This window comes from Podarcis bocagei (genome assembly GCF_964188305.1).
Source record: "Podarcis bocagei genome assembly, chromosome: 5".
NCBI lineage: Eukaryota > Metazoa > Chordata > Lepidosauria > Squamata > Lacertidae > Podarcis > Podarcis bocagei.
Genome location: NC_138129.1, coordinates 34,222,231 through 34,366,409, shown reverse-complemented (window position 1 = coordinate 34,366,409; position 144,179 = coordinate 34,222,231). Strand labels below are relative to the sequence as shown.

The following is a 144,179-nucleotide window of genomic DNA, read 5'->3' as shown; positions in this document are numbered from 1 at the left end:
TTTTCCTGCTATACAAAGGCAATTGCTTTAATTTAATTCACAGTGACAATCTTTGGCAGAACACCATATGAGCCACATCCCATTAAGTAAAGCGCAGACCCTCACCCCAGGGCTTCTTCTGACAGCACCAGATATACATACATGGGGACTCACTTAAGTGGGGGCTATTCCCTTTTTTCTTTTTCATTCCCCTTCTCATGCACTCGCTGGATCCTACCATCATTCAGTGATTCAAAACAATGGTAGCCAGGATATGTTTTTAAATAAACAAACAAACACAATAAGCCAACTCTTGTTTTTAAAAAGCTTAAAAATACTCCAATAAAAAACTAAAAAGGTAAAGGACTCCTGGACAGTTAAGTCCAGTCAAAGGAAACTATGGGGTGCGGTGCTCATCTTGCTTCAGGCTGAGGGAGCTGGCGTTTGTCCACAGACAGCTTTCCGGGTCATGTGGCTGCTTCTGGCGCAATGGAACACTGTGACAGAAACCAAAGTGCATGGAAATACTGTTTAGCTTCCCATCGCAGCGGTACCTATTTATTTACTTGCACTGGCATGCTTTTGAACTGCTAGGATGGCAGAAGCTCGGACAGAGCAACGGGAACGCGGATTCAAACTGCCGACCTTCTGATCAGCAAGCCCAAGAGGCTCAGTGCTTTAGACCACAGTGCCACCCACTCCCAATAAGCCAGTTAATATCCGAGTTGCCACAGTACACTTTATTTTCTACCTGCTGTGCTATTTTGGTATTTACCATGGTGCTGACTGCCTTTTCCCTCCAGGGCCAATGAGACGGCTCTTACTACAGATTCACCCTGCTGATTTGCCTAAACGCATAATTAGCATGTAAGTGATGCCCATCAACTGGCAAGTTTCCTGGCTTGCTTCAGTATCCTTGGAGTTTTCAGAGGTGACTGGGTTTAGCCTGCTGAATCACAAGCACCTGCTGAATCACAAAAATGGATTTATTGCAAGAGGGAGAACTGGCCCAGTAGGCTGTTCTGCTGGAGCAGCCCGGGGCATTATTTTCCTAGTCAGTTGCTAATATAAGGGTTCACGCCTCAGCTTTCCCCCAGCCTTCTGAAACTGGTGTGCAGTGCAGTGGAGAGCATGATGATGATGATGGTGGTGCCCTGAAATGATTAAACCCAAAGTTAAGTACTGTGAGTCATCACAGGTGCACATAAGCCTCCTCTTGAAGCTGTAGCTCAGTGTGGAAATGGGAGAAATCTCCAAATCTGGTGGATCTGTGTGTCCCAGACACAGACCCCCCACACACACACAAGCAAATTGAGCAGTGAATACCTTAAAAAGTTGATCATTGTTAACTTATAAAACACCGCAGAGTTATTTTAAATATTTCATTACACCCCCGCTAGTAGATCAGTCCCATTTGCGCAGATGCAGAGCTAGCTCATGCTAAGCCAGACTATCTAGTGCAGCAGCTTTCCACAGCAAATATCTTTTGCTCTCTCTCCCCCCTCCCAAATTCACCTGTTAAGGGATCCTTTTAACAACAACAACAACAACTGGAGATGTCAGGTATTGTACTTGAGACCTTCTGCCTGCATCGGATATGCTCTGGGGCTGAGCTATGGTCTCCTCGCCTTGAAGAACAGGGATTGACAGCTAAGTGCTGTGCATCTGGCTTTTCAGTGAAACTATGGATCCAACTGTCTGGACTTTACTGAGCTTAAAAGCTATTGGAGGGGATAAGTTAGGAGCAACACACACACGCATTGTATAAAGGTATAGCCTCCTGTGCGTATATAAAGGGGATTCTCTTGCATCATGCCCTTTGCAGAGGTAATGGCTATGTGAACCTTTTGGTTGCTGACCTTATCAGCAGCTTCCCAGGTAATTCACAAGAGCAAAACTGGCTGGCAGCACACAAGCCGCACCCAGATTCCGCCAGCTGCGTGCTCACCCCTTTCCATGCCTCCCAGTGGCGTTGAGAGGGATTGCTTCCTACTAGAAAGCAAAAGTCCACGCTGACTGCTGTAAGAGGTCTGGATGCTAAATCTGTGTATAAGTTTAGAGTTAATCATCGCGGTATCAAGGCAGCCCTTTTCCAAATAATGTATCCATCTTCTAGTCCTTATTAGTGACCCTTGAGAAAGAATTTCCTCTTTCAGTATGCATCACAAAGAAAGAAGCTATTGCTCTTTAGCCGAGACACCTGGTTTTTGTTTTTTTCTGTATTCTGCTGATGACTTAGTAGATGGCACTGCCTGGGGTGAGGGTGGCCAGAAGGCAATGCAGGACTCTGTTTTTGGGCCGTCATTTACATTCTGTTTACATTCGCATTTACAGTCTCTGAGAGCAGGGAATTTCCCCATTTCCCCCAGAGGCTTGATTCAGTGACCTTTGCTTCCTCCCTGGGAGTGTCAGTGCCAAGGCCCTGAGCGCCTGGCAGCATCACTATGGCAATTCCACTCACAAGCCAATGGGTGCAGATGATAGCAGTGTGCCAAGCACTCAACAAATAGTGTTTGCTGAGTGGATGTTCATGTGATACTCCCAAGGAACAGGGTTGCCGGGCTTGGAGAATCAACTGACAGGAGCAATAAGGAGCTGAGAGGAGATGGCCATTTGTCAATGGCAGTGTGCAACACACAATCATCATCATCATCATAATCATCATCATCATCATTTTATTTATATCCCACCCTCCCCAGCCGAAGCCGGGCTCAGGGTGGCTAACAACAATCAAATAATCCAACATTCTAAAAACATTTCATTATAGAAATTAATTAAAATCAAATTGATGGCAATCGTTAAGCAAAATTCTGTGCAGATTGCCAGAGGAGGAAGTCAGGGTGGGCCCTGACCAAAGGCCTGGTGGAACAGCTCTGTCTTGCAGGCCCTGTGGAAAGATGTCAGGTCCCGCAGGGCCCTAGTCTCTTGTGACAGAGCATTCCACCAGATTGGAGCCGCAGCCGAGAAGGCCCTGGCTCTAGTTGAGGCCAGCCTAACCTCTCTGTGGCCTGGGATCTTTAGGGTGTTTTTATTTGCAGACCGTAAATTTCTCTGTGGGACATACCAGGAGAGGCGGTCCCGTAGGTACGAGGGTCCTAGGCCGTATAGGGCTTTAAAGGTTAAAACCAGCACCTTAACCTGATCCTGTACTCCACCGGGATCCAGTGCAGCTGGTATAGTACCGGATGAATGTGATCTCGCAGCGAAGACCCCATAAGGAGTCTCGCCGCGGCATTCTGCACCCGCTGGAGTTTCTGGGTCAGTCTCAAGGGCAGCCCCACGTAGAGCGAGTTACAATAATCCAGTCTGGAGGTGACCGTCGCGTGGATCACAGTGGCTAGGTCAGGACGAGAGAGATAAGGGGCCAACTGCTTAGCTTGAGGAGATGAAAAAATGCCGCCTTTGTTATAGCTGTAATCTGTGCCTCCATAGAGAGGGAGGTATCGAAGATTACACCCAAACTCTTAATGGACGGTGCTGGCACTAATTGCACCCCCGCAAGAGATGGGAGTTGCCCCCAAAACAAAATGCTCTAAACTAAACCATGCAAGCCATACATATCACCCACACAAACAAAGCACAGGTGCCCTTACCCAGCAGGCAACATAGATTCTGTTATATAATTCATGCACACAATTCTGTTGTGTAATTTATCACATAGTGTACCCATAGTAAACGCAAAATACCTTGACACAGGGTGGAACTGTTTTCTTTTGCCCTCCCCATCCCTTTTTCCTTCTGTGCTGCCTGTCTTTTAGCTTGGAAGCCCCCTGTGTAAAACTGGCAGGGATTAAAGAAGACGATGTAAACAGGTTGCCTTTTACAGTCCTGATGCTTGCTTGGTTCTGATGATTCAAAGAAGGAAACACAGAGAACATGTGTATTTGTTCACAGAGGAACTGTGATCAGTGACGCCACAATGTTACTAATGCTCTCTCTTTTGAAAGCCCTGCGCCAGATATTGACAGTTTCTCATAACAAGATTATGGCAATGAGGAGGAAGAAATTGCTTTTCAAAAATAACGTTCTCCACCTTCCAGGCTGAGCGTGGGCCAAAAGATTCAGTTGCCTCCAGGCCAGCCAAGTTACTCTAAACAACCATCTAGGGCAGGGGCCAGCAAACTTTTTCAGCAAGGGGCTGGCCCACTGTCCCTCAGACTTTGTGTGGGGCTGGACTATATTTTTTTGGGGGGGGGGGATAATGAATTCCTATGCCCCACAAATAAATAACCCAGAGATGCATTTTAAATAAAAGTACACATTCTACACATGTAAAAACACCAGGCAGCCCCCACAAATAACACAGAGATGCATTTTAAATAACAGGACACATTCTACTCATGTAAATACATGCTGATTCCCAGACCATCTGCGGGCCAGATTTAAAAGGTGATTGGGCCGGATCTGGCCCCCGGGCCTTGGTTTGCCTGGGGGCCAACTGTGGGAGCCAACTGTTTTGCTGTAGCAACTGATGAAGGCCTCCCTTCCCCTTCCCAGGTGCCCCCAGGGATGTAGAAGGGAAAGCAAGATTGTTACGGCAAGCACACCTGACCTATGGAACTCAGGACCACAAGGGTGAGAAAGCTTTCTTCAGCCCAAGGGTCAGATTCCCCTCTGGGCAGCTTTCAGAGGACCACATGTCAGTGGTGGAAAGGGCCAAAGACCTAAGTGAGTGAGCCAATGAATGCAAATTTACATCTGTACAGTAGGCAAGATTTTATGCCTCTCTATCTTCCATCCAGACAAGCATTATCAGAGTTCAGTGACATATTCCAGCCAGGCAAAAACAGGTGTGAACTAGAGCTAGTGAGAGTTGTGGGCTGTGGAGAGGAGGTGCGGCCCAGGGATTGTTCAAAGGACTAGAAAGAGAGAGGCTTGGAAGCCTGCTTTTGCCCCCTAAGCCTCAGGTTTCTCACCCTTGCAATGCTGTGAGAGGTGGTGGCAAGTCACTAGCTTAGACAGCTTTTCAAAAATATCAGTCAAATTCATAGAATTATCAGTCAGTGGTTATTAAGTATAATAGCTAAGCAGAACCTCCAGGTACAGAAGCAGTAAGTCTTTAGATATCAACTGTTGAGGACAAACAATAGGGAATAGCCATCACTTCCATATTGATTTATTTGCCAAAGAATGCTTTTTATACTTCAGGAAACCTTTGTGCAAGCCTGTGCAAGCCTTGTTGTATGTGGATTGCACCACTTTGACTACATAAGGATCCACACTTTTAAAAAGAGCCTAACTTCAAGAGGCCTCTGCAAGCTATCAGCTCAAACTTATCCCTCTCCTTACAGCCCACCGGATGAGGAAGAAGAGAAAGAGAGGAAGCCGGGTGTCAGAAAGAGAAAAAAAGCCTAAGCCACCCACTGCTGACTTAGGAATAACCCACTACCAACATGTGGCCCCCAAGAGATCACCCCCAAAGGAATGCAGCCCTAGAATTGATAGACAAAAGGTTGTCCGGGTCTGGTATGATGCAGTTCTGAATACACTCACAGTCCCACCACGTTATTTAGTTACAGAAACATTGCCGGCCTTAATATGGACTAGCCTGCTGATGGTGTTGATGGGAATTACAATAAAAAAAAAATTGGAGGGTGCCAGTTTGGGGAAAACTAAATAGACACTGCTCACTTCCGCTCTCTTCTCCAAAGCACAGGTGGCCTTGCAGAAACCCTATGAGATGAGGGCAGAGAACGAAGACCTCAGATGACCTTTCATAATAGCTCTAATGAGCGGTTGCTTCCAGACTCTCCAGGATCCACTGTGCTGTGTTTGTGATCCAGCCCTTGCCAAACAAAAAGGAAGGGGCGAGTGGGTTGTTGATTCTTCTCCACTCACCATGTGCTGCAAACACTGTCCTCATGCTGGGGAGGGCAGAAGGGTCATTGCCCTATCCAACCCAACTGTAGACGCACACACTTCTCCCGGAGGTCACTGAGAGGTGAGGGAGAAATCTGGCATTCCCTGGAGCAACCTCTCACTCTCTAACCCCCTTCTCCCAACCCCCTTCAGCAATGCCTGCCTGGTTGCCATTCCCAAATGCAAGGTTACATGGAAGACACAAATTGTTTGCTAACAGACAGATCTGCTGCTGGCTGCAAAGGGAAGCTGGGGTGTTATTCCATTCCGGTGTTTGCAATGGCAGGAGTTGCTGGAGATGGGGTGGGGTGGGGTGTATGGGTTTTCTTGTTTGTCAACTCTTGGGTAGAGCCAGGGGTCTTGAGCAAAAGTTTACACAACCAGGCAAGGATTCACAAACACTGCAGGAAGGAAGGGTCAACTCAAGTTAGCATGTGCTGCCCATGAGAGAAGAGTTTTGCTTTGTTTTGTCAACCTGGGAAGGTAGCCCATATAGAAGAAGGAAAACTCTGGACCTAAACCTCTGCTGTCTTGTGGGATAATAAGAAAAAGCTAAGGAGGAAACCTGACACAAATCCCTCCTTCCAGCAACCTCCTTCCGGCAACTCCTGCAGCCAAGCTGGTGCCAAACGTATTGCACTGACCACATCAGTGAAGCCGAGAGCAGGGTCTTGTCATCTGGGCAGCCCAGGTCCTCCATACACATTGCCCAGGCTTGCATCCTGAGGATGTATCACTTCGGTGCTGTTAACACAGCAGTTTGACTTCACTCCTGGAGACAAAATCCATTGTCTCTCGAGGCAGAAGGATGCCAATAACTCTGAGTCGGACATAGCGGAATACAATCTTTAGCTCTCACTGAGGCAGTAAACCTGAATCTATGCCATACCACTGCAGAATGAAGGTGGTGACTGCAAGGGGGGGGAGAGATGATCAGTCCATGTAACATGTAAACTATATCTCAGGGAGAAAACTAGGTTAGATTCCCTTCCCCTGACATCTAGTTTTCTATGCAAAGGATGTGGGTGGGTATTAAAGCATTCAGTCTGTTGAGTTCCCACCTGCGGTCTGAAATGGTACAGGTGAGGCACAGGTTTTTCACCTCAGTGAGAACTCCACCTTGGCCGCCTCCTTCACTAGAAGTGACTAGAGCTGAGCTACAGACAGGCTGAGTTTGCTAAGCAAATGAAAGCACTTTTAGTCACTAGGTCAGTCGAGTCACTGATAAACAACTATCGATTTCTATATATATAAATCAGCAGCTGATTAAAAATAAAAAAGCCAGTCTAAGAACATTGAAGCAGTAAGGCAATGTAGAGTGAAAGCATCCTCTGGTGTCAAGGAGAAAAAGGGAGAGGTTGTGGGGCAGGGGATTTTTCTACTGTTTTTGCAAACAGGTGTATGAAAAACAAAGACGCCTTCATATCCTCCCTGTGGCTTGTTCTGTCTGTCCCCGATTTACCTGGAGTGACTACGTGCACCCAAAAAGTTTTTGCATTCTTGCCAGCAGAATTTGGCCCAACAGAAAGTGTCGCATTACCTACTTTGCCTCCCTCATTCCCCGAGATCAACGCAGAAACAATGGCCTACATAGCAAAAACATTGACAGTTACCGAGAGAAACAAGCCAAGTGTCAAGGGCTGTGAAACTCATAATTAGTCTGAAACAGAAGACTGTCTGTTTTCTACACCAGCCAACGAACGTATTTGTGCAAGAGCTGGTGCTGTATTGGGGAGAAGATCAACTCTCGCATCAGGCATGAAAGCAAGAGCTACACAGGACTGCCTCTCCCCATGTGAACCAAGCAAGACCCCAAAATCATCCTCTAAGGACCTTCTTCATGTGCCTCCTCCATGAGAGATCCAGAGGGTGGCAACATGAGAAAGGGCCTTTTTTGTAGTGTCTCCCCATTTGTGGAATGCTTTCCCCAGAATCAACGTCATCTAACATCCCCACATACTTAATAAACAGGTCATCTGGAAGCAGCCACAGCAACCAATAGATGGGAGGGGGATTCTCTTGCAAGGAAACCTCACCACAGCACTGTTTTCCTTGTGTGATCTTCAGGGATGTCCACACCAATAGAAATGCAAAGAAATTTCATTGTATAGGGAAATTACCACCTGAATGATCCAACAAGGACGAGATCAACAACTGAGAAGAAACATCTAACTCCTACCCAGAAGAATAAGCCTGAACACAACCTGTTTTTGTTGCTAAGATAGGCAACTCAGTAAAGGCCAGAATGCTGGTTTATCTCCTGTTTTATACTGTACACCTGCAATGTCAGCTGTTTAATCAATACTGTACTCTGTGACTGCACCCTAGCTGCTCCCCCCATCCCTGTCACAGCATGTTCTTAATTTGCATCTTGTCCTTTTTTGCCCTCTCAACCTTGCAAGCCAAACTCAGAGCTAAATATTGAAACCTGACCTGTAAAATATATTTTTTTGTAGGTGTTTCTTTGCTGTTCTCTGGTGAGAACAAGGAGGATACCCTCATTATTCACCCCTATGTCAAAAATTTTGACTGTCCCCAAAGCTGCTGGTTGATGACTTTATGAAAACTATCCTCAAGCCAACAGTTCTATTTTAGAAGGCTCTTTCTCTCTTCTGATTAGGTGTGGGTAGCCCTGCCCATCTATCAGAAATGAGCCAGAGGCTGCGACAGATCAAATTCTCAACCCTGCTAGCGCTAGTGCAGGAGGGGAGGAAAGCAAGCACCACAAAGACTCTTATAAATACATTTGGTTTTTCAATTATATCGTTTATCATATCCAAGAGTAGATCTGTGGATCTTAATCCTCCTCTCGCTTACCTGCTCCCCATCCCCAAATGCAAAATTCTATTTTTTATCTTAATTTATTTAATAAAAAACTATGCACCACTTGATTATAAAAAAACAACAACCCTCAAAGTGGCCTATGTAAAGAACACAACAATAAAATTATGAGTACAAACAATTAAAAACAACTACAGTGGTACCTCTAGTTCTTAACCTGAAACCAGTGGCGTAGCGTGGGTTGTCAGCACCCAGGGCAAGGCAAGTAATTTGCGCCCCCTAACCCGTGGATTTTAGCACTTGAGTGCGAGCGCCCCCCCGATGTTGCGCCCGGCCCCCCGCACCCCCCACGCTACGCCACTGGGGCTGGGGGCAAGCGAAGGAGCCAAGGACCCCCCCCCCAAGGCTCAGCAAGAATTTATTAAATTTATTATTTGCGGAGCCCCCGCGGGCCGAGGCAGCCGAAGCCCCCTCCCCTCAGGCGCCTCCCCGCCCCCTCCTCTCCTTGGGCTGTAGGTGGAGCTCCAGATCCGGGCTTGGCGAGCGCCTCTCCTCCTCCCGGCCGGGTCCGGGGGCTTCCAGTCGTGCTCCGTCCTCGCCCCCCCCCCCCGCGGCTGAGACTTGCGCTGAGAGCCGGAGCCAGCGGCGCTCCCTTCTGCCGGGAGACCCTCGCCCGCCCGCCGGCTTCCTCTCGGAGGGTTTTGGGGAGCGCAGGGCGCGGCGAGGCCCCTCGGAGCTCTCCTCCCTCCCAGTTGGCAGAAGCAGCCGCCGCCTGTGGCTGGGCCGAGGGGATGGCGTTGGCGTCAGGGTGCGGAGGCTGCCCGTGCCCGGCCAGGCGTCGGTGGCGGCGTCGGCGCTGCTGCAGCGGCTGCTCCTCCTGCGAGCAGTGAGTGGAGCGCAGCCGCAGCGGTGGTGGGGAGCCCGGCGGAGGAAGGAACTTGTCCCTTCCCTCTGGACTCGCGCCCCCCCCAGATGTTGCGCCCGGTGCGGTCGGCACCCCTGGCACCCCCCACGCTACGCCACTGCCTGAAACTGTTCTTAACTAGAGGCGTGCTTTCGCTAATGGGGCCTCTTGCTGCTGCTGCGCCGCCGGCACACGATTTCCATTCTCATCCCGGGGCAAAGTTCTCAACACGAGGTAACTCTTCCAGGTTAGCAGAGTTAGTGACCTAAAGCGTTTGCAACCTGAGGCGTTTGTAACTCGAGGTACCACTGTATTTAAAACATTCAAAAAATTAAAACCAGCGAGAAACTAAAAACATATTCAAGCAGACTTCAACAATCTACATATGTGGGTAGGCTTGTCTAAGCAAAAATGTTTTCAGTAGGTACCGAAAAGAGTACCAGCAGCAGGTGTCAACAGGAGGGGAATTCCACAGTGGCATACTAAAAATGATGCCTCTGCCATCCACATCAAGGGACAAACTAATATAATGTGGGAGATCTATGGTCAGTTTTCCAAACAACGTTTCATTTAGCTAAAAGCAGCAGGCTGGGCAGACAGGTACCTAACCCACCATAACCCTCCACAGTAAATAGTATTGGAGTGGGGTTCAGTTTGAAAAACAGCATGGAGGAAGTGGTTAAAATTTACCACTTTTAATGAAAACAAATATCTCTACTCTGGCTTTAAGGTTATGCCTATCATGAGGCCATTCACTGTGGGCGCTGCCAGAAGATCTGCTTATTGGTTGCAAGGAGATTAGATGATGTTGGCCATTTCATTCTGCTTGGCTTGCAAGGAGGTTAGATGATATTGCATAAAAGAAAGTTCTGATCTACACTTTCTGGGCATTTTCCTGTCCCTTCCTTCTTGTGAAGGTAATCAGCTATAATGGTACAACTTGAATTTGCTGGTACTTGATTGAATCTGAGGGGAATTCTACATTCAGTTTCTCTGTTTTAACACCTAGCCTGTGTGTTCCTTAATTGGCTTGGGAAATCTCTCTCAGCTCCATCAACACCCTTAGAGGGGATCTGAGGGATGTCTTCCCCATCTCCATCCACATCCCACTGTCACCACAAATGCACCAGCAGCCATGGGAAGGCTTCTGAAAGGTCTAGGGGCCAGCCCTAGCTATATCCCTCACAATAGGAGGCACTTGAGTCTGTGTTTTTGTCTTATTGTTTGCAGGGATCAGCTGGTCCTGGGAACATAGTTGCCATGAAGTATCTGCAAAGTCATGATAAATTTCTGAGGAGCTGTTTACTGAGCACTTCTGGGAGTAGTTGGTGTTAATGAGGTACCAAAGAGGAGGCCTGCCAGGAGTTTAACAAAGTGCCAAAGAGCCTGGGTAAAGAGAGAGAGAGAGTGGAATTTCTAAATCTTTGCCTGGAAACAATGAGGCCCAATTTGCATGCTCTGCATTGAAAGAGGCCAGCAGGCAAACAGTGGGAACACCTTCCCTGCCTGGAGGGACCAAGCAATTCCTGAGAAACAGTTTCCCAAAGGACAGGGCTGACCTCCCCTCCCCCCCATCCCATCCATGCTGCAAGGAACCAGAGTGGGATGTGCTGGAAAGCAGATGCCTAGCAGTTGGAATCACAGTAGCCAAAGGGTCTCTCACAGACTCTGTTGCATGCTGCTGAAAGAAAAGCTGCCTGTTTATCTAGAGCCCATGTTTGAATAACTACTTGCCTTTATACTTTCGAAGGGAGAACAGTCATTGTACACTTTGGTGCAGCTAGTGAGGCTATGAGCTGGGCAGGAACCAAATCTAATGTCTGCAGTGACTCTAGAGCAGGGGTCTGCAACCCGCGGCTCCGGAGCCGCATGTGGCTCTTTTACACCTTTGCCGTGGCTCCGGGGCGGATACTAGTGAGGGGAGGAGGCGCATTGTGCGCCCCGACACTCCCCACTGTGGCGGGCGCTGTACTGGCTGTGACGTCGCATGGGGGCGGTGCGTGCGTTAGTCACGCACCGTCCCGACATCACCTTCCCGCCCGCTGTCAGATCGCAGCTCCGGAGATATATTTGTTTTAAATGTCGCAATGGTTTTGCGGCTCCCAGTTTTTTTTCCTTCGGAAACGGGTCCAAGTGGCTCTTTTTGTCTTAAAGGTTGCAGACCCCTGCTCTAGAGTAACCTGAATCACCCTTCAAAGACTGTAACACTGTGTCCTCCTGCAGGAATGACGTTCACTCCGTTCGTTGTTTAATGTTGGGTTGGAAGAAGAGTTCTGTGAAACTCAGAAGCTAGCTTTCTCTTTGTGATTTTAGTTGTGCCTAATTTAAGTGTGGTGATATTGGTTCTGTTTAGATCTTGTCGGATCTATCTATCATCTATATCTATCTATCTATCTATCTATCTATCTATCTATCTATCTGTATCCCTCCACAAATATTTTCAACAAACATGGAGCAGATTCAATAAATGTACTGAACTGCATTTTCACATGGGAGAAGCATGTAGTTTTAGCATAGGGTCAATACCACAGTACAGTGGTACCCCGCAAGACGAACGCCTCGCAAGACGGAAAACCCGCTAGACGAAAGGGTTTTCCGTTTTGGAGGCGCTTCGCAAGACGAATTTCCCTATGGGCTTGCTTCGCAAGACGACAGCCCATAGGGAAATCTCAGGGACAGCGGGGAAGCGCAGCGCGTCTTCCCCACTGTCCTCGGACCTCCTCCCGCCGCCGGCTTCAGAACGAAGCTCCGATGCCGGGCGGCGGAGGGGGAACGTCTCCTCCCGCCACGCGGCATCGGGACGAAGCTCCGATGCCGGGCGGCGGAGGGGGAACGTCTCCTCCCGCCGCGCGGCATCGGGAGGAAGCTCCGATGCCGGGCGGCGGAGGGGGAACGTCTCCTCCCGCCGCGCGGCATCGGGAGGAAGCTCCGATGCCGGGCGGCGGAGGGGGAACGTCTCCTCCCGCCGCGCGGCATCGGGAGGAAGCTCCGATGCCGGGCGGCGGAGGGGGAACGTCTCCTCCCGCCGCGCGGCATCGGGAGGAAGCTCCGATGCCGGGCGGCGGAGGGGGAACGTCTCCTCCCGCCGCGCGGCATCGGGAGGAAGCTCTGATGCCGGGCGGCGGAGGGGGAACGTCTCCTCCCGCCGCGCGGCATCGGGAGGAAGCTCCGATGCGGGGGGACACCTTCTCCCGCCGCCCGGCATCCGATGGCTTTCCTGAAGACTTGGGGTGGAAGGAGGGTTTTCCTTCCCACCGCCAACATTCAGAATGCTGTTCTGAATGTTGGCGGTGGGGAGGAAAAACCCTCCTCCCACGCAAGCCCCGGGAACAGAGGGAAAGCGCTGCGCCCCTTCCCCTCTGTTCCCGTACCTGTCCTGAAGGCTTGCGGTGCAGAGAAAAGCCCTTCTCCGCACCGCCAGCCTGGCAAGCGGTTTCCCTAGGAACGCATTAATTGATTTTCAATGCATTCCTATGGGAAACCGTGCTTCGCAAGACGAAAAACCCGCAAGAAGAAAAAACTTGCGGAACGAATTAATTTCGTCTTGCGAGGCACCACTGTATAATAGTTTTGCATGCATAAAGTCCAGACTCCATCTCAGACTTCCCCAGTTATTGTTATTATTACTGCTGTATTTTGATGATGACGATGATGTATGTATATATGTATACATATGTATACCCATCCTTCAGCAGCAAGTCCTAGGGTGGGTTACAACAATTTAAAATTAAAAGTTAAAATCAGATTGCAATCACAGAAAACCTGAAAACCCACGTTAGGTGTCAAAGGGAAGGGGTTAAGAGTTTCATCTTCAGTAGTCACTGAAAGCTGTACAGTGGTACCTCTGGTTACGAACTTAATTCATTCCAGAGGTCCGTTCTTAACCTGAAACCGTTCTTAACCTGAGGTACCACTTTAGCTAATGGGGCCTCCTGCTGCCACTGTGCTGCTGCCACACGATTTCTGTTCTCATCCTGGGGCAAAGTTCTTAACCCAAGGTACTACTTCCGGGTTAGCGGAGTCTGTAACCCGAAGTATTTGTAACCCAAGGTACCACTGTATAGTGAAGGTGCCAGATGTACCTCTGTGGGGGTACATTCCATAACTTAGGGTCTGCCACAGAGAATGCTGTCTCCTGGGCCATCCCCACCCTGAACATCTGAGGGTGTGGGAACTGCTAAGAGGGGCCTCTGATGAACTTAAAACTCAGGAGACCGTGTAGGGAAAGAGGCAGTATTTCGCATATTTAGAGCCTAAGTTTTTTCAGGTTTTAAACCCTAAAATGAGCACCTTGAATTGGGCTCAGAAACAAACCATCAGCTAAAAGACGTTCATGCATCAGGGCTTTTAAAAAAGGCATTGGAGACTTACTGCCCCCTTGTGTAAACAATTCAGAATCCAAGGTCACTATAAGACAACTTGATATGTTCAGTGTGACTGTGTAACTCCCATGGATGAGAATTTTTCAAGACAATTTTGAATTGGGAAATTTTCCAGAATATTTTCCTCTGCAAATCAGGTTTATTTGCATCAGAAAGTTTTCTGACTCCCTCCAGAGAGATGTTTATTTTGCTTGTATTTAGTAAACAAATCAAAACATTTTGCCAAGGTTGCCTAAAATTGTATTTGCAGTTGGCATCCATTAATTGTTATCGATGAACTTATTAAGCAGATAATATCCATGGACAAATAAAACACTGGGAATGTTTCTGGGAAATTTCTAACTCCCACATCACTGATGACAACTGTGAAAAAACATGTGAAAATGCTTCATTCCTAAGAACAGAAGAAGAATCCTGCCAAAGGCCTAGCCCATCATTCTATTCTCGACTACCAGATGCCCCTGGGAAGCTCACAAGCTGGTCATGAGCTCAACAGCACTTTCCTGCTGTTTAAATGCAGGTATTAAGTGTGAAAGAATAATATTCCTGACCTGCCACACCATCCTTATCTTGTTTGTCCAATGTAGATTGCAAACGCTCTGGACAACTGCCACCCCTCGTTGTCCTTTAGTGCTGAGTACACAGTTCAGTCACTGTTGTACCAGATTCGTAACAGTTGTGCTAAGAATAGCAACAGGGGAAAATGCCGGGTGGGGAGAAGGAATCGGGATTCCCCTCTCACAACTGTATGATGTCATTCTTCCACGTGAAAATGATGTCTCAGTGGGCAGGGTGGTAGAGGCTAAACAGGACCCTAGAGGCTCAAAGGTTTGGAAATATTTATTTCAGGCACACCAGCAGAAGACCAGTGAATGCATTACCTTTCTGCCTTTCTGCCAGACATTCAGGCTTGCTTAAACCATTAGCCAGAGTCCTCTTGATCAAAGTTTGCTTTCACTCCCCAGCCTCTAGGGATGATGGCACACAGATTCACCCCAGAAACTGAGCTCAGTAGCTCACTGTTCTTACAGTGGCCAAGCAGATTCCTTGTGGGAAACCTGGAAGAAGAATCTGAGCACAACAGCACTCTGCCCATCTGCAGTTTCCAGCAACTAGTGTTCAGAGGCAAACTATAAGGAGAAGACCTCAGAGGCAAACTGTGGAGGCAAAGCCAAGCCACCATGGTTAGCAGCCTTCGATAGACATGAATTTTGTTTAATCCTCTGTTAAAGCCATCTAGATTGGTGGCCATCACTAGCTCTTGTGGGAATGAGTTCCATAGTTTAACTAAGAGTAATTGCCGAAGAAGAAGAAGAAGAAGAAGAAGAAGAAGAAGAAGAAGAAGAAGAAGAAGAAGAAGAAGAAGAAAGCACTCTCTTTTATCTGCCCTGAATCTTCCAAAATTCAGCTGTACAACACTGAAGAGATCAGCATTCCATCGCAGAGGCCTTCTGCTGCAGCCAGTGAGCTCCAAATAGCCGCTCTTGGCAAAGATGAGATATGCCTAGCGATCAAGCCATCCCTTCCCTGGGGCTCCCCACCCACGCAAACCCTTGGTAGTGCCTCATTGCCCTGATTACACAACACCACCTGCAGTGATCAAAGACAGCCACTCTCTGTGTTCTTGCAATGCACCATGTTTCCCAGAAGGACAAGTAGGGCTGAGACCCTCGGGGGGAGGATTTGGGCAGCCTCTCATTCTTACTCAATGTTAAAAATAGGTAACTGGCCCCAAGGGCACAAATTTCAGGTTTCTGGAGAAGAAAAAGAAAAGAGAGCTGCACAACAGCAGATTTCGACATCCAGCCCTGCACAGAGACTGCACTGGTTTGGAGGAGTTTAGACGGGTCCCTTACGGCACAGCTGGTTCCTTCTGAGAAATACTGAAGGGCCTGTAAGTACAATATAGAACAGGAGCAGTGGCACCTGGAGGCTGCTGGACCCAGTGGGCAGTCTGTGGCCAAGGAAGGCCAAAGGAGCTCACATGACTGGGGCCAGTTTGTTCTGGTTTTCTTCCCATCCTCCTCCCTGGCACAAGTGTGGACACAAAAGCATTGAGGTTGTATAAATACTTAGCCTCTGCAAAGTGTCTAGCCTTGGTTTAGGAAGGGTCCCTGATGTCACAATTTCTAGCATGGATTAATGTCACAATAACCATATATTACTCGGAAGTAAGCCCCATAGGGATGGCTTCCAGATAGGACTGGAGTCTGATTTGTTAGGGCTAATAATAATAATAATAATAATAATAATAATAATAATAATAATAATTTATTTATACCCCACCCATCTGGCTGTGTTTCCCCAGCCACTCTGGGCGGCTTCCAACAAAATATTAAAATGCAATAGTCTTTTAAACATTAAAAGCTTCCCTAAGCAGGGCTGCCTTCAGATGTCTTCTAAAAGTTGCCATGTATCCTCTTTTTCAAGGGCAAATTATGAAACAAATTGCATTTATTTGCTTTGAATGTCCACCATGGTGTCATAGCGTCCTCTTTTTCACTCTTCAAAATATGGCGACCCTAGATTTGGTTAGTCTGAAAGGTGCCACACAGAGCAGCTAACAAGGTTCCACCAAAACTTTCAGTCCTATGGGGCCTTTCTTTGTTTGTCCTGAATCTTCCAATGTTCAACTTTGTTGGATGTCCACAACTTCTAGTGTTTTGAAAAAGAATTTTTTTTTTATTTAATGCAGTCCAATGTCATTGCATATGCAAGTTTGTGAAAGAAGGACCTTATTCAATTCAGAAAAACTTCGTACAGTGGTGCCCCGCAAGACGAATGCCTCGCAAGACAAAAAACTCGCTAGACGAAAGAGTTTTCCATTTTTTGAGTTGTTCCGCAAGACGAATTTCCCTATGGGCTTGCTTCGCAAGACGAAACGTCTTGCGAGTTCTTGCAAGTTTGTTTCCTTTTTCTTAAAGCCGCTAAGCCGTTAGTAGCCGCTAAGCCGCTAAGTCGCTAATAGCCGCTAAGCCGCTAATAGCCGTGCTTCGCAAGACGAAAAAACCGCAAGACGAAGAGACTCGCGGAACGGATTAATTTCGTCTTGCGAGGCATCACTGTAATTGGAATTTCTATAGTGTAGGTAGGGTTTGGGGTGTGGGGGTGCTAGGAGAGAGGTAGCACCTCTGTGGGGGACACATCATACTACATCTGGGGTAGTTTATCCACCTTTGGTCCCCACACTGCATTCAGCGCTCACTTGTGGCTCCTAAAAGCTGGCAGCATGTGACCACGGACACACCCCGGGAATGGCTTCAACTGGCTGGCTAAACCAGGTGAGGGTAGCCGATGGGTCTCCAACCCTTGGTGACTTAAGGGCTTCTTCTGTATGCAAAGACAGGTTTCAGTGGATTGAGTAGACAAGACCAATGGTGGGTCCAATGGTCAAGAAGGTGGTTTCTGCCCGTGTTGTAGAGGGAAGTGAGGGGCAGATGGGGCTCATCAACCTGGGAAGGGATCCCATCTAGGAGAAGGGAAACTCTGATCCTAAACCTGTGCTGCCTTGCAGGATATCTTCAGGCGAAGAAAAGGCTAAGGAGTAAATCTGGAATGCAGCCCCTAAGACAGTAGGATGGAGTCTTGTACGCCTCTTTCTGGCAACTCCTACAGCCAAGCTGGTGCTAATGTATTGCTGTGCTTTCCTTTGGACCACATCAGCGAGGCCAAAAGGAGGGACTTCTCCTCTGGGCAGCCCAGGGCCTCCATACACACTGCCCAGGCTTGCTCACTGTGAAAGGTCACCCCTGGAGGCGCACTCCATTGTCTCTTAAGACAAACTGGTGCCAACAGCATGTCGAGTTTCCTGTCTCCCTCCAGCTCCCAGGTCCTCCCCCAGGCAGTGAATGTTGTGATACGATCACAACTGATAATCAGAGCTAGGTCAGCTAGGTATAATATGAACCCAAAGCCATTTCTCTTAAAAAAATAATGGCACCAAATATGACAAACTTACAACAATAATGCATTCAAGGAGGGAGGAGGACACAAATCAACAATTGAAATGGATGTGTTTTTGACTGGGCACTTCCAGGTTACTGAGCCTTCATTGTGATTTGTTTGCAAGGAGGTTAGATGACATTGCATCAAAGCAAGTGCTACCCTACCCTGTCCCAATCACTTTTGTCATCACCAAGTGCCCTGGGGGAAAGCAGGTTTTTGCGCAAGACCTCCCAGCCAACTAGAATTGTGCAACCTGAATTTGCTGGCATGTGACTGAATCCCACTTGGGAAAAGTGACAATCTGTAAGATGCACCCTGTACACCAGAGATTTCCAAACTTTTCATGTTAGTGGCACACTTTTTAGACATGCATCATTTTGCAACACAGTAATTAGGTTTCCTAGCAAACTGGAGGTTAAATTAACCCCTTTCCAGCCCTGGGAGGAGCGTTTAAGAGCAGTGGACTCGTAATCTGGTGAACCAGGTTCGCTTCCCCGCTCCTCCACATGCAGCTGCTGGGTGACCTTGAGCTAGCCACACTTCTCTGAAGTCTCTCAGCTCCACTCACCTCACAGAGTGTTTGTTGTGGGGGAGGAAGGGAAAGGAGATTGTTAGCCGCTTTGAGACTCCTTAGGGTAGCGATAAAGCAGGGTATCAAATCCAAACTCCTCCTCTTCTTCTTCTTCTTCTTCTTCTTCTTCTTCTTGTGACACACCTACATGCTGCAGCTGACACACTAACATGTCACGACACACAGTTTGGAAAGCTCTGCTGTACATCTCACATAAAACAACATGGACCTTTGCTAATTTTATGGAAGCTAATGCTCCATGTTAACTAACAATTTGTAACATCCTGGATATAAATATGTGTTAAGAGCAGTGGTTGCTGCTCTGGATTAAGTACTCTATGAATTGCACTGAAAGGTTAAAAAGAATCACCCCTGGGCTTAGCTAGCCCTGGCGGAAAGCAATAGTGATTGTCACACTGAAGAAAAGGTGATAAAATATTGATTGCTGTTTGCTAAAGGGTTGCAACAATTGCAAAATGGTAATAACCCCATGCAAAAATTATGCTGACTCAGTTATTGTTCCTACTGGAAAGAGAAACACATTATCTAAAGGTTAAGATCGAGGAAAGTCCAGACACAACAAGCTGAATTTACTAGCAATAAGGCTGCTTTTAGCCTAGTTAATGTTTGCTGGCAGCTTTGAATATGTGAAAGTCTTTTTAAATAAATGATTGCTGCTACTACTGTATGTACTGACTGCAACACCAGGAAACACATTTCCAAGGAAATTCACTGGCTATGGGTGAGGTCCTGATAAAGTTTTCATAGTACCTGGAATTCTGCAAGCTCTTGCAAAAACCATTTCTTGTGCAGAATGGTGACAGAAGGCAATCTGACTCACAAAGTGATGGAGACACAGAGGGTCCAAGTGTAAAGGTGTACAGGTCTAAAAAGAGAATTATCTACCTATTGCTACTCTTCTGGGAGAGGAAGGGGCAGGGTATGAATGGCTCAGCAATATCATGAAATGTGGGTCAGCTTGTAAGTAATAAAGTTGGGTGAAATTATAGCATCGCCTCAGTAGTTCAATCAACTCAGCGGAGTACTACCAAAAAATTAAGATGCTGAGCCTCTTGTCATTTTACTCTACTTTTGGTCTTATTTTATTTGTTTATTTGTCTAAAGCATTTCTACCCTTCTCTTAGGCAAAAAGGCTTCCACAGCAGTGCACAAAAATCATTCGAAAGATAGTCTCTGCCTTAAAAGGCATGACACACAAGGTAAAAGAAGTGAGGATGGAGGAGGAAGAAAAGCAAACACAGGGCACCAGATATTAAAATTACTGTCTTGGTAATGACCTGCTGGAACTGAAACAGTTCAGGCAGCCTGGTGGAGTGGCTGTCACATAATAATAATAATAATAATAATAATAATAATAATAATAATAATAATAATAATTTATTTGTACCCTGCCCATCTGGCTGGGCTTCCCCAGCCACTCTGGGTGACTTCCAACAAAGATTAAAAATACATTAAAATATCACACATTAAAAACTTCAGATGTCTTCTAAATGTCAGGTAGTTGTTTATCTCTTTGACATCTGATTGGAGGGCGTTCCACAAGGCAGGCACCACTACCGAGAAGGCCCTCTGCCTGGTTCCCTGTAACCTCACTTGTCGCAGTGAGGGAACCGCCAAAAGGCCCTTGGCGCTGGACCTCAGTGTCCGGGCAGAACAATGGAGGTGGAGACGCTCCTTCAGGTATACTGGACCGAGGTCGTTTAGGGCTTTAGATGACAACTGGGGAAGGGCCAAAGGCAGCTGGTGTCTCTGCAGGCAATGAAATTACCCAGTTTTGCTTCTCTCCGAACCACTCTGAGGAATGGTGGGAACTTTAAAGGGGGAGCTAGACCCAATACTTCTCAGGGCATTTCCAACACAGGCAGGTAAACCTGCCATGGAAGGTCATGAACAGAGGTGGAGGGGAGGACCAGTAGAGAACAGCTTGTGTAGGGCCCTCTCAAACCTACGGTTACTACCCCATAAGTAATCATGACATTTGCCTTTTGAGATCTTCATGCTACTATGGTTGTGGAATCTAAGGCTCTCCTGGGCTCCAAGCGTTGTACACTTTGCTGCTGGCTGAGCAGCTAACAATGCCCAATTATAGCTGGGTCTCCTTCTACGTGCCAGTCTGAGCTGTGTCTCTTCGGCATTCTTTTCCCTATAGAAGTATTAGACGGTTGCCCTCAGTCTGCCCCCAGTGCTCAGCAGCAAACACACAGTCAGGCGCTTCTTACAGCACATGATGCTCACATACCTGGGTGTGAACTTCTAGTCTTTGTTGCTAGATGCCAAGGTCTAAATGGGAGGGGGAAAGGAAGTGGGGCGGTTTCATTTCAAATGTTGCCACATTACTTCTCTTGAAAAGAAAGGGATGGTTTTCATTCCACCTGGAAAATGCGGTGTTTCTGGACACTGATAGGAGAAATCCACCAACGGACTAGCTTGGAAGGAGTTCTTTAGGTAGTACTCTGTTTCTGAGAGCATGCAAACTCTGTCTAAAGTCTCTTTTATCTTGGAAAACCCACTGCCTAATCCTAGGACAAACCTTTCCCAACCTGGTACCCTCAAGAACTCCCCTATTCCTGACCATTGGCCATGCTGGCTGTAGCTGATGGGAGTTGTAGTTCATGACATGTGGAGGACACCTGGTTGGAAAATGCTAGCCTAGAGAATTATGGGAATGGTGGGAATTGATTTATACCAAGTCACACCATTGGTCCATCTTGTTCAGTATCATCTACACTCAGAAGAAACAGTTCTCCAGCCTTACCTGGAGATGCCAGGGGCCTTTTGCACACACATGTGGTTTACCACCAAAGGGTACTGCAGATGCATCCTGCACTGTAGACCTTGCATTGAGCAGTGGGGTTGGACTGCATGACCAGGAAGGTTCCTTGCAGTCCTATAATTCTACATGCTATAGCGCTTCAACCTACTCCGTGGTTAGAGGCACGTACCCTGCATACGCTCAACTGCAATTCCGGTTATAGGGATGGCCCTAAGTAAGATGACAGGGACAATAAATCTGCATTTGCTTGTCCTAGTCTCATAAGATGCAATTAGAGGGTTACACAATATGTGACAGGCTCTGAAGGATCTAATATAAAAAATGTATTGTCAAATTGTTTATTGCCATTATTATTATTATTATTATTATTATTATTATTATTATTATTATTATTATTATTTGTTCAGTGCTGGCTCAAAGGCAGCAACCACTTCTAGCACTATGTAGCGATAAGACATTTCCTGAGTAATGTTTGCAAACCCACAGGAAGATTAAATTCCTTGGGTCAGAAGTTCAACCACACAGTGACCTGGTTCACACGTTACATTAAGCCACTGTTAAAAACAAACTGTTCTGCAGCATGCTGGTGCACATGGCTGAGGAGGCTGTTGTACAGTGGTTAGCAGTGGTTTGCATGCAGAAGGTCCCAGGTTCAACCTGATCAGATCCCAGCCTCGCAAAGCAGCACAGGGCTGGCCCAGAGAGGGTGGCGTGAGCAGCATGCCCCCCAGAAAAGTGTGCCCGGGGCAATTGCCCCAGCAGCCCTCCCCGGCTATGCCCCTGCTTAGCTCCCAGCAGTGCAGCCGGCAGCTGGGAGGAGTGAAACGCCTGCAGGTTCAGCCCTATGCACAATTCAGGTAGGATCTAAAGTGACATGATGCAGATCATGCCTATATGCATGGGAGGGGAACTCGTTTCTGGTCCCCATTTACTGACTGGCAGGCAAAGAGCTGGAGGTCGTTCATACAGGCTCTGTTAAACATTGCTTTGTTTGTTGTGCAAACAAATGCCTACCACATCTTAGTCACAGCTTCACCAAACTGGTTTGGATGGAGGCAGCTGGAGTTACAGGGTAAGCGGCATAAGAGAAGCGGAAGAATAAACTTTACATCATCTTGTCAAGCACAGCTCACGTAGGCAGAAATTCCCATCGGTTCATGTAAGAGCGAGATCGTTTTGACATTTTTTTCCGGACCCTGCTTTATTAATCGAGAAGGTGTGGCACTTTCTAGAAGGGACGATCCTGAAGGATAAAGCAATGCTGGAAATTTCCCATGAATCTGAGCTACAGATTGCACCTCTCCGAACTATCCTGCACCACCCACCTGTCAGCCTCTCTCCTTCACTTTGGTTTTTGCTGTGTGTCTGAGATTAACACTGTTTTAGATCAAGAGTCCTCTCAATATGCCATCTGTGGGCACCATGTTGTTAGCAGCTGTCTACAGGGTTGTGTTATTGCCCCAACCCTATGCATTATTTTCACTGCCATGATCCTACACTTTGCCAAAGGGAAACTCCCCACTGGAGTAGAAATCATATATTGAACAGATAGAAAGCTCTTCAGTCTGAACAGGTTCATCCTCAACTCATGCTTTCTGTCACAGCTTCCAGAGGAACATTTGTCACACTCCTTTAATTTTAGTTTGCCAGAATTTGCACCTGCTACAGGCTTTAGTCCACTCAGTTGTTCTCTGAATGCCCAATAGGACAATTACTTTATTCAGTTGCAACCCCATGGGACAAGTGCAATAGCTGAGTTTTAATTCAGATATCAAACATAAGCCAACAGAGTGGAGACAAAGTAGGAGAACAGGGTTAGGGTTGCCCAGATTTTGTTTTCCTTCAACCACTGCTCCTTTTTCCATTAAATTATGAGCCAGTAGTGCTCATCTCCATGCTGAAAGAAGATTCGCTATTTTTTTACAATTCAAGCTGCTATGAAGCTAACCAGGTGACCTTGGGCCAGTCGTAGCTTATCCTACCTCACAGGGTTGTTGTGGGGATCAAATGACGAGAGGGAGAACTGTGGGCCACCACCTTTAACTCCTTGGAGAAAAGGTGGCACAACTATCTATCTATCATCTATCATCTATCATCTATCATCTATCATCTATCATCTATCATCTATCATCTATCATCTATCATCTATCATCTATCTATCTATCTATCTATCTATCTATCTATCTATCTATCTATCCCTGGTTCAGCAGGAAGCCTGGCCAGATTTGCTGCTCAGTTTGCAACCCCTGCTGATCATCCACAAGGATCAAGTAAACCCCTGAGCAACAGTGGTCCTCAATTTGAGATGTAGGAAGCAGCGGACTGCGTCATATTTTCAGGTTAATACCTCCCATTGGAAAAACAACAAAGAGCCTTGCGGCAGCTTAAAGATTAACAAATTTATTATGGCATAACCTTTTGTGGACCAGGGTAGCAGCAACTTTCATAACTAGTAGGAGACTTAATGCCACCAGCAACATTCAGGGACAGCTTTACAGCCCTGTACCTTGTTGGCCATGTAAATAAGACGGCTGCTTTGGCCTTAATGTTTCTAGTTATCATGCAGACGGGGAGGTCAGGGAGCAAGACTGCTCTGTCTGGAGGGAGAGTCACACATTTAACAGTTGAAATCGAGAGGGCAAGGGTTTCTTATTACTTCGGAGCAGTCAATTTGCCTGGAAAGCTGGTTAATGTTTGGCCAAAGTCCTGAAGATGAAAAGGCACCCCCGCATGCAATTAATCTTAACCATTTGTGTTTGGGGGGAGTCAAAGAAGATGAAGAGTGTCTGCAAAGGAAAGGCATTGGAGCCCTGGAGTTCATAAGGCTATGCTGGAGAATTATTGTCTCTGTGAAGTTTGACTGGGCCAGCCTACATCAGGGAACGGTACATGAACAGTCTACCCACACAGAGGAGCAAGTCAATGATCTCCCCCCTGATCTCAGCCAGGGAAGGAATTGCTCCATGTCTTAGGTTGCCAACCTTTTTGGAGTCAGTGGGCACACTTGGAATTTTGAGAAAGCTGTGGGTGCCAGTCACAAAATGGCTGCCGTGAGGGCCTGGCACAACACAAAATGGCTGCCTCAGGTACACAGCATGATAATGGCCACTTCTAAAAGTGCAGAAAAAGAGGCAACTGCCCCATCAGTCAGGTGAAAAACACCTACATATGCCAATGTTGTGCTCACTCAGAGAGAAAAGTGTTTGCATTTTTCGTCTTTTCAGAACAGATAGGAGGGTGGTTGTCCGATTCTGGCATCCAGTGAAATGTGGGCATGTTTAAAGGTGTGTGTTCAATGTGTAGGAGAGGCCAAGCAAGTGCAAACAAGAGCAAGAAGAGCAAACAGTCTCTTGTGCAGTGTGAATTTTTCAGAGGATATTTACTGAGACCTTTCATGGGTGCCATAGGTGGTACTGATGGGCACACGTGGGCACCACATTGGCAATCCGCATTTAGGCAATTAGACTTACCCTTTTAGAAGGGTAAGGACTTCAGAATGACTCTTCCTCTCACTCCTTGTTGTAATTTGAAGCAGGGTTTTCCAAGGGTAAACTAGCAATGGAAAGGATAAACAAGGGCTGTGTACACACAACATTTTAGTCTAGAATCATGGAGACTGATTACTACACACAATCGAAACCTACCGCATATTTTTAGCCCCTGAAAAGCGCTTCTTGAGAAAGTGGTTTCATTCCAAAGATGAACCCCATTGGAGAGTGATTCTGCATTGACCCACAGCGTGTTCATTGGACGGCAAATGTAGGCGGCCCCGGCAGTTTTGGGGGGCTGTGACTCAGTGCGGGGGCGAATGCCAAGATCGCAATCACCACTTACCTTTTCAGTCACCTTTGGAATAAACTTTTCCACATATGCTTTTTCTACAGTTGAAGCCTATTGCATATTTTTTGTCGTTGAAAAGCACTTCTTGAGAAACCGGTTTCATTCTGAAAATAAACGCCTATTGCAGATTGATTCTGCTTTGTCCTGCAATGTGTCCATTTGGAAACATCCGTAGGCCATTCCCAGCAAAGCAGTGTGTGTGTGTGTGTGTGTGTGTGTGTGTGCACATCTGCCCAATGAAACTGTGGGCGTATACCAAGCTTGCAATTACCACTTCCTTCTTTATTCACCTGAGGCAAGTGCAAGGCAGAAAAGGCATTGATAACCTGTAGAAGGAACATTTGTGGATGGCAGGATCTAGAATCAATGTAGATTGAAAGCACCATGTTGAGGGTGATCATGAATGATTCCAGCTTGAGAAAAACTTCCATTTCAGTGCTATAGATGGGTTATAATGGTAAATTATTATTATTCGTCCTGTGGAACGCCCTCCCACCAGATGTCAAAGAGAAAAACAACTACCAGACTTTTAGAATACATCTGAAGGCAGCCCTGTTCAGGGAAGCTTTTAATGTTTAATAGGTTTTTGTATTTTAATAGTCTGTTGGAAGCTGCCCAGAGTGGCTGGGGAGACCCAGCCAGATGGGCAAGGTATAAATGGTAAATTATTATTATTATTATTATTATTATTATTATTATTATTAGACAGTGTGTGACTTCCAACACACAACCTCTCTGCTAGCTTGTAAGCACCATGGCAATGGACAGAAACTCAGCAGCTTTCAGATCCTTAATTTCTGCAGTTCTTCTAAATTTACAGAGTTCTATGTCACACTTCTTTATAGCAATGCGGAACAGGCTCAGAGTTAAGATTGCCCAAGCCCAACACCAGCATTTCAGAGACAAGTGCTAAATCGAGTTGCTCCAAAGTTCATCCTCTTAAAAGGACACATGTTCTAGATAAGGTATGTAACACAGAGCACCTGATCAATTGCATAGTTGCTGCCATTATTATCATGCACATTTACTTTAGGAAGAAGGCAGATCTTTTGTGTAGCTAGGATGAAGCTCTGGGGGCTCACTGCAGTCTCCAGGAAGGACCATCTCTGTGGAGCATGTTCTGCAGATGGAACCTATCTCTCTGCTCCCACCTAGTGGGGGCAAATGCTATTGCAAAAGCCATGTACAATGCAGGTTCTCCATGACACAGTTCAAAACCAGCTCAGCCCAAAGGAACCTCATTGTATACACCCTTTGGGGGTTTTGTGGTTGACCTTTAGCATTGCAACCTATGAATTTGGGTCTTTCCTATTGAAGTATTATTTTATGGGGAATGGCCTTAGTGGTGGGATATCTAATTTGCTTATAGGCAGAAGATCCCAGGTTCCCGCCTCCAGCATCTCTAGGTAGGACTGAGAAGATCCCTGTCTGAAACCCCAGAGAGCCTCTTCCAAACCACATAGACAATGCTGATCAAGGTCAGCCAGTGGTCTCATTCAGTACAGTGCAGTTTTCTATGTTCCAGTTAGAAGCATAAAAAAAAAATATGGCTTTCTGGCTATGCCTGAGTTGCTGGAATATGATGTATGGAAGACCATGCTCCAAGTTCACAATCTGGGTAGGGAGTTTGAAAGCCTACACAAACACTTTTTAAAAAAAAAAGTTTTATTATAACTGAGGGAAGGAATAACTTTTCTCCAGCATACAATAACCTTGCAAGGCTCTATTCCTACTGGTAAAATGAGCCTACCTTTTAGTCAGTTGCTGTAAAATGCTATGGTGTTGCCGGGGTGTTCCTGTGAGGCAACATTCTCATGCAGCTCCTTAGCCTTGACATCCCTCAAACAAATTCTCTCCCCATTGTCTCCTTTTTAAAAACAAACAAACACAAAAACAAGATTCCTGTACAGTGGTACCTCAGGTTACAGACGCTTCAGGTTACAGACTCCGCTAACCCAGAAATAGTACCTCGGGTTAAGAACTTTGCTTCAGGATGAGAACAGAAATCGTGCTCTGGCGGTGTGGCAGCAGCGGGAGGCCCCATTAGACAATTGCCACAGGCAGGGAGAAGACGCAAAGGAAGCCAAGCGGAGGGAGGGGAGGATGAGGACACCAAGGAACCAAAGAGAGAAAGGTAGATAAAGTAACAGCAAGACTAGAGAAGATGTATAAAATGTGGGCGAATGTAGCCAAGCCTAACAATGCTAGTTAGTATGTGAAGGGGTTAAGTACCACAGAGTTCTAAATGATTAGACTCTGTGATGTCACATCCCCTTTTCTCCAAGGAGGGAGGAAGTAACACTTGTTTCCTGTTCCTCTCTTTCTGCTCAGGATGGGGTCAGACATGACTTAACTGAGCTCTCTGCTTCAGATATGTGTCTGAGGCTGCTTTGCTGTATTTTTACAACTAAGAACATTTACCGGCATTTTATCATTGCTGCTAAGGCAAATGCAAATATGAGACCTAGAAACTGTAAGTAAAGCATTTAAACTTACCTTGCAGTCTGTGGTCTGCTTCATTGAAAAAGTGGGGAAAGGGGCCAGCTGCCTTAAGGAGCTTTATTCAGGCTCCGCACTCCTAGTAAGGATGAGGGCCACAGACAGACAGGCCTCCATCCACAATAAGACTCAAGTCGTGCAGTTGCCTCTTTGGTCCTTCCCCTTCAGCAGAACTGCCTGCATCTACTCCTATGCACATTCCACCTTTCCTCCATGACTGTGGTACGGTGGCAACACTGTGGCAAGGAAACAGGCAGGCTGTGTCCTCATAAAAGTCTGTGAAGGTATTGTGAAGGAATGAACCTTTTATGCCAAGAGAAATCAACAGAGCCTTATAGTACATCTTTTGAAAGATCCTAATTCTATCCCATGGGATAGCAATCCCCAAATTTGTCTGGAATCTGAGTTACTGTACTGGAAATTAAGTGCTGCACCCCAGTGATCTAGTACATGCTCAGTATAGCTGGCTCTTTTGGAGAGACAAAAGAGGTGGTTATGCAATGGATTTTGATGATGGACATGTTCATTTGGAAGGGATCCAGCATAGCCCCCTTGGGTACCCAAGTAAGGAGTGTTGGCTTCTTGCAAAGTGGCTAGTCAGCCTGCAGTACACAAGAATTGGGCACACTGGGAGAGTCACTGGCACATGGAATCCAGTGCCAATAAAGTGCATGGTCATGTTGTGCTAAGGCATTCAGCTTCCTGTTGGGAATGCATGCCCCTGGGTTTACTTTTGATGATGGGAGATGAAAAGCCCTAGAACCAGCTTTTCTTCCAGATCCTGTTGCTAAGGTCTTGGATGATGTCACCTCTCAAAGGTCTCATGGTGCTGGGTGTGTTTTCTTAAGCACATATTACAGGCAAATCACGAGACACTTGGTTTGCTTTAAAAAGGTCGTTAAAAGGGGGTCAAATCAGCAGTGATAAGCTTGCAACCAGAACCTCATATCTTACAATCAGACATTGTAAACACGGATGCCTGGATCCAATGGGAAAGAAATTGGTACACAAAGAGGCATTACGCATGCATGTCCCTCAGATGCAATGCCAGAACCCAGGAGCAATGCACTGCCCCAGTCTGCCTGCCTTTAAAAGTATTAATCATTTGCAGGAAGCAGAGAATGGGCTGGATTCAGGCCTCTGCTAGCCCTCCATGCTCCCCTTGAGCAGATGATCAGAACTCCTGAAGGCAATTTGAGTGTGGTTGCAGGCATGTGTGGTTCTTCTGAGTGCACAGCTCCTGTTTGCATGAGTTTTTCCTCCTATTAATTCAGGATAAAATCTGAAAACAGGCGATTTGCTTTTCCCATGCGGGAAAAAGGTTCCCACTTCCATTGTGAAAGGGTCACACACTCAAACACCCAAACACATTTGCTGCAAGAAACGGGTTTGAGTCCCATTGGGTACCCTCACCTGGTTTAGGTGCCAGTTGAAGCCATTTCCCAGACAGTGGCTGCTGTCGCATACTGGCAGCTTCTAGGAGCCACAGGTGAGAACTGAATGTGGACCAAAGGTGGACAAACCACCCCAGAAGGAGCCCGACGTGTCCCCCACCAGAGGTACTACCCCCCAACACCCCATATACCCCTTAAACAAAGCGGTAGCAAGCAATCTGCTCCTTCCTTCCATGGAGGGAGTGACTGTGCACTGTTCCTCCATGTATCCTATCTCTGATGTTCCCCCCCAAAAAGAACATGGAAACAATCTGAGGCATGGACGTTTCACCAGCAGACCAATGCGTAGAAGAGATGCCCTGGTGTTCACCTACAGAGAGGGTGGGATTTCCCCCCAGAGAATCCTGGGAATCCTGGGAAGTTTGTTAAAGATCTGGGGATTGTATCTCAGTTCCCAGGATGCTTTGGGGGAACCAATGTGTTTTAAAAGTGTTAAGTTGTGGGTGAACATATCAGACGACACAGCGATTCTTCAAACAGCTCTTGTTTATTCACAGGCCAGAACAGAACTGAACTGAAGGGTTCAGCCAGCCTGCTTATATAGAGCTCCACTAGAACGCAACAGTAACCATTTTCTGTAACTATCCAATCACTGAACGTCACTTTCAATCCCTTATTTGCATATGTGGACCTGAGTGAAAACTATCTACAGTATCCCCCTGCTGGCCCAGGGTGAGAACTTCAGTACATAACAAAACGTATGGTGTGTGTGCAGCCACAGCCTTACTGGGTGGGCTTTATGAACCAGTGATGGTGTACTGTGTACCGTGACTGGGTGTGGATGGGGTGGTCATAACTGGGAGTGGGGAGCTGCTTTTTAATTGACTCCCCCCACATTGAACTCGTTATGGAGACAGATGTGGTTTAACATTGTGCCATCACTGTGGGTGTGGCCAGTGCTTGAGGGAGAAACTAATCTTCAGATAAAACCTTGGAATCAAGGTTTGCCTGTGGTACAGTTTCTGGATTGACTTCTTCCCCCTCCCCTCCTTGTTACGGTACCAGAAATGTCAATCAGCAGCCCTGCAATCTCTCCTTTGTACAATAGGCTGTTGTTGTCACTACAGAAATTCCATGACACACCAGCTTGTTGTGCAACCTCTCTGAAGCAGAGCTTAAAAAAGCTCCCTCGATTATAGGAAATTGCCCACGTGAAATTGCCCAACATCTTTGTCCTTATCAAAGGACTAGGTCCCATAAAGAGGCCAAATGCCAATAAGAGGAGCTGAGAGTGCTACTTCAGCTTCCTTGCAACTTCAGCAGCCTCCACGGCAAGCAAATAATAAGACTTGGCAGGTATATTATGCTTTGGGAATTTTCCAAATGCTTTGAGGGGAGGAGCTGTGCCTCAGCGGTGGAGCATGTGATCTGGAACAGAAGGTCTCTCGTGCAATCCCTGGCATCGCCATGAAAACAGAATCGGGCAGCAGGTGCTCGGAAAGACTTTTACCCGAGACCCTGGAGAGCTGCTGCCAGACAGAGTAGGTAACACTAAGCCAGAAGAACAAAGAGTATGACCTACATTGCAGCTTCCAGCTACAGCAGGGGTGGAACAGAGGAAGCTGCTTTATACTGAGTCAGACAGTGGGTCCATCTACCTCAGTATTGTTTATGCTGAGTGAAAACAGCTCTCCCGAATTCCAGACAGAAGGGAAATATACTCAGAGTCAAGTGTGAATTTCATGCTCTTTATTCAGCTTATAGTAGCAATGAATGAAGCTTTCCCCAAAACGTCTAGCTATCTATTTACACAATGAGCCCTGCATGATTGGCTAATTCCGGGCTGCTCCTGTAGGCCAATCAGGTCACTGATTCACTTCCACTTGGAGCTGGATTGGGTGGCTCCTGCGGACCAATCAGACCGCTGCATTCTGGATCCTATTGTTCTAGGATTCAGCTCAGTACATAACAGGAAGCATTCCCAGCCTTACCAGGGGATGCCAGGGATTGAACATGGGGGCTTCTGCATGCACAGGGGGTGCTCTCCTACTAAGCTGTAGCCCTTCTCTCAACTGCAACTCCCATCCTCCCTGACCACTGAGCATGCTAGCTGGGCGTAAAGCAACAACACTTGCAATAAGCTACTTGAACTGGGGGGGGGTGCACAATACAGTGGCACCTCGGGTTAAGAACTTAATTCATTCCGGAGGTCCGTTCTTAACCTGAAACTGTTCTTAACCTGAAGCACCACTTTAGCTAATCGGGCCTCCTGCTGCTGCCGCACCGCCGGAGCCCGATTTCTGATCTCATCCTGAAGCAAAGTTCTTAACCCAAGTTACTATTTCTGGGTTAGTGGAGTCTGTAACCTGAAGCGTCTGTAACCTGAAGTGTATGTAACTCGAGGTACCACTGTAGATGGAAATGCAACTTCTTCACTGATTCTTTCCCTTTCAGAAACTACTGTATTTTTCGCTCCATAAGACGCACCAGACCATAAGACACACCTAGTTTTTGGAGGCGGAAAACAAGAAAAAAAAATTTCTGAATCTCAGAAGCCAGAACAACAAGAGGGATCGCTGCGCAGCGAAAGCAGCGATCCCTCTTGCTGTTCTGGCTTCTGGGATAGCTGTGCAGCCTGCATGCTCTCCATAAGACGCACACACATTTCGCCTTACTTTTTAGGAGGGAAAAAGTGAGTCTTATAGAGCAAAAAATACGGTACTTGTTGGTAAAGCAGGTCATTACCTTTCAAGCTTTACTTCATGTTCAGTCAGTATCAGTATGAGTTAGCACATGCTAGTGCTAAATGTTTTGGCTTCCTCTCTTGGCTACGTGGAAAACCCATAAGCATTGCACAGCCTTTATTATTATTTACCCATATGAAGGTATGTTCATGTTAGGGACTTAAACATGAGCTGTTTTGCCTCAAGTGTTTACCCCAGGTGACATAAGGAGTGGGCCTCTGGATCATCCCTGCAGGTGGACAGCAGTGAGTGAAGCGGGACACCCTGTGCTAAAATAAAGATGGGACAATTGGTTCATCCGCGAACCTCCGCCTGCGATAAGGACAACAGGAAAGAGATCAAGGCCTGCTTCTGCCTCACTCAGGTGGAATGCCAGGGCAAAGTAACATCTAAACTCAGCATTACTGACATTCCAAAGATTTCTTTTTTTCTAATCCGCATGACTTTGTATCATTCGTCTGCATTAAAGCTTTCGTTTCCATCTCTGGCGTTTGCTTAGAGTAGGGTGTGTTTGTGGCTTTGGCTGAGAGAATATCAAGGTTTTTAATCATCTGAAAATTGAGCAACGGCAGAGGTCGTCCTACATCTGTTCCTGTCCCAGGGTACAGTCTGTTCTGTCCCAAAGCACAAGAGGCGGCACCTTTGCTGAAGCAAAACAGGTCTGGGTCTGGTCTGTATATGGGTGGATGAACCTTGGGAGCAGCATGTATATGTCCTTGGGTTCCATGAAAGAAGAAAGGAGGTATATAGAAATTTAGGGAAATAAATATATTATATGGCTGTCATTGCCACAATCAAGAAGGGACAGTGTCTGAAAAACTACAGATCTCATTTTCATAAACAGTCTGGATTACACCGCCTAACATTTTTGCTGCTTGTTTCTTTTGAAGGTTTATTTTAATGATTAAATGACCCAGTGAGTTTTATAATGAAAGCTTAAGAGTTAAGCCAAAATTTCATGATATGTTTATTATGATGTCTGCATTTATCTATTCCATAGTTTCAATCAACAAACGGAACAAAGCCATTTGGATTTGTGCGTGCATACGTGTCTTTGTGTGTGCGCATGAAGGCCCTTCCTGATTTTTTTATGGCGAGCACAGGAATGGGAGATATGGTTTGACTTGGGTTGTTTACAGAGCTTAAAGCAAAACCTCCGCCTGGTTCTCCGTTTGGTTCTCAAACTTAATCTGTTCCAGAAGTCCATTCCAAAACCTTAGACTAATCATATCACATGTTTTACTGTAGCATTGCTTTGAGAACTCATGAGCAAATGGCTGTTTAGTACAGTGGTACCTCTAGATACGAATGGGATCCGTTCCGGAGTCCCGTTCGCACCTAGAGGTAAACGTATCTAGCGATGGCATGTCTGAGCACGCATGCGTCGCGTTTCGCCGCTTCTGCGCATGCGTGCGACATCATTTTGAGCGTCTGCGCATGCACAAGCGGCAAAACCCGGAAGTAATGCGCTCCGTTACTTCTGGGTTGCCACGGAGCGCAACTCGAACGTGCTCAACTCGAAGCGTATTTAACCCGAGGTATGACTGTAAATGGCCAATCAATTAAATCATGCCTGAGCTTTCATTTCGCTTTAGAGAAATGCATTTTTAATGCAACCCCTTTATGAAATAGATACTGTCTACAACAACATAATTTCATTTTCCTTTTGTTTATCAGCCAGCATTTTTTGTGTGTGTCCATCAATGTCAGACTTCAAGACAGGTCGGCTGTTGGGTACTGAGACTGTCTGTCTCCCCTTGGACTTCTTGCTTTCTGCTGATTTCCAGCAGAGGCTAGTAACTCATTCCAAAGGGTATTTAGGGGCACAAGGCACTGGGACATTCTGTTGTCTTAACATCTACAGAGCTGTGATCTTTGCACATCACCCAGCCCTGGGCTTTTCTGAAGGGCAGGGGAATGATGGGTGCATAAAATGCCTGTTACTGGCATATTGACGTTATGAAATGAAGTTCATTAACATTTATCGGCTGCATGGTTAATTTCCAGGAAAGTAGATTTATGGTAATAAAACTATTAAAATACACGAGATAACATTGTTATGAGTGCTGTTAACATGCTCCCTTTCTCAGTCTAAAAAGTTAATGAGCAGCCTTATTGAGACAGACTGGAAGGTCTTCACTTCCACCGTGACTCCTGTTCCTGTACAGTGGTACCTTGGTTCTTAAACTTAAGCTGTTCCGGAAGTCCATTCCAAAACTAAAGCGTTCCAAAACCAAGGCAAGCTTTCCCATAGAAAATAATGCAAAATGGAGAGATCCAACCAGAGGGGAGTCAACCCAGAACGTAACCTTGAATGGTGCTCTGTACCTGGTGTGAGATGCAAGTCAATTGGGGGCACCACTCAAGGTTATGTTCTGGGTTGACTCCCCTCTGGTTGGGTCTATGACCAGGCATTTACAGTACTGTATCTAGGAATTTTACCTCTTTGCCATGACTGGAACTTGTAGGTAGCCAGTCTACGCCAATGTAGTTAAAGTCACCCATTACTATGACATTTTCTCTTTGGGGTGCTTGCTTGATTTCATTCCTTCAAATATACTCGGAGTCCTGCAGTTAGTTCATGCTCTTTATTGCAGCTTGTAAAACAGTGATTGCATCCCCCCCCCCAAACCTCAGGCCTTTATATACATTATTTACACAATGAGTCCCGTCTGATTGGCTGATTCTGCTTCCCTCCTGGAGCCTGATTGGTCTTCTCTTGCAGGCCAATCAGTTGTTGCATCCTACGATCCTACCAGTCTAATATGCTGATTAACTTCCTCCTGGAGCCTCATTGGTCTTCTCCTGCAAGCCAATCAGTTGTTGCATTCTAGGATCCTACCTACTTATTGTTCTAGGATCCAAACTTAGTACATAACACCACTCATCTCAAGATCTTCCTGAGCATTATGATCAGGAGGACAACAGCGCATCCCCAGCTCTAAATTACTCTAAGGGCCCGGTATCACCATCCACCATGATTTCTGAAGGAATCTTCCCCCTTGAAGTTTTCCGGTTTGCTGGACTGACATACAGACAACGCCATCTACAGTACGTCCTTCCTGTATAATTTACAGTGGTATCTCGGTTTACATATGCTTCAGGTTACATATGCTTCAGGTTACAGACTCTACTAAACCAGAAATAGTACCTCGGGTTAAGAACTTTGCTTCAGGATAAGAACAGAGATCGTGCTCCAGCAGTGCAGCGGCAGCAGGAGGTCCCATTACCTAAAGCGGTGCTTCAGATTAAGAACAGTTTCAGGTTAAGAACGGACCTCCGGAATGAATTAAGTACTTAACCCGAGGTACCACTGTATATCTAAAGAAAGCCATGTCTCACTGGTTTCCATTATGCCCACTGTATATCAATGCCATCCTCTAAGACCAAGCAGTCTAGTTCACCCATCTTGGCTCAGAGGCTTCTAGCATTAGCTTATAAACACTTGTATGCTGTCTGTCTCTTCAAGTGTCTTGCTCTTGCCTTTTGACTTGTGTTGCTTTGGCCTTTCTGAATTGCTTTCCTGTGCCCTGTACTCACAATGCCTAGTTCTATGCTTTCCCCATTTAATATTTCACCAGTTTTTTCATCTTCAACGCAGAAGATTCATTCTGAATTGGAGCCTCCCCAGCTCTTGTCGGCTTCCCTCCCTCCCCACAATCAGCTTAAAAGCTGCTCTGCCACCTTTTTCAAGTGCCAACAGAATCCTCTTTTCACATATACTAATGAATACATAGCCCTCTGAATTGTACTGTGACCTTTCTAGTTTGGCTCAAGGGGATTCACTCAGCAAGAGGTTTCTTATTTCTGATGTAAATCACCCTTGCTTCCCACAAGGCTCTACCACACAAACCCTCCAAGGTCTCTTACTGAGGCAGGTGGTTTCTTTCTGCTATTCTCCTCTCGCCGCCTCAAGCAATGCTGGGCTCTTTTCACAGCAGCCTTTACCCATTGTGGTTTGGCCACCAGGGGGCCTACGGTTCAATAAAGGATGATTGGAGCGAATTACTGGGGGAAACGGTTTTTATTCTGGCCCAAGATCTGAGGGAATGCAGAACGGCAGTGAGGCTGGTCGAGGCAGACTGAAGACTTTCTCCGTCTTGGCTCAATCCGGGCTGAAGCACCAGGGTCGCCTCCCCCTGCTCCCTGCCCTCTTAATACCTCGAGTCAAAGCGTGGGAATTTTCTCCCTCATTTCCTCCTAGTTTGCTGTGCCATCTCTGCTGGCTCTTTTTGTAAGTTGCCTTCTGTGTGCATCGTCCTCCCCATCTGTGCAGAAGGAAGGATGCCTTTGCCTTGGACAATGATGCTTTTGCTTCCTTTCCTGCAGCCTCTGGAGACCAGGGGGAAGGAAGGTGCTGCCCCGCTTCTTCAAGAGCCTTCTATATCCTCCAGGAGGGAGCAGAGGGCTGGAGAGGGTCATTTAACAAGACACTTTGTCTCTCCAGAGGCGCTGCTGGAGATGCCTGGAAGACCGGGCAGGCTGAGATGGCCAGGATCCCTTGGCAATCAGAGGGGGTGGCAGCTGTCGGAAGAGCAACTGAGGTGGAGAAGGACTCGCCGGGGAACCGAGGATGAAGAGCCCAAGCCAGTTCAGCAGTATGTTCCAGGAGTAAAAGTGGAGTTTCCTCGGCCCGTGCTCCCTGGCAGCTTACGGCCCACCAAGGCCCTGGTGCCGTCCAGCACGTATCCCTCTGAGCAGCGCCAGCGGAGTCCAGCGGTCCACGGGGCCACAGAACTCCAGGACAATACGACTGTGGCATCAGGGAAGCGCCCTCAGATCCAAAACCCTCTGTACCCAGTGACCGAGAGCTCTTACAGCGCCTACGCTGTCATGTTCCTGTCCCTCATTGTCTTTGCCGTGGGCATCATTGGGAACCTCTCTGTGATGTGCATCGTCTGGCACAACTACTACATGAAAAGTGCCTGGAACTCCATCTTGGCCAGCCTTGCCTTCTGGGACTTCCTCATCCTCTTCTTCTGCCTGCCAGTGGTTATCTTCAATGAGATCACCAAGAAGAGGCTGCTGGGGAGCATCTCCTGCCGCGTGGTGCCTTTCATGGAGGTAAGAGATTCCACTGCAGTCCTCCCTGGTTTCTCATCAGCAATTTTGTGTGTCCTCTTTGGGGGGTAATGTTTGAGCATGTGCCCGGCTATATATTGCAAGCTTGGACATACCCCTCTCCAATGTAACTCAGTGCCTTCTATTCTATATATTCTAACCTCATATGAAAGGCTGGAGCGGGCATAGGCAACCTCAGCCCTCGAGATGTTTTGGGACTACAATTCCCATCATCCCTGACCACTGGCCCTGTTAGCTAGGGATCATGGGAGTTGTAGTCCCAAAACATGGGGAGGGCTGAGGTTGCCCATGCCTTGGCTGGAGGCTACACCAGCCTTCTTCCCAACCAGGCAACAGGTGTGTCCCAGATCACTGAGATGCCTTTCAGAAAGTGGAGATAAGTATGCTTGTTGGATGAGGAAAGGATTGCCACAGATGGTATTTTTAAAGCCTGATTACCATGGGCATTCATCTGAACTGTGCTTAGGCCATTTGAAAACTGCTGAGGGTCTTGGTGGACCACTTCATGGTTTTTCTGCCTCTTGTAGCAATTGCCACTGTGCTAGATGCTCTCTGGTTTCTATTTGTATTTTATTGTTTCTTTTATTTCTTATAGTTATTTCATTGTATTACACTTTGAATTCCATAGAAGCAATAGCAATGCAATTAAAAATCAGTATGGCTATTTAACATGGGCATGCCATGGACCACCTGAATGAAGCTAGCCGACCACTGGTAGTCTGTGGAGCACAGTTTGGGAACTCCTTGCATAGTGATTCGTTGCTTCATTGACTCCAGATACTCTGAGCTACAGAACAAACATGGGGAAGTTGTGCATTATTTGCCTAGAAGAAAACAATATAGGATGGAAATACAGCTAGTTTACGGAGCAAGGTTATAAATGCAAATACTTTTAAGTCCCCTCAGGAAGATAATGCCCCAATTAAAAATAATAAACATATCAAACAGTTGCACTGACTCCATTAATCAGCAGGGCTTCAGGCTGCTATAACAATCTAATCCAATTCAAAGAGCTGTATTCATACCATTGCAAAGTTTTATTCACAACTTTTAAAGGTTCGGAGCAGGTTTCTTGTAAGACAAGCACAGAGAAGGCAGAGCTGAAGTGGCCATTCTTGGAAAAAATCTCTCCCATTGGGGACAATGCATTCCTCTTTAGGGTACCACTGCCTTTAACAGTCATGTGACAGGGATACTACATCATGCTGGGAAATGCTCTACCTGTTGAATTTCTACCTGTTGTGCCTGCTTTTAAAAGAACAGAAAGAGACAGTAGTTGCAGCCCTAACTTTAAGACTTCATCCAGGTACTTATCACTTAGAGATATATGCAGCAGTGTCGTAAGAACGTAAGAATAAGCTCCTGGATCAGGCCAATGGTCCATCTAGTTCAACATCCTATTCTCACAGTGGCAGGAAACCCATTAGAAGTGTGCCACATTTCTAAACTGCATAGAAGTTCCCCTCTACTTGGGTTGTGTACGCTTGTGCATGTGATGGCGCATGTTGATAATACTTCTGGTGTGTCTTAAGCTTTCGCACCTGGGGATAACCTTATCTTTTTTTATAGACTGGACAGTTAGTCAGACGTACACAAAGGCTAAGTACCTCACTTCAGGTCCCAGGGGAAATCTGTGGCAAAGGAAGGAACTGAACCAGGGATTCAGCTAGTATTTGAGGAGAGCCTGTACTTACCATTATGGGCATGTGGATCCTCTTTTGAAATAACTAGCAGAAGAAGGAAGAGCAACCAAGTGACAAATCCCTCTTCTACACAACTGTTGAAGGCGCAATAATTCTGCCCTCTTTTTCATCTGCTCATGCTATCAATATATTTGCTTTTACACATGAACCTCAAGCATCCCTGTGTGCAGGCAACTGCATCAGTCCTGATAATGTATTTGCTTAGTGTTTCGGCATATCCAGAATACATTTTATTTTCAACTGCATTGGTTTCTAAGGCAGTGGGGTGAGGGCAGATCCTGCACTCCTGTGAGTGCTCAAAACGTTGCACCTTTGAAAAGAGGGAGGCTTACTTTTGAGTAAACATGGATAAGATTGCACTGCACACGCAAGATTTGTGCCGAGTTCCCTGCCCCCTTCCATGCCTTGCCATAGTGTGCCTAAAAGACAAGTCTGAATAATCAACCGCTGTCAATGAAGATGGTTGACAAATGCTCAGTATGGCGGATCTCTGTGAAACTCACTCTGCACTTAAAGACATGAAAACTAGGCTGTCAGGTGGAAGGATGGCAAAGGCATGGTGGACCTGTACATTTGCCATGTAATTCTGCCATTAGAATATCGTTCCATCTTCTGCCCCAAGGCACTTGGGCTTCAGAGGGTTCCTCTCCAAGGAAAGCATCCTGGTGTGAGGCCAGATTCACACAATCCTTTATCTCCAGTCAGATGTGGGAAAATAAATTAACATGGCCATGTGGTGGAGCAGTTGTCTGATTGTCCAGGATTCTTTGGGAGAAACCATTATGTTTGAACTGGCACAAAACGGATGTGAGTTAGAGCCAGCCAACGATCAGGATCTAAACTACTAGCTCATGCCAACTTCATTCCGGTTTGACCATAATGGCTTCTCCCAAAGAACATTGGGGATTATGGGGCCAAACTAGACATTAATTACATGCTTGGGATTGGCTACATCTTTCTTTTTGCCCCAGTTTTCAAATATTATGTAGAATTTTAAAAATCAAGGCAAATAGCAGCTGCTGTAAAACTCAATTTCCAATGGGAAGACAGTGCAAGGAAAATGATTTTCCAATTTTAAAAATCTCGCTTTCCGGATCAGGATATGGGGCTTTGAAGCTGCTTTTTGTAAATGAAGAGACATTGCTGGTCCCAAATGCAGGATGCAGAAACATGGTTAAAGTCATGCCTAGTTTGGCTGCTAAATTTGGTGAAGGTGCTAAGAATTCTCTTACTGGTCCCTAGTCTCCCCATCAAATTACATTTCCCTGAGGCCCAACCCTCACCCCCAGGAAAACAGGTGATCAATGACTGCTAGCCGTGATGGCTATATGCTACCTCCAAGATCAAAGGCAAAATGCCTCTGAATGCCAGTTGCTGGGGAACAACAGTGGGAAATAAGAATGCTATTGTGCTCACGACCTGCATGTCAGCTTCCCATAGGCATCTGGTTGGCCCCTGTGGGAAGCAGGACATTGGACTGGATCAGCCTTTGGTCTGATCCAGCAGGGCTTTTCTTACAGAACCATCAAGAGCATTGTGTCAGCTCACAGCCAGGCTGCATTAGAGTTCCTTCGACCCACAATTGGCCCTGTGAATTTGTGTGGCTGGCTTTGTCTCATATAGGGCAAAGCACATAGGAAAGCTCCATAGAACGTAGGCACCCTCCTTCTCAAATAGCTCCGACTGAAGTTGGAGTGTTCTCATTTGCAATGAATTGGAACTGCCCAGGTTTATGGTAGTGCTCTTGCACACATCTCAATCATTTCAACAGGGTTTGTACCAGGGAATATCCCAGTAGCTTATGCCTAGGACTGAGAAGACAGGTGATTTATTGAAAGGACAAACACCGGCTCCCTCGGCCTATAGAGCAAGATGAGCACGCAACCCCAGAGTCATCCACAACTGGACGGTCAGGGGTATCTTTACCTTTACCTTAGAGTTATGCAGTAAGCAAAGTGTTGGAACCAGGAACTGGGTGATGCATGTTTAAATTCCAACTGGAACGGAAATGAAATTTTGTGCAGATTAAAGTCTTTGCGATTTCTTACAACCCAATTGTTTACTTTCTGAATGATGAATGTTTACAAATGTGGGGCTAGGCTGGTAAGTGGGGGAGACCAATGGGACCATGTGTCGGTGGTCCTGAAAGTGCTACACCATCTGCCAATGAGCTACTGGGCCAATTCAAGGGGTTAGTATTAGCATGGGACCCAAGTACCTAAAAGAGTGCCTTCCCCAATACCAGTCATCTTGGTCTTTATGATCAGCAGGTGAGGACTTGCTGCTGATGCTGCCGCTGGAGGCTGTCCAGTTCGCATTGACCCATAACGGGGTCTTTACAGTAGTGGTTCCCCATTTGTGGAACCATCTTCCCTAGAGAAGTGAATCTGTCTCTTGTCCTGCATTATTGACTTTTCAGGATAAATTCAGACACATTTCTGTTTACCAAGGCATTTGGTAGCTGAAAGACAATGTTTCTGGCAACCCTGAGATCACTGGTTGAGAAAATGTTTTAAAAATGCTTTTGGAATGTTCTGAACTATTTAGTCCCCACCCCACCCCAAAAAATAATGTTTTAACATTGCTGTGTCTACCACCCTGGGCTCCTTCTGGAGTAAGGACGGGATATAAACCAAATGAATAAATAAAAAATGATGACGATGATGTTCAGACTTGACCATTGGCATGTAGGTTAGCTTTTATATAATATATACAAGTTCCTTCTTCTCTCCTGTCCTTCCTTGCGAGAGAACGTGCCACACAGGCTGCTTACTCTGTAGCTTCTCTGGTCGGTTCCTAACTCGAAGCAAGATGAGAGCGATGCAGGTGGTGGAACATCTGTGAATGATTCAGTGCTTCGCTATGGGAACAGCTCCATGCATGGGTGAGGCAGGGAAGACAATGCAGCTTTGGTATTGTTTGGCAGGACCACAGGCAGTAAGGGCCTGCTGTAGGAAAATAGGGAAATGCAGTCACGGGTCAAGGACTTATTCATGCAGTCCACACATCCCAACACTGTCAGAGGCCGCTTCTGCTTGCTCTGGAGAAATACTTGCCAACATCTGAAAGTCCAAAACAGGCTGACGGTGCTTGCAGACATTTACTACCCTCCATCCTAGAAGCTGCATACCCAGTGCCACTCTGAAAGGAAAGCAACTGAAACCAGGACAGGAATCTTAGTATCTGCAGTCATTCAGGGGGGAAAATCCTGTTAAATGCTAGAATGTTAACATGCTTGAAACTGCTGACTATGAAAACAGCATAGTACATATTCCTTACTCCGCTCCGTTTGTCAGTCTTAAGTAGTTTGCAAATTGCCTTTTAATAAAACTTGCAGAGCAGCTGTGCCTTTGGAAGACATTCTGTTTTAACCCGGCAGCTCAGCTTTTGCAAAAGTTACCCTGTGCCTTTGAGTTTCCCTTTCAGAACAAATGTCAAGCACACGGCAGCTAGCATTTGTCTGGCTGCCTCTTCTCTACCTCAAAGCATCTCAGAGAGCAGAAGAGTTGTGGCAGGAAAGACGATGCTGAACTCATCCTTCACCTTCCACTTTCTCCCAAAACTCCCCATGCAAGCTACTCCTCCCCTCCCAGGTTTTCTACCTTAAAAGCCCTTTTAAGGCTTTGCTTATACAGTAGTACCTCGGGTTACATACGCTTCAGGTTACATACGCTTCAGGTTACAGACTCCGCTAACCCAGAAATATTACCTCGGGTTAAGAACTTTGCTTCAGGATGAGAACAGAAATTGTGCTCCAGTGGCACGGCAGCAGCAGGAGGCCCCATTAGCTAAAGTGGTGCTTCAGGTTAAGAACAGTTTCAGGTAAAGGACAGACCTCCAGAATGCATTAAGTTCTTAACCCGAGGTACCACTGTAACTGTTTTTCCTGGGACTGTAGCACCACTCCATACTGCAGATGGAGGGTGGCATGTTTGAATGATTCTTCAGTTTTTTATAAAAAAAACCCTATGTCAAGAAAAAGATAATGCGCTGTGGTTTGGTGAGGTGCAGAGATCTGCGATGAGGCTTCACCTGTGACTGTAAGGCCCAAGATGGGCCTTATTGGGGAGGCATTCTTTTAGGTACATGGGTTCCAAGCCATTTAAGGATTTGTTTTCTAGTACTAACACCATGAATTTGGCCCGGTAACTCACCGGCAGGCTATGCAGCGTGTTTAGGCCCGGTGACACATGGTCCCATTGAAGGCAGAGTGGGGATGCACAGCATCACATGCATACAGAGCAACTGCTTGGAGAAGCAAAATGAAACACTTGGGCTGGGCCTACAATGTTCAAGGCAGCCCCTTGCTCCAGTCTCCCACCAGTTTCTTGGAGAGAAACAAGGGCATTGTCAACATCGTGGGGTGTGTGTGTATCTTTAGATTAAGAGGGAACCTGTGGGTACCCATTCTCATGTCTTTAAAAAGCACCGTGAGAAGCAGCCCTCATAAGCGCACGCTGTGGCCTGGAAGCGTTCTGTTGTGTACCGGTTTGGCTGCACTTAAAAGGAGACGGAGGGTTTCTGAGGATTTCTTCCCAATTTCCGATGCTTCCTGCACTCAATGAATGTCCCTTGTTCCCCTCAGAAGTGAGCGGGTGCCTGCAATTAGGGCCCTGGAGCTCTCGCGCAGTCTATGGACAACTGTTCAAATGGGGCGTTGTGTTTCCTGAGCCCAAGGAAAGCAAAGCGTTTGTAATGGAGAGGGCAGCGTGAGGGGGAGGGCAGCCCCGGCTGCTATTTATTCATGCTCTTCATTGTCTTTCAAACCCACCCAGAGTTTGGCATTTTCTCCTCCACGCTTTGCCCTCTTCCCTTTTGGCAGAGGGGGATGTTTTCCTGGGCTTCTGAATGCAGCGGAAATTAGCTGGGACTGGCTGGGGACACCAACAAACTTATTTGAACTCGCTTATCCCTCTGAGAGCGGATGCGTTTAGGTAGTAAGAACCAGAAGGGGAGCAGGGTTGGGAGGGGATTTCAATGACCAGCGCTGATTTTGTCAAGAGCTTGCTAGTGGCCTGGGAAGGATTCACAAGGAGGTCTCTCCCACCCAAGCCGGACGCTCTTGCTTTTAGTTGCTAATTGCAATCTGTAAATATATGAAAAGGTGCAGCAAAATAAGAGTCCCAAGGAGGTAGAATGGATTGTACCGCTTCTGGGTGTTCCCCAACATAATAATTTCCTTGCAGTTAGAAGTGTAGTGCATTATAGAGAAAAAGTTCTGGTCCCAACCCTTCGCCTGCCATGCTGGCTTTCTGTTTGCATGAAATGATTAAGATGGGCAGCATTTGTGACTGAGATCTCTCCACCTGTAGGCTGATGTGATACAGTCCATTGTAGCCCCTGTCTTCTGTTCCATGAGTAGAGCCTGCCCAAGTCTGGTTTCCTGGGGAGGGATAGCTAGTAAATAAGAAGTGCAGCTATAGGAAAGTTTCTAGCCATACCACAGATGCATGTTTTGAGTGATATATATATATATATATATATATATATATATATATATATATATATATATATATATATATATATGCTTTCGTAGATTTTCACGGGTACAGGAATGCAGGTTTTGGTGTCTTCGGGTGTCTTCCCGTGTAAGAGTTGGGGTGTCTAGGCGACGTTTCGACGAGGTCTCACTCGTCATCTTCAGGCTGGTGCTTTCGGCTTCTTGTTACTGGAACAGAGCAGGATCTCAGTGTTTGAGTTCCTATAAATACTGTTGAGGGGGTGTGGTATATAGCCTCCAACGTTCTGGGCAGAGAGGAAGTTCCCAGGTTAGTGTGTCTTTTCTTCTTTTGTTCATTAATTACTTGAGGGATATCTTGAGTGATTTCTTGAGTGATATTCTGAGTACCACTTAGGAGGGTCATTAGGTGTGGATTAGTTGCTAAAGCTTTCGTGTCTTGACCTCTTGACCTTGTGAAGAGTTTTTTCTGAGAAGATGGCTGTACTGCACTTAGTTGTGCTCTGGCTTGGCTTCGTGTATAGGGGCGAGCTGTGGTTTTGTGCCCTGTGCCAGCCAGATCTGTGTAGGGATTGCAGGGGGGTGCAGCATCCGGAGGTGCCACTATGGTTTGGCTACTGGATGGTGTCTGTAATTTATCTGTGGAGAGGGTCTGGGTTTGGGTCTGGTGTGGTTGATTGGAGATGGCGTTCTGTGTGCCTCTGGTTCTGGTGTCGGTTTTTGTGGGGAGAGGGCTATTTTCCAGATGTCTGGCAGGCGGGACGTATCGTCACGCTTGTTCATGTTGTGAGGGTGTTTCTCTATCTCGATGGCTTCCATGATTATTCTCTTGTGGTGGTGTTCCATGTTAAAGAGCAATTTGGAATCTGAAAAATTAATTTCGTGTCCTGTTTCTTTCATGTGTTGGTAAAGAGAGGAAGTTTTTTCTTCTTTTTTGACGGCATTCTTGTGTTCTGCGATACGTGCATTTATTCGTCTGTTTGTTTGTCCAATGTACGTGGCTGGGCAGACTTTGCAGGGTATTTCATAGACCCCTTGGTTTTCTAACTGGATTTTATCTTTGGGGTTTCTGAGGATATTGGCTATTTTTTGGTTGGTGCAAAAGGCTGTTTTGATATTGTGTTTATGGAGGATTTTGCTAATTTTATCTGTAGTGCCCTTGATATAAGGAAGGAGGGCCATGCCATTGTTTTCTTCTGTGTCTTGGTTTTTGGGGGGTGTTTCTTTTTGGATTAGCTTCGTAACCCTGTTTTGCTGGTATCCGTTGGCGATTAACACATTTGAAAGATTCTGTAACTCAGTTGTCAAGTGGTCTTTGTCAGCCAGGCGTTTGGTTCTGGAGATGAGAGTCTTGGCTACGGAGTTTATTTGTGCAGGGTGGTGGTGTGATTGTGCATGTAAGTGGCGGTTGGTGCACCAACCAAAAAATAGCCAATATCCTCAGAAACCCCAAAGATAAAATCCAGTTAGAAAACCAAGGGGTCTATGAAATACCCTGCAAAGTCTGCCCAGCCACGTACATTGGACAAACAAACAGACGAATAAATGCACGTATCGCAGAACACAAGAATGCCGTCAAAAAAGAAGAAAAAACTTCCTCTCTTTACCAACACATGAAAGAAACAGGACACGAAATTAATTTTTCAGATTCCAAATTGCTCTTTAACATGGAACACCACCACAAGAGAATAATCATGGAAGCCATCGAGATAGAGAAACACCCTCACAACATGAACAAGCGTGACGATACGTCCCGCCTGCCAGACATCTGGAAAATAGCCCTCTCCCCACAAAAACCGACACCAGAACCAGAGGCACACAGAACGCCATCTCCAATCAACCACACCAGACCCAAACCCAGACCCTCTCCACAGATAAATTACAGACACCATCCAGTAGCCAAACCATAGTGGCACCTCCGGATGCTGCACCCCCCTGCAATCCCTACACAGATCTGGCTGGCACAGGGCACAAAACCACAGCTCGCCCCTATACACGAAGCCAAGCCAGAGCACAACTAAGTGCAGTACAGCCATCTTCTCAGAAAAAACTCTTCACAAGGTCAAGAGGTCAAGACACGAAAGCTTTAGCAACTAATCCACACCTAATGACCCTCCTAAGTGGTACTCAGAATATCACTCAAGAAATCACTCAAGATATCCCTCAAGTAATTAATGAACAAAAGAAGAAAAGACACACTAACCTGGGAACTTCCTCTCTGCCCAGAACGTTGGAGGCTATATACCACACCCCCTCAACAGTATTTATAGGAACTCAAACACTGAGATCCTGCTCTGTTCCAGTAACAAGAAGCCGAAAGCACCAGCCTGAAGATGACGAGTGAGACCTCGTCGAAACGTCGCCTAGACACCCCAACTCTTACACGGGAAGACACCCGAAGACACCAAAACCTGCATATATATATATATATATACACATATATATATATATATATATGCTTTCGTAGATTTTCACGGGTACAGGAATGCAGGTTTTGGTGTCTTCGGGTGTCTTCCCGTGTAAGAGTTGGGGTGTCTAGGCGACGTTTCGACGAGGTCGAAGATGACGAGTGAGACCTCGTCGAAACGTCGCCTAGACACCCCAACTCTTACACGGGAAGACACCCGAAGACACCAAAACCTGCATATATATATGCAGCTAATCCAAAAAGAAACACCCCCCAAAAACCAAGACACAGAAGAAAACAATGGCATGGCCCTCCTTCCTTATATCAAGGGCACCACAGATAAAATTAGCAAAATCCTCCATAAACACAATATCAAAACAGCCTTTTGCACCAACCAAAAAATAGCCAATATCCTCAGAAACCCAAAAGATAAAATCCAGTTAGAAAACCAAGGGGTCTATGAAATACCCTGCAAAGTCTGCCCAGCCACGTACATTGGACAAACAAACAGACGAATAAATGCACGTATCGCAGAACACAAGAATGCCGTCAAAAAAGAAGAAAAAACTTCCTCTCTTTACCAACACATGAAAGAAACAGGACACGAAATTAATTTTGCAGATTCCAAATTGCTCTTTAACATGGAACATCACCACAAGAGAATAATCATGGAAGCCATCGAGATAGAGAAACACCCTCACAACATGAACAAGCGTGACGACACGTCCCGCCTGCCAGACATCTGGAAATTAGCCCTCCCCACAAAAACCGACACCAGAACCAGAGGCACACAGAACGCCATCTCCAATCAACCACACCAGACCCAAACCCAGACCCTCTCCACAGATAAATTACAGATACCATCCAGTAGCCAAACCATAGTGGCACCTCCGGATGCTGCACCCCCCTGCAATCCCTACACAGATCTGGCTGGCACAGGGCACAAAACCACAGCTCGCCCCTATACACGAAGCCAAGCCAGAGCACAACTAAGTGCAGTACAGCCATCTTCTCAGAAAAACTCTTCTCAGAAAAACTCAGAAAAACTCTTCACAAGCTCAAGAGGTCAAGACACGAAAGCTTTAGCAACTAATCCACACCTAATGACCCTCCTAAGTGGTACTCAGAATATCACTCAAGAAATCACTCAAGATATCCCTCAAGTAATTAATGAACAAAAGAAGAAAAGGCACAATAACCTGGGAACTTCCTCTCTGCCCAGAACGTTGGAGGCTATACACCACACCCCCTCAACAGTATTTATAGGAACTCAAACACTGAGATCCTGCTCTGTTCTAGTAACAAGAAGCCGAAAGCACCAGCCTGAAGATGACGAGTGAGACCTCGTCGAAACGTCGCCTAGACACCCCAACTCTTACACGGGAAGATACCCGAAAACACCAAAACCTGCATTCCTGTACCCGTGAAAATCTACGAAAGCATATATATATATATATATACACAAACCACAATGAGCCCCCTGACTTCCTACTGTGCATCCCTATGCTGTCACCAACTGATATAAAAATATAGGCAAAAATGGTAAAGGTATAAAATACAAACACTGAGGTATAAGGAACCCAAAAAGGGTAGTAAGAGGGAACAATGAATAAGAGAATGCTGCTTAGCTGAGCCTTTGAGCATTTTTATTTCAGATACAGCTTTTGGAGAGTCCACCAGATTGCTTTACCAGATATTGACTGTACAAATTTATACTAGTGTTAAAGCAGAATAGCAGCCAATAGCATCTTAGGCTGAAAAGGGGGTGGGTATGAGTAGGCTGTCAGCCTTTCTATCAGAGCTGATCCCCTCAGCTGCCTTGATATATGTGCCTCAAGTTTACAAAGCAAAGGGGGTCATTCTGATAATAGGGCTCATTTAGCACTCTGAATTTGCTTCTTTTCAATCCTTCGGGCTTCCAAAGGTTACTGTCTCTCTTTGCTTAGGCCTACATTGGAGTAACCTTTTCCAAAGCATCTTTCACCTATAATTCATTATGTCTTTTCACACACTTTTGGCCTTAACCAACTGCAGTGCTCTTGGGAACGTATAAAAAAGCTGTTGGGGATTTGGGTGACCTTACCTGGTTTTACAAAAGGCATGCATATAAAAATAGCATGGTATATAAAAATATAAAAATAGCATGGTATAAATTGGGGTCTGCATCAATCCTTATACAGTAGGCCCATTTCTTGTACTCAGAAAGAGGCTTTTTGCACTCAAAAGAAATAGAGAAACTGATTTTGCAGCTCATCCATTGATGTCAACATCCCCTTCTCTCTTTAAAGCAAACTGCCCCTTTTGGTCAGTTCACTTACCCTGAACAACAGTCTGTCTCTGTTCTTTGTGATCCTAGGTGTCTTCATTGGGCGTAACCACCTTCAGTCTCTGCGCTCTGGGCATTGACAGATTCCATGCGGCCACCAGTCCGCAAGCCAAGCTGCGACCCATTGAGCACTGCCATTCCACCATTGCCAAGCTGGCTGTCATCTGGGTGGGTTCCATGACTCTTTCCGTCCCAGAGATCCTCCTCTGGCAGCTGGCGCAAGACACCTCACCAGTCTCTGGCGTCGTGACTGACTACTGCACCATGAAGCCTTCCCAGGACCTGCCAGAATCTATTTACTCTCTGGTCCTTACTTACCAGAACGCCAGGATGTGGTGGTACTTCGGATGCTACTTCTGCCTGCCCATCCTCTTCACTGTCAGCTGCCAACTGGTCACTAGAAGAGTCAGCAGCCCAGACAAGACCGACTGCCGTGGCAGTAAGCACGGGCAGTGCGAGAGCCAACTCAACTGCACCGTGATCGGCCTGACAGTGATCTATGGTCTCTGCACAATTCCAGAGAACGTCAGCAATATCGTTGTGGCTTACCTATCTCCTGACATGGCCAAGCAGACCCTGGACTTGCTAAGTCTTGTCAACCAGTTCTTCTTGTTCTTCAAGTGCTCGGTGACTCCGGTGCTGCTGCTGTGCCTCTGCAAACCGCTGGGCCAGGCTTTTATGGACTGCTGCTGCTGTTGCTGCGACGAGTGTGGTCAGGAAGCTGCCTCCAGCGACGGCGGCTCCGACGGCAAGCTGAAAACCGAGATGTCTTCTTCCATCTTCTTTGACAAGCCCCGGGAATCGCCTACCCCTGTGGGGGCGGTTGGCACGCCATGCTAAGCTCAATCAGCTAAGCTGGGAGCATTAGCAGTTCTTCCACCAGTTTCTTCCCAAGACCAAAAGTTGTTTTTCTCTTTAGTTATCAGCTGGCGAAGTGGCTGGACGGTGGAAATGGAGCAGGGCTTGTTCCAACACCAGCTCCGACCAGAGTGACTTAGTTATGAGGCCTCAACAGGCAGCTCTCTCTCCTCTGCTGAACTATTACCTAGGGTGTGAGTGCCCCCAAATCGCAGGCATGAGCAGAGAAGGCTGCTGCCATGAAGGAGGGGGGTGCTGAGGAAAGTTCTGCCTGCAGCCCCTCAAGGACTGAAGAGACCCCAAGTGTCTTAGAGAGGACATAGTACAGATTAACCTATCTTGCAGTCGTGCAGGATCTCACTGTCCCCTTCTCTGCTCCAGGCCCAGAGACAGCCTCCTATACAAAATAAGCACTACCCTAGCCTCAATAAACCAATACTCTAGATAGTGAAACATGTTTCCTGAGATGACATTTTTAAAAACAAAAGATGTGCTGTAGAGCTGCTAATTGTTGTGTGTCTTCTAAAGTGAATCTACCCACTTAGTGCCTTACCAGATTTCCTCCCTGACCAGCATAGTTTTCCGGGAAGGTATATATACGGTACTTTTTTTTTATGTGATAAGGGAAAGCACTGGAAAGGTATTCTGATTTATCACAAGTCTCCAGGTGAGTACTACTCACTGAACTTTGATGCTCCTAACTAAGCTTATATTTGCACTCATGGTGGTGCATGTGTGGTTTTTGTCAGCACAGCCTCCCAGAAGGAAAGAGTTCAACTCTTTCCCTGCACACCATGGTCCATATCATAACCAGGATGCCAACAGGTGCTGTTAATGGTTTTATAAGTATTCAGATAACTACATGTGACACATAAGGTATGATTCACTCCGTGTATTTCCTATTTGTGAGCCAAACGTCACAAGTTTGCCTCCTTCAGTGAAGTCAAGCAGAGAAGATAAGGGCTCACCAAACCCATCCTGCAGATCAGGAATCCTGCTGCTTAATCCCCACTGAGTTTATTTAACCCAAGTTTAAGGATATTTAATGTCTCCCTTGTGGAAACATACACTGCTGTATTTAGGCATCCCTCCAGAATCTAAAGTATTTTGCTGCCATGGACTTTGCAATGCCCTCCAAAAGGAAGCAAGTCTCTCGCATTAACACACACAGACAGGCTCAGATTCCTGTGCGCATGCTGGCCTCCCTTGGCAACAACGTTCATCGGGGCACAATGAGCTCTCTCTGCTGGGTTCAAGCAGCACCTGTGGCTGCATACTTTGAAGAGGGGGAAGCAATGGCTTGCCCACAAAGCCAGAATGCAGCGCTTCATGAAACCCGCATATAGCACAGTCATAGACAGAGAAAAGTCAAATACTGTAGGCATCTATGCAGACCTTGAGCCAGGAAAATCCATCTCTTTATCCGGGGCTCTGGGTCTCCCTTTAAATCCTGAGTAAGGAAGTCTCCACCTTCATGCCATCAATGAAAAGCAAGTGACTTGAGAAAACACTAACTGCAAGGACCTTCTTTCAGGCTAGACATCCCTTTGGGAATTTGTAGGTCACTAAATCCTCAAGAAGGGACGCAGGTGGCGCTGTGGGTTAAACCACAGAGCCTAGGACATGCCGATCAGAAGGTTGGCGGTTCAAATCCCCACGATGGGGTGAGCTCCCGTTGTTTGGTCCCAGCTCCTGCCAACCTAGCAGTTCGAAAGCACATCAAAGTGCAAGTAGATAAATAGCTGACAAATTACCTTCAGCGGGAAGGTAAATAGCGTTTCCGTGCACTGCTCTGGTTCGCCAGAAGCGGCTTAGTCCTGCTGGCCACATGACCCGGAAGCTGTACACCGGCTCCCTCGGCCAATAAAGCAAGATGAGCGCCGCAACCCCAGAGTCGGTCACGACTGGACCTAATGGTCAGGGGACCCTTTACCTTTACCTTAAATCCTCAAGGGGCTCTTACATTCCCTGCCAATGTGGTGGTCAAGCTGTATATGTCGCCACATATGTTGCACTCTTTTTCCTCCCCAATTGTACGTTAGGCAAATTCATGTAGGAACCATTTAGTTTTAGCTAATAACAGTGATAGCCTGAAGCAGAAGCTCCTTGTTCAATGGAAGTAAATCCCTGCTTTCTGGATGAGTCTCTCCAAATGCTCTGTGTCCCTAGTCTGTACTAGGGACATCTGGAATTCTATTCAGGTGTTACGCAGGTATGGGGAGGTGGGCATGCATGCATACTGCCTCTGCTCCCAGTGTCCCTGTATGCACTGACCTACCCACCCACCCTGTGCTCCATCTCAACCTTTGTGAATGGGATGGGAAGGTCTGAAGAGAGCATCTAAGCACATTTGACTGACCGTGCTTAAAAGCCTCTGCCTGATCAGAAACCCTGCCTTATCAGGGTCCCATCTGTGCAGAGGCCTCTAAACCCATTCAGCAAGATGCACTTTTCAGACCTGCATGTATGTTGCATACACTCCTTACTTGTGGTGACATTCCCTATTCAGGCAGAGCACTTCAATACAGCTGGCCACTGGAACAGGCATAATAAACATGAGCCATGCTTGGTTGAGGCTCTCAGAAATGCACTTGTAGCTTCAGCACAGCGGCATGCAAGGGACAAACAAAAGCTCATGTTTCCCTTTTCATGTGCAGTCACTGCCAGAAAAATGCTTCTGTAGCTCCAGGTAGCACTGCACTAGGATTTCCTGTGTGACTCCCAAGATAGAAGGAATCCATTCAAACATTCACTACCACAGCGATTCCTCCACATCTCTCTTCCCTTTCCTTCTCTCACCGCACCAGCAAAGCTTCCGAGGCGAATGACGTTAGGCCCATGAGAATCTCATTGTGCTTCTTCGCTCTTGCAGAGAATAGCTTGGGAGTACGGCCCGCGTGTGACCTAACTGCTTCAAATCCACAAGACGACAGAAAGAACCAACCGTTTATTGATTTGGCCTTCTTTAAAGGTTAGACTGAGTAGTTTGGTTGATGCAAAGGCTCCTTAGGTATGAGCCTGCTGTGAATAGATTCACTCAGCAAGACTGAAAGTTCTAAAAAAACCTCCCAGGCCTAAGATTCTTTGCATCCTTCAGGACGCTGGCAGACTTTGGGCTTTAAAATTTCAGGGGCACACACCTTCCATTGCTCACTGTTGCGGCAGCGCCCCTGCGACACTCAGTGCTGGCGAACTGGACACACTCCCCTAAATCTGCCTCTGCTCAGTAGATTCAAGGGCATAGGTCTTCAAAAGCTGCTGGATCACCAGAGAGAGAAAGAGACCAATGGTGTGATCTCAAATGGAAAAGATCCTAAAGTAGTTCTGAGGCAACGATGATGTTGGTGGGCTATTCCTGTCAACCAAGGTGGGGTGGACACCTACAGCAGTGTTTGCCCTCAGGCATACTCAACCATACCCTACGGGTAATCAGGAAAACCCACACTATGGACCCAGCTCCTGTCAATGGTCAGGGGCAATGGGAGTTGTAGTCAACTTCTGGAGGACAAATGGCTCTCACCTCTGTGCAAGAGACACACTGGCAGTCTGGCACAGCAGAAAAAGGCCTCTTCACCTATCGTCCACCCGTACCCATTCTAGCAGTTTGCAGCAGCCCCTGCATTCAGGCCTCTCCCGCATTCCCTGTTAGTGAGGCTCCCAGCTCTGTTTGTGCAGAACTGTTAAAGGGCCTTGTTCTCTGCTGTCTTTGGATTGCACCCTCAGGAACAGTAAACGCCACTGCGAGAGGGAGGCAGTTGCTAGGGGATGGGCTGCAACGCAGGGGATCAGTGAGGGCTTTGTATAGGGAATGACACCCACAGTTCCTTCTTGGGACTGCTGCCATGGAGACAAAGCTCCTGTCTTTGTACAAAGAAAGTGATGTTTGGATTGCTGCCCCCATTAGCAAACAAGAGCAGTCTTGGGATAGGCACACTTGGTATGTATCCCAAGGGCTGCTCTCTCTCGTCAGCAGACTAGGCCGCAGCTCATCTCTGTGTGCACAGGCATGGGGGAAGCCCTTTTGCTCTGAAACTGTTTACCATTTTGCCAGAGACGGGATTAATCTCTGGGGGGAGGAGGGAGAACAGGGAGCTGTAGACTCACCACCACCAGAGCCAGCCAAAGTCCTCACCCACAATCCCTGGCTCATATGTGGGAAATGGCAAGGCCAAAGAGGGTGAGAAGATCACAGAGGAGGAAACTGCAGTGGTGACCGGGGTAGAAAAGGAATGCAAAGAGACCACTTTCTCAGAGTGCATTTCTGTTTGCTACGAAACAATGGTTTTCTAGCATCACAGTCCTTTCGACATGAACGTCTGCCGCAGAATGTCACCCAGTGCCTACAGACCCTCCCACCCGCTGCAGCAAATTCTGGGAAGCATTCGAGGGTTCACACTCCACTCACAAAGGACACTTGCCAGACCTACTGAGATTCACATTCACTGTGAGCACAACCTAGAGCACACTCACAACTCTGTTTGGACACTACGGAGGAAAAGTCGCAATGGTATGGGGTCACAAGGTTCTGCCCAACTATACAAAAGCCAAGATGACCGTAGGGGTTTTCTTTTTTAATATAGTAATTTTATTAAATTTTCAAATTTTACATTTAAAATTAAAACAACTATTATAACCATACGTTCATTGACTTCCCTCCCTCCCCTTCCAAGGTTCATTTAACTTACCCACCATTCCTGCATATTTTGATATATCCATCAAATTCAATTTTCCTCTTACAACACTTCAAAATTTATTATACTGTTGAATTACTTTAATACTATCAGCATTTTTAACTGTGCAATCATTTTCAATATACTCAACAACAAAATTCCACTCCTCTTTAAATACCTGCTCTTCTTGTTCTCTTATTCTGCTTGTTAGACCTGCTAACTCTGCATATTCTATCATCTTAAGTTGCCAATCCTCCTTGCTAGGGACCTCTCTCACTTTCCATTTTTGGGCTAAAAAACCCCTAAGCCGCTGTTGTTGCATACATATTTTTTTCCTGACTCCTGGGAGCCTCTGTCTGAACAATTCCTAGCAGAAATGCCTCAGGTTTTTGGGGGGAAGTTGTTATAAACACTTTTTTATCTCATTATATATCATTTCCCAATATTCTTTAACTTTTTTGCATGCCCATCATATATGAAAAATGGTTCCTTCTACTTCTTTACATTTCCAACACAGACCCAATTCCATATTATACATCTTAGCCTATCTACTTGGAGTTAAATACCATCTACGAATCATTTTCCTATAATTCTCTTTCAGTGTGTAGCATGCAGTAAATTTCAGCTTGTTCTCCCAAAGTTTCAAATCAATAAAGACTACCATAGGGATTTCAGTGTCCTTACTTTCAGGTTTTATCAACAAAGGAAAACTAAATAGCTGCAGGAATTTGTCTTCCTTTATGGTGAGCATTTATTTTGGCGGCTGATCTCATTTGAGCCCCATTCTGGAGTGACATCTATTAGGGACACGTTCTAGCACTTATGGTCTTCCCTGTCTGAAATACCTATGTAAGTTGCTTTCCTCGGTTTGCTGTGGTTTCTGGAGCGAGATGACACACTGCCATTTGTGGCTATGGGCGGATCTTCTGCCTTTACCTGCTATTGTCTTTTATGGCTGCTGAGGACACACTCCTTGCTTCTTTCAGCTTTGTTAGTTCCTTCATTCGCCAAAAACATTTGATTTGATTTGCTCAAACTGCTGCTTTCTACCATCACACTCTTGCTTACAAATTTACACTAGTGTTAAAGCAGACACACTCATCTCTTTCGAGGTTTCACTGCTCACAGCAAAATCTGCTTGCAATCTCAAGGGCTGCAGTGTGGCACTTCCACTCCACTCCCACGCCCCAGAATTGATCGAAAGGACAGAATATGAGAAAATCTTTGGACTAAACAGTCCACCTTTGGGTCAGTTTGCATAGAAGGCAAGACTCTCTATTCTGAAGATAGCCTCTGCCTTTTGCTAGCAGGGGGTCCTGTCCTATTAAGAGGATTAGAAATCGTCCCAACAAAGTGAAGCAACCCAGAGCAATTATGAGACAGAGAGTAAGAGGAGGCCACTGTCTTGATCCTCGCCCTGCCAGGGAGGGCGAGGGGGTTTGTGCATAGCCTAAGTGGTGATGTGACCTGAATATGTAACAAGACAGCAGAGAATGGATGGGAGCTGCTATTCATGCAGTGCTTTCCCTGCTGGCTTACCCTGAGCAAGGGCCAAGTGAGAACAATGCTGGGCTTGTTGCAAAGGGTTCTGGTTGGTCAGGGAGCTGGGGGTGGGGAAGGGAGAAGAGAAAACGAGAAAGAAAAGAGATCGAGCCTGGCTAGAATGCAGTTTGGGGGGAGGAAAGGAGCATGTCTAACATTTCAAAGATGCTGGGGCCATAAAGGGTTGCCCCCTTCAGTCAAGTGTTCAAGACACAGCATCAAGCGCATTATGATGCCATTTCCAATAGGGACTAGAGCCCAGGCAGCTGCTGCTGGAGCAGAGATGATCCGGGGCAATCCCAGTAGGCAGGGGCCAGATGGCCGAATCAGCATCATGCAGCCTAAGAATGGACAGTGAATGAAAGAATAACAAGACAGGGATGTTTGGGTATGGTGGCTGCGTACACACCAGTTTTAATACACATGCGGGTTGCACAGCCCTGATTTTTCCATGCGTACTTTCATGCACATTTGCCCACATGAATGCTTTCAATTGCACTCTCTGCGTTTCCCATTCATACTAGCGAGAGCTGCTTGATGCTGTGATTTGCAATGTGCGTTGAGCCATCCTCTCATTCAGTACTTTCCCACTTTTGCAGAGTTCCCTGAGGTCCATTGTAGGCATGCGTACAGGTAATTGTTTACCTGTGAATGCAGTCATTTTCAATTTATCTTTGATAGTTTTCTGATATACCAGACCTGTACAAAACAGTTCCTAACAACAACAAAATGTTGTGTGGTGCCCAGCAGCCCACCAAGGAGTGCCTCACTAATGGAAATAGTGGGTGTGGTGATAGAAGGGACCCAGCAAAAGGTCACCACCTGCATAAAATAAATATGCCCACACAGTACATATTAGCATGAAATTCATTTTGTTGTTTTCCTTACTGCACTATATGCAGATCTGAAAAATCCAAATCAAATGGAGGGAAAGTATAGACTGCCACGAGGATGAGGAAATCACAGGGACATGAAATCCAATTTAAACTGTTCTGTGTGTGCAGCAGGTGCACACCTTATGCGGTTTACATAAGGACAAAGAGAAGGCAGTTGAATTGTGTTTGGAGTTTTGTACTTTACAGGAGCAAGCCAGTCAGATGGGTGGGGTATCAATAATAAAATTATTATTTACAATACCAAACCAAAATGGGCTTTGAAAACCACCAGCCCAATCATCCTCAGATTACTTATAAAACTTCACCACACAAAACCAAGATTCCTTTGCCCATCACTGCACTCCACAACCACAGGGGAACACTGGACATTTCTATAAGCATATAGACTCAAGGGATACAAGACTGGCCACTGCTCACACATATGACCAAGAAAGTGTGTCCTAATTTTAAGCAGCAAACAAAGCTACCATTGTGAATGGTTCCCCAGCATACAAGCAATGTGGAAACAATTTCTGAGTATCAAAAGCCTGAAAACCACTGGATAAAGAAAACAGGATGGAAAATAGGTCTGTCACTGAACGATCACCTCCACACGAGAGGCCATATACCTGTAAACTGCCAACAAAGGGATGGATGGTTGAGTTTCCCAGGGACATCAGGCAGACCACCGTTAGAGACAGTGTTAGGTTATGGGGATCTTTGGCCTGATGCAGAACAGTAATTCTTAGATTTCATTCTGAAGTTACCATGGACCCAAAACTGAACTCAAATAAAAGGCACACAAATTAAATGTCAAATGATTGGTCCTCACTAGAATTTTCAAGTCTGCTTGGTATACAAGAAAGAAGTTACTGAGATAATCAAAATTCCAGAAAGGCAGCAGTATTAGCCTGCAGCAACATGAACATGTTTTAGGCAAAGTGCAATGCACCTTAGAGACTAATACAATTGCACTGTCTTCACTTCCAGAAAAATGCCATCAGCTCATTCACTCGAGTTCTCTTGTTGTCCCTGCTGAATGACACTCACCTCCTTCTTGGCCATAACTTCATCCCCTGTATTTATTATACTGGCTGGCCACTCTGCCTGCAGCAATAGTGGGCACAAGGTTGACAGGACACACCAGGCACATGTGTGATGCTACTTGAAGATGTTTTTCTCCATTCGGTCTAGCAAACAGGCCTGCCTACTCCTTTACTACTAGGACAAAAGTGGTTGTGTCAAAATGATATGCTTGTACCAAGAAATGTAAGCAAGAAAAAAGCTGGACAGGAACTGCTGATGCATATAATCCTGAATTCATAGTTTGTGATGTGTAGGTGGTAACATATTTCTCCACTTCCCCTTCAGGCTATATTGGCACACTGAATTTAAAGAGAGACAGTTATGTCCACATGCTATTCCTGTTCCATCAAGCCACTCTCTCCCCTAGATTTACTGTAGCTTGGATAGGTTTAACTGCAAGGAAATACTGTCAGCACTGGTATTCCCAAAAGACAGAAAGTAAAGAGGTAAGTGCTGTGAAAACAAGCCTGTCTTATGTTCCCTTCAGGAATATAAAAGCCATTTACCGTCTTCCTTATGTGAAAAAGCTACACAATTAAGTCTGCAAGTGGGGAAATTGCAACAGCATTTAGGAGATATACAGAGATATGAAAAAGCAGACTGAGGTCCCAGCTAGTTCAGGATTATGCTTCCAAGTACAAATACATCCACAAAAGTTACAAGGGAGGTTCTTTTGCACTATCATGAAAAACTGTTGATAGACCAACTCTTCTATTAATTTGTGTACAGCTTTAAGCTACTGGCCAGACAGCTGTTGGCAGTGAATTCCACAAGTTAAACTAAGGCATTATATGAAATACTGCCTCCTTTGGTCTAGTCTGTTCCTAGCTACTGCTAGCCAATTTCATTGAGTGAGCCCATGTTCTAACTCAGGCATCCCCAACCTGCGGCCTTCCAGATGTTTTGGCCTGCAACTCCCACAATCCCTAGCTAACAGGACCAGTGGTCAGGGATGATGGGAATTGTAGTCCAAAACATCTGGAGGGCTGAAGGTTGGGGATGCCTGGTCTAACTCCCTATATCAGGGTTAGTTAGCATGGTGTCCTCAAGACACCTGCTGGACTTCAAGTCCCATTACTGCTGACCATTGGTCACCCTGGCAGGGGCTGAAGGGTGCTAGAGGGCATACTGGCCACCCCTGCTCCACATCATTTATAGAGCTCCCTTGTGGACTTGTTTAGTTACTATATTTTAAAAAACCAAGGTGCCTTACATTAGCTTTTGTTCCCAAGCAGCATAACACAGCCCCAATAGTTATGCTTGTTCTTTTCTGGTGCTGCCATGTCCTTCTTAAGATGCGGTGACAATAATTGTTCATAATACTCTAAATGCAACTACACCATAAAGATTTCTGTTAGCGACAGCTTTGTTTCCATTTCCTTGCCTAGTAATTCTCAACTACGCTTGTCTTTTTCATTGCTGTTACACAATGTACTGACTTCTCCTGTAAGGTGTCCGCTGTCACCCCAAGATGGGCAAGCCCTGGCCAGTTCAGTCCCCATCAGCGGATGTACACGTAGGTGTGTGGGTGTGGCAGGCAATTTGTCAAACATGAATCCTGGCAGGTGGACACATCTAAAAATATGAAAATTACATTTGCAAGCCTCCAAAGATAAACTCCGATTTCCTTGGTTTGCTGCCGTTATCCTATAGAAGCTGTGCCACAAGGCCATGAAGGTGCTGCTGGAAAAAGAAGGCTGATCTCCTGAGTTTGAAGCAGAACAAGCTCCAATAAAGTGAGTGAGAGAGACGACAAACCAGTTAAGAGGAAATAAGTTCACAATGCAACCACCACCAACACAAAATTGTTAATTTATTGTTATTTAGGAGGCAAAAAATGTACTGTTACAAGATTCATTTCCCAACAGAGAAGGTCAAAAAATGAGCCAAAAATATATTTTAAAAAAGGAATAATGACACTTTACAATTCATTAAATTAAAAAAAAGTAAAATATCTCCTTGTGCAATTCTGTGAAAATGAGAAAAGAGGAGGGGGAAAGATGCAGTTAGAAAGCCCCCCTCCCGCCCTGAAGGGAGCAGCTCCGTGCAGGATAGGGCCAGGCAAGGGCAGGAAGGGCCCTGCAGTCTCACACCTGTCCAAAGCTTAAGTGGGACGGGGAAGACACGGCCACATGCAGCCTGCTGCCCTTCACAGGGAGACAAGGGGGCTAGCATACAAAGCCTTTTAATGCTCCTTCCCATGACCCCCTTCCTGGACCCTGTTGAGGCTGCTGTAGATTCCAGGGTGAGCAAACACCAACACAGGACAATTGCCAACTCTGCTAGGCTGGATTAATACCCCTGACCAGGAATAGCTCCTCCTTGCTACCACAGCCCTTTACCTATAAACTCAAGCACCCTATTGCCCAGTAGGGTGTGAAGCAAAGCGTCTCCCACACAGCCTCATGTGCGCTTGAGAAAACAAGAATGCCCTCCTTCTACTCCACTGGTTTAACCCAAGACCAAAGCCTCACACCCTAACTTGAGGGACAGGCAAGTGTGTACGCTCAAGCCCTGGGCTCAAGGAGGGGGACACGCTCAAGCTTAGGAAACTGAGGGACAGCCCTTGCTCCTAAGGACTAGGCTGCGGCCTGCAGAAACACCTCCAAACTGGGCAGAGCACAATTCCTACCCGCCATGTCCTCCACTCTGAAATTTGCAGCAGTGGGATATAGGAATTGAGGGAAGCGCCTTATGCCTTGTCCAAAGGGCTTTGAAGGGAACTCTTGCATAGATGTCTCCTCCCACTGTCCCTCACGAGCTGAACAGGCGTTTGGCATGAGTGGGAGGCCCAGGAACAGGGTCATGAGAAAACCAGACCACTCCAGATCTGTTATCTTGCTCTGGCAGCACACAGATGCCTGGGCCCTTATTCTGCCTTCACACAGTCAAGGGATGTGCATCATCCACTGCCTACTTCTGTTCAGGTGCTGACTGAGAGAAAGACACCAGACCGAGAAGGAAGGTGAGCACAAAGGCTGCAAAGCGTGGGTGCCCAGCATCCACCAGGCATGCCAGTTCATCAGGCAGGGCGCAGAGAGAGATGATACCGGGGGGGGGGGGGGTTTGGGGAGCAAGCTGAGTAGGAGCCAAAGCTCATGTACAGGATTCAACATTTGGCCACTGGGAAGCATTTGCTCCCCAGGGCTCAGTGGACACTGGGCAGGAGGAAGAGATGGCACCAACTCTCCTCTATAATCTCAGACCATGAACAATACTGCTCTATGAACCTTTCCCAGAGGCTCATCCCCTAACCATAGTGCTGAGCAGCTTGGGGCAGCAGAGAGGGGAGAGAGCTCTGGATCCTGTTGCAGAAGGAGAAGGGAGGGGCTTGAGGTGAAAAGAAGGAGGTCTCCAAAGCCATGGTCCCCTCCAGCAAGATTCCAAGTGCCCCTGAATGCTCGTAACATTTCCAATACTGCGTTTGGTACTTTCCCCACCCCATCCATTTGCTGCTGCCCCACCCGCACCACCCCCTGCGACAGCTCACAGGCCCCATTTAATAACAGCAAAATTGCTTAAATTAAAAAATTAAAATATATATACATATATATATATATACTGTACACACACCGACGACAACAGAACAGTGCCAAAACCAGAGTAAGGAGCAAGGGGGAGGGGGAGGAGGCAGACAGTTTCTTTACAATAAAAACAGGAGTTCAATCTCAGCAGAAGAGGAATCTGGGGTCCCCTAAAAATACCCATCTAGGGAGAGGGAGGTGGGCGAGAGGGCTGGAAAGAGCAGGAGATGGGGGAAGAGAAAGGAGGAGGTGCGTTTGGGCTTTTACAATGGCATCTTCCCGATCCAAGACCTGGCCAAAGGGCTCTCAGCTTCGCCGGGATTTTGAGTGCTGAATAAGCCACTGTAGGGTGATATCTGTCAAACACAAGATACGGTTAATGACCATCACGAAAAATAGAAGTTGTAGCGAGCGGCTTAGCTAGAGGTAAGGGAAACACACAGGGGCCTCACATGAGATTACCAAATTATGAGCCGAGCTCATGATTCACTTCTGTAACCCTTCTGCCAGCAGCCCAACATGTTGTCCTGAAGGGAATGACCTTTGCATGTGAGTGAACTTTTTCTCTATCATGGCTTTCAACAGAGGTGGGGAACCTCCAGGTGTTACTGGACTCCAATCCCAACCAGCCTGAGTCAGCATGGCCAACAGGCAGGGAAAATAACAGCTGTAATTCACCAATACTCAGAGGGCCGCAGCTTCTCCATGCCTGGGCCTACACAAACCTTTCTTGCCCTCCTAATTATGTATGGAGGGGGCCAGACCCCAGGGGCATTCAGTGCCATCACAGAATCAGTCCCACAGTTTAACCCATTTGGCACATAGTGCTCACAACACAGGAGAGCCAAAGAGCATAAGGAGAGATCTCCCCATGGGCAGTCTAGGTGTCACTGTGCATTCAAGCCCCAACCATTCCTCTTAAAATTGTCAGGCACTCTGACCCTGCAACCTCCCTTTTCCCTTCTACACTCACCAATGTTGTCCTTTTCTTTGCAAGAGATTGAATAGCAACAGATCTCTCGGTCCTGGATGGCAGACAAGTTCCTGCAGGAAAAACAGAAGCACAAGAATATCAGGCTTCCTTGGGGAAAGCACTACATACAGAGAAAGGCACCCACAATGAAATGGGCAAAACGTGCTTCTCTCCCTGCAGCAGTGACTCCTGTACCTTTCCCTGCCAGTCCCATGTATAATAGCCCACTCACAATCCAATGGGGGCCTATACATGTGGATTCCATGCATACAACACCCACTCATGGATATATGGAGGGTCTGGAAGGCACTACTTCATTCTCTCAGAAGACTGTCTGAGCTCGCCCAAATAGACAGCTACCGTCAACCTATTATTTCTAGGTTAACCAACATTTCCACAAGATGTAAGGGAAATCTATTCCTCACAAAACCAACATTTCCTGTCACCTGTATTGATTCCCCTTTAATTCCTTCGTGAACTCCAGTGCTATTGCATTGCAATTTTCTTTATTTAGTTATAGTAGTAAAGGTAAAAGCTGGCCCTTTTCTACAAAACTAAACAAAATCCACACTTCCTCTGCATATCTCTATCCTATTTAGCCATCCACTTGGGTTTCTATTCAGCGTTTCTTTAGCAATATATTTCAGACAGTCAGATGCTTTCCTTTCCCCTCCAATAATAGGTGAAATTCAGTTTTTTCATTTCTTATTCTCCTCACTCCAACACCGCCCCCCGTTAAACTCCAGGACAGGAAAGCAGGCAGGGCATTGGATAACAGCGCCCACTCCTCGGGGAAGGGTGCTGCTGCCCAAAAGCATCCAACAACATGTGACAATGTGTATACATTGTCAGGAAAGACAATGGGGAGGGGCTTGACAGGAGGGGAGCTGGTGACTCCAGTTTTTGGTTTAGCCAGCAAAGCTAGCCCCAAACAGCAGCCCCATGCGGACAAAGCACCTCAGCTCAGTGGTGAACAGGGGGGTTATTACTGTTGGATGCAAGTTATCAAAATGTTAACCCTGGTAGACAAATAGCATGGGAGAACGATAGCACAACTCCGGTCTAGATCTTCTATACATAACACATTTGAGAATTTTCTTTTTCCTCTCTCCAGTTCCCTTCCAATCTTCCAAGATGCTCGCCTTAAACCAAGCTTTGTTTTCTTGAATTGCGCCATTTTAGCACGTGACAATCATGAAATTCCTAGACTTCAGTTCAATCACATTATCCAGCCAGTACCATAAAAAGGAAAGACGAAAACACTGGCCTGCCTTTGGCGCCACCCTGTGGTACATTCACAAGGCTCCAAGGTATTTTTTTTTTAAGAAAAACAACAACAACCTGATATCAAGTCCAAAGTTTCCTTGGCTCTTTGCATTTCCACTAAAACTTAAACAAATTTAAGCTCCATATCAATCATCGATCCAACAGAAATGGTGATTTGTTCTATGGCACCTAAGAGACAGGCAAATCACTAGGCATGGCTTAAGCTTTCACAGCTTGTCAGACACATAAGTTCTTCCTTGCATTGCACCCTATGTACAGAGGAAAAGGCACTGTAAACCACAAGGCATATTGTACACCCCTGACATTCCTATGTAAAATGCACAGTACTGAAGTTTGTGGCCAGACCTGCTGTGTTGCCAAGAGGGGAAATATTCCTGAAGGCTTGTATGCTTCTATACCACTTGGGCACATTCTGCATCCATGATTGCCAGGTTGTTCATTGGTGGATTTGTCATGGGCTGTAATTAACTCAGGAAGCCATAGGGCTGGGCAATATGGAGATATATCATCCAAAACTGGTTTGTAGTCAACATCGTGATAACCGTTTCATAGTATCTGACCTGGCAATATATCACAAATCACGAAAAACCGTGAAGCGGGTCATCGCTTCTCTCATGATTCCTGCCACCCCGTTGTAAAAATATGTTAAAGGGAAGTAAAAATGTACTTAAGTACTCCTAAGTAGTAGCAGTTGGCCAAGACACCACCCCATTCACCTCTACATAGTTTCATCCTTATGTCAGGCATCATGATATTTCGGTATATCGTGATGTTTAGCTGGTGATATATTGCGATGTTGAAAACCAGATATTGCCCAGCCCTAGAAGGCAATAACACTCCCCAAATAATGTAATATGGAGCCCAAGAATGGGACACAGCCAGACAACTTGCCAATGCCTAGACAACAGGGTGCCAAGCACGTCCAGTCACAAAGGTTTGCTACTTTGTGCTCACCCACAATTATTTTAGATTTTTAGACTTCCCGGCCCTTCAGGTTAGTGGCAATGCTGTGAGTACACACACAGCTCCACATTATGCCAACACATTCATTGCCCACTTTCAGCAATGCTATCTCTTGTGCCCAAATGCCTCACCTCTCCCTGAGAAACAACAGCACCATTATCATCTGGAACCATGAGAAAAAAGGCCAACTAAAGAAAGTGACAAAACATCAACTGTTGCCACCTACAGCTTCAAGTGAGACCCTCTCCAACACGTTTTATCAATGAACTATAGGACATCATGGGCAACTGTATTCCTTGTGTGGTAGTTATGTCATCATTAGAAGACATCACCCCAATCTTAAATATCTATCTGCCGGAAAGAAAGAAAAAATGGGACTATGCCTTACGACAAACACAGGTGCCAAGTCCATTCAAGCAACACTATTACCAAACCTAATATTCTCAACCATACTGTTGGATGTTTATTCAACTGCACAACTTCCAGTGCAACATATACCCACAGTCCAGAAATAAGGTGCCTTCTAGATAATGTTGGAATCAACCGCCTATCAGCCCCAGACAGCATGGTCAATGGTTGGGGTGATGGGACTTGTAGGCTAGCAATATCTGGAGGGTACCATGTTGGCTATCATTGCTATGACCTCTTGATAATGCCCTTCTGCTGCCCACATAAGATAAACAGATCTGGCTCTATATATGAAAATGCACAGACATAATTCGGACACAGAAATGATTAGCACTCGGAAACCTAAATGACAACTCTCTCAGAACACACTGCTGGTGACCTGAAAGTCAACATGTCTACAAAACTACTTCAAACTGCTCTAGCAATTCAGGGGGGTTGGACTAGATGATCCCTTCCAATTCTACATGGGTCCCTTCCAATTCTACAATTCTATGATTCTAATATGAAACACCAGATTTTGTAAGTGAGTTTGATTATATTGCATCTGTGGAGCTGTTGATTTCTTCTCCCCAAAACAAGAGTAGAATTGGCATAGCTAGAAAGGTAGGTGATAATACTATGACAACCAGTGTGTGTGTTATTTCCACACACTCTCTACTGAGAAAAACATTTCATGCAGTTGACAAAGCTGGCTCTAGTCCACAAAAGCTAGTGCCACAATAAATATAAAGGGCTTTAAAAGGGCAACACAAGACTCCATGCTGTTTTTCCTGCAGCAGACTGTAACAGCTACCTTTCTGGAATTTATGCCACAACCTTGTGAAAGGAATTAAGGATCTGCATAGCCCAGCCGTGGGGGGGGGGTGGCAGGGGACCAGACCTATGAGTTCAAAGCAGCCTTAAAAAACAAGCAGATGTCTCCCCATTGTCGTAACAGCAAATTTCCCCTTTAAGGAATGCAGCAAGAGATCCAAATTACTGAAGATTTTTACAGCTGGAGAAATAGATGCCTTGGCCTAGTTCTTTTTCAGCCACTTGGTAGCAGCCTCTCATCTGTTGGAAACATGTGCATGTCTGAGGGAAATAAGTGAGCAGTCAGAAATGCACCAGCACTAAAGCAATCCTACAGCAGCCTTGCCAGTGTTGACAGAGCACGAGGTCCTACCTGCCCCTTAAGAGAGCTTCATACAAGCACTAGCTCTCTTCCAGCAAGTTATGTTATTGGTTATTTGCAGATTTATAAACCACTTCTGATTCTGATATGGCAAAAGATGGAGATGGGGGCAGTGATGCAGGTTTTCTGGAAATTTTTTGAATTCAAAGTATTGCATTGGAATTTTTTCTGAAGGCCAAGACAGTGATCTAATACAGCATGCTTCTTTTACTTGCATTCAGCAAACAAAGCTAGAAACTTGCTTGCCTACTATCACATTTGCAATTGCCATGCATTCATAGTTATTAATGAACTTATGAAACACTTTTCTGCAGAAAAGCAGTGCAGAAAATTTCACTTTCCACACCACTGAGGGAGACACGTGCAGATTCGGCAATGGGCACCAAAATGTACAGGACTTCTGATTCATTCAAAAATGCTGCTGTGATCTAGGATTATGATCTTTCAACCACATCAAACATATCCAGATCCAATTTCCCAAACTCTTAAACCGACTTGTGTGTATGAAAACCAATTAATCAGTGCAATGTGAATGCCTCAGTCAAGCTCAACAATGGTGCATTTTGAGATGCAAAAGCCCACAGTCGGCAAATACCTGTAACTCCAAGTCCTAACAGCAAATACTTACATCTTCTCAATGAGCTCCTTCTCATCCAAGGCACCAGGCAGATCTCGCTTGTTCCCAAGAACAAGGACCTGAGAAAGAGAAGAGGGTAGATCTCTCAGTCCACAGCTCACATAGGCAGCTCACATCTACCACTGGATCAGCCAAGGGTGGCTCCATTGGTTATGATAAATAAACCCTATATAGCCATGTTTTTAATAGAACTGACACCCTTGAAGCAAAGAATTTCTTTATAATCCAGGGGAACGTCTTCTAAGCATGGAATCAGAAAAGCCAGGTCTACATCACAGTGACAACAGATGTAACTACCACAACTACATGGTCAGTTCCTGAATACAAGGAAAACACTGGTGGAATTAAAATCAGCAGGGTTTCAAAAAACAAAAACCTAGCCAAATGTGTCAATTACATATGCTCCAATTCTCTAATAAGTGTTTTTTGTTGCGCTCAGCTGCAACGTATGTTGAAAAGGACTTCAGATTCTCTGGTGGCAGACGGACTTTGCAGAACAAGGGTATTTTCCCATTTCATGGATGGAATATTAATACAATAGCAAGCACCACTCATTTGGCTCATCCTAGACTTTCTCACCTCAAACTCACATACATTGTACCCTCAAGGACTCACAGCATTAAGGTAACAGCGGTAAGTGGTGTGTCCTTTATCTCTTCCAAATGGTGCAGTAATAAATTTTCTATATCGCACTCTAAACAGTTTCCCTGTTCTAACCAAACCTTTTATATCTTGGAAAAGAGACATCCCAACAACACAGTCCAGCAGAGCAAAGCATGCAAATAGAGAGGAAGGATTTAATCCAGAGTCTGGTCTGGAAGGCTTGCCACTAATCATCCACTGCTAGTTATGATCCACCACACACTCATACGGATCTGTTTGCTTACTTAGCCTCTCTCCAGAACTGGAGCAACTTACAGGGATGCCCTGGAGCTGTGGCTTATCAAGCAGGTTGTGAAGTTCGTTCTTTGAGGCTTCAATCTTCTCCTGGTCTGCAGCATCTACCATGTATCTGGAATGAAATCAACTACATTAGCTCTGAGGACAAGAAGCAACAGGTGCTATTGCATGGAGTAGCCAAACCAGAGGAAGAGAGCAATCTCCAGAAAGCAAGGTGGGTTATACTGAATCTTCATTTGAGTCCCAGCCACTGAATATAGGGTCCTAACTAACCACTACCTTGCATTAGATTCAGTTACTCTCCCCATCCCATAAGTAGGGGGAATTGCAATTCTGAGACCACATACTTTCAGTGTGGCCACCATAATGCTACATATCAGTCCAAATTTGTAGAAATCCTTTTGGTTTGCAAACTTCATATAAACTGGTGAGAGGACTAGTTTTGAGTTTTGTTTTATAATTTATGTTGATATTTTTTGCTTGGGGATGGGGATAGACTGATTTTTACTGAAGAGTGCAAAGAACAAAGAGCAGATCCATACAGGTGGGATTAAGTTTAAGATTTTTATCAGCCATCTGCCAACATATGTTTAAATTCAAGAGAGCTAAAAGTTGGGGCGGGGCGGTTGGAGTCTGCTGAAAACATTTTGTTCAAGATACTTGATTTTGTGTTAGAGGGACACTCAGCATAACGAAGGGTTCAGATCCTTAGACCCACTGACCATCTATTACCAAATTCCTAAGCCGCCATAGAAATAAGGCCCTTGCCACTGCCAGTTCTGATTTCTTGTGGCACACAAATTGCTGCTTGTGCCACTACCTTAATGGGCAATCCTTATCCCTGCCCTTTTCCAGAGTGCCTCCAATGCTCAACACAAGAAGCTGCGAGGTGCTCTTGTGCAATGCAACAATTCAGCTGCTCTAACTGCTGGTTGCACAGCAGGAGCTTGGCAAACCGCATCTATGTTAAATTATTCATCGGGCAAAATGTGCTAGGCTGGCTCACCTAGAAAGCCAGCAGGCAGGGAATATGGGATGCAGTGTGCAGATTTCCTACATGGAGTTTTTATGTTATAGTAGATATCGAACAAGCACAGAACATCTGAGAAGCATTTGATAATGTGGAAATCTACAAGGAAATACTTCTGAAACAGCATACACAGTACTGGATTTCTAACTGAGCCCAGCTTGTATTGCCTCTGGTCATTGGCAGTGGCCATCAAGGTAAGCCCAGCTGAGAAGTGCCAAGAATCTGGTATGATGTTCAGTTTCGGTTTCAGTTTCTGTTAATTGGTTCTCGTGGGAAACTTGCAGATTCTAGCTTCACCAATTAACTCAAGCTGGTGTCAATTTACTCTTGGCAGAAAGCCCAGGTCTGCTTGACCTAGAAACTACTCACTCTGATTGGTTAACGAGCAGCACTCAACTCTGTTATCTAGGGATTGCTAGCACAGTTTGGTGTGAGGTGTGTTAGGAGTTAGAAGTGCTGTGAATGGTTATGAGAGAGAAAGAGAGGGTTTATTTTGCTTTTATTTGTATGCAGAAACTCTGCTGGTTTTATTTTTCCTTTTTAATAAATCCTGTAAATAGTTATTCTGAGTCTAGCTGACTAGTCATCATCGCCGCAACTAGCTTCTTCGCTGTGCAGGAAAACTCTGCTACGTTTGGGCTAAAGCCAATAGGGCTATGCCTGACACTCCAAAGTTCCATGAGGTTATGGGCATTGTGCTGCCAGCCTGAGTTGCGGTGGTGTCAGCATCAACGGCGTTGGTTCCAGTAGTTCCAGAGGTTGTTGTTCCTGGCTGGTTCCTGACCGTGGTGAGCTGGTGACGCAGTGGACGCAAGGACAACAGCTGCAGCGTGTGAGTGCTGGGTGCTGTGGTTCCTGTTTTCTCTCTCGGTGGTCGTGAGTAGCTGGTTCCGGGTTCCAGGGACATCGCTCTCAAGATGGCCTCACAACCAGTTCAGATGGCTTTTGAGCGTCTGAATGACTCCAATTACTTGCTGTGGTCGGAACGCATGCAGGCAGTGCTGCAGAGGGATCGTCTCTGGCAAGTGGTGAGTAAGTTTCCTGCAAAGCCTGATGATGAAGACCTCGATAAAGACCAAAGAGCAAGGGCCACAATTGTCTTGGGGCTGGAAGATTCCCAGTTGCCGTATGTGAGGGGAATCAAGACAGCTAGAGGTGTGTGGCAAGCACTTAAAGAACTCCATGTGCGTGAGACAGCGGTTTCCAAGCTGTTCATTCGCAAGGCATTGTACAAGGCAATGTTACAGCCTGGGGTTACAATGCAGGAACACCTACACAGTTTACAGTTAAAGTTTGTTGCGCTCCAGGAAAGAGACTGTGCATTAGACCAGCAGGAGAAGGTGGCTATTATTTTGAGTTCTCTCCCTGAAAGCTGGGATAATTTAGTTTTGTCTCTAGAAGGCATGCAGGAGCATGATTTATCAGTCAGTTACGTTACTGGGCGTTTGATTGAAGAATGGCAGAAGAGGCAAGAAAGGTTGTTGGCTGCAGAGGCTTCTACAGGTGGGCGGTTTGGAAGGAGTTCTCATGCCGTGCCAGAGGTGAAGCAAAAGCAGCGTACCGGTGAGGAGTCAGCGTTTGCTGTTAGGCGTTGTTTCCGATGTGGGTCTTCAGCGCATCTAAAACGACAATGTCCGGAGTTGGTCAAGTCTCAGTTGCCGGTGCAGGAGCAGAGACGAGATCAGCAGCAGCAGCAGCGTAAAAGGAAATTCTTCAAACAAAAACAGTCGGCTCAGCTGGTGACCGGCGAGGTCAAGATTGCTGATGAGAAACAAGCGGTCTGGGTGGTCGATTCGGGAGCGTCTCGCCACATCGTGAATGCAGATGAATTGTTTGTTTCCAAGAACTCAGCACAGCGCAGCCAGGTGGCTCTAGCAGACGGAAGTACTTCCGAAGTGATTTCGGGGGGTGCAGTTTTTGTTCCTTGTCTTCGTGAATGTTTGCAAAATGTACTTTGTGTGCCGTCATTAAGGAGCAATCTGATGTCTGTAGATTGTTTGCTAAAAGCTGGGTTTAAAGTGCATTTTGAAGGAGACAGTTGCATTATTAAGAAGGCTGGTGAGATTTTAGGCACTGCTAAGTCAGAGGGAGGCTTGTTTTGGCTTAAAGCAGGATCTCAAGTTGCAGCAGTAGTCAGTAAATCTCAGCCTGCAGTGAGTAACAAAGCTATACATGACAACTGTGTGCACTTATTGCATAGGAAAATGGGGCATGCTTGCTGGAAAAGTGTACTAAAAATGTCTGAATTGGCTGATGGGGGTAATTTAAAGAGTTGTAACAAGTACCTTGATTGTAATGTTTGTAAAAAGGTTAAAACCCACAGAGTCTCTTACCCCAGAAGTGACAGAGTTAGTGAGTCACCGCTACAGCTGGTTCACATGGACGTAATTGGTCCATTTGCTGTAAGCAGGGGTGGATCGCGCTTTTCACTAACAATTGTGGATGACGCCACGCGTTATTCTTGGGTTTTTCCCATGAAAAATAAGGGTGACGTGTTCACTAAGTTTAAAGGCTGGGTGGCATCTGTGGAAAGATTTCTGTCCATTAAACTCAAAAGGATTCAGACGGACAGAGGTGGCGAATTTATGTCAAATGCCTTTAGAGATTGGTTACAAAAGCGTGGCATTGGGCATAGAAAAACGAACGTTTTTTCCCCAGAGGAGAATGGCGTTGCAGAGCGGAAAAACAGATCTTTACAAGATATGATGTTTGCCATGCTTGATGATGCTGATTTACCCATGTCTTATTGGGGGGAGAGCATGCTCACCGCGTGTTATCTCCAAAATAGGCTCTTTCATCAAACAATAGGTACAACCCCGTACTTTAAATTGTTTCAGAAAAAACCCAAAATTGACCATTTGCATGTGTTTGGATCAAAAGCCTGGGTATTAATTCCGAAACAAATGAGAAAGAAGGGAGATCCTAAGACCAAACAGTTAGTGTTTGTGGGTTACCAGGAGCTGGGAAAAGGTTTCCGCTTTGCTGAAGGGACAAATGGCATTGTGATCTCCAGGAATGCCAGTTTTTGTGAACATAGTGGCTGGGAGAGACTACATGCCAATACTGAGGTTTGGTTTGAACCTTCCCAGGAGCTTCATGACTCTGAAAGTAGACACAGAGAATCAGAGTCTGAGGGGGAGGAAAGTTCAGATAAGAGCTCTCAGGAAAGTGAAGTTAGCCAAAGACCAGTTGCTAAGCAACAAAAGAGAGGTCGTAGTTCTGAGGAGGAAAGTGGGTCAGAAGAAAAATTTTCTCCCAGAAGATCTAAAAGACAAAACAAAGGAGTGCCTCCGGTGCGTTTTTCTCCTGATACTGCAAATGTGTTTAGTGTAAGTGCAGAACCCAAGAGTTTTCAGGAGGTGTTAAAGTTACCAAAAGAGGAGGCAGAGCGCTGGAAACAGGCAATGGAGGAAGAGATGTCCTCTCTGAATGAGCACAAGGTTTTTACACCAGTAGCAGCGCCTGAGGGGGCAAAGATTGTAGGCTGCAGGTGGGTGTACAAAAGACTTAGGCCCGGTTAGGACATATCTAGGGTTGGAAGTGTGCTGGGCCCAAGATGGCAGCTGCCTAATTAGTCAGCAGAACAAAGTTAAACAACTACTGACTACATACAGGATGCAGGATTGCAAAGGGGCAGCGGTGCCTATGGATCCAGGTTTCATAAAAACACTTCATACAGATGAGAGTCCTGAATTTGAACATCCTGATGTATATCACTCTGTAATTGGAAGTTTATTGTATATAGCACAGTGGTCCAGACCTGATATTAGCTATGCAGTAGGCATATTAAGTAGATTGGTCTCAAAACCCACACTAAATGCCTGGAAAGGGGTAAAACAAGTTCTGAGATATCTCAAGCAGACAATTGGCTATATGTTACAATTAAATTCTTCAGAGGATGAAATGTTGAGTTGCTACTGTGATAGTGACTGGGGAAATTTGCCAGATAGAAAATCTGTCACAGGACTAGTCATAATGGTCGGTGGAGCTTTAATCAGCTGGCGGTCGCGCAAGCAAGACGTTGTAAGTGTGTCATCAACGGAATCAGAGTATGCCGCATTGAGTGAATTGTGCAACGAGGTGATTTATTTCAAGCATTTGTTGGCAGATTTAAATGTGAATTGTGGAGAACCAGTACAAGTTTACATTGATAATCAAGCTTGTATAACATTAAGTAAAACAGAGGGTTTCAAATCGCGTTCCAAACATATCTCTGTAAAATACCAAAATGTACGTTGCTGTGTACAAGACAATGTAATCACCTGTACTTATGTGTCAAGTGAAGAAAATGTAGCAGATGTGTTAACTAAACCATTGGCAAAGGTAAAGAACAAGCGAATGTGCAAGGGTTTAGGTTTGCTGGAAAAATAATCTCCTACATAGGTGTATTTGGTGTTAATTGTTCAGCAGAATCTGTGAGGGGGTGTTCAGTTTCGGTTTCAGTTTCTGTTAATTGGTTCTCGTGGGAAACTTGCAGATTCTAGCTTCACCAATTAACTCAAGCTGGTGTCAATTTACTCTTGGCAGAAAGCCCAGGTCTGCTTGACCTAGAAACTACTCACTCTGATTGGTTAACGAGCAGCACTCAACTCTGTTATCTAGGGATTGCTAGCACAGTTTGGTGTGAGGTGTGTTAGGAGTTAGAAGTGCTGTGAATGGTTATGAGAGAGAAAGAGAGGGTTTATTTTGCTTTTATTTGTATGCAGAAACTCTGCTGGTTTTATTTTTTCTTTTTAATAAATCCTGTAAATAGTTATTCTGAGTCTAGCTGACTAGTCATCATCGCCGCAACTAGCTTCTTCGCTGTGCAGGAAAACTCTGCTACGTTTGGGCTAAAGCCAATAGGGCTATGCCTGACACTCCAAAGTTCCATGATATGAAGCGCGCAGAAGCCCTGATCTAAGGAAATTAAAGAGCCTCTATTCTGTACATGCTGGTTTCTGCCATTCCCCAGTTTCTGCTGAATTATGTAAGCTACCCCTTAAGTGCCATGTACAAGCTATCTGGAAGAAGCATCTATATTTTCTGCTTTTGTTATTTTGCAAAGTGCAATGTATACTGAAGACACTATATACCCCTTTTAACAGTTCTGAAGGGATAAAGGCTTCCCTTCACCCTACATTTGTGTATATATAGCTTCTGAGGTACACATAATATAGCTTTTAATGCACACATTTCATGTTTAGAAGACCAAACCCTGCAATCTGGTAAGGTAATTAAATATTCTTACGAATGGGGGCCTCAGAGAGAGATGATGCTTCTGAAAAATGGAGATCATAAAAGCATCCATCTCTGAAGGAAAGTAACTGCTTCTTGGAGCAGACTTCTTCCTTTTCAAAAATCACCTGTCTATGAATACTATTATCCAACTGTCTATACCAACACACATCTTCTCCAAAAAAATGGCATAGAAACCAGCTTATAGTCAAGGCTGGGTAGTCTGCGCATGAACTTTGAGGAGGAATCACAGGTCAGTGGTAGAGCCCATGCTTTGCATGCAGAAGATCCTGGGTTCAAATCTGCGGCATCTCAGCTTAAAGAAAGTTGCTACTAGTGAGAACAAACAATTCTAGGCTAAATGCACAAACAGCCTGACCTGGTATATGGCAGCTTTCTAAGGAATCCCAAGGGTGTTTTTTTTTTTGCTAAAAATAAATATATATTAAAATCTATGGCTTGAATAAATGTTAGAATTAATGAATTTGGTTGTTTTTCCAACCTCTCTCTACCTCTAGTAGACACAGGGAAAGGAAGAAACAATACAAGGCACTGAAGCCACATTCCCTGACCACTGGAAATTCAATCCTCTCCAGTCACTCACCAGGCAATCTCCAAATCAGAGTCTTGTGCCAGTTTCCTACCAAAAAATGCCCTCCACCTGGCTGCTCTTCACTCCCTGAAGGTGCTATTCTTCAAAACAGAATTGGCTCGTTTTTAAAAGGCGTACTTATAATCAGGTGTAGCACGGCCATTTGGCAGAGGCGCTACAGAAATACTTTGTCTTGCTCTATTTCAGCCCAAGAGAGGAGAGCAGCAGAATGGCTGAAGGTTATTCCGTCCACCCGTACCAGGTACTCAAAGGAATAAAGAGGGTTTCACAAAAAGCAGCACCAGCAGGAACTGAAGAGTCAGCCAAGGACACTGAGATCTTTCAGAGACAGCACAGAAGTCTGCAGCTGTCAATAAAAGGCCCTGCCCCACAGCCTACTGACAGTGAGGGTTTGAACTGAACGGCTGCCTGAAGAACCTGCCTCCTCCTGCTGCCTTCCATGCAGTTAATCAGACTCCACAAGCAACCCTTTGTGTGTCAAAAGTGGCCTGATGCAGAAGCGGTGCTTTATTTGCAACTTTATTTGGTACAGTGTAGCTTAAGTGCAGCCATCCAGTGGTTATTTGTGTGTGCAGTAACCCTCAGAGCAGGGGCACTCACTTATGGTTCAAAGGCAGGTAGGATCCAATGGAGTCATTGTGACATTCTATAAGAAATAAAGAATGGATTTATGGAGTTGTAGTTCAACAACATCTGGAGAGCCACAGGTTCTCGGGCCTGATATAAAGGATCCCAGCCTGTGCTTAGAAGTGAAGCCACACCTGTAAGGTAGGTAAGAATCTCTTTACAGTTCCAAATGTGATCCAAGAGACAGTGGATATGTCCTGTGGAACAAAGAAGCCTCAGGGTTTATCATCTTTGCCTGAGTTTATTGGACTGATTTGATCCCACCACCACCACACGGCTCCAGTGTTCAGAGGAAGCCTAGGACTTGTCTTGAGAGTAGCACACAGCAATCTCAGAGCTTGGTGACAGACTGAGAATTGAGGCATGGAATACTTACACTATGGCGCTGACTCCACGGCAGTACCGCTCCCACATGCTACGAAAACGAGGCTGGCCCCCAATATCCCAGAGCTGTGGGGAAAGAAGCAGCAAGTTAAAATATGGGTGAGGACTACGATGTGAGAATTTGCAAGCCCAAGCATTCTCTTTGACTCGCACATACTTGGCCCCACTGCCTGCTCTACACTTTCCCATGTCTTCATTTTATGCATGGTCATCCAGTCTCTCCACAGCCCACACTCTTTATTATTAAGGAAGCCATCTGAAGCGCTACCAGAAGATTTCAAAGAGCCTTGGGTTTCTGAGCAACAGTGGTACAACAATGGCCACTTCACAAAAGCATTCTCACACTCTCACACTTGCAAATACTGTAAAGAACCCAAGTATTCAAATTACAGTATTATGATGAATTAAAATTTACTAGGATTAGCTCCACAAAACTCTTGAGTGATGGAACTGATATCCAAACTAATTAAATAATATTTGCAATGTTTTCCCGGTCAAAACACATAAATGGAACTGAAGGAGGCGAACAGTCTACTGATATATTTAGAAATCCTGCATTTAACCAGACACACTCTACTGCCACTACTCTGCTTAGGCAATTCCTTTTAGGATCCCCACCAAACACCTACTCCTCTCTCTAACAGGAGCAGAGCTAATTATTCAAATAATACACAAAAACAATAGGGTATCTAGCAATAGTGAGAGAAAGACCACCCAGAAATTCACATCCACAGTTTTGACTAGAAGACACCCCAGAATAACCTTAACTTATATTGTAAACCACCCTGTGATATATTGTATACTGCCTTGCTACTCTCAGATGAAGAGTAGTATACAAATTAAACAAACAAACACTTCTATATTTTGTCCTCATATGTATCTATAAGCAATCTTCTGATTTAAGAGTGATTTATAAAGAGTTATAAAAATTAAAAAAATAAACACATCATATAAAAAGTGAATAAAATATTACAACCAGAAGCAGTAATCAATTTAGTGCTCAAATTGTGTTGGAAAACAGGGCACCATCAATAAAATAAATTCATAAACTCCATTCCAGCACCATTCAGTCTGAGTTAAACTTTTAGTCTAAAAACTGCAGGTGAGGGAGGTGGGCCTTCTCTCTCCGCAAACTAAATTCCCCAATAATTTGAACATTGAACCAATTTTAAGAAAAACTTATCAGAGCATCCCTAGAGTCCTCTAGAAAAGGGTTGGCTCAGCTTGGCACCCAGAAACCAGTTTGGTGTTATGGAACAGCATAGTTTTAAAAAGCTGGTGTTAATTCAACCCTGTCGATCTGCCAGTGCTTCCTGAAACCCCCAAGCTTGCCCGCAGCACTATGTTGCAAATCTAGGAGCACACTTGCCCAAGACATACTGCATCTTACCTTTATAGTAACATTTCCCTTGGTGATCTTCCTCATATTGAAGCCCACTGTTGGGATCATATCTTCATTGAACTGCCCCGACTAGAACGAAATAAAAATAGATCAGTCTTTCATATGGAAGGCTTGGCTGTTTCTGTCTACCGCGTTCCACCTTGGCTAATCAAGCTCCCCTGAGAGAAGAAAAAGCGATGAGATGTGTTCATTCCTAGAGCGAAAGAAGTACCTATTTAGCATCACACATTTTGAGCACTTTGAATAATATACCAGAAGTAACCCTCAAGTACTGAGGGTTAATATCAGAAAATATTGCAGTATTTCTAAACTGCCTTTCATCATGTAAGATTCCAAATATTTTGGAGGTGGTGGGGAGGGAAAGAAACCAGAGGCAAAGCCTCTTAAGTAACACCCTCCTGGCTACCACTGAATAAACCATGGTTGGTTCTACACAACCATATGCTTCACTGGTAGTAATCAGCTGTTATATGTCAGGTATTCACTGGAATACCCATTCACCAAGTGCCTACTTTGTTTACATTTAGGCACCAGGTAAACACTATTCTTTTTGCTTGAGCATTTGGGGTTGACACTTGCCAGATAGATTACAGTTTGCCTTTATGGGGCTTTAGTGCTGCCTTGGGGGCAATATTTGGAAGAGAGCGCAGGATTTTTTTCAATTTTTATTTTTAAAAACAGCTTTGTTGTTAATAGGCAGTGTTTCAACATGTCTGTAATCAAACTGTTTCTCTGCTGATGAAGGTTGAGAGAATTTATGAGGAGGCAGATAACCTTTCGATGGCAAGCACTGGAAACAAAATGTGCAGGACACACAGACACATCAGTCCTGTTGACTGCATGGACCAGGACAACATGAAGCATCTTATAGATTGGAAGTGCTGAAACAAATCAAGGGTGGGTGGGTGCAGAGAACGTATAATTTCTCTATTTTGTGCAAGGTTTTCTTCCTCTCCTTCATTGTATAAAGATAAGTGACAGGGAAGGTGAGATGTATTTCAGGAGAAATAACCTTATTAACAGACAGAGCCAATACTCAGGTTATACTATGAAAGGACATGGGAAATGAGAGTGCTGCTGGCAATGTTTTTTAGAAGAAAAAATAAAAAGAATGATACTCAAGGGTTGAATAAAGTTACTTTAATGAGAGGTGTTCTTTATGCTAAGAACGCAAGTAGCAATAATGGAAGCTTGCCACCTTGGCCGTACAGTTATCTGCATGTCAATTAATTTGGTCCCCACGGCCCATTCCATATTTGGCTTCTGCTGAGACACAGCCTATAAGACAACTTAATGCAACGTCTGACAAGCTCCCTGGGAACACAACTTGCATGAACTGGAACACAGGACATGAATTAAGAGCCAACAAGGAATAAGAACTTTCACTTTTGACAGACTTGCTTTGTTCAGAGAGCAGAAACCCTGAGCCAGCATATTTTTACCCTTTTTTCCTCAATTTTGTTCTGTTGGCTTACATTTCTATAATAACTGCAGTATAGTACTCTGTGCTTTGCTCCAGCCAAAGTGCCTGCAGGGAATTAACTTTCACATACCCATTGAGCAATTCTTCAGCACTTGCTGAGTCAAAAAGGTCTATTATATATATTCTGGTCTGTTCATTTTTAACACCCAAATTTCAAATTTTACCTGTTTATTAAAAGAAAGCTTTCTAAACAAACAGCAAGTGTGCTCACAGTATGTTGCACATAAACACAAAACTAAACACTTGCAATTCCTATAGGAAGCACATAAATATGTACAGGAAGTGTGTGAACCTCAATGAAACATTAAGGGACAAAATGGCAATGAAGGCGTCCAGTTCAGACATAACCCACCCCCGCTCCCAGCAAGAACACTTTATTTAAGGTTGACAAACTTAGAGCAGAGGAAGCAGAAAAGGGAATGGCAACATCTGCCCCGTGGAAAGGAATTATCTGTCCTACGTACAATGAGTTGCAACATTAGATTTCTCAATGTCACAAGACCTTAGAAATTAATATGTCTGTCAGCAGAGTTCAGCCCACTGCTGCTTTCTTTCAGTGATTTACGGTTTTAAGATTACTAACATTCTTAAACTTCTCTTGCTTTTAATCTGGCCTCCAAAGTTTTACGAGGCTGCGAGTCTCCAGCTCATATCTAACTGTCAGCAATGAATTTATGTTAACTCTCTGATTAGAAAAACTGAGTGCTTTTAGCCATCAGCTTCTCAAGATATGACACATCAGCAAATCTTCCAAGGTTCCGAGACTCTTCACAAAGATTTTGTGCTTATTCTCCCAGCGTTCCATTTCAAAAGGCATAACCTGATACTTGTCGAGAAAATAACAGACTGCTCGAAAACAACAAGCTTCAAAAAAAAGGCCAACCAGTACAAATTTCACCTGGGTTTTAACAAACCATGCTACTCCAGTCCTTGGGCCAAAAGGTCATTGGTGGGATGAGCTCAAGCATTCTGTTTCCCTGGTCTATAGCACTTGTGAAATAGGCTATCAAAATTACCTGGAAAATTGCAGGTGGAGTCCAATTTCAATATGCACACAGTGTATGTTGAGATTCCAGAACAAAGAGATGAACAAGTCATTTAGAGTTATGGGTAACACAAGAGGCTTTGCAGATACTGAGGTGAACGTTTGGTTTTAAAGCCTCAAAGAAGTGTGACTCCACAGGTAAACAGAAACCTTGGCCTGCCCACTGCTTCAGACCAAAGGCCCATCTAGTCCAAAACCATGTTTTCACAATAGCCAACCAGATGCCTATGGTAAGCCCACAAATAGGACATCAGCACAACAGCAGTCTCCTGTTCACAATTCCTAGCAACTGGAATTCATAAGAAAACCAACCCATTTATTATTTGAAGCATACTATTCTACTCACTGGGCACTCAGAATGGCTTCACAGAACAGATGAAGGATCTATTGGATCAGAGGATGGACAGTGACCAAGTCACAGTTTCACAGAGCTGTTAAAAGAGTGACAACCACGCTCTAGTAAACTCCATTTGGGGCTAACGTATGTGGAGCTATCCTTGAAGACAGTTTGGAGACTGCAGCTGGTTCAAATAATAATAATAATAATAATAATAATAATAATAATAATAATAATAATAATAATAATAATTTATACCCCGCCCTCCCCAGCCAGAGCTGGGCTCAGGGCGGCTAACACCAATAAAATTCCAGTAAAAACATAATAAGAAAAAAGAAAAAGAAAAAAATACAATTTAAAATACAGGTTAAAATGCAATTTAAAATGCAAAAGGCTCAGCTGCCAGAGTTCTGCCAGATTTTCTGTATGGGACCACATTACATCCATACTTAAAGATCTGCAGTGGCTACCTTTTCACCACTGAGCCCAATTCAAGGTGCTGGATTTGATGTATAAGGCTCTAAACCCAATTCCCTGAAGAAGTCCCTCTCTCCATACTGTCCACCCTGTTGGTTACACCATCTCTGAATGAGGTCAGTGAACCTGTGACATGCCAGAGGGTAACCTCAGCACTTACACCCTGGTTTTGGAATAACATTTTCCTAAGGCTTGGCTGGCACCAATATTATCCATTTTCCAGAGTTTCTAGTATGATCCTACAGGGCTTGCATTGGGACAGATGGGTGATGTACTGCTTTGTAATCTCCCTGTTTTCATTTACCATACCGTGTTTTGTTGGTTTTTATTTTGTTTTAAAAATTGCTATTACCCACCCTGAGATCACACTCAACAGTAGGGTAGTGAATAAACTGCATAAATGAAAAATAAAAGCCACACTTTTATCAATACAACTTTCGGGGTATTCTTCCTCCCTCAATTTATTGTGACACACAAGGCTTAGAGCCAGAGGTCATGGTGCTCTCATATGACTAAAAAGCAAAAAAGACCCAAGCATTTGTTTTGAAACAACTCATACTTGCACAGAGCAACTTTACTGTTTTGCCAAGAAGCGCCTGTTGAAATCTGGAGCAATTTGTTCTGTATGCAGACTATCATACAGATAGCAGAAACGCTGCTTGATAGCAGAAACGCTGCACAACAACAACTTCTTTTAGCTTGCCGATTAAGCAGTCTTTGTTTTCAGCTACAAATGTAGCAAGAGTACTGGAACCCAGTTCATTCCATGATAGCTACGGAGTACAACTGGGTATCCAGATTTGCCGCTCCTCTTTATCTTTATCCTCTTGAAGTTATTTTGAGTGCTAGTTAGTCTATTGAAGGATTGTTCAGAATTCAATTATTACTGCTGTTAGACAATCTGTCAAATCAGTGAATTTTGTGATGGATTTTAGTAGTTGTAAACCACTTTGGGAGCCAATGTTGGCTGAAAAGTGAGATAGAAATATAATTTATCTAACAAATTATCTAACTTGACCCAATACCCCTTTGCTCAAGAACTTCTTCATATTTTTCATTTGGGAAAACAGGTCTTTGTTTACAAAAACCCACTTGTAGACTTCTGCAACTCTCCCATATTTGGATATGTACATATATATTTAAAAAAAGATTGACAACTTGCTTATTAATAGAACCAGTGAGACCAGCAACACAATGCTGTTGTGCACCTCTATCCCCTAAGACTGCTCTATTCATGGCTCCAGCCAGTCTGGAAAAGGATCCTTTGAGTGCTTTTCAGATCTCCCAGGGGAGGGTTCCTGAAAATCTGCCACCTCCTATTTAGTTAAGAAAGGGGCAATATTTTCAGATAACTATTATGGGAACCAAATCTTTCTGATACGAAAGTGTCCATCTGGTCTCAAATCTTTATAATCTTTATATAGTATTTTGTGAAACTGACACTGACTCAATACTTGAATTAGTAAGGTTCAGTTCTTAAACTTTCCAGTGGCTTCCTGGGGTGGGTGTGGGTGTACGTTTGTGTAAAAGTATTATGTCCATCAACTTCCCTGTCTAATAGTTCAGGATTGTTTCTGCACCCTAAGCAACGGTTTGAACTTCAGCTGACATGCAAGATAGTAAAGATTAATAATGATGCCTGGATCACAAAAAACCCTGTCCACCTTTTGAATATCAATGCAGAATAATTCACAGTTCAAATGACAAATGGTAGCTATGTTTAAGAGCATGGCAACTAATTTCTAAGTAAAGTGCAGTGTCAGGGATAAGGGAAAAACACAGGGCCTTTTTTCTTTACATGGTTAATATGCATTACCCAACAGAGATGTGCTCAGTTTGAGTGCATGCGCTCATAATTGGTCATCCTTATTGGATAAATGAGATCAGGCCAATCTCGTTTGACAAATTCATCGCAACCTGCTGAGTCACACTCAGTTCAAGCACACCACTGAGCATTTGGCACCCCTAAAAATATAAAAGGCATTTCCTACAAAAACGGAAAGCACAAAACATATGAAAAAAACCCACTGTGGTGCACAGCTTCATACTGCACACAAGTAGCTGAAACAAAAGAAGCAAAACTATGCTAAGGAAAGATTATACGTCTTTGAAGAAACACTTGCCAATGTTTTCATAAGCCAAGGCTTTTAAAAAAGCAATAAAGGCCTACAAATACTGGGCAGCACAATTCAGAATAGCAAGTGTGATTGGAAGGGAGCGCACACTGTGTGAAAGGGTGGCTGTTTTTGAAAAAAAAAAGGCCTTGTGAACTCCAACAAAGATATCCCCTTCTAGAATTTTAATCTGGAAGAAATCCCAGCCTTAAGAGACACTACCTGCTTAGACTATTCTCATCTGTTAGTGGTTCCCCACTCCCACCCCAAGGATTCTGGAGAAGGTAGTCTGTGATAATTCTTAAATCCTTATCTTCCCTCACAAAACTACGGTTCCCAGGAGTCCCTGAGGCACAGGAATGATGCCTAAGTCACTCTCAGTCTCTGGTGTAGATTTTTGTTCTATAGGTTTAATGCTAAACAATGCAGAACCAAATTAGCCCCATTCTCCAAATGCTTTAACAAATATGACCTCTTATCCCCACAGCATAGGCAGGTCAGTTCATTTGGAAGGAGATGCACAACATTAAACAAACTCACACTAAAACATACTGTAAGAGGCAGGCCTTAAGCTGATGCCTGAAAGTGGCAATTTATTTTGTGAAGAATGCACAAGTTTCAACCACAGGTGTTGCTGTGGTCTAAACCACAGAGCCTAGGACTTGCCGATCGGAAGGTTGGTGGTTTGAATCCCCGCGACGGGGTGAGCTCCCGTTGCTCGGTCCCTGCTCCTGCCCACCTAGCAGTTCAAAAGCACATCAAAGTGCAAGTAGATAAATAGGTACTGCTCCAGTGGGAAGGTAAACAGTGTTTCCGTGTGCTGCTCTGGTTCGCCAAAAGCAGCTTAGTCATGCTGGCCACATGACCTGGAAAAACTGTCTGCAGACAAATGCTGGCTCCCTCAGCCTATAGAGCAAGATGAGCGCCGCAACCCCAGAGTCGTCCGCGACCGGACCTAACCATCAGGGGTACCTTTACCTTTTATATTCTTTAGAGATGCTTTTGGTATATTCTACCCAAAGGTTTGGGACAACAATCATCTTCATATCATGGTCAAAACATGTTGGACATCATCTACAAAATAGACCACTACTTTGGGTGTACTTTTATGATGTGTTTAATAAGTTTCCCTCAAACTTTACAATGTTACATCTATTTCTGAAAATAATACAGGTGAAGAGCTCCGATTCTGTATGAGTGTAGCTACTGGTCCCAATACTTCCTTCTTTCCCAATAGTCCCTCTTTATTTTTGCTTAAACATAGTGTTGTTGTTTTAAAATAGGATTTTCTGAAGCTAGAAATAGTTTACACACATGAACCAAAGCTGAGAAAGTTAAGACTTTAGAACTACAGTATATAGCATAAAAAGGGATTGTGAATGTGCATGCTGAAATCAGTGAAGCAAACTGGGTTCCTAGCATTTTGTGCACACTAGGGCTGGATGATACATCAATATAATCATCCAAAACCGGTTTGAAGTCTGTATCATGATACTAATGACCTGGCAATATATCATGAAATCATTGTGTGTGTGTGTGTGTGTGTGTGTGTGTGTGTGTTGTGCAAAAACAATGAAGTGGGAAAATTGTGAAACCAGCCAATCTTTTTACATAGCTCCATCCTTTCAGACATGGTGATATATCAGTATATTGCAATGCTTAGCTGCTGATATATCACAATGTTGAAAACCAGCCCAGCACTAGTGCACACAAGAGCACCATTCCACCAAAATTTTGAAGAACCACGTTTAGAATAGGATGCAAACACATGGAAAAGAAAAAGTTTTACAAGGGAGAGATAGGCTTTTAACTCGAATGCAACAGACCGTGTTTACTTTGCCCTGCTCTTAACCACAAGGGGTATGCATGGAAAGAATTAAGTACCACGAACACATATAAATTTGAATATGTCTTAACAGAGCACAACAGACTTACTTTAAAAAAGTCACAAAGGAGCTTTAAAGCAAGCATGAGGACATGCCCTGAGGGGTAATCATGCAGCACTGAGTGCTCATGTGTTGAAGAAAACAAGAGAAAGTGATGACTGATCACAACAGCAAAAATAGTCACATGCAAATAGTAAGCAAGCTCATGCTAAAAACATATGAAGCAGCCCCAAGATATTTTAGCTGAACAGGAATACGTAAAATAATGTGCTTATGTGCAATGTAGAGTACCTCTCTTCCTGTGCCTACGGAGCAAACACACAGCCTATCTTCTTACATTCTTAAGAAGAAAACGTTAGGCTTCTCTAGGCAGCTGTTAACTCTCTTTTTAGAAATTAAGCAACAGGCCTGTCTATGTAAAGCATGCACTATCACTGAACTACAGTCACACACCCTTATCATCTCCCTGCTGCTTCAACGCAGAAGCTCTGAAGTTCGCATAAACCAAAACGCCCCAGCAAAGTTCACCAGCTGCCACCAACACACTTGCCCTTTTTCTATTGTAATCAGATTTTTCACAAAACTCACACATTAATACAAGACTGATTTTCTATATGAGATACATATTTTACACATTTATTCCATGAAGTGTGCAAATCTTTTTACCAAGAGGAAAATGGTTTCATCTAAGCCAGGGATGGCCAACTCCCAAGAGACTGCGATCTACTTACAGAGTTAAAAACTGGGTTCAGGTCAAAGTCGTTGAGCTTTTCAAAGAGGAGCCAAAGTTTTTGAGCTTCTTTGGGGGGGTGCCAGTGATCTGCCAGTGATCTACTGGTAGATCATGATCTACCTGTTGGATGTGCCTGATCTAAGCAATCATCCCCCCTCTCACAAGCCCTCTAAACTTAGCCGTGTTGCATTCATATTGCTCTAATAGGTAGAGATATTGTTGTCTGCAGGAAATATCAAGCAGACAACGGTATCTGGTTTATTCAAGGATAGTAGTGATCTATCATGGCAACTTCAATGTGCACTAATTAAAGAGAGTTCACAAATTAAGAGAAGATGGAGCTTTGATTTCAAATAAAACAGGAGGCATTAAAGTTGTGACAGTTTTGACTTCATATGGCCTTTAATGTGCAGTCAGAATGAAACTGGAACTACAGTCTGATTTCAAGAGCATTCAAAGCTCATTATTAAAGTTCTAACTAAGTTAGAACCCTCCTGCTGGTTCAGACTGAAGACCTATCTAGTCCAGCGTTCTGTTTTTGCAGTTTGCAAGCAATGGGAAACCTACAAGCAGGGAATGAGCATGGCAGCACTTCCCTATATACTATCTCTGATATTGGAGACAATATATAGCCATTATGGCATGCAAACATTGCTAGCTTTGTCCTCCACGCCCAATCCCTTTGAAAGCCATCCAAGTTGGTGGCCATCTCTACACATTGCAGAAACTATGCACTGTGTGAAGGAGTAATCCATCTTGTCTGTCCTGAATCTCCCACCATTTAACTTTCTTGGATGACCACAGGTATTAATATTACAAGAGAGAGGGAGAGAAATTGCACGTAACTCTGGGGTAACAGTACACACACACAAAATCCTACAGCATACTATAAATCTAAAGTCGCAACATTCAACATATCAGAACAGCATTCCAAGAGAGATACAAGCAGTTGTTGAGATTATTTCAGCCTTTGCCAGCACACACAACCTGATTTTGAGGGATCAAGATCAGAAAGGTGGCCAAAAGTCAATAGTAGTTGGTGCTTCTTACATCAAGTAATTAAATTGGAACCGGTATTTTACCTGTTTCTCCATCTCCCTCATAAAACTCCTTTTAATGTTGCCTCCAGATGTGGAGATAAGTGCACATTTAAATTTGCCCCCAGGTAAGTGCAGTTGAGCTGTCTCCTCTTCCTTCAACTTACAGAGACCCATTATAACAAAATTCAAGCCACTACCATAGGGTATTCCTTGGCTAGACAGTCCTAGGCAGCACATGAAGTACCTTCTCAAAGTCACGCAAAATTTGGAAAGCTGCAATTAATGAGGTGCCAGATATGCTAAAATGGTGTGCCTTTAGATTTACAGCCTATGGCGCCTGCCACAACCATAATGCAATGATCTCGTCCCTCGGCCTTTTCTCATTTATTCTGACAACAATCCTGTAAGGCAAGTCAGTATCATTTTCAATCTATAGGCAAGAAGCACAGTTCAGAGGTAGACTTGCCTCTCTGCAAGTCCATTTATAATCACCGAGTTGAATCCAAGCTTTCCAATCTAATATGTTAGCCCAGCGATTCTTAAATGGGAGTCTATAGCATGCACTTTAGGCAATTCCCAAGACAACTACAAAAGCAGAGGGAACTGCTGGAAATCTTTCCAGAGTAATGAAAATGCACTCTCATCTGGATAAAGTTGCACTGGATATGAAGAGAATGCAAAAGTGGTGCTAGGTAACAAATAAGCATTGTTAAGTTTGCAAAAACCTTGTGTCACTGAGACAACTCTAGCTTTTGTGCTTTGTATGAATGTGAATGCCACAGTAAAGAACATACATGCCATTTGTCATGTCTGCAGGGCACATGCATTTCCAGCGTGATACTTGTCAATTTAAAATATGTACTCTAGAACAGAACCTAATAACCTTTTCTCCAAGTCCCAAAATGAAGAGCAAGAATAAGCTCTAGGGTGTTTGTCTATCAAGTTGCCCAGGGACGTGGACTTATAAAAAATATTGGGGGGCCCGGGAAAGCTCATGAATAATAAATAAGCTCATGAATATGCAGATAAAGTGGCGCCGCCTCCTCGTGAGCGAATAGGGGAGAGCGTGCTGCGCCTATTAATCAGGAAATTGGGTGGAGCTTTTGCTCGGGAGGGAGGGCAGGAGGCATGCAGCCCGACCCTGTGCATTTTGGGCTGGGGGAGGGGCGACGATGGCGCTCTGCTGGAGGGGCGCCGGAGATTATTGGGGGGGCGGAGCCCCCCCAAACGATTTTTTGAGGGGGCTCGGGCCCCCTCAAGCCCCATGGAGTCGGTGCCTATGAAGTTGCCTTATTCCAAGTATTCCAACATAGGGCCTGTTAGTTGCAGTATTTGAAACTCCCATTGTTATAGGGGCGTTTTGTGACAGTTTGCGAGCAGTTTCTGAGCTCTGGACATAGTACTGATCTTACGATTTCAGATTAAATCTGCCACTGTTAGAAGAAAAGGAGGAGCTTTTTCTGCCTCCCCACTTCCAGCCACTCTTTGAAGACTGGAGAAGGGAACCTCATAAGAATATTTGGAGGGGTGGGCAGGGAAGTATGGCTTGGTTTTTTGAGGTCTTCAGATGAGGACTAGACCATGTGAAAAATGAACATAGGATTTTAGCTGCAGAACTAACTAAAATGGTTACTGCAAAATATGCAGGAATGAAAGATAAATAAAATGAACCAAGGAGAGAGGAGAGAAGTTGTGGGATATCTAACAGTATGCAAAATGTTTATTGTAAGATGGAAAACTGAAAATTTATTATTTTTTTAAAAAAAGATAAAAAGTATTCAGTACACTTGGGCTCCTATTCATGCACTGTTGTCAGGTAGGGTACACACATTTTCAATTTATTTTTTTTTTTTTTGCAGATTTAATGAAGAAAAAAAGAATAAAATAAAATATAAATATAAACAATACAGTAACAAAAAACCCACCACTGGTTTGCAGTCTGAATACAGTAGCCATCAGTACATTCATCTTAAGTTAAACATGTAAGTTAATATAAAGCTCTCCAAATGTCTGCACAAAGTTGATGTCTATACGAAATATGTTCAGTTGTGGCTATATGTATGATTTAGTTGAGATTCCTGCATCACAGGGAGTTGGACTGGATGACCCTCAGGGTTCCTTCCAATTCTTCAAGTCTATTATTCTAGCCATCCTCAGAACATTGTGTAATGATTGAGGGTATTCATCCTTCTAGTCTCTAGTATAAGTCTCTTTTGTTGCCCTCATGTAAATCCCCATACTACATCTCAATGATTTTGCCAACATAAAATGCAAACACATTTTGAAGCAGTAGAGCTCTGCTTGCTCCTCCCTGATATGTTACGCTTAGGGTAGTCCCACTCCGATACCCACAAGCTGAGGTTGCAAGGGAAGCCCCTATGCATGGGCTGATGCCCCAGTTCTGCAAATATCTGTTGCCCCCAGTACACAGCTCTCCAAGGGAGTTTACATTTTGGACTGGCTAGCCAGCCAGGTTTAGAGTCTCCCGGGAAATGCAGTCTAGACAGAGCACATGGTTATAGCTGAAAATTGAAGCGGTGCAGCAAGGAAAAAGTGGCTGACACCAAATAGCTACTGTCTAATGAGACACAGATTTTCACCGAAGGGCCAATAAATTGTCTCCTATAAAATCTATTCCGTGTATTTTCAGGACCCTGCTTCTGTTCAAGCAGCTACTATTGCCATCTGCAAGGCCAGTGATTATAACTGCATCCTATTACGGCAACAGGAAAGCATGCACATAAACAAGGGCAGCCTTCAAGGGCTCGGCAGGTGACAGGAACCTCTAGTATTCGCTACCTTTGCAATAGGGCAGGAACATGCCAGATGTTTCAGGTTTATCCTCGAAAGTGAATTGTTTATGTATTTTTAGGCCTATGTAATCCATCTACACCAGCCTTCCCCAATCTGGTGCCCTCACGATGTTTTGGCTTACAACTCTGATCACTTGCCTCGATAGCTGGGAGTTCCAATAGTTTGGAGAAACGTGGATCTAGGCTATTATTATTTATTTAATTTATGAATTGCTTCCCATGAAGCACTCAGAGGTGATTCACAATACGGTGACATACATAAACCAGCTACATATAGAAAAACAGTTAAAACAATGGCCTATATAAGAACAATAAAAAACAACTATAAGTATAAAAACAATTTAACACAACAGGACATACATCAAGTCAAGTCAATTTCAAGACAGATACTAGTTGGGATAAAGATTAGAAAGCTTGTTGAATGAGACCACTTTTCCTCATCAGGACTGTCAAATGAAGGCTTTGATGGGTTGCAGTAAATTTTCATCTAGAGATTTCTTGATTCACGCATATTCAGTTGCCAGGAGCTTCATCCAGCCTTGGTAGGCTAGAGATTTACAGTGCTGGAAAAATACTTGTACAGGAGGCAACCACCGTTACCGGCCCCTGAGTGCCTCCTGTCCCGTTCCACCCAGCCCTGGTTCTGCCCTATTTTTGCTTTCTTTCTGTGTCCAAAAGGACCCGTTTGTCGGTAATTGCACGTCCATTGGATGCACCTAAAATGGTCACTTCTTGTAACAGTATGACACTTGGGGGGGGGGGGAGAGGGGATTAGCAGACAATATTAGATTTTAGGTGCAATTCATGCCCAAGCCTGAATCAAATTCTTTGGCAGCAATGATTTCTGAGTCCTGTATGTTAAGGGATTTGCATTTTTTTTATGTTCGCAAATGTGGACACACACACCCCTATCTGACTTGTGTCAGTCTGCTGTCAATAACCTTCTGCTAAAATTACAAATATATGTTGCTGGAAGCATCCAGTATTTTGGACACATGTCAAAGGTGATAGGATCCTTCAAATGCTGTTATTAGGAGAACCTTGATACCGAAATCTCAGGTCACAGCAGACTTGCAGCACAGCTTTATGATGGACATACACAGTTAGCATCCTAAACAGATCTCCTTCTGATAGTTGATAATGTAAATCACAAGAAACAAATAAGATTTTCCTTGAGAGAAGATGAAAATAACATTGAAATGTAACAGAACCAACAACGAGCACCTAATCTGCTATGGTAACGCAGCTGCTTTGATCTATCATAACTGCAGAAAACTGTGAGCCAAGGACAAGCTTGAGATAGAGGGCCTTACAAAGAAAGCGCTGCTCTGTAATTCACTGCAGGTTGGGGAGGGAGGAAGGACTGCAGAGAATTGAAAGTGTCTTCTGTATCTCCTCAAATGCAAAAAAGGGAAAAGAACCCAAATCTTCAGATACAACTCTATCAAAACTTATGGGAATAGGAACAAGTGAAGTCATATTGCTGCCAGCATTAAAGCAGATGTGCTGCTAAACACACACACACACGCTGACTGTACTCACTTACTTGACCTACATTTTAAGATATCTACACACTGGTGCATGGACTGAGCTAGAAACTGCTTTGTGTGAGTTGCTGATTTCTTTGATGTTTATCTCTATGTTTCATGACTGTACAGCAGCACAGATTTGTTTGTTAATAAGCAAGGATTACAACAGCAGAGTAGGTAAAAAAAAAAGGGGGTGTGGGTTCTATAGCTCATAATTAGGAAATGGTTCAACAGAATGATTTGATATTTAACAGTGTATAGGAAAAATAGGTTTGAGGGCGGCTCACGCGGGTGGCGCTGTGGGTAAAACCTCAGTGCCTAGGACTTGCCGATCGTATGGCCGGTGGTTCGAATCCCCGCGGCGGGGTGAGCTCCCATCGTTCGGTCCCAGCTCCTGCCCACCTAGCAGTTTGAAAGCACCCCTAAGTGCAAGTAGATAAATAGGTACCGCTTTATAGCGGGAAGGTAAACGGCGTTTCCGTGCGCTGCGCTGGCTCGCCAGAGCAGCTTCGTCACGCGGGCCACGTGACCCGGAAGTGTCTTCGGACAGCGCTAGCTCCCGGCCTCTTAAGCGAGATGAGCACGCAACCCCAGAGTCGGTCACGACTGGCCCGTATGGGCAGGGGTACCTTTACCTTTACATGCTGAATTTGGAGTAGAAATGGTAAGAAATTGCTTATTCGAAGCGAGTTCATTTAGTAAGAGACTTTGGCAAGCTGGTAAGTGGTGTGTGTTTTCCTTCTATAGACTTTGATGAGGAGGGTTTGTTTGTTTGAACTGTGTCTTTAGGGAAACTGTTGTGTTAGGTCAAGGCAAAGGTCTACTTGGTATCTGCCATTATTCATGAGTTGTGTAACATGTTTGCAGTTTTTATTAAAAAGGGCATTTTGGTGGCCAATATTACTCAATGCAGTTTCGTAAGTGTGCGATCCCCACCCACCCACCCCCAGTATGAACCTGATATGGAGAAGGTTCTGTGGGGGGGGGGCTGTTGATTGGAGTGCCGGGTGAAATGAGAGAGAGTGTCAGAGATGCTGATTTGAAAATGACAGTGTGTGGTTGTGTGAAACAAAAAAGAATGGGGGTGGAGGGAAGAGATCAAAGTACTCACAAACCAGGCTTCAGCCTTGAAGTGCTTAAAGTTCAGTTAAGTGGTTAGGTGTGAAAAGAGATGGGCAGAAGAGACCACAGGAAATGTGTAAAAACTGAGAGGCATTGAGGGAAGGGGAAAACATTTCTGGGGTGCACAATGACTGGATTACTGATAGACAACTTTGAAAGGCATAGGACATCTTCAGAATAAAGGGGCAGGAGATTTAGGGGCCGCCTGTGTGGTTCTATATGTGCTTTACCTGCTGAATTTCCACTTTTTATATTAAACCTTTAAAAGCTAGGCTTGTCGACTAACTGGAAAATTCATGGCAGGGATTCTAACAACGAACCAATGCATAAAAGTAAGCCTGGGTAATTGTAGGCCATGAGAACCACAAATCCCCCTGCTAATGTCACCCAATGAGCTGGCTGTTACAGGTTGAGAAGCAGCCACCAGTAAAAGTTGGCAACCCCATGAGACACACAGCAGCCTCATCAGGAAAAAAAACCTGGTAATCTTTATTTCTAATCTCTTAATCCTTTTAAAATATGAACTAGTTGTTACATGTAAAGAAGGAGCTGTAGCCACCAAAAGTTGGCAATCCCATTGAAGATAGGAGCCACAGGAGAACCTTCAGAAAAAAGGGGAGAGATTTAGGGGCTAACTTTACAGCTCTGTGTGTGCTTTATGTACCAAGTTTCCTCCTTTCTTACTGCAGGTTTTAAAGGCTAGGCATGTGAATATGGCCATTTTCTGTTGAGGGATACATTCAACATTCTCCCTTCCCCAGAAGACGGCATATGTTCTCTGAAATAATGTGATGCTTCTCTGGGAGTCATTCTCCCTCTGATGGATAGAAACACTCTGGGGAAAACCAGGCAACTCCACTCCCACAGCAGTTTCATGAGGTTGTGCATGTGCAAAAGCTATGCTGAGGTTTGGTGTTTTTTTAGGTACTGCAGGCTCTAAAATCTCTTGACACAATGGTTGTGTCAACAATTCTTTGCTATTAAGTTTAATGCATATTTTGCAATATAACATAAGAGCGTTGCAAGCAACTAAGAGCAGCTAAACTGTCCACCCCTCCTCTAACACTACTTCTCCTCCCACTGCCACCAGCTCCCTATGGTCTCTCACCCTGCTTTTGATTTTTCCTTGCTGGACTATCGTCACAAGACAGTGTAGGCAGCCCAGATAGGCATGTGGCATGTTTTTTTTAACACTGAGAATATCTGCACCACTCTTTTCTAGGATACAAAGGGCAAACCCACACAGCTTACCCACGTGGCTTCCCCCCTTACACAAGAAAAGAGAATTATAAGACTGCTCTCCCTGCACAGCATTCTTCCTCTGGGATGGAATCTCTAGTAATAGAAGGAGGGGCACATTTTCTGCCTTTCACCTGAAGGCACCAGCAAGAATCTGTGGCAAGATAGTTCAGGCAAGGAAACAGTCATGGCTTGCATAATAATGTCAAAATCATTCCGTACTACATAACTGCGAAGGTTTACAAAGTATAGCACACTAGAGTCACTTCCAATTTTCTTCAAAACTGTGACCAAATCTAAGTGACCACAATACAGAATATTTCCCCTTCAACTCTCTGCAAAAAAACCTATCCAGTTCCTTCTTTCAGGATACTATATCCAAGTTGCACATACGGAATTTCATGCTCTATCATGGAAGGAATTTCCGGAAGTCCCTTTTCATTTTTTAAAACCCCAGTTTTCTAATCTTCTAACCTTTTACAATTTGCTGAGCAGCATGCCTTAATGACAACCCTGTGTGTGTTTACCTCTCTCCCTTTAGATGAGATCTTACACTATATATTCCTACTTTCCAAGCGACACATCCTAGCCTTAATATGAGTTCTAGAACGTAACTGAGTTAAGACGTTCCACAGATTAACTGCAAGCTTCCAACAACAGGCAAATGTTTTATCTAGCACAATCATATTTAAGAGATACAGTTTCCTCAAATGTTTTTTGGAGCGTTACTATTATTATTATTAAAAACTTTTAAAACTGGTAACATGTTAACAAAGGTAATAAAACTAACAATAAAAAGTCAAAAACATTTCCCATGAAATTTGGCATTTGCCTGTAGGGCAATTACTCTCCATCTGGCCAACTGCCCCTTTCAGAGGGTGCAGACAAGGAGGTTGAAGTTGTCCTTAAGACAGGGCTGTGTTGTCTATTAACACAGTGTAGGGCATTTGCACTGCCACCCCCACATTGTGAATCCAGAACACAGGCTAATGGATAGCCCAGCAGACAGCAGCAGCGAGAGGACGGACATGTAGCAAAAGGTGAGAGGCACAGCTGGTGGGTAGTCAGCCACCGGTCCTCAACAGTTATTTGAAAAGATTGTTTTGGGTCTTTCCATCAAACAACAGAGGAACAGATGGGATGCGTGTCTCTTTCTACTGCAGATTTTGCTTCCCATGGTTCCAAATACAAGAATGGAATCAGACTGTTTTCCCAGTGAACTCAGAATAGCATACATGGCACAAGGGGGAGGGTGGAGTTATCCCACTTTAGCTTCACCCCTGCAATTGTGTGAGGTAGATTAGGAAGAAGGAATAGGAGTGGACCATCAACTGAGCAGGAATCTGAAACCAATTTTCAGATTTCCCCCACTTCAAACATGCCTACTAGCTTACTAGCTGGAGGGTCATGGATACCAGTTCTGGGTTACAGCCTGCCTAGCATATACTAACACCAACCTCTTAAAACTGCTTTTCAACAGGGCAAATGTGTACCCTTATTCCTCTTTGCTTCACTCTGGCTTCAGGTCTACCAGGATGAATCCTGCAATAATTATAAAGTCTGCCAAGAACTGCCAGATTTGGAAGTCATGGAACTCAAAACAAAGGTAGGCCACCAAGCTAGGCTGCACCAATCCACTTCTTTCTGTTATCCTTTGACCCCCCCCCTTGAATATATTGAAAGTTGCACATCAATCATGCTCTGCTATTCCCCAAGTCCATTGCCATGCAGCACACCAGCAACAGCAGTAAGTTAGATGACCCCGCTAATCCTTCCAACAAGGTCCCTCCTCTATTTCATCTGTCATATGTTGTTCTCTAACAACCATGACCCCTAACTCCTTGTCTCTTCCACTTCCTCTTATTTACTACGCAACATCCCTTTATCATTCTTTGGGTTTTTTGCCAGTGTGAAAGCCAGTATAGCATACTAGGTTAGAGGGCTAGAGAAAGAAGACTCAAGACCTATGGCCCTCAGTTTAACTTACCTCACAGGGTTGTTGTGAAGCTGAAAAGCAAATTATGCTGCCTTGAGCTCCCAGGAGGAAAGCCATTATATAAATGTGATTAAAAAAATAAAATAAATGCTGTAATCCTACACACATTATACAGAAACAACCTGATGACAGTGATCACTGCCCACCTTTCACCAGCAAACTCCACATATCTTGCATGAAACCATTAACAATATATCAGGTGAAGCTTCTGACAAGGCCTATATGGCGACTTCACGTTCAGGGTGTTGGATTCCTGCCCAGCCCCAGGTCAAAAGGCCTGCACCAAGTCAGAGGAGGGATTTCTTCTTCTTTTTTACATTTGTACAATCAGGTGTGTTTTTGTGCAGTGATTACACACAAGATTAGGCTGAAATGTTACCTTTTTTCACCCTCCGGAAGTAGTTATTTATTAGACATTTGCCCAGCCTGCTTTCCCGGAGGACTCTGGACAAGTAAGGAACAAACAGAATGACATCAGACACTAAAACAGCAAAACCTGACTTACGGAGAAGAGGAGCATTCATCTGTTGTCTATCTCAGAACTGGTTTGTTTACATATTTTTAAAGAGACAGGGTAACCTTATCATACCTGTCTAAAGTACCATCTAGCTATATTACAAAAAGCACCTAATAAATCCTTTTATTGAAGTGCACAAAATGTTCTACTGTTCACATTTTTTAAAATTTCAACAACACTCTGTAATGACTGCTTCAGGCATGGCATTACACCACAGAAAATATTATCCTCAGCAAGTAATGTGCTTTCAATTACGTTGCCATATAATACAATACATTCTCACAAGTGACCTCCCTCCTTCCAAAAGTGCTTATGTGGATGATCTGATGCAGCCTTATTTTCCACTTCACACAAGCTCTTGCAGAGCAACCATGTATATTTAAAGGAGCTTTATGTAGCCATAAGACATTCCTAAAGCCATACAGAACCACAGTTAACACATTGATGAAGTCTTTTAGGAATGACATAACGTGCCCAAGGACACTGTCTCTTTCTCAAGTTGGTAGCTTTACTTGAGATGGCTGTTAACAAGAATGAATGCTGCAACAGAATACAAGTGTACCACTGCTAACATGACCAGTCCATTCAGACTACTAACATCAACAACTGAGTGTCATTGTTTCTGTCAAATACAATGAAATAAACCTCTCATCTTCTAGAATTGTTGGCTGCATGCACCCCATACATTTAAAGCACATGATTTCACCCCCAAAATCCTAGGAACTGTACCATGTTGAGGGTGCTGAGAACTGTAGCTCTGTCGGCAGTACACTAGTTCCTGGGATTCTTGGAGGACGGTCATTAGCTCTAAATGTATGGTGTGTCTGCAGCCACTATGTAACCAGGAAATTCATTAATAAAAGACCTCTAATATTGATTCCCAACTGAGGAAGGGCAAGCCAAAAAGAAAAATAACTTCATATGTGTTATCCATAAGAGCTATGTCAGTAAATCCTACAACAATCCTGTAAGGAAGACCAGTTTTATTCACATATTACAGGAGGGGGTGGGGAGACCGAGGCAGCAAGTTGGAGGCATGTCTAAGGCAACCTACTTAGCACATTCCTTGCTTGATGAGTGGCTTAAGATTCACAGTCTTCAGCACAGAATTGGTGCATCACTCCAAGGGCATGAGATTTCACAACATGTGAACAGAGCAATCATCAAGCAATCCCTGTTCTGCAGTGCTTACTACGCATCAGCTGTCAATAAACATCTTGAAACAGGATCTTTTTACTGCTGCTAATCATTTATTTAGCCATGCTGAACATTATATGCTAGGTGCTTTATGGGACACAAAAAGAAAGGCCCTGCATTAGCCAGATAAAAATGGGGGAAAGAGTTTGGAAAGAAAGATACTGTATAGAGGTTTCTACAGGCAAAAGAAACAGCATGGTAAAAGACTGGAGTGGGAGAGAGAGAGACAAAGGCAGCTGGGAATAAATGTATACTCCAGGACGACTCTTTAAGTCTGACACAAAAGTAAGGCTGAAGAGAGTGGTAGGCCTCTCAGTGTGCTGGCTGCCTGCTTACTCATCTCTCTCCCACCTTCAACTTAAAAAGGCTCCAGCTGTAACCAGAGACTGGTGAAGATTTCCTCAGCATATGCCCTGTTCTGTCTTAGCAGTGGGCAGAAGGTAGGTTGGGATCTACTGATAGATCTATGAATGATTTGGGGTAGATCAGCAAGGAATCTGACTCTCCAACTGTTTAGCAACACAGAAACCTTTCTTCTTCTAAATTAGAGTGAAAAGATGAAGAAAGCTGGCACGAGGTGGAGAAACAGGAGTGGACCCTTGTGTGATAGGCCCGTAAGCTCAGTAAGTTCTGCTACTGAAAACAAAAATTCCAAGGGTATGCTTCCACCCACCCATTATCATGTACCTGGCTCTTGTCAGTAGATCTGAGAGTTCTGCTTAAACAGAGAAGATCCCACAAGCCTGAGGTCTACCTGCCCCTGTTCTATATCATCCTGAACACTGAAATCAGCAGTCACTGCAAAACAATTTTGAACAACAAGGTGATTCACCCACTGTATTGTAACACAACGGTTATGCTATAGTAGTGTGCTGGCAGCTTGGGATATAGGAGGACCAGGATCAACTTAGTGATGTAGGAGATCTTAAATTGGGGGGGGGGGAGATAAAATGTCCTTATTTTTGACACCTCCCCACCCACCCCATCTACCTTTACCTTTTTTAACCTTTTGAGGCCAGCTGACACTATGGGGAAATGTAGTTTCCATGGTTCCTGTAATCCAGGAGTGAGGAACCTTCCTCAGTCAAAGGGCCCCATTCCCTTCTAGACAACTTTCCAGGGTACACATGCCAGTGGTGGACAGGGTCAAAGGGTAGAGCAATGAATGTAACCTTTACCTTACTACGTTGGTTAGTTTCTATACATACCCTCTCTATCTTCCAGCCAGGCAAAAAACACAAGGAGGAGGTGAAGCAGCAGAAGGGGTGTTGTTTGGGCTGAGTCCTAAGGCCATGAGAAACCAGAAGCAGCCTGCTGGATCACTCTAGTGGCCCATCTAGTCCAGCATCCTGTTCTCACAGCAGCCAACCAGATGCCTATGGGAACCCCTAAAACAGAACCTGAGCACAATAGCACTCTACCCGCTTGTGAGTCTCAGTAACTGGCATTCAGAGTCGACACAAGAGAGGTTTGCAGGGCTGCATTCGATTCCCTCCTGTAATCCCTAGACAATGCTGGAAGGACATAAGGAACTGCACTTTAATAGTTCTTCATGCCCCTGAAACCTGACACAGCATGTTGCAGCAGCTACATCCTAATTGGGGGTTTCCATGCACATCCTCCCAGCTGCAGGACTGGGAGGCCTCTGGGCATCATCAACAGTGACCATCTGTTATGAAAATAAGTTACCTTTCTCAAATCAAAACAATTTGGCTTGGAGAAGGGATATCCATTTCTGGTTCAATTCACAATTCGTTGTTGTGGGGATAAAACAATGTAACGATCTGTTTATCTATCTAAGGTCTGGGCACAGAATAATTTTTTAAAAAGAATATGAGTATACTAAAAAAATAAAGGTGAAAGGTCCAGATTTCAAATCAAGGATCAGTTTAAACCTTGAGAAATCACATGCCAATTCCATGGCTCTGTCCAGAAAACACTGCTGAATCAGTGGTCAAGGATAACGCATCTCTTCTGGAGCAAACACATCAGACAGGACTCACTATTTAGCATATTATCCAGTTTGCATTGTCATGTCTTCGCCATTCAAAATTCAGGAGTACATAAATGAGAGGCTAGGAATCAACATCTGCAGACCCTCCTCAAGGGTTACAAAAGATTATGAATGCAAGAGACAGACATATTAAAAAGTGCATATTATATTCAAATTCATACTGAACCACAAAGTTTAATTTAGATGCACTGAAGCCAAATGTCTCTTGATGTGCCTGGGTTCCAGAATTACCTACAAGAAATCACCTACAGTAAGGCAAACACATTCTTTTTAAGAGCACATATGGAGTGGGGGAGAATGGTGAAACATTTGGAATTTCTTCTGAGAAATAAAAGCTAGCAGGCAATAAACTCAAACATGCCCCCCATTACTGTATTATAAAGCTGGAATGAAGTGGAACAGAGACTCAAATATGACAAAAGGATTCCAGGATTTGTGACAGACTGATGGAAAGAAGGGAGAGGCAGTAGGCTATGGTAACCTTCATCACTGCCATCCACTTCCTTGTTCAGGCAAAAATGCTTAGTATTCAGAGACGGTGTCTCGTGATTCTGAGCAGAACCATGCTGCAATCCTCTTTCCAGGAAGAGCAAAAGATGGAAGAACTCCAGTTCCGCAAACTCACCTAGAACAATGCCCCTCACTAAATCCAACAGCACAGACCTCACAGTTCTGCCAATTCCATTCAAGGCCCTGGGACAGAAGGCTCAAGATAGCTTACCAATATTCCCCACAGCTAATACTCCCCATTCCATGTGCTATCTAATGTCTTTCCTCTACCTCCCCCCCCCCTTTCATTAAATGCACACTTTGAAGCCATTACTGCAGAATGCATGTGGGAGGGGGAGAGAAAGTCTTGGCTTTCCATTTGGGAAATTCTCCACAAACTGAAATCTTGCTGCTTTCCTAAGATGGTTTCTTAAGACTGTGCAATGAGACGCTCTAACAAAAAACCCTATCGCAATTTTAAATTTCCTTTCTAAATTAAACAAAACAAAACAAAAAAACCACGCAGAGAAACCCTGCTAATTGTCATATTGATCAGGAAAGATGGAGATGAAATTACCATCCATCACAGGAGATGGAACGGCGTCCCTTCGTCTCACCAGGGACCCAGCCTTGTTCATAGCCATCTCGAGCGTAGATTCTCCGCTCAACCCCCCCCCCCGCCAGGCTCCCACCACCGCCCCGAAAGGGATTCAAAAGCCGCACGAGACAGACGCTCCAATTCGAATGCACACGGGTGCATAAATCCGGATCGATTGTTATTATTATTGGATCCAAGACGACCTGCCTCTTCCTCCTCATCGCCAGCAGCAAGTAACGGAGCCAAGAGGACACGCACTGCGAACGGCGAGAGGGGCGCGGGGGGGGGGAGTGTAATCTGAGAGGCATTGCCCGCATTGCATACACCGTCGCTCCCTCTCCCCGCCCCATTTAAACGGGGGAGAAAAGGACGACAGGAGGAAAAGCCCTTTCTGCGCCGCAAAGGGTAGCTGAGAAACGAAGGCTGCTAATAATGTCCCCCCCCCCCGCAGAGGGGTGGGGTGGAGACAGGCCACCCTTCTCAATGCACATGATCTGGGGAGGGGCGTCCTCCTGCCTCGGGAAGGGAGGCCTCCATCCTGCCCGGGCGGCCCTACTAGGAAGCGGCGACGGGGAGAGGCCCTTGCCGGGAGCGCCCCTGCCCTGGCTGGCCCCCTTACCGCGATCACGTTGACGAAGGTGGTCTTGCCCGAGTACTGCAGCCCCACCAAGGTGAGCTCCATCTCCTCCTTCCAGAAGAGCGCCCGGAACCAGTCCAGCAGCTTGGTGAAGAGCGCCAGCATCCTGCTCCTTTCTCCTGCCTCTGCTCTCCCCGACCAGGCCCGGCGCCTCTTTATTGTCCCCCGGAACGAGCCGGCCTTGCCGCCGCTGCCGTCGCCGCCGCCGCGCTCTGCCTCGGGGCTCCGCTCGGCTCGCAGACGCGCACACGCTCGGCTCCGGCCGCTCAGCTGCTCCTGGGTGGGGTCACGCAGCGACTGAGCCGGGCGGAGAGGCGGCTCTCGACGGCCTCCGTCGCGGGACCCGGCAGCGGCCTCTGCAGGCCGGGAGGACTCGGTGCAGGCGAGGCCTAGCAGGGGACGCTTGAGGCTGCGATCCTATTCACTCCGTTTCCCGCGAGTCAGCCCCACTGAACGCAGCGGGGCGGACTTCGTGGTGTTCTCTCCTCCAGAGGCGGGGTTCCCTGGTTTCCATTAAAGCGGGGCTTCCCGGCTGCCCAGGGGACGGGGACGGACCCCGAGGCCCCTACCGGATAAAAAGTCAGAAATGCAGAACAGGTTTTATGAAAGACAAGCTCGCTGCCACCTGCTCAGTCTCTTTTTTGTTCCCGGAAAGATAAGGTGCTGTCAAGGCCTGCAGGCCTTCCCTCGTAACGCGCACTCCGACCTCGCCATCGCTCCTTGTGAGCTTGCTTCAAGGGGCAACAGACACTGCGTCAGAATCTTTCCCAGAATCCTTTCTGAGTCCTTTGGAGGCAGGGGTGAGGCCAGGATTGGACAGGTGGGATGTAACTGGAGGGGTTTCAGTGGGTTTGCTCCCAAGTGTGACTTAAGTTTGGATCCAGTCTATAAGAAGTCTAAAGAGGGATGGCAGCTTTGGCTCCAGTTGTTGTTGCTGTTGTTGTTTTGACATGTGCCTTTGGAAAAAAACTGCATCAGTTGGCATGATCCAGATCTTATACTTGTAGATGGAGCTGGGCTGAGAAGATGTGTCTGGGGAAAGCAGGTCAGGGGAAGGAATAGAAGCAAAGAAATGTCTTCCATCTTACTGAGTACGATTAGGTCAAATTTACGGATCAGTAGCAAACTGGAGGTGGGAATTTCCTGAACTAGAAATCCTTTTTATTTTTATTTTTTGTATTCCTCTAATAGTTCCTAATTTCCCATCCATTATACATAGACTCTGTGCCCCGCCTTCCCACTCTTATGTGGGAAGGTGGAAAATGCAGGTGGTGCCTTTCCATTTTTTATATTCACTGGGCCCATCACCTCCTGGCAAACAGAAGGGGAAGAAATGGAGGCAGTGAGAGATTTTACTTTCTTGGGTTCCATGATCACTGCAGATGGTGACAGCAGCCACAAAATTAAAAGACACCTGCTTCTTGGGAGAAAAGCAGTGACAAACCTAGAAAGCATCTTAAAAAGCAGAGACATCACCTTGACAACAAAGGTCTGTATAGTTAAAGCTATGGTTTTCCCAGTAGTGATGTATGGAAGTGAGAGCTGGACCATAAAGAAGGCTGATCGCTGAAGAATTGATGCTTTTGAATTATGGTGCTGAGCTCTCAAGAGTCCCATGGACTGCAAGAAGATCAAACCTATCCATTCTGAAGGAAATCAGCCCTGAGTGCTCACTGGAAGGACAGATCGTGAAGCTGAGGCTCCAATACTTTGGCCACCTCATGAGAAGAGAAGACTTCCTGGAAAAGACCCTGATGTTGGGAAAGATTGAGGGCACAAGGAGAAGGGGACGACAGAGGATGAGATGGTTGGACAGTGTTCTCGAAGCTACCAGCATGAGTTTGACCAAACTGCGGGAGGCAGTGGAAGACAGGAGTGCCTGGTCTATGGGGTCACGAAGAGTCGGACACGACTAAACGACTAAACAATAACACTGTTTATTTTAAATAGAAAATAAACAGATGCCATGTTACAAATTTTTTTGCAGTGCTTTGTAATATTTTCATTTGAATACGTATTTTTGTTCAAATATATGTATTCAAATATATGAATACATATATTTGCTACAAAGCCGCATTGAGTAACTGGTATCTAATGTACATAGAAGTCATACAGGTTAATTTTACGTTGCACTGAAGCTCTGCTTTCCCTACAATATAATGAAGACAATTGTCCAGATATGGAGAATACTCAGAACTCTGTATTGCAGTTACTAGCCAGCAATGACACACACTTTACAACCCCACAAAGAGTTACTTTGGTAAAGGGTTACTTCCACATTTTTCAAACAGTAGCTTCCTCCTGCTGTTTCCACATGAATTTTCAGTTGTATGCCTGTCATGCACTTCCCCCCTCTTTCTATTTTTTTTCCAGAAGGCAAACTCAGAGTACAGCCACTACTACAACCCAATTTTTCCAGTTTCCTTGCCACCAAGAGATGACAAGTACTGTGAGATCAAGGCTTCAGAGTCAAATTTTGAAGTGGAGGCATTCTTAGAGGGCAGATCGCCTTTGGGGAGGAACAATGAAGGCAGGACTGGGAGAGCCTAATTATGGTCTTTTCTCCAGAAAGCCTCTGAAGTTTAGATGGCTTTAAGGGATTTATGCAGGATACATCTGTCAACAGCTATTAGACATTATAGCTAAATGGAACCTCCAAGTTCAGAGGCAGAATATCTGAATATAAAGAGCTGGGGACAGGAGAAGGCAGTTGCCTTCCTGCTCTGCTTTCAAGCTTGGAGAAGCAACTGGCTGGCTACTGTTACTAACATAATGCTTGACTAGATGAACCCTTGGTCTAGTCAAGCAGGGTGTTCTGATGTTCTTAATTAGGAGAAGGGACTAGATTGGGTGTTTATCCCCTCTCCTCCACCATCCTCTGCTGCCACTTGACTCATTTGGGACTCAAGCTGATATAACTCATCTTCCTTCCACTGACCACAGATCTACACTTGTAGACAACAGCATGAACATGATGTTTTGAGTGATGCTGTGCACTGTGAGTCCAAGGAGGCTAGGCAGGGAAGAGAAACCACTATTCTCACCCAATCCTGGGTTCAGACAAAACACTAAGCAAAACTTTGACTTAGTTGGTGTCCTGCATTGACTTAAAACCCCCAGAGACCAGCCAAGTGAATGCAGGATGCTCTCTGGGAGCCAGCACATTCATACTGTCATGGTAATCCATACTTTGGCTTACTCTGATGTGCAAAGCAAGCTGCTATCTCTCCTGCTCAGAGATATGCACTCCTTTCTTCTCCTCAATAACCCACTCCATCCTCATATCTGCCCACTGGAAACATGCCTAGTCCAGCACCAAATACAAAACCCATTCTGCTACTATTTTTTTTTTAAACATCCCAATCTTCCTTTGAAGTTGGCATTGTGAATTTTGTTGGATTTTATTTTGCAAAGCAGTGGAATATTTAGTATTGTAGTCTAAATCTTCTCACAATTAGACACATGAGAACTATCCTTTGGGATGTTCTCCTGCACCCATTGAAAAAGAAAGAGGGAGTGGACAGGATTGGTAGCACCTAAGATTAGCTTTGCCCCTCCTTTCATTCAGGTTCTACTTTGAGGAACTGAAGAGCTCTTGTCCTGTGACTTAAAGCATAAGGCATGGATAACGGGAGTGGAAGTTGCTGTTGCCAGTTACACCTAATTTAAGTGTTTTTCTGAGAATACAGTGTCTTCCCCATCCCTTGTTTTTGCCCTTTGTGTGGACTCAGCCCACCAGAACCAAAGAGGAGAGAGGCTGTTGCTGTTGGAGCTCTCTTGGTGGCAGTTTGCTTGTTCAACCACTGCAGCCTGCTAGGAGAGGAAATGGGAAAGAAGGAAGACAGATAGCAGATGCTGCCAAATGAAGTGGAATCAATCAGTTTAAATTATGTGGTTGGCTTGGTATCAGAAAGACTGTGCTTTAATCCTGTTATAACCTCTAGCCCTGAGGTGGAATTGCACCCCTTCCTTACAGCACTATTTCTTTAAAAAACAAAACAAAAAACCATAGCTTTAACTTTTGCTCTGATCTAAACTCTGCCCTACCATGTGGCAGAGTGAGGCAACTGCCTCAGGAGGCTAATTCTGAGGGGAGAAAAGTGGCTAGGAAGGTGTGCCATGTGGCTTCCCCTGCAGCCCCAAAACTATCTTGCTGCCCTAGCATGGCTGGCACACCAATCAGGTGACCTTCCTCAGGTGGCATGCTTGACAAGGGGTGGTTGATCCCGATCTGGCCTTGGCAATGGTGGCTTCCAACGCAGCTTCCGACGCAGCCCAAAGCTAAAGCTGAGGAGAGCAGCAGCGCCTCACAGAATACCCTCTTTTCACCAAGAGTCTCAACCACAGGCCCAGATCTGTGTGGTGGGTGGGGATGTCAGAGCCACAGGGTATTGAGCCCTGAATATAAAGCTTTTAAAAACTGCCCCTTTATTTTCTTCATCCTTTGCTATCTATAGAAAAGAGACACTTCAGCTGGATTCTAAAGCATGGAGGAAAGCCTATACAGTGTAATTTAACTGACCTTCTTGCTACCATCTTGGAAGGTTTCAAGAACACACTAGTCAGGAAACTCAATAACAAACTTAGAACAGCGACAGAAACCTCTTGGTTCTACTCAGATACAACTGAGTTCAGTGCCACCTAGTGATTTAAAATATTTAATGACACTATCCACATAGCCATGAGTGCAAATTCTCCTGAATGCCCTTTCAGATCAATAGCCCATGAAAAGCAATAGCTCATGATGATTGCAGTACCTCTGCAAATTTCCCTGCAGCAACAATGCTAGTTATATTTACTGGGACAAAACAACACAATTTACCTTCTCTTTTCCTTTTTATGTTAAAACATGCATTTGATGTGAATGATTTTTCTCCTTCCAGCTAAAGACTGTAAGAGGAGGAGGATCCCGTTAACTGTAAAGATGAAATTTATTGATTCAAGCAGGTACTATCTAGTCAATGTGCATATCAGCTGAGAGCCAGATCATACCTCCCATAACACAATAATTTGCTGCTCATCCATCTCATCTTCAGACAAGGACCCAGAATGTTTTAAAGGGTGAACTATGTCTGTAAACCTGCAGTGGACATACACTTGGAAGCTAAATCCCAAAACAGGTACCTGGCACATGTCCTTGTATGTGCCAGGTACCTGTTTTGGGATTTAGCTTCCAAGTGTATGTCCACGTAGACGTTTCCCCTTAAAATATGTTTAGTATTTGAAACACACACAGAACAAGCGATAAATTTGTCTTTCACGTAAAGTGTGAATCAGATCTTATTACTTCTGCTTTACTGTTTATTTTTAATTTAGTTTCAAGTTCACAAATAATATGGCTGTGATATTAAATGCATAGTGTGGGAGCTTAATGGTAGAAGGTGGGAATCCCTTCTGGATACCAGTGGTGTAGGACTGCAGCAGTGAATGTAGATGAACCTAGAGACTTGCTTCACATTGGGTTGTATTCAGCTGAGTCATACTCCGAAGGGACCACTGAGCTCTGGCTTCTCAATACAGTGCAAGGAGTTTGGTATGGAAATATTTCACTTTTGTTCCTGGAAACCCTGTGAAATAAGGCAAAATCATTATGGATGTCAGATAACTCCGGCAGAATGGGATCCTGCAATGAAATGACATCACAATGTATGAATTCATGCTAAAAGTCTCTGTGGGTGTTTCTCTGGGACGTGGGTGTTTCTCCTGGGTTATCTACAAAATTCTATGTGCACACAAGTCCCGCCTGCAATATGCAGCTGGTGCTGCTAGCTGGAAGGAAATATTCCAATAGTACCTTGTCCCTATGGCACTGTTTTTCCTGGGCAGGGCACCAGAGATTTGAGGTGTACACTTGCGTTACACATTCTCTGTGCAGGTGGTTGCCGCCTTTTTTGGATGATGCTCCTCCTTCAGACTCAAATAGGTGGAAATTATCAACCTTCTTAATTATGTTCGTTCCTGGCAGAAGAAAAAGTAGTGGAAAACTAGAGACAATGTTCTAGTCTTCCTTGCAGCCACTACACCAGCAGAGGCTTTGGCGAACACATTTGAGAACAGCTAATACAAAATGACAGGGTTCAGTGATACATAATAATTTCTGTAGTACTAGCTATTTTTACTTTTCCAGTGCTCTCCGAGGTGTCCCTGCAGCTCCACTGACTTTGCTTCATAAAAGTGGTAAAATAAGATTGAAATGAACTGAACCCCAGAAAAAAACTGCAAAGTGTTTTTTGAGGGCAGGGGTTCAGAGGAGGGACACAGTTGCCGTGATTAAGATTCTAGTGTGTGGCTCCAGCCCCTTCCAATAGCTTGAGTGTAAGGCTCAAGGAAGTTTCCGGATTCCATGCAGAGTCACACAGAAGTCTCTGACAGGGTTTCAAGGCCCCTGCCCTTGTTCTTTCAACCTTTTCTCACCTGGAGAGCTTAGGCAGGTTTCATGCTACTGATCCCAATGACCAACCAACTTGCAGGCTCAGGATGAGAACCTCATTTTAAATTGCTAACTCCTGACCTCGCCTTCCTTTTCAGAGCTCTGTGCTCCTCCAGCTAGCCTTGCATTGACTCAATTCACACATTACACATAACTAAACCATGGTTTACCATGAATGAGAAAATATATGGGTTCCGAATATCATGGCCACAGCACTGCTCCCCATTGTCCTGCTGCTGTGCTCCCTGAAGGTAAGCCATGGTTTGTTTCAGTTCAAGCACACATGCTCAGTCTTTGCACATGTGCACATAAATAAACTGAATTAATCACTGTGGCAGGTATTTGTTCTTAAGGAGGAACTTTTGGCCTTTTGTGGATGGACTGTGGGGGCACATTTGACCCCAGCGCTTATATATTTACCAAATCTACAGAGTGCTTATTTCCATTTAAGTCCTGAACTGCTCATGCAATCCCACTGAGTGATTTAACACAGCATCCATGCGTGCCCATATAAATTTGTGACTCGTATATAGGTAATGGATTTCTCTGACGAGTTTCAGTATTGAAACATTTGCTTCTTTATGCATGATCAGCATAACAAAAGCAGTGCAAAGGAAATGATTTCTGGATTCCAAGGAGGAAATGCAGAGAGGAAATAAACATGCCTAAAACCACATGGAGGCTGCAGCTGTTGGCCGGAGAAATACAAATATCAAACTGAGTTTCAAGAGACTGGAGAACATCGGTAGAATGAGTGGGGAGAAAATTATTGTTTCGCAATTAATGAAGTCCCTCTTCCTGATGACATTTTGGATGCAAGGCCAGGGGGTGGGGTGGGAAGGAGAGCATTCTCCAAAGAAGTGTAACAGGAATGAGGAGAAGAAACTAGATTAGTGACCACATCTGATATCAACAGTCATGTATCCTGAATAGTAAACAATAAACAGAACAAACTATTTTCAAGGAACCTGAAATCTGGTTTAAGTTTGCACACATCATTCAGGGAGTTCAAAACAAGCACAGGAAACACAACATTAGATTTTGAAGTCTGCTTTGTGATAGAAGACATTCCTATGGTATGCAGCCGGCAACCAGGTACTTCTTCTTGGGCAGAGATTACACTCCAGGCTGTTGAAACACAAGTAGTTTTCTCTATATTGCTACTGATTGGAGAGTCAGAAAAAGGCTCCGTCAAGCCACGTGTCATGGAGGAGAGGAGCCAATTCCACATGCCAACACAAGAAAATGACACTAGCAGTCTGTGATCTTAGGAAGCTGTGATGCATACATGGCCAGTGTGTGATGGAGGAACTGGTATTGTTCACTGGTTTGTATCATTCCACCCCTGCAATACAAAGAAAAACTATTGAGTTGTGCACTCACTGCGAGCTACAATGATTCAATTCTGTGAAACAACTAGCATCTTGCGAGAGCCCAACACGCCTTGCAAACAATTCAGGTGATGCTGCCTATTGTTCCAGAAAGTGAAGCACGCCTTCTAGTGCATCTACTGTATGTACTAAAGATAACAAAAGGAGTAGTGGTGGTGGTAAAAACAATGCTCCTAGGGGCCTCACTGCAAATGTTGTCCCGGGATAGTGGCCCAGGCTAGGGGAAGGAGGGAGGGAGGACACAGTGAAGCAAGGAAGCAGCCACAGTAGGACTATGGAGGAATGCTGGGGGGGGGGGGGGGGACTAAACACTAGCAGCTGCTATTGAAAAATTGTTGATGGGTGGGTTAAAGAAGGAAGCATAGGAAACTGACTTGAGTAGCCCTCAAAGGTCTTAGACATGTGCCTTTTCCAACCCAAATGGAGATTCTGAGGACTGAATTTGGGAGCTTCTGCAAGCAAAGCAGATGCTCTTCTTCATGGTGGAACTGAAAATTGCTGTTGCAGAGAGAGTGCCCTCTATATCTTTGTCATTTTTCCTGATAGCACACGTGCTACATTTTGGTCAAATCTGCTACTGTGCAATCTCCTTATACATACATGGTAAAACATTGAAGAAGTGGGTCCAATGATGTATATTTGACCTAAGAGTGTGTCCCAAGCCTACAATGGTTGAAGGCTGTTGTACAAGGGCATACTGTTTCCCTGGAGTGCTGGCCAGGCCAGGCCTACTGGACTCCACACACACATCCCTGCATGGACTGAGATATACAGTCTAGAGCACATCAACAACTCCCCGGTGTCAGCATGCTGTGTAGGCCATGGATGGAGGGAACCTGTGGTCCTTCAGATGCTGCTGAACTACAACTCCCATCATCCCTGAACAATAGCCATGCTGTCTGGGGCTGTTGAGAACTGGAGTCTAACAACATCTGGAGGACTACACATTCCCCCACCTGTTGTAAATGAGATCAGTAGCACTGAGCAAGTATTTCAGGGGAAATTGCCCTCCATTACTGGAAGTTGGTGAAGACAATCTTGTTTATAAAGTCGTTTGCTTCACTCGATGACTGCCAACAGGATTTTATTGGTGTGATTTCCTACTGCTTTTGAAAGATTTTGTTACGTTTCTATGCTGTTTTAGATCATTATTGTAATTAAATTTTATGATTAACTCTCTTAAGAGTCTGCTGGTCGGGGCAGGATAATATGAAACAAAATATTGATGTTCTCAACAGGCAACTTTTATAAGCTTTCAAGGAACTCCAGAGTTCCCTAAAACAGAGTTTGAAAACCACCCAGCTAATCAAAAGGCAGCTCAACTAAGCAGAGAGAGAGAGAGAAAGTTTCTTTTTATGCTGTATCCCAGAATGCTCAGGAGTAGCGCCTCAGGAGTAGGACTATGGGGCACATTTACCACATTTTGAAGCAATGCGCATTACCATCTGAAGCAGCCTTCAACCTGCTGCCCTCCAGATCCACTGGATTGCCACTCTCACTTTGGATTGAGCCAGTGGGGTGGAAAAAGCACACATGTATAATAGGGTCAAACTGCTCAGTCCCAGTTAATAAGCTGGTGGCGTTCTTCTCAGACCAACGGCAGTTTCCTAACTGCTTTACAGGGCATCAGTACATACAATGCATTGCGCTAGGTTTTTCCCCCTGCCCTGTACAGGAATTTTACACATAATGAGAAAGCTCAGAAGATTGTCAGCACACACCTGTCTATGCGCAGCTGGCAGACTATCCCCAAAATATCCACCTCTCCTTTATTCTTCAGTTGCTGGCATCCAATCTGCGTAGCAATAAAACAGCCAGTCCGACCAATTCCTGCACTGAACAAAACACCAAGATAATGTCAGATTGCAGTGGCCCCTGAGGCTTTGAGGGGGATGAGGAAGGTACTAGATGTCAGGAGAAAGGGGCAGACCCATTCACACACAAGCAGTGAATGTGAATGCTTTCTGTTTCTCACAATCACAAGTCAAGTAGCCTGAGAACCATACATTTTACTTGTTTTACCAGCACCTGCAAATACATGACAGGAGAAAAGTGTGGTGTAGTGGTTAGAGCGCTGGACTAGGATTTGGGAGACTAGGAGTCTAGTCCCCAGTCAGCCATGAAGCTCACTGGGTGACCTTGGGCCAGTCACTGTCTCTCAGCCTAACCTACCCCACAGGGTTGTTGTGAGGATAAAATGGGGAGAGGAGGACCTTGAGCTCCTTGGAGGGAAAAGTGGTATATAAATGTAAATAAAACAGGAGGTCCATAGGTACTGAGGTTTCAGTCTGGGGAGGTCTTTGTTCAGGCCAAGGCCGCTGAACTCCTTACACTGCTGCAGGGATATGAGGAAAGCTTCTCACCTGCAGTGCACAACAACAGGTCCTCTGCTCTCTGTGGCCTGTAGAATTTTCTCCACCTCCAAAACCAAGTGCAAGAAGGTCTTGGCTGATTCTGGGGTCTTCTGGTCTGGCCAGGATGAGAAAACAATATGCTTCACCGTGCGACATTCATCGTTGAGCTGAGAATCATTATGAAACAGAAAGCATATAATTATTCCCTCTATTTCTGATGTTCAGATTGTGAGTGCCATTGCTGCTGCTATTATTATTATTATTATTATTATTATGTATTTTTTTTAAAAAAATGCTTTTATACATTTCACTAATTTTACAATCATTTTAACATTTCAAAACTTGACTCCCTTCCCCCTCTTTCTGTGGTTCCTTAAATTTATTTTTAATATCTTCTGCATATCCAAATTAACTGAATTTGCTCATTTGTTCATCTACTTTAAATATATACTCTTATGAAACTGTAGGTTATTACAATAATCCTGCCAATGTTCTCATCTGTTTACAATTTATCGGATAAATTTTATTTTGATGTTTTACCCACCCTTCACACAAGGTGCCAGGGAAAGTTAAAAGCAATCTTAAATGCAATATTAATAACAAATATAAGGGTGGGTCCTAATATATGGCTGCATACATACTACACATATAAAGCACACACAGACCTCAAATTCTGGGAAATGTAGTTTACCTGCCATGGAGTTACAATTCCCACCACCCTTAACAAACTGTAGTTTCCTGGATTCTTTTCTGGGTGCATGGGGAAGATGTGCTTCAAATGTATAGCGTGTATGTTATGCAGCCCCAAATCTTGGGCAACAAAGGCCAGGCGTCCAAAAGCACTGTCCTCACACAAGAAGGAGGTATCAGGAGAGCAGAAGTACAGTGGTACCTCGGGTTAAGTACTTAATTCGTTCCGGAGATCCATTCTTAACCTGAAAGTGTTCTTAACGTGAAGCACCACTTTAGCTAAAGGGGCCTCCTGCTGCTGCCGCGCCACCGGAGCACGATTTCTGTTCTCATCCTGAAGCAAAGTTCTTAACCTGAAGCACTATTTCTGGATTAGCGGAGTGTGTAACCTGAAACGTATGCAACCTGAAGCGTATGTAACCCGAGGTACCACTGCACAAAAAATATTTTGGGGGGAAGCACTAAGGTGGGATGGGACCCAAAAACAGTCCAGTAAGGCCTGGACTTGTTCAATAGCCACAGACTGCAAACTCGTGGGTTTCTAGAAAAACAGGTGGGAAACGAAACGGAATGGAGTATCATTGAGGAGGGTGTGTGTGCAAAAGGGTGCTTCCGCACTGCAGTTTATTATATTATGCTGCTGCTCTCGCTCAGAAGTTTTTCACCCTCAAAATGCCAGCCTACACTTTTTATTTATTTTTATTTGTATAATAGCTTGCCTACAGCTGTGGCAACTGCTGGTGTGTGAGGCCTTTAGCACATTTTTGAGCAGGGGAAGGGCAGTTTGTCACATGTGTGATGGCATTTCCATGAGTGGCCTCTATTGCTACACTCCTACTCCCGCTCGCTTCTCACACGAGCAGGTTTGAGCAATAATAAAAATAGATGTTTGAAGCTGCTTAGTGCCCTGCATGAGGCTTGGGAGCATGCCTATCTTTCTGTAAATTAAGATAATCCCTCTCTCCTCACTTCGGTCACATTCCCACCAAACATTTCAAACACTCTTATGCCACCTTAATTTTCCTCGCAAAGAATCCTGGGAGCTGCAGTTTGCTAAGGGTGGTGGGAATTGTATCTCCTTGAGAGGAAAACTACAATTCCCAGGATTCTCTAGGGGGAGCCATGACTGTTATAGCAGTACAGATTTGCTTTCAGATGTGTTGGGGTGGACCAGGGACTCAGCTACATTAGTAAAGAAACAATTTGAATGTGCTATAAACATGCAACACCGGATGGTGCCAGAAAGCAGAAAATTTTTATACATGTTTTTCCATAGTTTTTTTACAATGATGTGATTTCTGACTTGTTTATAGCATTTTTTCCTGTGTGTAGATCCACTCCAACTTAAAGTACCCATTTGATCATGTTGTTGTGACAACAGAGGGGAATCAAATCAATCTGTTGTTTCTTCTATGCTGTTTCCTATAGCAGAAGGAAGCCCCGCTGCGGATGGGTGGGTGGATGGAACACACGAGGAAGAGGGAAATGTATCTGTGCAGCAGGAAAAAACCCTTGGCACCTCTTGTTGCTTTTTCCAAACCTCTCCAATAACGCAAATAAGCTTCCTTCTGCTGTGGGAGATTCTTGGGGAAGTTTGCATTAAGAGAAAACAGTGAGAAAAGCTACAGGAGACTGGTTTGATTCCCTTCTCCTCTGCCATCAACACTCTTGGATCTCAGGGTGCTTTGGATATGAAGTTTCGCCATCAGTTGGAGAAGGCTGAGAGAGAGGAATCATATTAACTTGCCGAAAGATTGGCACAGGCACACACCCACTCAGAGCACTAAGTATGTTTTCAGTATCATGGATGTTGCACAATTCTGTTCTGTCAAAATTTTGGGGGAAAACTTTTTTTTAAGGACAAGGAAACTGCAGTTTAATTGTAAACTAACTAGGGACGGAGGGAGGCGTGACTGATGGTGGGGCAAAAAAAACCCTCACCCCTCCATACCCAGGCTACCTTCTGCCAAACTCCACCTGCTGGTGTGGCTGGTGAATAGAAGAACAGGAGTGTGTTCATGAGCTACTTGGGCACACACAAACATCAGTTCTGAATGACCTGTTTGTAAATTAACATTCCCTTCTGGACCTTAACTCAGGTGGGAAAGCACCCACTTGGGAGCAAACTCTTGGGTTGCCAGACGGTCCACTTTGGCCTATGAGGCTATTCCCCCCCCCAAAAAAAAACCCATGCCTATTTGTCAATCAGCTGGTGTCATGGGCTAACACCAGCTGATGAGCGTGGGCAGGGTTCAATCCTGCTGGGTGCATTCCCTGCAAGATGTCAAAAGTCAGGGGAAAGAGATGTATCTTCAGCATGCAACAGACACCACGTAATGAAGGTGCAGGTGCACTTCGGTGGGGAGCTACCATATTTTTCCGTGTATAACATGCCCCTGTGTATAAGTCCCCCTATTGGGGGGGGACTCCAAATTAAGAAAATGGGGGGAGATTGCCCAGAGTTGCTGAGCTTTTTTGGAGGAGGATTGCCCACAGTTGTTGAGTTTTTTCTAGGGGGGATTGCCAAAAGTCGTTCACCTGCCTGACCTACGCTGCCACTCGCACACGTCGCAAAATCCACCTATCGTCTGGCAGAAGCTGCCATATTGCCCACACAATTGTCACAAATAACACGCCCGATAGGGACGCAAGTGGCGCTGTGGTCTAAACCACAGAGCCTAGGACTTGCCAATCAGAAGGTCGGCGGTTCGAATCCCCGTGACGGGGTGAGCTCCCGTTGCTCGGTCCAAGCTCCTGCACACCTAGCAGTTCGAAAGCACGTCAAGTGCAGGTAGATAAATAAGTACTGCTCCGGTGGGAAGGTAAATGGCGTTTCTGTGCATTGCTCTGGTTCACCAGAAGTGGCTTAGTCATGCTGGCCACATGACATGGAAGCTGTCTGAGGACAAACGCCGGCTCCCTCGGCCAGTAAAGCGAGATGAGCGCCGCAACCCCAGAGTCGTCCACGACTGGACCTAACAGTCAGGGGTACCTTTACCTTTAACATTTCCAATAGCTGCTGACCATCTCCAGCTCATGGCAGAAACCAATCCCACGTCCGTCCGTCCCCATGCACTATCCATGTATAAGACAACCCCCAATTTTTAATATAATTTTTAAATAAAAACACTTCGTCTTATACACAGAAAAGTAAGGTAATTCCAGAACTGAAGGGCTGCCACAGAGAAGGCCCTCTCCCAGGCCACCCCTCCAAACTTCTCACTTCACATGAGCAACAATGATTGCACAGTAAACCTTTGCCAGAGAGCACCACTGTCTCTGTTTGTGTCCCAAGCCCTCCTGGCCTACCTGTAGGCCAAATTCGCGGATGGTGTATTCTTCACATTCACAAATGCCTTGCATGCGGATGGTGAAGGGCCCATAGGTTGCCTCCGTTTCAGGCCAGTAACAGACACATTTCTGAAACCAGAAGGACGAGGATCCCCATGAGGAGAAGTGGTAGTGTAAGTCAATATAAGCGAGTGACTCAGAATATAAGCATAATATAAAAAAGCAGAACCATTCAACCACCAGCTCCAGTCACACCAGATCCACCTACGCAATCCAGAACACAGTACACCAGGATCAAAAAGCTAGTGTACAGCGGCAAGGGGCCTACAGACCAAACAGGTACTCAGAAAGCCCCGACATTCTTTATAGGCTGTTCCAGATGCTGCCTTATGGTAGAAAATGAACCGAGAGGGATATCAGAGTTTAGATGAGGTAGCTTAGCCATTTACACTGCCTCCCCACTGTACTGAAGATATTTGTGTCAGCCAACGGTGCCTCCAGATATAATAATGCTGAGATCCTGACCCCTTTTTTTAGCCGGAACTTGCTGGAACTCAGTTCTGGGAACTCAGTTCAGGTGGGCGCCATAGCCATTATAAGAGAACAAGTGAGTTCTGGCACCTCTTTCCCTAGAAAAATAGCACTGCTGCAATCCTATACACACTTACAGGGAAGCAAAAAACACTTACAGGGAAGCAAAATACAGTACTGTGGTTCTTACTTCTGAGTAAACACTTCCCCTCTCTTTGAATGAGCATGCATAATATTACACAGCTGTGATCTTTTAAGGAATGGGGTGTAAACAACTCATCAGCAAGGTCCTGCTATGCTGCACTGAAGTCTTGGGATGCATTTTAGAGGAGTGAGTGTCACTGGGGGCCAAATTAATCCTCTTCCCCCTGAAGCAGAGAGCTGGCCCATGGCTGGAAATGTCAGCATTCTGGTTGCCTAGTTTCCCCCTGCATTTATGCCCCAAAATACGCAGTTATAGAAGCTTGGGTGAGCATTCTTTGTTAAACTGATGGTTTGCTAATCGGCTCTAGGAGGTTCTGTTGTTCTTTCCACAGTGAGAACCAAATTCTGCTCCTGAAAGCGGGAAGCACTTACCAATGCTGTGGGGTTTTTTTTACCACTAATGCTAAAGGGTTAGGGTTCATGCTCTCAGCATGAATAAAAGTATCTATTGTCCATCCCTGTTTGATGAAATGTTTACAAATTTAAGCTTGCTCACTGTTCTTCTGTTAGTGTCTGGAAAGTCCCCTCACCTCCAGGGAATTTGTTTATCCTCACTCACAGCAGATGGAGAGAAGTCTACAGGCCCAATAAATTTTGCTGCCTGAGGTAAAGACAGTGCTTTTAAAAAAAGAAAATAAATAAATAATGTGTGGTACTCACCATGAAGTTGATATAGTAAGTGCCACACTTTTAACTGTTTAAATTTTATTTTAAGTTGCTAGTACTGGGTACCCTTTTCTGGGTAAAGGACACAATGGTGTTCTCTCCATTACATATATAAAAGCCAACCAGACTGGCACTTGAATCACCAGTGCATTCACCAATGAATCATACTTTGGTACTGGCAATAGAGTAGCATTCTCCACTGCACTTGAGGGCAGCACACTAGGTTAGTGGTTTCAGGACACACTCTGTCTGCTCCTCACACAAACACACACCCAGCATCTGCCACGTGAGGCAGCCGTCTCACTCTGCCTAATGGTAGGGCCGGCGCTGCTCAAGGCCCACACCAATCATACCTCTTTCGCTTCCTTGAGTTTGGTGAGCATAACAATGAGAGGAGCGCCTTCCTGCCACACCATTGTCCAGAAGTCATTGACTGTATTAAGCATGGGCCCCTGGGTGGCAATATAGGCCTTCTCCTGCCCAGCATAACCCTATAAGGTGAGACAGAAATATCAACAAGTAAGACACATCCCAACAGTCATCTTCAGATTTCTCACACCTCAATGACCCTCTGGCTCACCCGGATGTAGTTTGCATTAATGTAGCTCTCATCTTCTTGGCTCAGCGCTCTCTTGAGGCACACACGACTCTGGGGATCTAAAGGGACAGTTTGGTTACATCGAATATGGTGCCTGAACACAAAGACCATGCACACAGCATCATCTAATTATAATATCCTAACCCTTGGGTATTGGGACGCGGGTGGCGCTGTGGGTAAAACCTCAGTGCCTAGGACTTGCCAATCGTATGCTCGGCGGTTCGAATCCCTGCGGCAGGGTGAGCTCCCGTCTTTCGGTCCCAGCTCCTGCCCACCTAGCAGTTTGAAAGCACTCCTAAGTGCAAGTAGATAAATAGGTACCGCTTTATAGCGGGAAGGTAAACGGCGTTTCCGTGTGCTGCGCTGGTGCTGGCTCGCCAGAGCAGCTTCGTCACGCTGGCCACGTGACCCGGAAGTGTCTCCGGACAGAGCTGGCCCCCGGCCTCTTAAGTGAGATGAGCGCACAAACCTAGAGTCAGACACGACTGGCCCGTACGGGCAGGGGTACCTTTACCTTTACCTTTTTAACCCTTGGGTGGAAAACCTGTTGGCCTCCAAATGTTGTTGGATTTCAACTGCCATCAGCCCCAGTCTGCATAGCCAACAGTCAGGGATGATGGGAGCCATAGTCCAAGAGGAGGAGGAGGAGGAGTTTGGATTTGATATCCCACTTTATCACTACCCTAAGGAGACTCAAAGTGGCTAACAATCGCCTTTTAACTTTCCTGCCACACAACAAACACTCTGTGAGGTGAGTGAGGCTGAGAGACTTCACAGAAGTGTGACTAGCCCAAGGTCACCCAGCAGTTGCATGTCGAGGAGTGGGGAAGCGAACCCGGTTCACCAGATTACGAGTCCACCACTCTTAACCACTACACCACACTGGCTCTCGAGCTTATGGATTCCCACCCTTATCACAAGAAGTCAGAAAGCTGGCCAGATCCTCCTTCAGAGAGATGTCCCCCCCCACCTTCCAGCACATTTGACTCAGTCGTTGCTACCTCAATGTTCTTCTGTCCTTGCTCAGACTCATTATTTACAATGAATTTGCCTTTTCAACAGTCATGTCAGAAGTGATGTATGCCACTACAGCAGCTGGAACACAGAGCAGTCATTTTATTTCTGCTCACACAGGTGGAGTTTTCATCCCACCACAATGGCAAGTCTATCTGGCATATAAAATGGCCTTCAGTTGTTTCCCACTCAAACACCCGTCACCATCTTACGCAAACAAGGTGGTATCTACAAGAGGTTCCCCTATGTCTCTGGCCTTTAGAAACTTTTCCACTCCGACTCATCACAACTTCTAAAGCCATAAGGTAGTGTTATGATTATGTAAGGCATCCTGCACATCTCAGCAGGGATTGAAATTATGTCTGCTAAAGCCAAAGGGTGGAACTTTTACAGAAGAGGCAGGGAAGCTTTTCATTTCTTTTCTGTTGAGGACTGCATTCCCACGTGGTAGTGGGGAGCTACCCTCCCAACACAAGTATCCCCACAGCTTATCTGGGCAGGGCTGGGATGGTGCAGCAAGCAAGGACATAGGACACACCATGTGGCACACAGCTCCATCATCCAGCAAAGAGGAATGAACAGAGCTCCCTGGAGGAACAGCCAGGAGTGCTGCAGCTGTGACTGAGCTGTTATTTTCAGAAGCTAAGGAATCTGATAATGAAAAACAAAATCCAAATGCTCTATAGGTGCACAACAGAGCTATGTGTGCCTCTTTTATACTCACTGATACAGTCACAACTGACCTAGAGTCATGCCACCTCTCAGTGTGTGTAAGAGGGGAGAGCTACACATAGGCCTCAAGGGCCCTCTCTGGTGATGGGATTAAAAATAGGGGTATGCTAGTGTTTTGAAGTGTAGAAGAATGCAAGGTCACATCCCTACTGTACATTTAAAGGAGAGCCAGTGTGGTGTAGTGGTTAAGAGCGGTAGTCTCGTAATCTGGGGAACCGGGTTCGCGTCTCCACTCTTCCACATGCAGCTGCTGGGTGACCTTGGGCCAGTCACACTTCTTTGAAGTCTCTCAGCCCCACTCACCTCACAGAGTGTTTGTTGTGGGGGAGGAAGGGAAAGGAGATTGTTAGCCGCTTTGAGACTCCTTAAAGGGAGTGAAAGGCGGGATATCAAATCCAAACTCTTCTTCTTCTTCTTCATTATGTTCACCCAAAAGAACCTGGGAACTGTAGTTTATCCCTCACAAAACTACAGTTTCAGGCAGTTCTCAGGATTTTTGGGCCGCTGGCGGGGACACACAATGCGCTTTAAATGTGCTTTAGCTATATGGTGCAAATGTGACCTGACACTGGTCAAAGAATACAAATGAGAATAGATGGGTCCATTGGTCTGCATTCCTTTGCCACCTCTCCACTTTCCTTGTTCACAAGAGGCAAACATACTTGGTAGGATAGATTTATATCTGTCTTTTGCTGCTCGTCTGGGGATGTCCAGCTCTTCTGCACTGGCAAAGTTGGAGGGGATTTTCTGTAAAGGAGGAAAGAAGGAATTGCTGAAATATTCCCCTCTCTGAAACATAAAGCACTCAAAGTGTTGGAAAGAGAGAGTATAAATGCAAATATGCTTTTGCTTCCCAACACATACTCTGAATTGTTCCCCTTTTAACCTGCTGTCAACCGAAAAGGACTGTTATGGAGATCTCTCACCTGCCTAAAGAAGCCCAGCTCTTTATAAAGGGTAGTGGTGTTATTATTCATCTTATAAAACCCAGGAAAAAAGGGAGGGACTTCCTGCTCTGTTAAGATGCTAGGCACAAAATGCTTATTGCCATAGCATGGGAAACATGTGACTCTCCAGATGTTCTTGGACTACAACGCCCATCCTCCATCACCATTGGCCATGCTGCGTGGGGGGACATGGGAGTTGGGAGTCCAACAGCATCTGGATAACCACAGGTAGAACAGTTTTCTAACGGGAACACATAAGAAGAGGGAGATGGATCAGACCAGTGACCCATCTAGTTCAGCATCCTGTTCTCACAACCAGATGCCTAGGAGAAGCTCAACATCAGGACCTGAGCACTCTCCCCAGCTGTGATTACCATCAACTGGCATTCAGAGGCATACTGCCTCCCACATTGGGCAGAACATAGGAATCATATAGTGTAATATATATACCTGTATACCTGAAGGAGCGTCTCCACCCCCATCATTCAGCCCGGACACTGAGTTCCAGCGCCGAGGGCCTTCTGGCGGTTCCCTCATTGAGAGAAGTGAGGCTACAGGGAACCAGACAGAGGGCCTTCTCGGCAGTGGCGCCCGCCCTGTGGAACGCCCTCCCATCAGATGTCAAAGAGATAAATAATTACCTGAGATTCAGAAGACATCCTAAGGCAGCCCTGTTCAGGGAAGTTTTTAATATGTAACGCTGTACTGTTTTTAACACTGATTGTGAGCCGCCCAGAGTGGCTGGGGAAACTCAGCCAGATGGGCGGGGTATAAATAATAAATTATTATTATTATTATTATTATTATTATTATTATTATTATTATTATTATTATTATTATTGTTGTTGTTGTTGTTGTTGTTGTTGTTGTTGCCTTTGACAGCCTTATTCATCGTGAATTTGTTTAGTGTTTTAAAGCCATCGAAATTGGTGGTCACCAATGCCTCCTGTGGCAGCTAACTCTATCGTTTAACAATGTGCTGTGTAAAGAAGTACTTTATTTTGTCTGTCTTGAATCTTACAACATTCAGCTTCATTGGATGCCCATGAGATCTAGTGTTAAGAGAGTGAGATCCTCATAATCTAGTACAGCGGTTCTCAACCTGTGGGTCTCCAGATGTTGTTGGACTACAACTCCCATCATCCCTGAGCTCTGGCCTTGCTAGCTAGTGATGATGGGAGTTGTAATCCAACAACATCTGGGGACCCACAGGTTGAGAACCACTGATCTAGTACTATAACTAAGAGAGGGAGAGAGGAAGAAAAAAAAAATACTTTATCAACTTTCACTAAACCATGCATAATTTTATCATGCAATTTTATCATGTTGCTTCTCACACCTTTCCTCTAAACTAAAAACAAAACAAAACCACCCCAATTCTGGAACCTTCCCTTGAGCATTCTGGTTGCTCTGCTCTGAATCTCTCCCAATTCTACAATATGCAGTAGTCTAGATTGCAAGATGGTATGCAATTGGAGGAGTTTAGGTTGGAATGAAATCAGGATGAGGCAGTTCTGAGTGTCTCACCGCAAACTCCTCTTGAAGCTCCTCTAGGCTCCAGTTCTGATGCTGGAGCATCCTTTGAGTAAGAACATGGCTGGTGGTGTTCAGGAGCTTCACTGTGACATCCCTTGGGGTGGAGACAGATGAAATGGGTTCGGTGTTGCTCAGAGAACTCATGTCCAGCACCAGCGACACATTGGAGCCCCTTCTGAAAGGGAGAGAAACCCAAATGTGCAAATTATAAGCCTAGAGAAAGCCATCTATAGAATAGGGTGGAAGAGTTGTGTGAAAGGGGTAAAATGTGCTGCTGCAAGCTAGTGAAAAGATGCAAAATAGTAACTGGGATCAAAGGCAATTTTAACCCTGTATAAATCGTATAGAACAATGCAAGTAAAGTTCATTTACTTGCCAAGTGTATATTGACAATGCTTCACTCTCCATCTTCTGATTATAAATTGTTTTAAATTCTAATATTATATTTTTACATTTTTGTAACCTACCCAAGGACCTTATGCCCAAGGGAGGACAACAATCTAAATAATAAATACCGTAAATACCCTAGACTCTAGCTGCAGCATCACACAGCCACTCCAGACTGAGAGAAACTAGAAGGGAAGCCTGAGATTGAGGATTTAACTATTATACACTGAATATGTAGCATACAGTACCAAAGCAATATTGTCACTACACAATTATTGGGACCCCAGCTCATGAGTGTCACACATTAATGAGCCAGGGAGTTCCTATGTTGGCCCAGTTTCAGACTGATATTGCAATCATATATTTAAAAAAATCCTTAAATTGGTTCCAATGATTATGGGAGTCCATTCCTTCTTCCAGAACAGAAATGTTCCAGACTAAGCACAAACAGGGCAAAAGGAATTCTGCAAATGATTGTGTGAAAGAAATTTTAAAACACCCATACCAATGTTATGCCCTTCTCTGTGTGTCCCCTCTAAGGGAGGTATAGAGAGTGGCAGAACAAACAAAAAATGGCCTTTTCTGTACTGGCTCCCTGCTTATAAAATGCTCTCCTAAAGGAAACACACCTGATGTGATCATTCTGTATTTAGGCATCAGGCAAAAACATTTTTATTTACCCAGGCCTTCAGCCCTTAATTTGATGGAAATCATGTATGTTTGTGGCCTCTTTTGGTGTTCAGTGAGGTGGGTTAGAATTGCTTTCTTTACATATAATAAAAATGTAAGAATGTCATCATCCTGCAGTTCACTTGTCCACAGACAGGTGGTGCTGTGAAATACAGTGTAATGAGAGGCAGTGAATGGGTGGTCTAGGCAAGCTGCAAAGGGTCAGCTGAAACAAGCTGTAGCAGCCCCCCAGCAGCTCCACTGGCTCCTCCGCCTACATGCCCTGGGGCCTCTGCTCCTGGATCTAGACCCCCAGACTGACTGGTGCCACTAATGGCCACCTTGGGGATCTGCTGCTTTTGTGCCACTGCCAATTAGGGTGCAAAAATAGCCCAATGCAAGAAGGAGGAAGGTGGTCAGAAGCCAGGGTCTGCCAGTCTGGTAATCTGCTTCTGCCAATGCCACCATTTATAATAAAGGGCCAGCCTGGCTAGGAGGGGCAGTGGCAGATCCCCAGACCAGCCACCGCTTCGGGCCTCTTTCCTGTAGTGCTCATCTGGCCAGGCCATCTCTTCATCCAACTTGGCTGCAGCAGTGGCACGAGGTGGAAAGCGAAAGGTCCGGGGGGCAGGATGCAGTGTCACGTGAGGGGTCAGGAGGCGTGTGGGTTTGGAAAAGGGTGGGTTAGTGGGAAGAGTGGTAGGTTGACGGGAAGGTTGACATGTTGCTGAGTAAAATGAGTAGAGGTGCAGCCACTAATTTAGGGCGTTTGTTTCAAGTCACAGGTCTAAGAGATGTCCCTTCACCCCACCCGTCCTTCCGCTTCCCCCCAGGAAAACCCACTGGAACAAAACTGGAACAAACATCAATCAGGTTTTTGTACGGATTGACCCTTGTTCTGATTCACCAGTAAAGAGCAGGTTTTCCTGGGGGGGTGGGGGTGGGGAAAAGCTACCCTCTGAGACCCAAGACTTGAAATCTCAGCACAAATGGATGGGCCCTTATATATATTTATGGATGAGCCTTTGGGGATTTTCCTTGCAGTCTTATAATAGACTTTAATATGTCTTGGTAGTCCTGTTCTTCCATTGCAAGTCACTTTGAGACACCTTCTTGTAAAAAGTGGCAAATAACTATAATAAACAATAATTATAATACTAAGCATAGCCAGAGTCTTATTTCTAAAAGTTCCAGGTGTTGGACTCAGCACTGGTCCTGAGTACAGCTGCATGCCGCTGGAAGCAGCCTGGTTCATATAAAGCTGTCCATGGAAGCATCTTGCTCCTCACTAGGATGCTGTGAGTCCCCTTTTCTCCCAAAGCACCCCTTTTCATCTGTTAAGTAGCTTTCTAGAACAGGGGTCAGCAAACCTTTTCAGCAGGGGGCCGATCCACTGTCCCTCAGACCTTGTGGGGGGCCAGACTATATTTCGGGGGGGGGGGGAATATGAACGAATTCCTATGCCCCACAAATAACCCAGAGATGCATTTTAAATAAAAACACACATTCTACTCATGTAAAAACACGCCGATTCCCGGACCGTCTACGGGCCAGATTTAGAAGGCGATTGGGCCGGATCCAGCCCCCAGGCCTTAGTTTGCCTACCCATGTTCTAGAGCAACGACTTGCACATAAACTCTCAGCCCCTGGTATCTGCACATTGAGCCAAAACGCAGAGCGCTCTCAACTCACCTATCCTGCAGACGCACATGTTTCTTGACTTCCTGACACTTCTCCATTCCTGCCCTCTTTCGCTCACGTAGCAGGTGGAAACTATCGACTTTCGGGCATGCTGAACAGTAGAGGACCATGCTGTGCCAGCAAAGGATTCTCTGGACTGAGGTATGAGAGGCCGGCCACCCGAGGAACCCTGAGAGCAGGTGCCATGCGGGTCAGCCAGCCCATGGGGCTGGAGGAACACCTAGAAACCACAAAAAGCAAGCGGTTCATTGAAGAGAGCTCCGTCAACTTCCTGTATGTCACTCACGCCCCTGTTAGGAAGGAAGAGGCTGCAACGAAAAGCCCCATGTACACCTAACAGAGCCTCACTCAGAGAATGTCTAGACCAGGGTTTCCCAAGGGTCTCCAGCTATTTTTGGACTACAACTCCCATCATCCTTAGCTAGCAGGGTGGTCAGAAATGATGGGAACTGTAGTCCGAAAAATAGCCGGAGACCCAAGTTTGGGAAACCCTCATGTAGAACATGGCTGTCTTTGGAACATGCTACTTCCTGCAGGTACAAAATCCCAGTCTAGAAGGAACCTCTGTCTGTAAGGTCTGGAACAAGACTACTGCTTACATCAACACACATGCACATTCACCAAATTATAACCTGCGGGCAGCAAACTCATTCCTGAAGACAGAGGAGGGACATGTTTTTCCTACGGTAGTCCAGCTTAGGAAAGAGAAAGGCACAAACAGCAGAGCTATGGGCAACCAAGTTCACATAAACCAATTGGGAAGTCACAGGCCGCTTAAATCAAAAGGAGCATGGCACTCCTCTTCAGCCCCAGCATCTGGGCTTTATTTCCTCTCTCCTCCGTCTCCACAACACACACTTAGCAGACACAGAGGTTTTCGCCCACCCTGTTCCGACACTCCCGGTTGGTTGGATAGTCACTCACCCACTGCTGTCGGCAAACCCATCTCTCCTGCTGTTTATAACCAGCCACCCGGTGAAATAAATAAATAAAAAGCGAGCGCAGGAAATTCCTTATCACTATGCTGGTGGTTGCTCTGGCACTTCCCCCTCTTGCTCCACCCTTGCAGCCACCCACACACATGTGCCGGCCACAAACTTCACAGCTCCATCCGCTGCACAACCCCCCGGGGAGCTCTCACAAGGCAGTGCAGAGACTCAGATCCTTTCTGAGCATTCTGCCCCAAGGATTGCTATATTTTAGCTAACCAACAGAAAACAGTAGATCTCTGGTTGCAGATAACACAGATGCAGAATGGCTCCTTGAATCAAGGGTGGGAATTTGGCCCTCAGACAGGGCAATCTTCTGAAGGCCACAGTCCAGCGATAGGCAAAAGCTTGCAAAGCAACAGTTCCACCGATGGTGCCACACTGATGGGAAATCTAGATTTTAGCAATCCATTTCAGAGGAGCAATTTGTAAAGGGCTTGCCCACATTTGAGCATTATTCATCCACTCCACCACCACCCCATTCAAATTAGACAAGAGTAATCCATACCCAGACATATTTCAATATGTATAGGAGAAGCAACTTTGGTCTTTCCTGTGCATCCCAGTAGGCATGGCCTTTGTCTTCTAATTGGTCAATTCAGCTATGCCAGTTAGGTACTGACAGGGCATGTGTGCAGGTAGCTGTGCACGCACCTCGGATCGTCTGTTTGTTTAATGTCCCTACCCAAGAAGTGTTCAAACGCACACAGTCAAGCATTTGTAAATTAGCTCGTGCAATTTTTGATTTTGTGCAAATCTGAGGGATCAAAAGGAATGTTAGACCGAGCTCCTGATTACTATTAGCATGTGCCCTTATTAGCATGTGCACAAGTACATAAATATTTGTGTGCAGACCTAGAACAGGGAAAGATAGTGGAGGGCAGGGAAGTTGTGACTGAGGTGAGGGTCCAGCAGACACACTCCATCAGTCATCCACTGATATGGACAGGAAATACTGAAATGCCTGTGAAAAATGTGTGGGCACTTGCATGTCTGTTCTGCGCACAGAAAAAACAGATCTGAATAATCTGTAATATTAAACCCCCACCTGGAAGCATCCTTAATCTGCTACAGCAGGGTTCTTGAACACAATAGGACACTAAAGCAAAATAAAAAGATTCTTGTTGAAATAAATCACCTAGTCCAGCATCCTATTCAGGCTACTACTTCCTTTTTACCAATCCCCTCATTTTGAGGAAGTTTTCTTTTTTGAAGTCAAATTTGACCATGCTGGATTTCCTTGGCAATTAGACATTCACATACATATTGAATTCAATAGCGCTAGACTCATTGTTCCCAATTGTGTCAGCAACATTTACAGATCGCACCAGGTCCTGGGCACCACTCATAATATTAAGTCCTGGTTCGCCACTCCTCTGGTTGCTTCCATGACCAACTGTTCTAGGGCACGGTCCTTTAGAATATCTGGAAATTTCATGTCTTTGTTGTGACTGGACCAATCTTTGTAAAGAACCCATTACTGCAACATTTTCTCTTCTGAGTCCTTCTTTGCTCTCATCCTTCATCTCAAAATCTCCTTGAATGTTTTGATCTGGGGGACGATAGCATGTCCTCCATATTATTCTTGGGGCTTGGTATCACCAACCCACAATGATTTTGTGGAGGATTCTGCCCCTTTTGCGATTTCTTGCTTGCTGGACTCAATGCCCTCTCTGACATTCTACCACACTAATGGAATTGTGGGGTTATCCTGGCAAATTTATTCATCCTGAGTACAGTAAAAAACAAACAAAAAGCCAGAAAGGAGTAGATCAATCCATCTCTCTGCATGTTAGATACATTGTTGGCCTGAGATACCTATGACTAACTGCCCAATCCTATGCATGTTTACTTATTCCACTGAGGTTTGTAGTACTTATTCTCAAGTAAGTATGTGTACCCACTCCTATATACTCTGCATGCAGTGCACTTCCACCACTGAGTACATATGATGTTAGCCACAACATCAATCCTGCTGTTTTTCACGGAATACTACATTTTGATGTAGTTTGGGGGAAAACACTTTTGATCTGTATTGAGAATTGGGTTGGGAATTATTCTTGAATGCTGTTGATACATTGGGCAATAAAGCTTTATTTAAGAACTTAAATAATTAGGGGGGGGTTAGCAATAATAAACAGACAAAAACTATGCATTGAAACAGAAGTATTTAAGCTGCTGAGGACAATGGAAGTTTGCACAGCATTACACAGCAACGCGATTGGGCAACACAATGTCAGTTAAAACACACTGCAGTTGAGATCTCATACAGATAACCAAAATGAGGACTCTTTCCACTGTAGCCAGAAAACTGCTGAGTTCTGAACAAGCCGCAGGCAAGAAAATGGAAAGGATGTGGGCAGCAGTGTGGACAAAATATGTTCAGCTGATAAACATGGCAGAAAAGTAATCAGAGTTGCTATTAGGGTATCGAGGAAGAAACCCAAATTCATATCTGCTGGATGATGCTACAAAGAACCTTATCTTCAAATCCAGTATTAATGTTGGTTACTCTGTTTCAGAAGGTATAAGAAAAGCAGAATGGAGTCTGTAAGCAGAACAGGGTCTGTCAAGTGTGGACCCAGGTTTGCAGTTTGTTTCCCCCAAAGAAACCAAGAGCGGTGAGCCAAGAACAAATCTTGGTTACAGCTCCCAGTTTGTCTGGAGTGAAACAAACCAGAGTTTGGACCTAATGCTACCATTCCCAGCATCCTGAGCAAACTACAGTTCCCAGGATTCTTTCGGGAAAGTGATATGCATTGAATGTGCTTTGCATTTATGGAACAGATCTACCCACAGATTGAAAGCGGCAAGGATAACCCAGAACAGTGAAGGAAGAGCTTGAGATTAGACATGCAGCTTTCAAGGCATCCAGCCCAAACTCACCCACCACAACAGCAAGGGAAGAATGGTTTTGAACTCTTCCATTTTATACTGTGGCTTCAGAGTGGCTCCCACCAACCCACCACAGCAGGGCTGGCGTGGTGGGGCAGAGAAACACTCCTGAGTCCTGACACTGGCATCACTGCAGCTTACCTAGAAGGCACCTGTGGGGGGGGGAGAAGATGCCAGTAACATGGGAGCTGCATAGACACACTGGTGGGAGGGCCAGATTGGCTCTGCCTGGCACCTGCACAGACCTTGCCAACGCCCTATCCAACATGGGGCCATCTAGGTCAGTGTTTCCCAACCACTGTTCCGCGGCACACTAGTGTGCCGCGAGATGTTGCCTGGTGTGCCGCGAGATGTTGCCTGGAGGGAGGTGGGCGAGTCGGGCGGCGAGAGGCGGGGCGGCGGCGGCGGCGAGGAGAGGCCGCCCAGCGCGGGGCTCTCGCCGTCTGCCTGCCTGGCTGCCTGCGAGCTCGGCGGGCAGTGCCTCCGTCCGCAGCGCCCGCCTTGCGGCTCTCATTCCCTGCCCCTGCCAAAGCTCACCCAGCCAAGCCGCGCTCTCCTTCCTGCCTCGCTTTGCTGCCTCCTTCCCCCCCACCCCCAAAGCTTGGAGGTTCCCCGGCAAGGGGGAGGGAAAAAAATTGAAACTTACACTTTCGTGCGTCCCTCCCGGCGTGACGCTGCGCGCTGACGTCACGAGGCTGTAATGGTGGTGTGCCTCGAGATTTTTTTCATCAAACAAGTGTGCCTTTGCCCAAAAAAGGTTGGGAAACACTGATCTAGGTAAACCGCAGTAATGATGGTAGATTACTACTCCTGCCATCCTTGCCCATTGACCATGCCGGCAGGGGCTGATGGAAGCTTCACCCAAACAGGGAGAAGAGGTTCAGTACTGAACTGCCTGGACTCGTAACTTACAATTTCCAAGCTTTTATTTATTTATTTTTTTGCTTCTTTTTATAGGGCAGGGGAGAAGATATATGACTGAATTTATTACAAGTACCCCTAACATCCCCCCAGTTGTAGCTTCTTTCATGCTCGAGTCTCATATTTAGTATAAAAGGAAAGAGCCACACTCAGGCAGCATGCATACATATATATACCGTATTTTTTGCTCTATAAGACTCACTTTTCCCCCCCTAAAAAGTAAGGGGAAATGTGTGTGCATCTTATGGAGCGAATGTAGGCTGCACAGCTATCACAGAAGCTAGAACAGCAAGAGGGATTGCTGCTTTCACTGCGCAGCGATCCCTTTTGCTGTTCTGGCTTCTGAGATTCAGAATATTTTTTTTCTTGTTTTCCTCCTCCAAAAACTAGGTGCGTCTTGTGGTCTGGTGCGTCTTATAGAGCGAAAAATACGGTATATATACACACACACACACCGTTTAAAAACAACTCTCTTCTGCAAATGCAAATACAGAAATCCATCAGAATATTTGCATTTAGCTAATAACCATCAGCAGAATTACCAAATAAGTAATGCATAGATTTTCGTTAACACGTGCAGACATAGAATTCATTGCATTATTATTATTATTTTTAAAAAAGACCTGTCTGACCTTCCTTTGAGTTTGGGGTGAAATTATCAATAACAGGAAGCGAAATTGACAGGGTGGTTTGACAGAAAGAGGCAAAGAGAGCGGAGGAGGTGGAAGAGGAAGTGGTTAAAAAACGGCTCAGTTCTTTCTTAGATGCTGGGACCCTCTGCAAAATGAAACCGCCAGTAGGCTCTCATCTGCCTTGGGATCATTTCAGAGTTTAATCAGCTAGATTACCAGCTTGCTATTCAGGCTTTATTAGGAAGAGAAGATGCACACCACAAATCAAAGAAAATGTGAAAATCCTTTCCACTTCCAATTTGCCTTCAGCCTTCACCCAACCCTAATATTAAGTCCTACAACCGAACTGCCTATTTATCTCTATTTACTTATTAAATGCATAGGTCACTTTCTTTGTCAAGCCAAAGTGACTTACAATATTTTAAGCAAACAGACAAACACATACATACATTAAAACCAGCATTAAAAAAGAAACCCTAAAGGCTCACAACATCCCTCCCAGGCAAAAAGTAAAAGTTCTGATGAAAAAAAATGTTTTCTCCTGGCAACCTAAGCTTTATGTCTGGTTTGGCCTTCAGATCTTCTGCATTTGGAAGCAGATGGGGTGGAAACGGGAGACTAGGGTTCCTGAAAATATCCCCACAGGTCCAAGATGAACTGCCCTGGATTTGCAAGCAAGCCACATCTTCCTCCCTCTGGAGACTGTGGCAAGATGTAGCAAGCAGTCCCACTGTTTTTCCTCTGTGGCTGCTGACTGTTAGAATTACCGTACTCAGCTACCCCCTCCCATCCAATGCCTTCTGCTGCTGCAAGTTCCTCCTCTGCACCCCCCTGGCTGCCAGCTAACAGCACAATTGCCAGAGGCCCTGGCCCAGCCTGAGCAGAATTCTAATGAAGTGCAATGCATACAATCAGGCCGTCATTAGACATTAATCATGTGATGATCTCTCCCTTGCTTTCTTATTATTAATGGAAACAGCAGCCATGGTGAGGGGGGTGGGGGAGGACAATCCAAACTGGTGCCACAGTACACAGGGAGGGACGGCATCTTTTGCCCTGCACCCTTTTCTGGCTGAAATTCACCCTTCTGAAGCTGCTATTTGTCTCCAAAGGTCTCATTAGAGCAACTTGTACCTTTTGGGATGGGGGATGGGAAACAGCACCTTGGGGAGGTGGGGATTTTCAGCTGAGAAGTGGTATGGAGAGAAAGGCTCAAACCTCACCCGCCTGCCCCCCTCCACCCCACAGTCCCAGGTTTTCCTCTGCACTGCTACTTCCAAAACCTGTAAGGAATATGGAGAGCAATACAAGAAGGCATGCACTTTCTTTTTTAAAAATTTCCTTATTCTTTTTTTTTTTTCAAATCTTTTAAATTAAGTTTTACATTGCATATTTAAATTCAAACATTAATCATCACCATCGTTTAGGATTCCCTGAATCCTTTGACGCCCCTCCACCCTTCCATGGTTACCATTTTCAATCTTTTTTCAACCGCTTCACTTATTTCCTCTATTTTTCTTAACTAATCCATTTTTACCTTAGTTTTTTAGTACACTACAAGCGTTACTCAAATCCTGCCAAACTTTTAAGTTGTTCAGGTAAAAGGTAAAGGTAAAGGACCCCTGGACGGTTAAGTCCAGTCAAAGGTGACTATGGAGTTGCGGCGCTCATCTCGCTTTCAGGCCGAGGGAGCCGGCATTTGTCCACAGACAGCTTTCCAGGTCATGTGACCAGCATGACTAAACCGCTTCTGGCACAACGGGACACCATGACAGAAGCTAGAGTGCATGGAAACGCCGTTTACCTTCCCGCCGCAGCAGTACCTATTTATCTACTTGCACTGGCGTGCTTTCGAACTGCTAGGTTGGAAGAAGCTGGGACAGAGCAACGGGAGCCAACCCTGTCGTGCAGATTCAAACCGCCGACCTTCTGATCAGCAAGCCCAAGAGGCTCCGTGGTTTAGACCACAGCACCACCCGCGTTATTTACAGTGTTCTCTCAGGTACATGATAAATTTTTCCCATTCCTTCTTAAAGTTCCTCTATTCCTGGTTTCTGATTTTCCCGGTCAGTTTCGCCATCTCTGCAGAGTCCATCATTTTCACCAGCCATTTGTCTCTGGTCAGGACTTTATCTTCTTTCCATCTCTAGGCCAGTGGTATCCTTGCTGGTATTTTTTATTCATTGAATCATTTATTTGTTTGAACCACAAGTGTTTTGTTGTTGTTGTTTTAAAAAAATCATTTGTTTTGTTACTTGCCCCCTTTACTTTTTTATTTTCTGTTTCCTTTTTCTCCTGGCAGCAGTGGCAGCAATGGAGCTCGTTTTGGCAGCCATCTCCTGGCAGCTGCCATTCCCCTCCATTCCCAGAATGCCCTGGGCTGAGCACTGTGTTGTTCTGGGGCATCCAGGGAAGAGAGGACAGCAGCCTCCACTGGCAGACTCATCTGTGTGGGTGTCAGACACTTAAATCAGCTGATGTGTTAGAGAAAGGTAACACACATTCTCACATGAGTGACGGGGATGAAGGTGTCGTACCTCAGTGGCAGAACATATGTTCTGAATGCAAGAGATCCCAGGTTCAGTCTCTGGTGTGACCGGATAGGGTTGGCAACATTTGTCTAAATCGCTGAACCAGTGCTCTGACTCAACAAAAGGCAGCTTCCTGTGAATGCAGATAGGAAAGCAAACATGAACCCAATTGTCCCCACTAGTTACTCACGATGGCATTCATTTTGTAATGAAGAAAGGTTGAACCAAACAGACCCCTTTGGTTCAGTTTTTCATTTGTTTTGTGACAACTGCCTGTTAAGCTGTGGGTGAACATATCAGACGACACAGCGATTCTTCAAACAGCTCTTGTTTATTCACAGGCCAGAACAGAACTGAACTGAAGGGTTCAGCCAGCCTGCTTATATAGAGCTCCACTAGAACGCAACAGTAACCATTTTCTGTAGCTATCCAATCACTGAACGTCACTTTCAATCCCTTATTTGCATATGTGGACCTGAGTGAAAACTATCTACAGTATCCCCCTGCTGGCCCGTGGTGAGAACTTCAGTACATAACACTGCCTATACCCCCTAAGCAATGAAAAAGTGCATTTGAGTGTGATGAAGGCTGTGTGCGCGCCCTTACTACTTGGGAGTGTAGAGACCTGGGTTCAAAGTTCAGGATCCTGAGAACCTTTGCTTTTCTTTAAAGAGAGAGAGAAAGAATGGAAATTTCTCATCCTTGTGGCTGGAAAGTTTTTCTTGAAAGAGTGGGCAATTCCTGCCTAGCAACATTTCCCCTGGCTGAGAGTGAAACTTCAGTGCCTTGCACAGTTTATTTAAAAACCTTGCCCTCACCCATTATTAGCAAAACGAGAATAAAAGATGGAAAATGGCAAAAACTGCAGAAAGCACGATTCAAAATAAGAGAGCTTGCGCTAATGCACTCCGCTTGCATGATTTATACAGGCTGCAGAATTCAGTTGTTGAATTTGTGAGGAGCATATGAGTTGTCCAGATGGAGTAGATTGCACACAGAGCAAAGAGGGTGCAAACAGAACCCAGAGTGCCCCCCTTTTTTTAGAGCTGTGAGTGTGCACAAAGTCCTACGTGACTAATATTTTAGAAAACATTTTAAAAAGGAAATCAACAGTTCACTGGAAGATGAGGCTTCTGAGGGATAGGAACAGAAAAGGGGAAGAAAAGTATCTGTCAAGGGTAACACTCACTCTCACTTAAGCTTCTTGAATATTTTCAAGTCGCCTCTCCAGACAAAGTCATTACATCATAAAGGTACCTCGGTTTATGAACATAATCTGTTCCGGAAGTCTGTTCTTAAACGGAAATCGTTCATAAACCAAGGCACGCTTTCCTTAATGAGCCCTCCCACTGCTGGTGCCCTTTCACCATTCGGATTCCATTCTTAGACCAAGGTAAAGTTTGCATACCAGGACACTATTTCCGGTTTTGCAGAGGTCGGAAACTGAATAGTTTGTACACAGGGCTGTTCTTAAACCGAGGTACCATTGTAGTGTAAAAAACCACCAGCATTTCTCAGTCTAAAGGCTTTAGAGCAGGCATAGGCAAACTCGGCCCTCCAGATGTTTTGGGACTACAATTCCCATCACCCCTGACCACTGGTCCTGTTAGCTAGGGATCATTGGAGTTGTAGTCCCAAAACATCTGGAGGGCTGAGTTTGCCTATGCCTGCTTTAGAGATCACTTTTTGCCCGCATGCTGCAGCTACCTGTGAAATCTATTTAAATGGAGATGCTGCTGAATAGAAATTGAACCTGGCTGGGAGGGGCATTGGCAAGGTTGTATTTTACTACTGGACTATGGGTCCTTTCCCCCTGGTATGTTTGTGTTAAGTACAGTCATACCTCATGTTATGTTTGCTTCATGTTACATTCTTTCAGGTTACATCCTGCGGCAACCCGGAAGTACCGGAAAGGGTTACTTCCGGGTTTCGCCGCTCGCACATGTGCAGAAGTGCTAAATCGCACTTCGCACATGCATACAAGCGCCAAATCATGCCGCGCACCTGCGCAGATACTGCGCTTCAGGTTGCACTCTTTTCATGTTGCGAATGGGCCTCCAGAACGGATCCCGTTCGCAACCAGGTACCACTGTATTCATACCCTGTTTTTTTCAAGCTAAGAGGCTTAGTGGAGTAACTTACAGTAAAAGTTAAAATCCATCACAAAGGACCAATAAAACCATAAAAGTGATGAGAACAATGGGTTAGCAACACAGCAAACGGCAAGCCACTGAGTTAAAATCCACAGATCTAAAATGACTGGTTGTTTTTTTTTTTAAAGAAGGTTTTAGCTGGTGCTGAAAAGTTATCAGACCCAGCGCTATGCATACATCCCTGTGAAGAAGGTTCCAGAGCCAGGGTGCCACCACTGAAAAGCCCTCCTTCTGGTCACCGTTTACCTCAGCTTCATTGGCTGGTTTGGGGGAGAGACATTTGTGGCAGATTGCAGAGGACAAACAGGGAGCAGCTGGCCCTTCAAAGCAGCCTTGCTCTCTGCCTCGTAGGGTTTTAAAATGGAGCAGGTTAACAACGAAAACCACTGATTTCATATGTATATTTATATATATGTATGTAGCCAACTGCTGCCTTTTATATATATTTCAAAGCTTTTATATGTTATTTCCTCTTTTATGGTTTTATTTGCACAATGCCTAATAAAGGTTTGATAAGTAAGTAAGTAAAATGAACACCGGCACTGCGCTTAGAAACAAAGTGGGACTGCTCTTTTCCTCATTGCTGGCACTATGAGTTTCTAAATGCAACCCTCTTTCACGTGTTACAAGACTCAACACCTTTAGGAGCCTGAGATGGCGTGCTACTTTATTTTTCTCCCCTATAGCTAATGCTGGATGATATTTCAGAACTGTGAGCACTCTCGATATTTATATCCAGGGCTGCCCCCCCCCTGCAGCCGGAGCTCAATGCAGCTCAGCTCTGACACCTCTCGGGTGGGTGCCACTGGCATTCTAAGAGAATAAGGGAGACGTTCATGGTGAGCTCTGGGACGTCTTTTTCTAGAAAAATAGCACTGTCTGTACCCATATCATCTATAGCAGCCTTAATAACAGCCAAAAGGGTAGCATTACAACCCTGGCTCTGCAATGCTGCCTGGCCATGGGATTTATAGTACGTACCAGACTCCCTGTGCAAGGGCCATAAAGGTAAGGTAAAGGGACCCCTGACCATTAGGTCTAGTCGTGGCTGACTCTGGGGTTGCGGCGCTCATCTGGCTTTACTGGCCGAGGGAGCCAGCGTACAGCTTCCGGGTCATGTGGCCAGCATGACTAAGCCGCTTCTGGCGAACCAGAGCAGCACACGGAAACGCCGTTTACCTTCCCGCCGGAGTGGTACCTATTTATCTACTTGCACTTTGACGTGCTTTCGAACTGCTAGGTTGGCAGGGGCAGGGACCGAGCAACGGGAGCTCACCCCGTCATGGGGATTTGAACCGCCGACCTTCTGATCGGCAAGTCTTAGGCTCTGTGGTTTAACCCACAGCGACACCCGTGTCCCTTGTAAGGGCTATAGCTCAGTGTTAAAGCATATGATTTGCAAGCAGAACGCCCCAGGTGCATTCCCTAGCATCTCCAAGTAAATTTCAGAGAGACTGCTGTCTGAAACCCAAAAGAGCTGCTTCCAGTCATTGTAGACAATACTGACCCTAGATGGACCAATGATTTGATTCAGTACAAGCCATCTTCCTATGTTCCTATGGCTATATTCTTCAAATCAGACGTATTAAGCCAATATATGTGTACACCACTAGAGGGCACAGTTCCCTGCAATCCTGCCAAGCATTTCAATTGAACAAATCCTCCAGCTACACAAATCCTTCCTAAGCTTTTAAAGAGGATGGATCCTACAAGCTACTAGTCAGCTAGTTTCTGCTGCGCTCTGTTCCCCGAGCGTCTGCCTTGATCTGCAAGCTATTAATCTTCATTTATTTCACTTCTGTCATCAAACTCAGCCTGCCTCAAGGCTGTGGCAGCTCCTGCTGATCTCCTCGCTGCCCCTCCTAACTTTCATGCTCCAGACCATGACCTCAGCTTGCCTTGCAGCTGCAAAGGAAACCCCTGGCATCTAATTAATCACTAACGCTCACCTTTAATTTCACTTCTCAGCTGGATCCCCAAGCAGACCCCGGCACCAATCATGACTTGAAACAGGACCTGCCAACCAGCACTGCTAGCCACAAATATTCAAAGATTGCATGGCTGATCCCCACTGGCTTTTAAATCTTGCATTTGAAGACGCTGCTGCTTATGGACTTCTTTTGCCTCTGCTCTCATTTGGGAGGTTTTCACATCACATTTCCAGCTGCCACTTGAAACCAGGAAAGTTAAAATTTGATTTTTTAACTGCTCGGGACAACTTCACGATAGGCTTCTAAAAGCTATCAGAAGCACCTGTCTAGCTAATGTTGGAAATGAACAGGGCAGGCACAAGATAATTTGCTGTCTGAGGCAAAGATGCTTCCCCCATTCCTATTCCACATACATACAGTGGTACCTCGGGTTAAGAACTTAATTCATTCTGGAGGTCTGTTCTTAACCTGAAACTGTTCTCAACCTGAAGCACCACTTTAGCTAATGGGGCCTCCTGGCCGCACTGCTGCTACACGATTTCTGTTCTCATCCTGAAGCAAAGTACGGTAATCCGAGGTAATATTTCTGGGTTAGCGGAGTCTGTAACCTGAAGCGTATGTAACCTGAAGTGTATGTAACCCGAGGTACCACTGTATGCTGAATTTTGCTTCAACACAAGTGATGGGTAGTGGGGGCTGGTGCCCACTGGGAAGGGCTGAAGGCAGGGAGGCCAACAGTAGGTGGCGCCAGAGCCATTGACAAGCAGAACCAACTAATTTTTGTCCCCATCCTCTTCCCCAATGAATTCTTCAAGGACAAAGAGGCGGCAAAAGAGGAGGAAGCTGAGACTCAGCAGCACTCTGTGGATTGGTTGGAAGTAAGAAGGCGGCTGAAAGAAAGGCATTTTGTGCTTGCTATTGTTAAGCATTTGGTTGTCAGATCTAATGCAGATAATTCAGAGGTGTGTCTTCTACATCCATTATACAGTTTAATCATTTGCTGAAAATGTACTTCCTTATCCTGGCCTTTTAGCCTTGTGATTTATATATACAGTGGTACTTTGGTTTAAGAACAGCTTAGTTTATGAACAACTTGGAAGTAGAATGTTGCAAACCCGGAAGTAGGTGTTTTGGTTTGTGAACTTTGCCTTGGAAGCTGAACATGTTCCGTTTCCTGTTGAATGTGTTCCGTTTGTAAATTGATGCCCCCGCTGCTAATCAGAGGCTTCCTGTTGAGTCTGTCGGCTGTTTAGGACCGAGCACCCACACAACACAGAGGTGATATTTGGCGCTTTTGTTTTTGCATTTTTTGCGTTTTTGTTTGTGTGGCTTTTTTCTTTTTTTTCCTTTTTACTGTGACTTGCTCTTCATTTTTGTTTCATTGTTGCTCTTTTTGTTTCTGCATGATTGATTATGTGACTGCAGAAATGGATAAAAGCCCCCATCCAAACAATGGTTATCATTACTGCATGTAAGAATTCTTTTTAAAAAAATCTATAATCTACAATACTGTCTTATTTATTTTATAGTGCAGTACATTGATTATTGCTTTCATTTTATGTATCAATGGTCCTGTTAGATAGTAAAATTCATGTTAAATTGCTGTTTTAGGGGTTGTTTTTAAAAGTCTGGAACAGATTAATCCATTTTGCATTGCTTTCTATGGGAAAGCACACCTTGGGTTTGGAACAGACTTCCAGAACAGATTAAGTTTGGGAACCAAGGTACCACTGTATTTTAGGACCCACTCTATTCTTGTGATTGCAATTTGCTTTAAACTTGGTTTTTTTAATGTTGGGTAATAAATCTAATAAATCATAATAATAATAGGTCCCAATCTACCTTCTGCCACACCTGTCCTGTGGACAAAAAACAAAGGCAGAAGAGATGGGAAGGAACTAGGGAAGGCCATTGAAAAGTTGGAAAGAAGAGACAAGAAATAGTAGCCTGTAAATGAAGGCTGTCAAAGTTGCCTCTCCTCAAAAATAATATTGTAGAGCTGGGAAAGGTTCAGAAAAGGGCAACCAAAAGGATCCAGGAGTTGGAGCGTGAGGAAAGGTTCCAGCATTTAAGTCTTTTTAGTTTAGAGCGGAGTTTCCCAAACTTGGGTCTCCAGCTATTTTGGGACTACAACTCCCATCATCCTTAGGCAGCAAGATCAGTGGTCAGGGATGATGGGAACTGTAGTCCAAAAACAGCTGGAGACCCAAGTTTGGAAAACCCTGGTTTAGAGAAATGGCAAGTAAGAGGTGGCACAATAGAACTTAATAAAATTATGCGTGGCATTTAATGAAGCTGAATTTTGGAAGATTCAAGGAAAATAAAACAAAGTACATAGCACACAGTTAAATTATGGAACTCACTGCCACAAGAGGCAATGATGGCTGCCAACTTGGATGGATTTCAAAGAGGATTAGACAAATTCCTGGAAGACAAGGCTATCAATGGCTACTAGCCATGGTGACTTTGATCTCCCTCCACAGGTAGAGGCATCATGCTTCCCAGTTGTGGGAATTGCACTTGTGCCCAGCATACAGGCATCCCACATGCATCTGGTTGGCCACTGTGAGAACAGGATTGGGCCATTGACTGGATCCATCAGGCTCTTCTTATGTTCCTATGGTTTTAAAATGTTATCTCTCTAATGAGCTCTGGCTCAATACCAGGGGTCAGCAACCTTTTTTCAGCCGTGGGCCGGTCCACCGTCCCTCTGACCATGTGGTGGGCCGGACTATATTTTGAAAAAAAATCATGAATGAATTCCTATGCCCCACAAATAACCCAGAGATGCATTTTAAATAAAAGCACACAACCTACTCATGTAAAAACACACTGATTCCCAGACTGTTCGTGGGCCGGATTGAGAAGGCGATTGGGTCGCATTCGGCCCCCGGACCTTAGCTTGCCTACCCCTGCTCAATACAAAGCTAGGGAGTTGGCTCGGGAAAGGGGCTGGGAAAGGAGGCAAAGCCAAAGGAAACAAAGAAGAAGGAAGAAGATCCTCTCCACAGTGGCGTAGCGTGGGTTGTCAGCACCCGGGGCAAGGCAAGTAATTTGCGCCCCCTAACCAGTGGATTTGCGCCCCCTAACCGTAACCCCCAGATGTTGCGCCCGGTGCGGCCGGCCCCCCCTTCACCCCCCACGCTACGCCACTGCCTCTCCATGCTCAGGTAGAGGGCTTGGAAGCAAATACAAATGGCTTCCCCTGGGAGCAGCGCATGGCTTAGGTGACGGTTTAAAGCAGGCAGCTTCAAACCACTCCCCAGCCCAGCGCAGGCCTTGGAAGCTGCTTCCCTTTCTCGGCAGGGCCCTGGATGTTTAGAGAGAGGATTGGGACGAGCCCAAGCAAGCCACCCACACAACTGAACAAGGACCAGCTGGGACTTGTTAGCTGGGCCTAGTGCATAACTGAGAGGCAGGAGGCAGCCGTGCGCGCCAAGTGCGCATTGCAGAGCCAGGAGAGGCAGTGCACTTTGGGGGACAACAGCAGGAAGGAACACAGAGGCATCCAGCTTCCCCAAGAAGATATCCCCAATGCTAGAGGCAGTTTCAGTTTAGGCTATGTGAACTGTGCACACTGTTCCTTCAAAGGACATCCATTTCCTCGAAGAATTCTGGGCATTGTAGTTTACCCTTCATAGAGTTACAACTCCCAGCAACCCTTAGCGAACTACAGTACCCAGAATTTTGTGTGTGTGTGTGTGTGTGTGTGTTTCAAATGTACCTTAAAGCCATAGTGTGCAAAGCATGTCTCTCCCACAGCCCACTCAGCACACTTAGGACCGTTAGTAGACTTTGTAAAATGTAAAATGTTCTCCAATGCCTCCAAGGATCCCATTAGTTTCACAATAAGAACATTTCGTTCTTCAGAAGTGGCTGTTGTTGCTGTGCAGAAAGTAATTAATCCATGTTGTCATGTGAAAATCACGTGGTCTGAGAAGGATAAAAGCTATCCTGTTCTGGATGTAGCACCCAGAGGGGGGAAAAGATAGACCTTTATAGATATGGATGGATGGTAAACAGGGAGCGCCATTTTATTTATTTTATTTTATTAAATTTATACACCGCTTGATTGTGGAGAGGAAGCTTCAAAGATGTTTACAAAAAGAATAACATTATCACTAAAAACAGTTAAAAGCAACTATTTAAACCATTTGAAAAATTAAATTCACTAATGAACTCAAAAAAGATTAAAGTACACACTAGGATTCTACACATCTGTTCTAAACAAAAATATTTTTGGCAGGTGCCGGAGAGTACAGCAAAGGCACTTTGCCTGAGTTCCAAAATGTGGGAGCTGCCACACTAAAATATTTATTTCTTCCACCTGCAGAATAGGTATTATGTGGCACCTGTAATTCTGCAGATCAAAGCAGTCGAGAGGGCACATATGCAGGTAAACTGGTCCCAAGCTGTTAAGGACTTTATATAGTAATACTGCAGGAACACTTTGAATTTGGCCTGGTTCCTTTGGTTCCAGGTAGGCTCTAGGCTACAATATTCCTCCCACAATGCTCCTGTGTTTGGCAATCTGGACTCCTTTGACACCGAGAAGTAGTCAGCCAGGACCGGCACAGGAGAATTTTGTTGGCAGGACGGGATTAAGTAAGTTTGATGCAGGGATAAATGTTCCTCACTGTTGTCATTCGGTATGTGGGTGGATGGTAAACAGAAGGGGTTAAGGACAAATGTATTTTGTCTAGCTTTTCAAAACTGGAAGCAGGATGGCTGCAATTTCCTGTATAGAGGCTGAAAAAGGAGCCAAGACTGACTTGCAGGTGAGATAGTTTGGTACTGAAGACACAGCACAGGATGGATAGTCTAGAACAGGTGTGGATCAGCTGTGACCCTCGAGAAGTTGTTGGACCCCAACTTCCATCAGCCCAGCCAGTGTGGCTAGTGCTCAGGTATGATGGGAGATGCAGTCCAGCAACATCTGGAGGAAACATAGGCTGTATAGTGCAATAGACAGAGAGTGAGTGAGTGAGAGAGATCCCATAGGGAGCCCAACTGCAACAAGGTTGAACTTTGGCATTAAATTCTCCACTTTAGCTGCTGTTTAGTTTGAAGGGAAATTTGATTCCTCCATTGCTGAGGCAGCGAGAAGCAGGTCACGGCATTATAAGGCAGATTAATTCGGTACACTCTAACTTCCTGAAAACTGGCCTAACCCGTTTGGCATGTGTACTGTGCCACCAGGTGTTGGCACAGAAGACCTGGCAGCGATGCTGCTGAAAAGCTATAGAAACGCTACAGAGACCTGCTAAGTCATGCGCACTGGCACGATGCTGGCATGGGACAGGGGTCAGGAGGGGGTCATATTCATTGCTTAAAGGTGTGGCCAGGTGCAAAGATGGACCTTTGAGAGCTTTGTGAAAGAGAATTTCAGCTGGTGCATCACTTCTCTCCCCTATCTGGGAATACCTGCCCCAAACACTGTTCTAGTTGCTAAGCCCTATCTAACGCAGGAGCGGGAAACTTATTTCTGCCCGAGGGCCACATTCTCTTATGGGGAACGCTCCAGGGGCCGCATGCTGCCAGCAGTGGGTGGGGCCAGAGGCAAGAGTGAGTGGGGCAAAAAATGTGACTCTTACCTTTGTTCAGCATAAGTTACGCACAGACATCTTTCTATCCAGGCAAGCAAGAGTTCAAGGACACGATCCTGTCAGGCAATGAAGCGCATGAAGCAGAGTGTGGCCTGAAGAGGGGGCATGGCCCAGCCCTAGGGAGAGTCTTTGAGAGCTGAAGAAAGGCCCCCAGACCTGAGGTTCCCCACTCCTGCCCCATCAAACTACCAAATCACCAAATTTTGGGGTATTTCAGGCAACTTTAAATGATCTTCAGAAAACACGACGCCTGTACAGAGAAGGTCTTTCTTCCTCTCCACACACTACCATTCCCCCTCTCTCTCTTCAGAGCAGGGATAGCCAATGTAGCGCCTGCCACAACAGCAACTGCCATCACCTCTGACCATTGACCCTGCTGGCTGAGGGTGATGGGAGCTGTAGTCTGACAAGATCTGAAGCCACCCTGCTTGAGGGCATTCTCTCCAGCGCAGGCTAGATAGATTGAGCTCTCCCTCCCCTGCCCGCTTCTTCTCTGGCAGCTCAGATGAGTCCTTGCGATGGAGGTCCCCCTTTGGCAAGGTCCCCCTTTGGCAACCGGCCTCTGCCTGCTCTGTTTTCAATTACAATGGGATACGAAGCCTCTCCGCCCCCCTCTCCCCTACCCTCGTACTCCCTGCAGCGGCTTCCACTGCTCTCTGGAAAATATGATGACTCGGCAGCCCCCGTTTCCAGGCCTTGTTCCAGCTGCTGGGTGGAGGAGACGCTTGAGGTCTATTTCAAGTCCAGCTCTGCCTGCAAGACTCTGGCTTCCACAGGTCCTTCAGCTGTCATTCCGTTGTCCTACTCTCATTTCTGGCAGTGTCTAAGGCAGAAGTACAAGGAAATGCTCAGTTAAGCAGCTTTGGAGCTGACAGGGACCCATCTGTTGCATGATAGAAAAGTTTAGGAACATAGGAAACTGCCTTTTGCTGAAGCAGACAACTGGTCCATCTAGTCCAGGAATGATGACACTTGACGGGCAGTGTGTCGTAGTCTCGTGCTGAGTAACAACATGCAGCGGAGTGGGAGGCCGGCCAACCAGAAAAGTCTCTGAGGTGTACTTGTCTGGAGGCAAAGTCGGCATCCAAAGTCAGGTCCAGACCTAGAGTCAGGTGAGCAGCAATCCACACGGCCAGATGGTCCAGGAGTTAGGGAATCCAAGATGAGCAGGAAGCAGCAAGTAAAGGCCAGGAACTACAAGCCTTGTTACCAGCATCTGACTGCTGCTGGAAGCTCTTCTTAAGAAGGCTGAAGCCAGCTGGTTCTCATCAGTGCCTCCTCCTCTGTGTCCTTGAAGGCTGATCAGCTACAGGTGGAGTCACTACGCCTTCTCCCCCTTCAGGCTGCTGTTCAGCAGGCGAAGCCCATGACACAGTGGCTCTCCAGGGTTTAAGATGAGATGCTGAGGATTGATCTAGGGACCTTTTGCGCCCAGAGCATCTGCTCCACCACTGAGCTGCAGCCCTTTCCCTGAAGGCAGTATGTAGTCCTGCATATGGTGACTGAAGGCAGGTCTACACAGCAGGTAGACTGGCTCCCATTTTGTGCAGGGCTGGTTCTGCAAACTGAAAATCAGGAGCTGTGTGGGATGATGGGCAAGTTTTATTCTGCATCCACTATAGTTTCCCCTTTTCGTGCATGCTCATATGCACCAGGAAAGAATTACGCTGACCGGGTTTTTTTTTCTGTAGTTATGCATATTCATTTTATGCACATTAATAATCGTACTTCTCTGCTACTGGGTTGGGGAACTCTAACAATCCAGAGGCCATGCCAGTAGTGGGTGGGACCAGAGGCAAAAATGGGCAAGGCAATGTGTAAAATCCTCCACTCCAACACACACATCACTCCCTCCAGCCAAGCTAGAGGCATTATCCCAGCTCAAGAAGCACTCCAGGAGGGCATGCAGCAGAGCCAGTGTGAAATGTGGCCTGGGCACAGTCCCAAGGGCCAGATGGAAAGGCCTTGAGGGCCACGGTTTGCCGTACAAGACAAAAGCATATTAGGAGCACAGGTACACCCACACACGAGTTTCCAGTACTTTGGGCTGAGTATTTAGAACTAAAACGAGATGATGTCACCTCCGGAACGAATTAAGTACTTAACCCGAGGTACAACTGTATAGGCTGGTGGTGGCATTGATCTGCATAACAACCCAGTGCACACCTGTTTCCAGCTTTTCTTGCTAGAAGATGCCCCCAAACTAAAGCAAATTGCTGCCGGAATAGTGGGACCAAGAACCAGAGCACAAATAGGTTTCTCCATATCATTCTGTGTATTTCTTCAGCAATTATTTTAAACTCTTTGCTGCCTCTTTCTTTCCCCCTTATACCTTATGGTAGCTGCAGGTAGACTGGAGAATATATTAATTGCAAATTATCCTCCCAGGCCCCCCATATGTGCAGAATGAACAAAGTTTAAGGTCCCACTTCTAGCAGCAAAGCAAGCTGGCTTCCCCCTTTTTTAGCCTGCTTAACAAAGAAATCGGGCAACAGGCTGAAGAGTAAGCTTAAAATATGATTTGCTTACTCCATAGCCTTGCACTGATTTTCAGCTACTGCAGCGGTAAAAACTGGACAGGTAAAATACTTATATTTACAGTAAAAGCAGTCTCCGGCTTGTGCCTAGGACTGAAGCAAGCACAGGGCAAGTCTGCCCTAATGGGTGGTTGAAAAGAGAGAGAAAAAGGGGAGAGGGAGGGAAATGCAAGTTACATGTGCCCTTTCCCTCCCATGAGAAGAGGGGAAATAACATCACACAGAGCCCTCTCTACCAATTATGTTTTCTATGGTCTGACTATTTGCTTCTCAGCAATTCAGCTCGAAATTAAGCTGGATGTTGTAGCCATGAGGTCTGCATTTAGATTTAGAGTAAAGATGGAGGTTGCAGACTGATTGAATTAGTCTTTGCTAGCCGCTGCAGGTATCAAGTTACCCAGATCCTGGGATGAAGGCTCAAAGGCTGGTCCTCATTTCTGAAAACTCAGAACGGCCTCACATTTTAAACAAAACAAATGGGGCTCCTGGTTAGACAGTAAGGAGAAACGTGGCAGTCTTTATATGAGCAGAACTGGAGACTGATTCTGAGTGCTGTACTAGTTAAAAGAGTCTGCTTAAGGCAAATTGCATTGTACTGCCTAGTGAGCAGAGGGAACATTACTCTCAAAATACAAAGCCCTTCTTTTAAACTAGCTAAGTGAACTGGTTTTCCATAAATCACTTACAACAAAGCCAAAGCATTCAGGAATGCTTTTGTTGCAAATATACTGTAGTTGAA

The 144,179-nt window shown here is 45.2% G+C and overlaps 3 protein-coding genes across 7 annotated transcripts; 1 reads left to right on the top strand and 2 right to left on the bottom strand.

Annotated features, from left to right (window-relative positions):
* The first annotated feature begins 35,579 nt into the window (after nt 1-35,579).
* Nucleotides 35,580-49,979, top strand: GPR37L1 (G protein-coupled receptor 37 like 1). The gene is made up of 2 exons (XM_081194869.1): nt 35,580-36,756; nt 48,699-49,979. Exons 1-2 carry the CDS (start codon nt 35,977-35,979, stop codon nt 49,506-49,508), a joined length of 1,590 nt encoding a protein of 529 aa, XP_081050995.1. The 5' UTR covers nt 35,580-35,976; the 3' UTR covers nt 49,509-49,979.
* A 9,513-nt stretch (nt 49,980-59,492) lies between these two features.
* On the bottom strand, nt 59,493-101,484 carry ARL8A (ARF like GTPase 8A). Its single transcript, XM_081194579.1, has 7 exons — nt 100,087-101,484; nt 76,827-76,907; nt 75,429-75,502; nt 67,584-67,677; nt 66,657-66,724; nt 62,197-62,267; nt 59,493-61,579 (listed from the first exon to the last, which is right to left on the bottom strand). The coding sequence occupies exons 1-7, from the start codon at nt 100,207-100,209 to the stop codon at nt 61,530-61,532; spliced, it is 561 nt and encodes a 186-aa protein (XP_081050705.1). The 5' UTR covers nt 100,210-101,484; the 3' UTR covers nt 59,493-61,529.
* A 6,006-nt stretch (nt 101,485-107,490) lies between these two features.
* On the bottom strand, nt 107,491-124,311 carry PTPN7 (protein tyrosine phosphatase non-receptor type 7). Of its 5 annotated transcripts, none has more exons than XM_081194760.1 (10): nt 124,170-124,311; nt 123,237-123,465; nt 120,480-120,663; nt 118,668-118,752; nt 116,242-116,318; nt 116,015-116,152; nt 114,279-114,389; nt 110,289-110,446; nt 109,647-109,760; nt 107,491-107,879 (listed from the first exon to the last, which is right to left on the bottom strand). In XM_081194760.1, the coding sequence occupies exons 2-10, from the start codon at nt 123,353-123,355 to the stop codon at nt 107,786-107,788; spliced, it is 1,080 nt and encodes a 359-aa protein (XP_081050886.1). In that variant the 5' UTR covers nt 123,356-123,465; nt 124,170-124,311; the 3' UTR covers nt 107,491-107,785. The 5 variants fall into 5 exon arrangements, with proteins under 5 accessions (XP_081050886.1, XP_081050890.1, XP_081050888.1 ...); XM_081194764.1 differs by having other exon boundaries at nt 109,647-109,755; XM_081194762.1 differs by lacking the exon at nt 124,170-124,311 and adding an exon at nt 124,131-124,150.
* Nucleotides 124,312-144,179: the final 19,868 nt, after the last annotated feature.

Coding starts and splice junctions, on each gene's coding strand:
- PTPN7 (XM_081194760.1), bottom strand. CDS start 123,355: ATGGTCCTCTACTGTTCAGCATGCCCGAAAGTCGATAGTTTCCACCTG. Junction 116,319..118,667: donor ATATAAATCTATCCTACCAA/GTATGTTTGCCT, acceptor CTGTCCCTTTAG/ATCCCCAGAGTCGTGTGTGC. Junction 114,390..116,014: donor AACTCAAGGAAGCGAAAGAG/GTATGATTGGTG, acceptor TTCTGGTTTCAG/AAATGTGTCTGTTACTGGCC.
- GPR37L1 (XM_081194869.1), top strand. CDS start 35,977: ATGCCTTTGCCTTGGACAATGATGCTTTTGCTTCCTTTCCTGCAGCCT. Junction 36,757..48,698: donor GCGTGGTGCCTTTCATGGAG/GTAAGAGATTCC, acceptor TTGTGATCCTAG/GTGTCTTCATTGGGCGTAAC.
- ARL8A (XM_081194579.1), bottom strand. CDS start 100,209: ATGCTGGCGCTCTTCACCAAGCTGCTGGACTGGTTCCGGGCGCTCTTC. Junction 75,503..76,826: donor AGGGAAATGTTACTATAAAG/GTAAGATGCAGT, acceptor CTTTCCCCACAG/CTCTGGGATATTGGGGGCCA. Junction 67,678..75,428: donor CGTGGAGTCAGCGCCATAGT/GTAAGTATTCCA, acceptor ATTTCATTCCAG/ATACATGGTAGATGCTGCAG.